The sequence below is a fragment of the Epinephelus fuscoguttatus genome, linkage group LG18 (genome assembly GCF_011397635.1).
Source record: "Epinephelus fuscoguttatus linkage group LG18, E.fuscoguttatus.final_Chr_v1".
In the NCBI taxonomy this organism is placed as follows: Eukaryota; Metazoa; Chordata; class Actinopteri; order Perciformes; family Serranidae; genus Epinephelus; species Epinephelus fuscoguttatus.
In genome coordinates, this window is record NC_064769.1 from 26882813 (window position 1) to 26993784 (window position 110972).

The 110972-nt window shown below is 40.7% G+C and overlaps 3 protein-coding genes across 4 annotated transcripts; 2 read left to right on the forward strand and 1 right to left on the reverse strand.

Moving 5' to 3' along the window:
• Window positions 1-2438: 2438 nt before the first annotated feature.
• LOC125906201 (ras-related protein Rab-27B-like) lies at window positions 2439-91323 on the reverse strand. Of its 2 annotated transcripts, none has more exons than XM_049604669.1 (6): window positions 91060-91323; window positions 27947-28118; window positions 20239-20327; window positions 14214-14317; window positions 13922-14045; window positions 2439-12071 (listed from the first exon to the last, which is right to left on the reverse strand). In XM_049604669.1, exons 2-6 carry the CDS (start codon window positions 28097-28099, stop codon window positions 11885-11887), a joined length of 657 nt encoding a protein of 218 aa, XP_049460626.1. In that variant the 5' UTR covers window positions 28100-28118; window positions 91060-91323; the 3' UTR covers window positions 2439-11884. The 2 variants fall into 2 exon arrangements, with proteins under 2 accessions (XP_049460626.1, XP_049460624.1); XM_049604667.1 differs by lacking the exon at window positions 91060-91323 and adding an exon at window positions 50490-50710.
• An 8460-nt stretch (window positions 91324-99783) lies between these two features.
• Window positions 99784-103309, forward strand: LOC125906197 (tripartite motif-containing protein 16-like). Its single transcript, XM_049604664.1, has one exon. It carries the CDS (start codon window positions 99909-99911, stop codon window positions 101577-101579), a length of 1671 nt encoding a protein of 556 aa, XP_049460621.1. The 5' UTR covers window positions 99784-99908; the 3' UTR covers window positions 101580-103309.
• A 600-nt stretch (window positions 103310-103909) lies between these two features.
• Window positions 103910-105343, forward strand: brcc3 (BRCA1/BRCA2-containing complex, subunit 3). The gene has a single exon (XM_049604666.1). It carries the CDS (start codon window positions 104018-104020, stop codon window positions 104798-104800), a length of 783 nt encoding a protein of 260 aa, XP_049460623.1. The 5' UTR covers window positions 103910-104017; the 3' UTR covers window positions 104801-105343.
• The last annotated feature ends 5629 nt before the right edge of the window (window positions 105344-110972 follow it).

Consider the following 110972-nt stretch of genomic DNA (forward strand, 5'->3'; position numbering starts at 1 on the left):
ATATAATTTTCGTAGCAGCTGGGCGGTGGAGCTTTCTTTCTTTTTGCATTGAGTAATATAACAATCAATACAGCCATGACACTAATGGATAGTTGAACAAGGCATCCTCTTTAATAAAAAAAAATCTGTAAATATCTAGTCTCGTCTAGCCAGAACTTTCTCCACACTTTGGTTTAACACTGTGCAGTGGAAATCTTAATCCGATCAGCAAAGAAGCCATAGCTGTCAGGTAAATGTAATGCCTTACAAAGTACATTTACCTGTAACAATGAAGTACTGTATAAGAGAACTACATGTAGCAGAAAAAGGGAGACGGTCAAAGAATACCTTTGATGATTTTTTAATTTTTTTTATTTAAGATTTTATATGTAGGTAGAATACAATCTTGGCCATCTGAGCAGTCATAGCGCAGCCTCCATGAAGGTGAAATGCCTTATTTCACAATGTGTTCGCCCAACGATCAGATCAACTTGCCTAAGCAACATCCTTCCACCAGGATTAATAAAATTCTGGCCCCTAGTTTTTCTGTATCCTGCTGAGAGACAAACAAACACAACAAAATTAAAATATCATAAATGCTGTGACAGCATTCACACTAATAATAAAGATTACAATAATAATAGTGTGGATGCTCCACTAATAAAAATTATTTTTTGTTTGAAATTTACTGCTTTTTTTTTTTTTTTTTTTTTTTTTTTTACTCAAATCTAGGATAATCATAACAGTGTCATGGTGCTTTCATTACGACCAGTGTAAACACACAAGGCTGGGGATTTCCAGCTTCTGACTCTAAAAGGAACACAGTGATATTTCTGAACATGGTGTTCACAGTAAAACCCGAACAAAGGGCTATTGATTTGAATCAATGAGAGTACTGTGACCAAGCTGTGTCCGCAACAACATACAACAACAAACACAACAGAATACAAACTTATTTTAGTACTGAGTGGCCTTTAATCAGCTGTCAGATCTCACAAAGCCTGGATAAATTAACTGCAAAATCGATCAGTCATCATCTATAACAAATGTGTTGGCTAGAAAAAAGCAAACAAAGATACTCATCAAAACACAGCTTCCACGTTGCAGCAGTTTATAACACTTTCAAAACCAAAAGGCAGTCTTTTATTTTCCTTTTGTTTTGTTTTGGTTTTTTTTACATTTTACAACTGTCATAAATGAATGTGACTTTATTTTTTTTTTACTTGAACTGGACACAGCATCTATTTCAAAATAGCAACAGTCGCCATACAGAAACTGTTTTTACAGCTACCCTTCAAAACTGCTGCAGCACCTAGCATCTTTACTTTTGTTACATTATTGGCATTTATTTAATATCTTTAACTATATTGTTACTGCTGTGTCACTAAAGTAAGACTTTAAGAAGTAATGTCTCTATCAAGTCACTTATTTTAATTAAATATATTCCGATTTTTTTTTGTTGTGCCTCGACACCCCCGTTTTCCAAAGAGATGCCTGAAAACATTAAATATACATGTTATACATTCATATTCAAGGGCGTAAGTTTTGTTTTTACACAGGGGGGTGGGGGCACAAATAAAAAAGGGGGTTGGGGTCCTCCTCCAGACAATTTAGAGCATTAATTTCCTGCATTGTGGTGAATTTTATGCGCTAATTTGTGCCTTTTCATTAGTTTAAGGTAGAAATGTCTACTTTCATCAAAATAAAAGTTCTCTGCTACTTTCATGATTCTATTGCACTTATTCTAAATATTGCAGGGGGACGTGTCCCTTGCATTCTTCCCCACAAATCTACTCCTATGTTTATATATTACTCCTCCTACTCCTATGTATATATTATCTTGTGCATACAAGATCCTCATCTAGTGTGTGAAAGATGCAGTCAAGATCATAACAAACAAGTTATTATCCTGAACAAGGTAAAAATGCGTGAGCACAAGATCCATATTTTGTACTTGCGCAATTTAAAGTATGTAATCCTTAAAGCTTTGAATGCTTAAAACAGAATATAATAGCTACTGTGTTTTGGGGTTAAGTTGCAGTGGGCCTGTGTGAATACATCACAAACAGACACGACGTGTCGGATTTCGACAGTCAAAGAATGTGAAATGTCTTAGCCTTTCTGATCTGCATCAAACCCAAACCAAGGCAGTCTTCTGAAAAAAAAAACACAGGATAAAACAAACACAGAGATTTATTTGCAGCTCTGACATCATAAACATTAAACGCATCACAGGTCAGTTCATTCTCATTGTGTCAAACATGCTGACGGTGCAACAAACCCAACAAACACACACAGGCATCAATACACGCAGTGAAAACTGAAGAAACGTGTACAAACCGCAGGCATCAGGGAGAATTCACACAGAGGATTTCCAAAAATAAAAGCTCTTAGAGGTACTTGGATTGATTAGTTGTTTTGATATAATTGGGCACAAAAACATCATGACTTCAGGTCTCTTTTGCCTCTGTTTTGTAATCAATAATGCATGAAAATATTCAGTAGCTCACAAACTGTAGGATCAGACAGAAAAGTTAATAACAGGCACAACATGACTTTTCAAACAGTGTAAACTTTCAAAGTGAATTCAAAAACTACCAAAAACCATTTAAGATTTATGGAAGAGATGTTAGAAGAAAAACATGATTCGAGACAAGAGAGAATAAATGTATTATCAGTACATGTCAGATACACCTGATGTGTGGCATAACTGAATTTAAGCAGAAAGGCATCAGAGGACAAAAAAAATATTTAAAATGAAATTAAAACATGATGAGCAACATAACAGGAAAGGTTCAGATAAAAGCTGACGAATTGGTTGGGAAGATTGTCACAATAAAAGGCATTGGTTCAGTATGTTAAGGAAAATGGTTGGCTATGTAGAAGTGAGGTGCACTGGTATCTGGACTGCAGTCAATAGTCTTCTTTGCTTAGGAAGGCTCCGAACTGATTGAAAGGACAGTCGAGTATCTACGACCAAATTGCAGAAACACACTGACATTTCTGAAAACCACAGATACATTACATGTGTAAATTGTTTTGTAGCCGATATGTTGAAACTTTACCTTTATCAACAACAGTGTGGTGAAGGTGTTGCTAGGTTTAGGCACAAAAACTACTTGGTTAAGATCATCTTTTGGCTTAGAGTATCCATGTTTGGTGGCACAAAAGCCACTGGAAAAGCAGGGACAGGTGACTGAAATACACCCAGGTTTGGCGGCAAAAATGCCACTTGGAAACGCCACAATGTGTTGGCTAAAAAACACCCAGGTTTGGTGGCCCAAATGCTGCTGGGAAATGCATCCATATGCCAGAGAGAAACACCCAGGTTCAGTAGCTAAACAGTGCTGGGAAACACTGTGATGTTTCAGTGAGAACACCCATGTTCAGTCTCTTCAACGCCACAATGTGTCAGTGGAAAATACCCAGGTTTGTTACCACAAATGCTGCCGGGAAATGCCGCAATGTGTCGGTGAAAAACACCCAGGTTCAGTGCCACGAATGCAGCTGGGAAACACTGTGATGTGTCAGTTAAAACACCCAGGTTTAGTGGCTAAAACGGTGCTGGGAAACACTGTGATGTTTCAGTGAGAACACCCATGTTCAGTAGCTCAAATGCCACAATGTCTCAGTGAAAAACACCTAGGTTCATTGCCACAAATACTGCCGAGAAATGCCGCAGTGTGTTGGTGAGCGACACCCAGGTTTGGTGGCTCAAAAGCAGCATGGTGTTGGTAAAAAATACCAAGCTCCAATACCACAAACACCACTGGGAAACACTAGAATGTGTCGGTGAAGAACCTCCAGATTCAATGGCTCTGACGCAACTGGGAAATGCTACAATGTGCCATCAAAACACCCAGGTTCAGTGCCACAAACACTGGTGGAAACACTATGAAGCATTGCCATAAGATAACCTGTGTGGTTGTTTGTTGGTTTCAAACAGTGGTCTACAGAAGCATCTTGCTTAGTTGACGTCATTCACCATCTCTTACAATGCCAACATTTTCTTCTAGCGACTGGGCTGGTCAAGTGCTTGTCAAGTTCTCTAAATATGTAAGAAAGGTGCTTCAATGCTTTCTTTCTTCTCCTTTAGCACTATGCTAAAGGAGACCATCCTACAGACTGGACCATCCTACAGAAAAGGAAAGGACATAATGCTGTCCAAGACCTTGAGGCAGCAACATTTAAAGTGACCTGCGTCAATAACATCTGCCGTCACATAGTTACGTAGCCTACTGTAAGGGCAGATGGATTCTCCTTCACATCTTACCTTGACCTCATGGCGTTTTCTATTGAGGTCAAGGAAGAGTGCTTAGAAAAAAGACATATAACGTAATTGTTTTACTACCTGAACCGCAGCCTCAAAGTCTCACACAGTATAAAAACCACTGTTAACTTGATGCTGTTGATGCTTTTTTTGGGATTAATTTTGCGTTCTTGCTTTATTTGATCGGAGGGGTCATCCAGATCTCAAAGAATTCATACTTTTTTTATGATTAATTAGAATGAATGAATTAGTTGCCAGTCATCTTGGTCAATAAGGCTGCATTATGTTTACAGACTAGTACTTTAATGGGGTCAACAAACTTTTACCAAAAACATGGAAACTTTTCAGAAACTGAGAAAAAGTTACACACCTGATTAGTGGCTTTAATGAAATCAACATTTTTTAAGCTTTAAAACTTTAACAACATGTATGAGAAATAAATCTGCACATAGTAATAATGGATTGTGTAATGTGAAGGTGAACATGATAATAAAAATTATGCTGCAGGGTACAGAGCGTTTTAGCTTCTTTTAGCTTACTGTTTTGGTTTTACTGCACATTTAGTGTATGGTTCAGTCTCATCAAACCCCTCTCTAGCAGCAAATAAGCTTTTATAAACCCGCTGTTCACTATCTGTCCAGCACCAACAGACAGACAAAGTTAGCAACTAGCTGGCGACATGAGTGGAATATCCAGTAGCTAAAATGCCAGACATTTTTCTCAGGAGTTGGTGGAGACCAAAACAGAGCTAAAAGGAGGGAGTGAACATTGGACTTAGATTTATCAGAAGCACTCAAACCTCTAATGGGATGAAAATGCATAACAACTTTGTAAGGTGATACTATGTCAATGCTGCATTTTCAGCTTGTTCTGCTGCCCCCAAGTGGTAAAAAAACAAACAGTTTCAGTACCGCTGCTTTAACTTCTGTATCTTTAAAATCTAAAGGCCTAGACACCCTGAACTATGGCCAAGAACTAGTGGCAACAAAGGCAGACTGTCGCACACCTCACGATGCCTGTGTCTTGATCAAAAAGTTGTACTTGAACACACCACCAAGACCACAGCCAATGGCCAACTAGAATGTATGCTCTGTGCCTGTGTGAGAAGAAATAACTCTCCATACCAGCAGGTGGCAGTCTGTATTAGTGACCCAAAAAGGGAAAGCAGAAGATGAAAAGGACAGATTCAAGACGTTAGTTAGCCAATTAGCATATTAACAACACAACCCGATGTCCAAAGAACAACTGATATTTACTCTGCACTAGTGATCAGTAACACAATAACAAACCTTTTCTGCTAAAGAGCCCTCTTGATTTTACTTTTTTGTTTACTTTCCTCACTTCTGTTTCTCTTCTCGTGCACTAAGCTGAACTGCCAATCAGAGTTATTTCACTCCTTGGTGGGCTAAGCCAGGCCCGCCACTGATTCAACATGCTTAATCAGCAGAGAAACAGCCGACAAGGAGCTACTAGTGGCAACGACACGGGACATACCACAAAAACAAGGGCGACAGACGTTCCTTGATGACCCAACATTAACCAACAGCCGACCATTGGTTTGGTGTTTCAGGGCCCTAAGTCTTAAAGATACAATTCTACTGAAATACCACTTGCTTAACTGTTAACATGACTTTCTTAATGAATTAAGTTGGAGCAAAGGAAGCAAACAAAATAAAAATAAAACATGTGGTAAGAGGATTAAACTAAGCTGCTTCTGTACAGCAAGTGTTTAGAAATATGTAACCTGTACATTGTGATTAAATACATTTTTCAAGACCAACATGAAAAACAAAAATGGCAGATAACAAGTTGAAATAAGCAAACAAAACAAAACCTATGATACTTGCATTTCTGGGGATCTCGTAACAATTATGCTGCTTAGTATCTGGGAGAGAAGGTTATAATGTGAGCCAGCTCTTTATGTCTTTACCGTCAGCAAATTCATATTTTAATAAAACTAAAATCAAACAGCAGTGATTGTTAAATATGGCACTGAGATCAAATGTTGGCCGGTGACAAAAAGCCCCACACAAAATAAAAACATTTTTCTACTTGTGAAGGCAGTTTCTCTGTGTGAATGAGGTTCAGGTTTGTCGAAAACAAACGCTTGTTTGTAATGTTTCCTTTTTTTATTTGGCACACTGGTAGATTAAATACAGGTGACAATGAGCTAAAGCCAAAGCTCTACAACACTTTAACCTCAGATTTTTTTTTTTTTTTTGTTGATAAATCCAGCGAGCACAATACTGAAAATATTACTGATAAAAAAGTAATTTAGTCGAATGCTAACATTCTAAATGTTATAATGTGTTTTGCCATTAATAAGCCACACTTACAGTATACTAAACATGACTGCAGACCCATTTGGCAGCCCCTGGTTTCAGTACACTTTGAAAACCAACCTGCAGTAATCCTTCTATTATGCAGCTGTGAGTTGGGACTGCTATGTAACACCTCCCTTTGGCTCACTAAAGGACAGAATAAGGATTTAGCTGCCAGCAGGTGGCAAGCAAAAAGATCATTTCCCTTGTTTCTGGTGCACCTCAACTGGGCTCAAGATTTTTTTTATGAAGTAAGGCAGATCAAGGTATTACACTATGAAAGGAAAACTGTTGAGTTGCACTACAAACAAAGAGATCACATCGGACTTTAAGCTTTAAGATTTTTGACATTTTAATGAGTAGGATTTTTTTTGCAAATTTAAATCAACTGGCTTCTAAAGACTGCTCAAGCGTAGCGTCATGGTACAAAACACACAGCCAACTGAACTCAATAGAATTTTGTTTCAATATGCTGTGATTTCATAAGGTTTTCTGTTCGTCCATCTATCCATCCATTATCTGTCACCACTTATCCTTCACAGGGTCGCGGGGGGCACTGAAGCCGATCCCAGTGGACACTGACCAAGAGGAGGTCATTCCTGTGGGCTCCGGCAACACTAAACCCCCAAGCTTGCTTGAGAAGGACTAACTGCACAAATATCCCATGGAGAGAGACTCTCACTGCAGCCTGTTTTATTTCGTTCAGGAAATGTCAGCGTGCAGCCTCATTCTGTGGACGATAAACAAGGTGTAGACTTCCATCTGTGTCACTGATAATGAGGAAATACAGTGAGTGCTGGATGGAGCAGTGAGTGACAACAACCCCGCCCACATTTAAGAGTACTGTTTGCAGTGGAAACACTAGGGTGTAGGTACCATGTCTGAAGGGTTACTTTTGGATCCAAAGGTACCAAACCAAAAGAGTTTGGTGGAAATGGGGCTTTAGAGACAGACAACGATTCACACTCACATTCACACAAGGGCAATTTAAAGTCCCAAATCGACCTAACCTGCATGTCTTTGGACTGTGTGAGGAAGCCCAACCACCCGTAGAAAACCCACACCAACATGGGGAGAACATGCAAACTCCAGACATAAGGGCCCAGGACGAACAGTAGGTTTAAACCCAGAAACCTCTTGCAGTGAGGCAACAATACTAACCACTCTCTGGTTTTCTGCACAGCAACTGTTAAATGGTCCGGTACGCAATGAAAAAACAATAAAGTCTTAAGCAACAAAACACAACAACTTGGTCCACAGTTACTTCAAGTGTTGAAACAAAAAAAGTCTTCATAGCAACTTTTACTATACTTCTTCAAGAGTTTATAATAGTGTATTTTCTTCATTTTGTTAATAAATTGGTAATTTTTGGGTTAATTTGACAACCAAGCTTAAGAGCACTACAGCAATGAAAAAACAAACAAACCAACCAACAAATCTTGACAATCATGAAAAGAAAAAAAAAACTGTGTGAAATGTGAAGGATATGACAAAAAATTGACAATAATAATCTATGTTTTACATTTCTTTTAATATAAATAATTGGTCACTTTATATTCTAACAACATGGGTCATGTATGGGGCCTTGAAGCGATATTTCACTTTGTCCGATTATCTGTTATAAAGAGATGAGAGAGCCACAGCTGCTCTGAAAAGCTAACGTCACCCCACAATAAGCGTAATGATGCTGATTAGATATAATCATCCTCCCCCCTCATACATTCATTTATGTTGACTTATACTATTATTTCCTGTTCTGTAAATGTTAGCTAATCAGGGTAACACTGCTTCCCCAGAGCAGCTGATATATTTAGCTGACTTATCTCAAACTCCCACAGAGATCAAAGTCTGTTCTGCCACAGTGGAATAACGCTTTAAAAGCCAAGGCAGTAGATCAGTTTGGAACAATATATCTATCCTGGTCAAGGACACTCTATTCATGACATACAGTTTTTTTTGTTTCTCTGCTTCACATTTGCCATGCTGTACCCATATTTGTCACCTACAATATGAATGGTATATTACCTGCAAGTCTGATGCCATCATGGAGGTCTAATGGAAGAGTTAGCTGTGCAAACGCAAAGTATAAATAACAGTGCTGCAAACAGACAGCAGTTGTGTGTCCAAGTATCCAAACAATGCTATTTCTGATCAATCATATGGCAGTCCTGTAGCACAGCAGGGTGTGACATTAGCTAAATGAACCACATGCTATTGTTCTGGCATCAAAAGTCAGATAGAAACACAGAATTCAAAGAAAACTTGAATCATCGGCATAGAAAGCAACAACTTAACGGCCACACCCACCTAGTTCGTAGCTAGCCTGGATAAGATGCTGGTAGTGAGGTGAGAAGACTGATAACTTTTTCTCTTTTTAATGTCTTTCCATATCTGATACTGCAAAATAATTTTACTCTGAAACACTCATCAGGTGCTTTTGTTAACCCTTCGAAACATGGAGCAACATCACTTTTCTTTTGCTGCTCTAGACGCCTTACAGAAGTATTTAAACATTTGAGCTCCAAGCAAATTGGTGCAATTTCTTTCAAAAACATGGGAAAAAAGCAGTAAGCAACTTGGTAAGAAATGTTCCACAAGTTGCAAAAAATTAATAGATTTAGAAAATTATTTTTTAAAAAAGGGAAAAATTACATTTATAATTATCATTGTTGTATATTTTATTATTTAATTAAAATTATGTTACAGAATTATTATAATTTTTAAGTTTTTTTCCAGGTAATTTCCTTGTGTCTTTCTTGTTTCCTTTATTTTATTTCATTTTTTACTAATTTTCTCTTTTTTACTAAATTCTTGCTAATTTTTTTGGTCATTTCTTCTGTCATCGCTCATTGCCTTCTTCTCAGGTTTTTAAAAAGGAACCAAGCCTATTTGCTCAAGGTTTTAAAGGGTTAATTAAGCATGATGCTTGTAGCCACTGCGAAAACTGTCAGGCACCATGGATGTATAAAGAAAAGTGGATATAGAGTCACAGGTGGGGTCCAGTTAATTTGTGCATGAAGCCAAAAAAGTTTGACTTTAGTGTGTAAAATTACCCAGATCTTACACTGTGCTTCTGCATTGCTGGGCCCATACAGAAGCCGCGCTATAGACTTCCATTTTAGCGCTCTGCTAACTTGATTCGGGATAAAATTATTTATTCGTACGGCCCCTCTAGACTTTCGAAATGCTTTCAGACTGAAAGGACCAAATCCCGATAATGAAAGGAGTCATTTTGCACCGGTTGTGATGCTTCAAAAAAAGAAATGTATCCACTGATTTACAGGCATCACTCTCCCAATGTGAGTCTATTGGAAGAAGTCTTTTTGGGCCCACATGATGAACTCGGAAGTTGTAATTCTATGGTTTGGCCACAATGTAAAACTGGCTTCAGAGCCCGGCGCTGCTCCTAGGAGCTTGCAGAGCAATGATACCCTATGTTAGCTTCTGGCTAGCTTCATCAGCTGTTAATCAGATGTGCAAACAGGAAGTCAATAAAGCCATAGATGTATAATAAAAACTAGACACCGCACGCCAAGATTGTGCCTATTCATTCCAATGGTACTTGCCTGGCACATACGCCAAAAAAAGCTTCTACCTCCCTGGTTTAACTCCAAGGTATGCGGCCCACTGAAAATGCACAGTAGTGCCAGTTCTCCCACTGGCTCTGCGAGTTCCCTCTTGGCTCAAAGACTTTACATTGTGATGACGTCACAGATTTTTAAATTGCTTTTCTCAGTTCAAGAAAAGTTTTACAAATATAAAACCTCCATGGATCAAAAATTCAAAATAGAAGGAGTCATATTTGACCTTGTTTGCAGTCAGATGTCTCTTTTATAATGGTGGTCTATGTGTTAAGTGCTTTTTTGGCCACAGGGTTTTTTTTTTTCTTAGCAATACCACGAGTGAGACCACTGGGAGACAGAAGCAGAGTTCCTGCCGTTAACTGAGCTTGTCGTATTAACATTTATTTCAAGGTTGCTTTACAAATGAGCCAATACAAATATATTCAGAGTACTGATCCAAAATATGAATTCATAATACTGCCATACATAATAATCACCAGCAAGTGGCCAGAGGCAGAACAATCTACTCTGATTGTTTGCTTATGAGAAATAACACACTCCACAGAGGCTGTTTAACCTCTTTAGCTTTGTGTTGGAGGTATCTCTATGTAGTGTATATTTATTTACTGTTACTGATATTAAGTGTTCCACAAGCCCAATATTTATCTGCACAACTCATTGTGGATTAAGCTGTTATTACATACCCTAAAGCTATAGAGGCTAACAAGCTGACATGAGCTTAACAAATGCCAATGTCAAGCCAAAAAGCACACCAAACAGCGGCAAAGTGCGGCTGAATGCAATAATTACAAGACAAGACTTACTAGCTGCAATTTGTCGCTTAAAGTTAAACTATCCCCAACTTTTAGTTTGGCTGCGCTCGGCTTTCCATGTCGACTGCTTGGCAGCTCGCCTCAGGCCTCACTTCGTCAGTGCTTGGTGTGTTTTTGGCATCACTTAGGTGTCAAAGACTTCTGACACGACACCACAGCCAACTATATTAAACACAATTTGGTGCATTTTAAGCAAACGCCCAGAAAAAAACTGCTTGTGGCTAATATGGGTACAGCATCAAAGTGTGAAGCAGGAATAAAAATAAAACAAAACCACACAGCTGCTCACCCTGGTCCAGGAGGAAAAGTTTCAGGAGAGGACCATGATTTCATTTACACATATATACAGCCTAATGCTAAATTCTCTGTGGCCCAGTCATCAAGTGACACCTTAAACAGGAGGCAAAACCTTTGCCCTGTTACCAAGTGATGAACTGATTAGACACCTAAGAGTTCAGATTAAAGTTTCCAACATCTTTCTGCCTGTTTAGAGCCATTAAACTCATTTAAACCACTTGTGAGCAGACAGACTGGGAGCGTGCAGAGCTTAATTCCCAGACTGCAAGTTCTAGACGAGGCACATTATGTGTCTGACAGTGATGAAACTGTCCCCTCCTGTTTTAATTTCCACCCAAACAGAGCTCAAAGGCAGACAGGCTGAGGACTGTATTACCTTGGATATCCACTAGAGGGAGACAGGGTTGTTTCATTGCCAGGGTGGCAGACAGTTTGGGAGGAAGAATAAAGGACAGGAGACAAAGAAAAGAGGAGCAGAGGATGGTGTGTTTTAGAGAGGAAAGAATATGGAAAAAACATGCAATTAAAGATGGCAGAAGGAGAAGGTAAAAGAAGGAGGGTATGTGGCAAGTAGAAAGGACAGACAACAGAGGAGCGCTGACTGGTCATTTCCTTCTTGATCTAGCATGCACATTTCTTCTCGTTTGGCTGAGCATCGCCAAGCTTCGTGGCGCCGTTCCCATTGGCTGGTTCAGCAGGTGGTTTTTCGACGCACTGCTCCATCCTCTTCATGACCAGGTCCAACAGCGTTATCACCGCCTTGTCCACCTCTGCTCCTGTCGCTGCACTCGTCTCGAAGTACGGGATCCTGAGGGCGATAAGACGTAATATTTCTTTAAAAGATGGTTTAAAGGCACAATTCATTCTCCTAAACAGTCATAAAAAGAAACCGACATGGCGGCATGGTGGTACAGGGGTTAGCATTGTCGCCTCACAGCAAGAGGGTTCCTGGTTTGAACCTGGTGGGGTGTTTCAACCTCGGGGTAGGGGAGTTTGCATGTCCTCCCCATGTCAGCGTGGGTTTTCTCCAGGTACTCCAGCTTCCTCCCAGAGTCCAACGACATGCAGGTTAATTGGTGACTCTAAATTGGCCGTAGGTGTGAATGTGAGTGTGAATGGTTGTCTGTCTGTATCTGTCAGGCCTGTGATAGTCTCGTGACCTGTCCAGGGTGTACCACGCCTCTCGCCCAGTGACAGCTAAGCTAAAATAAGCTAAGCTGAGGTAGCCAACTGAGCTACGACCGATATCTCAAACACTTGGCAACTCACACCAAAATAATCTAGATGGACAAATAGCACCACAGGTAAGAGGACAAATACGTTTTTTTTTTTAAATTTGGGGGTGTACTGTCCCTTTAAGGAAGCTACTGCAAACTTTAACTTGTATTTTGATCTGTAAACTAAAGAAAAATCATTTCCTGGTGTCAATCCAGCCACTTAAGACCTCAGTCTGATGTTGCCTGGCAACAGAATCCTGTTCCAGGAAGTAATAAACTCTGTCTTAAACTCAGGGGAACTTAAAAATAATCAGGGGCTGAGGGACACTCTGAACGTCAGATACTGGAAGAGAAAAGCTCAATTTTCTATGTATCTACAGATTACATACGTTTAGTGTTATTTCCACATCCATCATACTGAACACATCAAACACAGGAGGTGAAATATTGAACTGTATGCATAATTATTTTAACTATGTTTTATCTAAAACAACTGCGAGTTGTTTGTGTGTGTTCATGGCGAAACATGAGACTCTGATCTTCAGAATAAAAGGTGTCGGGGATAGACAGGAAAGGCCATGTAATTTATTCACTGTTGTTTCTGTGGTTTAATTTAATGAGCAGCAATGCAATACTGCTTTCTTTTTTTCAAATTATGAGCCAGATGCACAGTCACTAAAACTTCAAACTATCCCCCTAACCTTTTGATGGATTCATCAATCTATGCTCCCGGTTTTCCACATCTGTGTGTGTTTGTTTCCCAGACAGGCTCCATAAGCAATTGGTGCACTTTGCAATAATTACGTAGCTTTGACAAAATAATAAATGTCTATTATTGCTGACTGTTATGCACAGATTTATCTACATAAATTACAATAATACTTTCAGTGAAATGAACTGAAATCAATCAAAAACGGATGGGATTAATTTTAAAAACGTAGAAGGCCAAAGGCCCGAATGCACTGAATGCGTCTGATGCACGCTTGTTGTTTTTTTTGTTTTTGTTTCTTGTTGTCATTTAAGTTTTTATTGAAGCAACAGCACAAACTAAACAGCGCAAGGTGTAAACATTATGGGTGCCCTCTTCATCTGAGCTGTAACGTTAACTAGCCCAGTGGTGCTAGGTGAGCCAGCAGTAGATACATGCTTCCTTCTGCGAGGTGATATCATTGGCGGGGGGGTAGTTCGGTAGAAAGAAACTAAGTCCTACATGAAACTGCTCACAAAAAGGGTTTGGAATATCTTCGTTAACTGGATTGTGAGTGCTGGAAAGAGACATTGCTGTTGAGTTTTCAAATGTATTTTTTGGCACTTTGATTGGTGAGAAGGCAGACAGCTCTACGACCGATATCTCCAACACTCAGCAACTCACACCAAACAGTCTAGACTGATAAATAGCACAACAGCTGCATCAAATACTCTAGATGAAAAACAAACTTACCCGTATTTATCAGCCAGCTCCTTGGCCTGTTTCTCCTGGACCTCCCTCTGGTCGGCCAGGTCCGCCTTGTTTCCTACCAACACAATATCTGGATTCTCGCAGTAGGCATTGGCCTGTAGCTGGCCTGGAAGTAAGTACAAATAAACAACGAATGAAATAAAAACGTCAATGTCCCCTTTTGACCACTGGTGGCACTGCAGAGTAATGTTTTCATGGAGAAATCAGAAGCAGACCTCAAGCTGAAACAGTTCAGATTTCTAAACATAAAGAAAAAGTAATGTGAGCAACATACTCATCCAGTTTCTGACATTGAGGAAGCTCTGCTGGCTGGTGAGATCAAACATCAGCAGGAACCCCATGGCGTCCCTGAAGAACGCCGTTGTCAGGCTGCGGAACCTGGAACATACACACACACCAGAAGAAATATAAATATCACATCTGAGATTTGAAGTCAGAGCTGAAATGTCTGAAACTGCAGTTCCTGTGCTGTAAGGAAACTCAGACAATACAGAAGTGAGTTGAAAAAACAAAACAGTTTCTCTGATGAGATATTAAATAAATGTATTATTTCATGTGTATTTAATTTGACTTCTTCTAATGTTTGTCTTGGTGGTGATTTTTAAAATTCAGCATGAAGATATTAAGGTAGCAAACAATGGTATGTTTGTTTGCATGTATGCTTGATTGACAGGTCTCTCAGCCGCTGTTACTTAACCCCCCCCAAAATGAACATTGATATATAAATAATTCACCCTGTTACACTGAATTTGTGAAGAAAATTTTGTTTTCCTCACATTCAACTGAAATGAACTAAAAGTGAAACTTATCTCTGCTCTTTTGAAAGCCAGACTCCACTGACGAAAACAGTAATTTTACCTCACAGAACATGGGAGCTGCTCTACTGCTGCCTCAATCAGTCAGTTTTTTTGTGTTATTACGTGACTTTAGTGAATCTGAACTAACCATCTAAAACACCAAAGTCACAAAATAACTGCTGATCACGGCAATGGTGTTCCAGCAACTTCCATGATCAGTGAGGTAAAATTACTGTTTTTGTCATTGGAGTCTGGCTTTGAAGAGAGCATTTAGTTCAGTTACCCATCAGAAAGGGCTGTCTGTTCGGGAAGTACTGAGCATATAACTGGATAAATGAGACTTGGATTATACTGCACGAGTTGTGTGAGATTGTAAGCAGATGTTTTGAGATAATTTTGTTATGTTTTTTTCTTTTTTTTTTTATTTAAAGATTTTTTTGGGGGGGGGTGGGGGGGGGGGGCATTTTAGCCTTTCATTGACAGGACAGACAAGTGTGAGGGGGGGAGAGAGAGGGGGAGTGGCATGCAGGAAATGGCCACAGGCTGGAGTCGAACCCAGGCCCCTGCGGCAACAGCCTTGTACATGGGGCACCTGCTCTAGCCACTAAGCCACCAGCGCCCCTAGTTTTATTATGTTTGAACACGTACCCTATTGACTTAAATTCACAGAGAATTTTCTCAAATTTAACGTAACACGAGGTGAGTAACTGATGTAAAAATGGTTATGAGTTACACTCTTAAGCCCCTTTTACACTGCCAGATTTTCGGCGAATGTTGGGCCGTTTTGCCGGCAACTTGCCGGAATGGCGAGTTGATCTGAGGTGCCCAATTTTCCACCTCATAGGATAGTCATATTGGTGGAACCCTTTTTGTTTAGAAAGACCGAGGCGGCCTTCTGTGACGGGAGGGGCTGTTGATGACTTGTGGGAGGAGCTGTTGATGACGCCGTACGTGCGAGCCACTGGCGGTGGACAAACAGGAAACAGCTGATAGCAGGAATTAGTGAGCAGCTAGTAGCAAGAGGGAAACGACAGACACTGTAAAGATGAGCAACTGGGGAGACAAGGAATTGTGTGCCCTCCTTGTCCTCGCAATCTAAGAGGCCATTAACCGTCAGATGATGGGACGGTGAAGAACGGGCCAACTTATGAGAGAATTGCTGAAGGACTGACCAGCCGCGGCTTCCCTCCCACATCACTGTTTACGTCACACGCTGAGCCACACGTTTTGTTTCTTGCCCCCCATTGCCCCGAAAAAGGCGCATTCTGTATAAACAAAAGTAGGTAGGCGGCATTTTGCTGCACTCCCCAATTTTGTTTTTATACGGCCAATGCTGAAAAAAGACTGATTGGGCTTTCCTGCAAATTTGCACAATTCCTATCTAAAAAGGGCTTTGGTGACACACCCACAAAGAATCATCACCCGACTCTGCAGTTCCTCTCGTCTCTTAACTCATTGTTTTTTTAGAGAATATGCTAGGGATGTCCCGATCCGAATTGGCCGCCAATATTAGCAAAAAACAGGCATCGGCATCGGATCGGACTGCATGGAAAAATGCCGATCATAAACTCCGATCCAGTTTTTTATGGAGTCCGTGCCAGCCCAGTGCTCTGCGATTCAAGCAGTCCATTCCAGTGATCCGCTCCAGCTCTTACTATCAATCCACCAGGCCTGCATGCAGACAGCAGATACACAGAGGGTAGGAAGAGTAGCGGTCAATTTAGTTAACTGACTATTTGTTTTCTGCTCAGGTTTTTGGAGAGTGATATTTTTATTTGGTTTACACTCTTACTGTTTAAGTAAAGAGCACTGATGGCATTGTTTTGGGCATAATTAGTGAAATTGGAGCCATGGATGGACTACAAAAACACTACTAAAATAACTGAAAAGGAAAGGCTGCATTGTTTGTTAAATGCCAACAATGTCTTTTTATTTATTAGGGGGCCAAAGCACAAGTGTGTGGAGTCTTGCTGCTATTTTAATTTCATTGCTAGACATTTTAAAGATTTCTTGTGTTGATTCATTTTCTATTTATTAAGGGGCCAAAGCAGCCAAAGCAAACCAGCTATATTTTTTATTTAATGTTAATGTTCAAGTTTAAAGTTTGTTTATTTAACCCTGTTAACAACAAACAGGTCAGTTTCTCATACCAACTGTTGTGGATCATTCTAACTAACCTGATTAAGTAGTTGTTCTTTGCTGGATCAAACCTTTTCTAACATGACTGACAACAAAATAAGTGAATATGTATAATACGTGCTTGGATCGGATCGGTATCAACCAAAAGGCTGTAATATCGGTATCGGATCGGAAGTGAAAAAGCTGGATCGGAACATCCCTATAATATGCATTACAGGAACCCACTGTACTCTTCCTGCCCAGCACCAGACAGCAGACAGATAAAGTTAGAGACTAAATGGTGAATATAGAGAAACATTTAGCAGCTCAAGAAACAGATATGTCTATCAGGTGTTGGTGGAGACCAAAACAGAGCTAAAAGGACAGTGAATATTGAACTTACATGCATCAGGCAATGCAATGTTGTTCTGTATCTACAGAAAGTATAAATATGCAACTGTTTGCTAACAAGTTCAGCATATCAAGTGTCAGTGTTGGGATTAAAGCTGTTTTCCACCCCCCCACAAGTGGCCAAAAAATCTCAGTGCACATTTAAATGTATAAAACCTGGGCAGCCTGATGGCTTAGTGGAAAAAGGGAGGCAATGTCCTTTCCGTGGCAACCACAGGCTTGATTCCATCTTGTGGCCCTTTGCTGCATGTTATCCCCTGTTTCTCTCCCTCTTTCACACCTTGACTACTTTATCCAATAAAGAAAAAAAGCCAAAATAGAACTGCATAAAAAACTGGGAACCAGACGAATCTGCCAGGTCATGTTTAATTTGCTTTGGCAGATACATCTGGTCCCGTCCAAACCGATTTCCACCTGATCACTGTGGGGGAATAACAGCCATTTATGTAATATGAGGCAGCTTTGATAGACTGACACCTTGTATTAATGTGAAACTGCTTTATTCAGCGCATTCACTGGTTTAAATCACCAAGTCTGTTTGTTTTGGAAAGACAGAAACCTCTGCAGATAATCCAGCTCCTGGCAAACACCTCTCCAACGTCTGGATCTTAAGTTATCAGAGAAAAAAGGTGAGCACACATAGCAGGTGCTGGGCGAGACACCCGTCTGTGATGTGCCAAACAGCCCAGGAGAAACACTGAATTGTAAAGTGAAACTGCCTAATTCAGTGGTTTTTTTTACTGGTTTTAATTACCTGGTCCATTTGTTCTGGAGAGGAGGAGGACTCTGCGGGTAATTTAAAGGCCACTAAAAATCTCTTGAACATTGGAGGTACTCTAATCGGAAGAAGCTTCGCTGGTTGCAATCTGTAATCCTCACCACTTCATGTCTCTAATTCTTACACGCTGTTTCTTTAATTAATGAAAATCTACAATGGATAAAACAGATGCTGCTGTTTGTATCCACAACAGTTAGTAATGGGACTTCCCCAGTTTGTATGTGCTGTGGCACGCTGGGCTTCTGGGTGTGACACCAGCGAGGAACATAACTCTGTGTAAACATTACTTATAAAGCTTTATCTGCAAATATGTATTACTCAAACAATCAGGACAAAGCAGCCGATATCAGCAGTGTTTCCATAGCAAACAGTCTGACGAGCTGATCACACAGGTGGAATAATGACTGGGTGCTCCATTAGAGGATCACAGGGATCAGTTTATGAAAATAGGGATTGTTCCGTTACACTGGGCTGAAGAAATGAAGTTAAAATTATGTAACTAACACTGACTCATCCTGCCATGAGTCATCGTCAGGCTTTTATAAACAGATTCAACAGATCAAGGCCAGTTCCAATTAGAGACCACACACACGCACACATGATTGACACATGCTGTAAATACAGACAAGGAGGCACGGAGACACGCAAACAAACAATGATATGAATCCGTTGTTTCTCTGATGAACCATTCAGTGTGATTTTCATGCTCGATTTCAACAACAACCTCGATCGTTTTACAATCTTTGTCAAAACGGGATTTGACATTACTGAAATTTAGCGTTCAAGTGAAAGGTATCTTTTCCCTAGAGTCAACCAGAATAGCCACAGAGTAACGATTGACATTTTAAAGCCTGACTGCAGATATGAGATGCAATATTGCCTGTCAATCAATCATTTAGCAGACCTCAAAACATTCTCCCTTTTAAGTTTTCATATCTTCTTCACATCACGACACACTTTGAAGGAGTTCAGCTTCTCACTCTCAAACTTGCTGGGGAAAAACTTAGTGACTTTGTATTTCTGGGGACACTCAGGGTTTCCCTTTAAAGGAGCACCTCACCCTGCTAATGACCATTGGTTTATCAGTTACTTACCCGCTGTTACGTTGAATTTGTGAAGGACACTTTGCTTATCTCAAGTCTAACTTATCCAGTCGTACACTCACTAATTTTTTTTCCGATGGGGAACTGACATGAAAGTGAATCTTTTCGTAGTTCTCTTAGACTTAAACTGTAATTTTACCTCACTGAAACTGAGAGCTGCTGGGACTGGATATCTGATATGCTAGAAAACTGGAGAAGTCTGAAAACGACTGAGAGCATCAGCCAATGAGAGGCGGGATACGTCCCACGTCAGCACGCAGGAGGACAGAAGGAATGTGAGGAGGACAAGCTGCAGGGTTGCCACTTGCCAGGTCCGCTTATTAGCCACGACTTTGGGCTTGTTTCTAAAGTGGAGTTGCTTATTTGGGCTTGCTCTCTAAATGTCACCTTTCTCTCTATATATATCCGTCTAATAAGTTATTTAAACGCATGAAAGTCGCTTCCTTTGGGCTTGTTTCCATAGCCCTGGTTGCTTGTTTCTCTCCCAAGATCTGGCAACACTGACAAGCTGGCCGGCAAGCAACAACAACAATGGCGGCGTCCACAGGATCACGGGGAGCAGGTTGTGTTTGGACCCAGGATACTAAAGAATATTCATGCCTTTACGATGTGTCGTCTCCAAGTTTAGTGACTTCACCGCGTTGACTGTTTCCAGTGAAGGAGGAATCCAAAAAGTGAGAACATATTTTGAGAGTTTTCTTCACAAATTCAATGTAATACAGGGTGATTAACTGAAATACAAATGGCCTTTTAGAGGCTGAAGTGTTCCTTTAATGTCAATACAGACAGTCACTTTACCGTTGAACTACTACAACTGCAGTGACCACCACTTAAAAAACATTTATTTGAAATTAAAATAACGTTAAATTTACATTAAACACCAAACTTAACACAAAATTACTGTGAATTCGAAGGCAACGGCTACATTTTGCTACAAAAAAATCCAAACCCATTCAGGAATTATTTCCCTCATTAAAGTAAAAGCTTCTGACATGTTGGTAGAGAGAACTGTGAGCAGATTTTGAAACAGCGGACTCAGGATAGAGAAGTGTGTAAACTGTAGTTGTCCTGTTTAAGAAAAAAAAAGCCCACCTCTCCTGTCCAGCTGTGTCCCAGAGCTGAAGGTGAACCTTGAAGGTTTTCCCTGTGGTCGCCCCATTGGGGTTGGACGTTGTGTACACCTGAGGAGACAGAGTCAAAACACAAATTTCAGTCCATCAGATACATGAAACGTGGCGATCTATTGATTTCACCAAAAACATGTTAAAATAAAAAAGACACAACTACCTATTCATTTGAATGACTCCTTTGTTGACAAGCTTAAAGCTCACTTAACTTTGACAACAGTGTAGAGCTCAAGGCTCCTTTATTCCCAAGGTGACTGCAGCCATTTACCATCAGCTATAATCCACCTCTTACTGTTGCACTTTGCACCCTCCACTACTTGCACTTTTTTACCTGTTGCACTCCACAAACTTGATGTTTTTACAGGTTATTGAGATAGATGGGAAAAGTTTATTGAAGCTGAGAGGTGGTGAGAAAAGATATGTGGCCTAACTGAAAACAGTGACTGTCTCTGTGTCTTGTACTTGTTGCGGTTGAGCTAGTTTGGAATATTGTTATGCCTATATGAAAATTGTATGGCTATTTGGACCTGTTGTGTGAGGTACATTTTTTAGTGTTTCATTGCATTTTGTTTTTTGTGATGATGGAGTGGTGCCGTTTGTTTGTGTATTGGTTGTGTTGTATGCAATCACCACCTGTGTACACTGAGCTCCACTTCTAAATGCAAAAAAATGAAAAATAAGAAAAGAAAGACAATGATGATGATGATGGGTTAAAATAAAATAAAATAAAACAAAACAAAATAAAATAAAAACAATTAAAATAAAATAAAATAAAATAAAACTTGATATTTTTACTTCTAAATGCAAAAAAGTGACATAAAAATAAAATAAAATAAAATAAAATAAAGAAAATGATCAAATAATTAGTATTAATTATGAGAAAAAAAGAGAAAGAGGAAAAAAAGAAAAGATAAAATGACAAAAAAATATGTCCCCACTAGGGGTGGTGGTGGTTGGGTTACAATAAAATAAAACAAAATAAAATAAAAATAATTTAAAAAAAACTTGATATTTTGACAATTAGTTGTTTTCAGAGTCTTTGTCACCATGTTGTTATTGATAGTGTTTTTATTGTAGTTTTATGTGCTGTATGTTTCTTCTGTGTTTGTCACGTTTGTGTTACGCTGCACCAAAACTGCCCTCCAGGGACAATGAAGATTTACTGAATTTAATTGAATTGACTTGAATCTGGCGACACACTCTACTGATCTCCGTTAGTTGACAAGGCTTTAACTGGTTATGAAATGAGAAGTCAACGGAGTCGCCTGAACTGTGCAGATCCTGCTTTGTTCCTACCTGCTGGGCAGCTAATGCTAACTAACCAGCTGTCTGCAGATATCGGGCAACACAAACAGCAGGAGCAGATGAATCAGTGTGCAGACCTTTTTGCTCTTTCTCTGCTTAAATTGATTGTTGAACTGGCTTAGACAGACCGTAGCTGGATGTGATAACCTGTATTTGTTGTCTACCTACATGCTGCAGGGAAAAAAATCATTAAAATTGTGAATTATCCCCGAGCTTGAAAAAAGGCACAACCGCCAACACAGTGTCTTTAACACAGCATGGTATGTTTTCGCCTCTCAGCTGCTTCATTGTTGTGAATATCTCAGCAGGTGTGATTAACAGTGATGTGGACAGTGATCGTGACTCTGTGATGATGAACTCTTGTGTGCGCTGCTGCTGGTTGTCATCGTCGTGTCTCTGCAGGAAGCCTCGGGCGTCATTCACACCTCTCACTCTCCCAGATGAGACACTTTCTCAGACACTCTTTTGAGGCTGCGTTCACACAGAGGAGCTCGAAAGTGCTTTTAGTTCTCGTTTTTTCCAATGATAACCGGCTTTTCCATTTCAAGTGGAAAATTATGATGCTTGTACATCTGACGGTGTCAATCAGGAATTTTGTCACTTTAGGGGCGAAGCTTCTCAGAATGCAGCAGGGCAATTCTTTTGAGGGCACAAAGGCCACATGCCAGAGCCTTGACTTAAGAGAGGCGATGATTTCACTTTGATAGACAAATCCATTTCTAAAAACATCAGTTCCTTTTTAATAAACTATGTGACACTTCTAGAAAAATAAAAACAACAAACATTTAAAAAAAGAAAAAGAAAAATCTATTTCAGAATATTATTGATTAAACTAAAGTTTTAAAGCACTCTGATGAGGTATACGATCTTAACACATATGGGGACTTTACATCACATCTGTGTGATGTAAATATAATACATCGCATGTGTGTACACTCTATGGATTACAATATATGTAGTTCACATAATCCTTTTGAAATTAATATATGTTTTTTAAATAAAAACTAAAAATAAAATATAAAGTTTATTACGAAAAATGTGTGTCATCCAAGAGAGACAACAAAAACAAATGGAATGGTCAAAGGCTTTATATTTAAATTTAAGGCATGCTCATGCACTGAGTAACATCACAAGTAGGGCTGCACGATATCGTTTGAACATCGCCATTGCAATGTGCGCATGTGCGACAGTCACATCGCAGGACATGCGATGTTTTCTCTTCTTTTTTAGAACATGTAAGCTTTTGTTTTGCTTCAGAAAAGTAGCTCTGAAAAAAGCTCCTTGCTTCGCTCTGCTCGCCTCTCTGAGCACTCAGCAGCCCCCCTGAAACACTGAACACTGAAAATAAGCGACATGCAAGAGGGAGGAGAAACGGTAGAGGATTTATGCCTGGTACACACTACTCGACTTTTCTGCCCGTTCTGAAAGTCACTATGTCACATTACACAACTGTGGCGTCATAAAATCGTGCCGTGACTTGACCGACAGACATAACACACTACACGATGGTACTCACCAATTATCCCCGGTCGTCTTTCACGACGTGTGTGATGTCATTGGGTTATTCTTGTCCTGTTTTTATTACTTTTCCTATTACTTCAGTCACTGTGTCTGTTCATGTGCCAGCTGAAATGTTGTTGTAGTCACCTAAAAGCATCAGCAGATGGCAGGAGCTACATTTGAAGTACCGTACACAAACATATAAGACACTGAATCCTCCACAACAAGTTCCTGCAAATGTTTCACAATAAAAGCCTATTTAGAAAATGGAGGGATTCTTTCAGCCGAGGTTATAAAGGGCTTTTAATTTGAAACAAATTCTGGAAGTGTTGAGTTTGAAATGACGGCACGATGCATTAACTTTATCAAAGCAAACGGGAGCGGATAAAAAGTAAAAATATAAAAAACACAGAGAGATTAATAAATAACGGCCCTTTTATAATGTAGTCTGTTTCAAATGAAGCTGGTAGCCCCTGCAGTTATGGTGACTAAAAGACCTGCCACTATTTTTTAATTTTCTTACTTTAAGTCATCTGGTGAAAATTCTTGTATTTTTTAATATCACAATTTATATTGCAAAAAATAAAATAAATCGCAGTGTCAGTTTTTTCCAATATTGTGCAGCCCTAATTACACGTAAATGTTCCACCTTAAAAGTTGCCTGAACAGGAGTCAATGCACAAACCTGCTATTTTTAAAAATCCCATCAAGGGAGACTCTCACTTTAGCCTGTTTTTTGTTTTCTGAAAATGTCGGTGTGCAACCCTGCTCTGTGGAGAATAAACGAGGTGCAGACATCCCTCTGCATCACCGGAGAAGAGGAAATACAGTAAGTGCTGGACAGAGCAGTGAGTGACAACAACCCCGCCCACATTCAAGAGCCCTGTCTGCTGTGGAAATGCTTAACGGATCCAGGGTCTCGGTACATGTCCGTAAGGGTTGCTTTTGGTTCTAAAGCTACTATACCAAAAGATATTGGTGGAAATTAGGCTTAAATAAGAGACATGAAGTCAGTAACACAAAAGTATCAAAGTTTGCTAACATCAGTAACAATAACTGGTCATGTAAAGCTCAGCAGAACAAATTGAGTGTGAAATGATCCTCCTCAGAAAACAGAAGAGACAGACGACATGTTCACTAAAATCGGCTCAGTTTACAACACTGGGAGATTTAGCATCATCACAGCTTTCCTAAACTGTCCATTCTGGTTCAGTGGCTCAAATGATAAACAAACTGGTCTGCATTCAGCGTTTAGCTTCAGGCACCATGAAGACCCTGAGGAGGGGCTAGTGATAGCACTGAGCTACAGCTGTGATCACACGTGTCTGCTTCTGTTTGACTCTTGAATATGGGGTGTGAGCTTAACACACACACACACACACACACACACACACACACACACACACACTCAAACACACAACACAGGAGGTGAGGAACAATAATCAATCCTATGAGTCATCCAGAGTGGTGGGATTAAAGCTGCATTGTCAGTATTTCCGACGTGCGAAGGCAGAATAGCACTCAGGTGACCCAACGTCTGACCAAACTGAGCCTCGCCCACTCTCTGATTCACTTGGACATCTCTGTGCATTTACCCTGATGAGAATACAGCGACAGGACTACATGTTTCCAACAGGTCTCGGTGACAGCTTTAAGTGGTTTTCTGGCCAAAATCAATGTTTTGACTGTCAAATCCTCTGTAGACTTGAAAGGTGGCTGTAAAACACTGATTTGTTTCTTGACAGAGAACAGAAGCTGTGCTAAGCTTGGATTTCTCTCATTTACAGTGGATTCCAATATTGACAAGTTGTTACACCTGAAAAATAACACCAATTAAAGCCTGTTAAAGCTGGGGTAGGCAGCTTTATTTTGGCAGAAATCCCATAATAGCCTTTCAGCATATTGTAATTCTAGTGGACAAAGAGAACACCAGACCTCTGCCCCTCCTCTTGGCTCTGTTTTCAGGCTTTAGACAATCTAGCCTGTGACAGGAGACTTTGGCTGATTACAGGTCATTTCAGAAAGAGTGTTCCTAATGGCTATTCTACAAAAGCTGACATGCATGCACGTCCCTTCAGTGAAAGCCTGATGTAATGGCAGAGAATCCTGCGGAGACAGTTACTTTTCCAGCATTGGCAACAACTGCCTATTCTGCAAAGCATCCAAAAAAGGAAGACTGACTTATCAAAACAAGTCTAAAAGAGAGTCTGACAATGAACAAAATAAAACAGTTGTCAATATCGGGGAAGTTTTTCAGATATGGAGAGAAAATGTTGCTATAGTTTAGTCTTTTGCTAACCGCAGCTAAAGGCTCACTACTGTGGCTCTAAGTTCACATTTATGTAGCTAACATTAGCGGACAGCAGCTCTGAAGACTGACCACCAATCAGTGACCACAGAAACCCTGAGCCAGTCAGCGCAATCCCCAGCTCCAGTGGACCATACAGCTCCAACTCCCTGTCAAATCAGCAAACTTTCTGTTGCTGCCATTACACAGGTTAGACCCGGTGCTGTCGCTGGCCACAAGTCCACTATGACAAACAGCCCTGGGATTTATGCTTGCCAAATTTGAGCCGATACAGCAGGAGGTGAGGTGAAGGAACCATGGTATGGCTAGCTAGCTAATTCTTGTCTCATTTGTGGTCTTTTAAACAGACAGAGAGAGCGGAGCAAAGTAGGGTTGAGTGAGTGCACTGCAGGCAACTTTACAATTACATAAGAATAAATCAATGTATGGGAAACGCTGGGTTACTGTTTGAAGCGTAGACATATGCTTGTGGTCGTCTGATGGAAGGGGCTTAAGACAGAGGGAAGCAAGCTGCAGGAGGAGGATGTATTTTCAAGCTCTGCCCTTTTTATTTTGCTTTTTCCAGAAAGTGCCAAAATTTAGGTATAATCATTGAAATATGAAGCTACAGCCAGCAGATTATTAGCTTAGCTCAGCTTAGCTTAGCACAAAGACTGCAAACAGCAGGAAACAGCTAGCCTGGATCTGTCCAAAGTTAAAAACCTGCAATCAGCACCTCTAAAGCTCATTTATTAACATCCTGTATCTCTTTGTTTAATTCCATACTTAACTCATTCTGTTTGTATGATGCTCCTAGTGTAACTTCAACCAAATAGTTTTTGTGCCCAAACCAAGCAGCAACCTCCAGGGCTACAATATGAAGTCAATGTGCAAGTGCCAAAAAATGTGGTTCCTTGAATGGCCACTTGAGGCTGGCTCCAAAAGCAAGTCAATCCCCATAGACCCTCATGTTGAAATGCACAACTTTACAGCGCATCACTGGAGATGCCACACTAATCCACCGATCCATCTCACGCTCCATTCTACCCTCACTCATAAACAAGGCTCCGAGATACTTGAACTCCCTCACTTGGGGCAGTAACTCTCTCCAAACTCCAAAAAGAGGGGGCAATCCACCGTTTTCCAGCAGATAACCACGGCCTCAGATTTGGAGGTGCTGACTATCTATCATCCCGACCACTTCAAAATCGGCTGCAAATGGACCCCTTCCTCCCCTCGGCTGTGCCTGTGTAGCTACATCTATCATTTTATTTAGTCTGTGGCCTTCACTTAATGAAACCACAACCATGACAGTAGCAGCTCAAAAAACAGTCATGTAAATCCTTTGAGCAAGGTTGCTGACATGGATCATTCTGAAAGACAATAACCAACAAAAGAGGTAAAAGAGGACTCCACTGATTTAGCACTGCACTCCTAAAACATTTTTGGACTCACAATGGACATTTAAAAGAAAAAAAGATCAAAATCGATGCAGCCGAAACATAGTTATCATATCTTTTATTCCACACGTTCTTCCTTATCAAAACCTGCCGCCTGTATTACCCAATACTAGTGGCTGCCAATTTAGAAACAAGCCACTATCCTGCGGCAGAGATGAAGAGCGGGTTGCAGAGGTCTGGTAAGATCGCTTCTAACTTTCTAACTTCACACCAACATATTTATTTCATTTTCACTTTTGTAGTCTTCAGCTCCAACTAAAGCTTACTCAATTCGTCAGACTTCACACAGCTCCCTTTAAGCATCATTTTAACCTCTAACCTTGTGGTTCCTGACCAAGCAGTCAGACCTCTGGAGAGTTGCAAAATAAACCTGAAGGATCACAGAATTGTTGAGGAAGAAATATGAAAGACAATATAAATATTTTTCTTTGTGGTAATGTTCTCTAACTTTTGCTTTTTATACTGTAAAACAATAGATGCTTTCACTTCTACAATACTGAGGCAAAAAGATTGGGAACCATTGCTATAACCTGGGATCATCACCTGCGGAGGCAAAGAACTGCAGTTTTTTTTTTAGGTTGGCAAACTGAAATAGCAAAGAAAGAACTCTGGTCAATACAAGTATTTGCAGATTTTCCTTATTTTACAATCCATTAATACCGCAGCAATCATGGCGCCAGAAACTCACTAGTTATCCTGAGCCATCTCTCCACCGATAACTGATCCCAGGCTATTGACGAATCTGACCCAGGTTTGATCTCCCTGTACAACTTAATATAATGATTGTGACTCAGCCCAGCAGCCACTGTGGGAGAAAAGCAGCAGAAAATCCAGACATGACCTGACCCACTGTTTGTTCTTTGATAAGTACAGCCCAAAGAAAATGCCTGGGCAAATGCCACGGTAGCCATGGTAACCAAGCCTGCATTCCTAGTGCGTAAGGTGAGTGTGTGGAGGTAGGTGTATCAGAAAACTGATGTCTAGTTAAGATGTTTTTTGAGATAAATTAGCCTTGATTCAAAACTAGAAACAGAAATATCTCACACCTACATGTGCTGCATGTGTTTCCCTGCTTTTGTTCCTAAAAAAACAAAAACAAAAAATCAGACATCACAACTCACCACTCTCTTTTCCCTGAAGTCGATGCCGACTGTGGTGATGAACTTGGGGTTGAACTTGTTGTCTGTGTATCGGTACAGGAAGGTAGTCTTCCCCACACCGGAGTCCCCCAGGGCAAGGAGTTTTATAAGGTAGTCATAATCCCCATCAGTCATAGTGATGACCGCAATAAACCTGTCGGAAAACAGAGAAAGATGCTTGTTAACGTACAGACAAGAAACAAAAGGACAAGAAAAGACGACAGAAGAAAGAAACACTGACATTAGATTTTGAGAAGCTGACGAATAGAAAGCAGTAATAAGGAGTTGGTGTGTGTTGTTGCACTACGCACTGTTGAATTATGGAAGTGTGGTCAGAGGGTCGTCCTGACCATAACATGACCTTATGGGAAAATGGTAACTTGGTGGTGGGGCATTAAGTGTGGGTGGGAAAAAGAGGGTGCCTGTATATCTGGGTATAAGAAAGCAGTAGAAAAAGTGATGTCCTGTAAGAAAACGTGCCGCATGTAAACAAGCTCACACACTTTTATTTTTATTTTATATACTTTATTAATCCCCCTGAGGGGAAATTCAATTTTTTCACTCTTGCTTGCCAATTACACACAGGTCCGAAAGACACACACATGCACAAACAGGACCTATACATGCACAAAGTGGAGAGATGAGTGAGCGGTTGGGGGGTTCAGTGCCTTGCTCAAGGGCACCTTGGAGGTGAACTGGCACCTCTCCAGCCACCTGTCCACACTCCATATTTGGTCCGGACGGGGACTCGAACAGGCGACTCTCCGGTTCCCAACCCAAGTCCCTATGGACTGAGCTATTGTCGCCCCAATATAATTTATCCCTTTATATTATTCCTAAAAAAAAATCCAGAAACTTGTATTTTTATTTAATAATAAAATAAGTGAAAATCACATGCAGTTAAAGGAATAGTTCTGATTTTTTGAGTTACAGTAGATGTTGGTACTCCTGTCTGCTTCTCCAAACATGGGGCATGCCAACCATCACAGAAGCTAAGCAATGTACTGCTCTGGATGGGGGTGAGCAGCAAAATGCATTTCAGACACCCACAAAAAGGTGATAATAACCAATATCAGTGTATGTGGATGCTATATTGACTATAGTTTCACCACTTTGCTTTTTCTTTGACACTACATTTTCTCAGCTATAGAACATTCCTATTCCTATGCATTAGCACAACTGTCCAGTGCATTGTATTACACCACAGATTAGCAATTTGGGTCAGGCTTTCAGTGTTTTATGAAGGCAACAACAAATACACAACAATTAAAAAGTGAGTTATTATGACAGTGGTGAGGAAAGTGTCACACAGTCTCACAGTGCGACTGCTGTTACGACCAACGCCTACTAACCAACCAATAGAAATGCAGCATGAAATGACGCACTGGTGCTAAACCCAAACAAACAGACAGGCAAACAGGCAAAAGCCGCAAAAAGGCATGTGTGGGATTCCAGCTAAGAGGAAAACCTTGCCAAGTTTTGGCAGCAGAACTCTTGTCTGTATGATGTCTTTGAGCTCTTATGATCGCGTAAAGAAGGATGAAGCATGGAGGGAAATAGCGACTGAGTTGCAGCTACCAGGTTAGCAACCTAGCACCTAGCAAACACACAGAAAACACCCACAAAACTTTAGGTTATTTAATACAGTGACCCACTATGCTGTGCTCCACTGTTGGAGAAGTCATAACCCATGCATCCCGGCATCCTTGTGCACTCATATGGGAAGCTATCGCACATCGTAGTCTGCAATTCAGTAGGTGCTGTCATCGTACAATCGGCATACATCAAACTTGATGTCGTACCCACGTTTATTAGATCCATGTCACACAGTGTAGCTGCACTAAACTTAAAGGACTACTAAAATGGTACAGTCTGTAGGAGACCAACCGAAATGGAACAAAAGATCAACTTTCAGCAACACCAGAGAGAGTACATGATGAACATAGTCCTCCTAAACATCAGTAAGTAGAGATGTTACTGATGGCACAAAGGAATGCACTTCTCATGTGAGATTCTTAAACCAAGTGTTGTGAGTTGTACTCTGGGGTATGTTTGCCTCACGGCTAAATGTGGTATATTTAGAGAGAGGATCACAAGACTCTAATTCACTCAGCTGAGAGGAAGCACATATAACACTGCGCTTTATTACAGTGAGGACAGTGATTAACCAGGAGTTCTGATCTCCTCACAATAACCTCACTATACCACAGACAGTACCGGGAAAATCAGAGAGACGCTATTCACCAACTGGACTGGAGCAAAAATAGCGCCACAGATTATTTGACACTCGGTCCTAGACCTGTGCTAGCAAATATACTTCTACCTGCCTTGGAGCTTTTAAACTAAATTGGCATCAGCCAGAATGGTTCTCAGGAGTTGACGGGCCATTTTATTGTCCACTTTTACACATACAGTCTGAGCTCTCAGGTCGTAGCTTGGCGATCTGACCACAAAGTATGAGCACATAAATTGTGTGAGCTTGGGTTTTACATTTCAGACAACATTTCTAGGACAGGCTTAAAATGCACGGTGTAAGGTTGTCTTCATTTATGGGGAAACTTCGGCACCACAAGCCAGTAATGCACGTTTTTTTTGGGTTTTTTTTTCTGTTTTCCCTTGCTCTCACACATTTAGCATCCATCAGTCCTGACATTGATGAAGCCCTTTGAGGGTGCGAGGTTGAGGGTGAGACAAGGGGGAGGGGTCGAGCTTATTGATCTGTCGTCATTGGTGGGAAACGAGGAATGTCTGCAGTGTGACCGGCCGGTCAGTCATGATTCCCTGAGGGTGAAACTGTTAACAGCACTTCGGTCAGCTGACGGCAGACAACAGCACGACTCACAGTCACCCGCAGAATGAAGAGTGAAAAAAAACAGAACAAGATAGAATAGAAGACGGCAGGGATTTATTTAAAAAATGTGAGTTCATTTTCTAAGTAGTGGTGGAGGGGAAAAAAGATTTAACAGGTCTATTTGATTCTGAATTGACTCACAATTCATCTGCTCTATGAAAGACATAATGTATATACGTACTATTTGAAAATGCCTCTTCTATAAAGAGCCTAATAGGGATGTCTTTTGTCTAAAGAAGGATAATTAAATTGGCAGATGCACCAACATACAAAGACTTGTCTTCACCGCTCAGGGCATATTTGCATCCACCTGGATGATTTGCATTGACCTTACATACATGTAGTGGCACAACTATGTAACCGAGAGGCCAAGAGAACACTGAATATGATACATTTATAATGACTTACTGTACACTCAGTTGACATTAGGTACACTGAGCTAAAACTAACACAATCTAATACAACAGTCCAGTAAGGAATCCTACTTTCATGAGAGTTATTGTGTTCAGTTTTGTTACATCTGTTAAAAGTTGTTGAATCAACTTTGTGGACATTTTTGGAGACTGTAATTGTGCTGCTGAACCGTGTTGCCTTAGACTGCAGTAGTTCCCCTATATTCTTACAGGCCTCGTGGGCTGCCAGCCTCCCAACCCAGGTCAAAAATATCTTAAAATCTGCCAAAAATAATAACAAATATCCATTCCAGCGTTTTCCTTGTGTTTATTCTACAGCGTCATGAGTCCATGATCAAGGCCAGTGTCTGTAGCAGATTAGATTCTCTGCCCGAGCCTGAGCCCGAGCCAGACCCGACCGACCTGGCAGTAATTTCCCACCACTATCCTCAGGCTCGGACAGGTCGGGCAAGGTTATGGAACCAACTACTTACCACACCTAGGCATGGAGACCTCGACACTTAAGAGGCACATGACGAAGGCTTGCCATGGAAAGAAAGACGAGAGTAAGCATTCAATGTCCACGTTCATATCCTTAAAAAAAATGTCGGGCTGTGGCTTTAAACCGGACTCGGGCTCATAATTACAGTTACAGGGACGGGCCGGGCTTGGACAGAACATGCATGGGCTCGGGTCGGGTCAGGCTGGATTTTTTGGGCCCGATAAGATGTAGTCTGTAGTAGTTCACATCTGTAATAATAGCAGGACAGTTAAGTGTCTGTTATCTAAGCTACTGAAGTCTACTGAAGAGTTGAGTATAATTTTAGTAGGCTACAGATTGGTGATGTATCCTAATGTTGGTCCAGCATATGCCGTTTTGGGCAATCACCAGCCTCACAGACATCCTGGGTACACCTGTGGATCCTGATCAGCTGATCACACTATTTGGTATTAAAGGTTTTGATCTTGTGTTAACTAGATCCCTATTAAATTGGATGCAGACATGGGCTCCTGCCCATTCTGCCCTCATGAAGGATGTGATGCACCACCTGCGTTTGGAAAAGATCAAATTCTCATTACAAGGGTGTGAAAACAAATTTTACCAGATCTGGCAACCCTTTATAGACCACTTTAAGACCACTTTTCCTCCCAGCCCCTCCTCCCTTACACTAGACTGAGAAGTGTTTCTAATATTTAGCCTATCTTTAATGATATAAACGGTCAGGGTTTATTGCAGGGCTGTTCAATCAGACTGTATTAAAAACACGTTTAAGGAAATCTGGAAGCCTTTTATTGCATTCCTCATAAATGTAATCGTTAAAGATTACCTGACATAATGAAATATCACCTTTGAGACAAGAACAGCATTTAGAGACTACTTAAATAATCTTTATGCGTTTTTTATTGATTCTTTTTTTGTTTTTCTTGTATATTTATTTTGGCACTGCTGTGTTATTGCTGGTTTTTTTATGTCACACATTTGTCTCCAGTTAGTATAATGTTTTTGTTTTTGTGTTATTGGAAAGGTTCTAGGGAAGTGCGGTAGGAGGAGGAAGAACATCTGTCATTTGTACTGATAAAGGAAGACTAATAAACATTATTTACAACAAAAACAATTAGACTGCATTACTTTTGTCTAGGTGTGCGTAATAAAACAGCAACTGAGAGCGTATACTAGAAATTATAGCAACTAATAGAAAAATTGGTTCACAGCTTTGCTACTATCAGGTTGTGGAGGAAATGTTTCCCCTGGTGTCTGCTAAATCTTCTATCTCAATAACAAGCGAGAACAGAAACATAAAACACAGAGAGACATTAAAAATGCATGAGCCATCACACACAATAGGAGGAGAAGCAAACGGGAAAGAGAATAAAAACAAATAGAAAGAGAAGAGTCTTCAATAGTCCGTCCTGCTGCACAGAGAGGAGATGAGTTTAAGTTTTTATGAGGACACATCTTCAGGATATCAGACCATCTATCAGGAGGATGTGTTTGCTCTTTCCCCACTGTTATCCGTCACATCTGTGAGATAAAAACATTCGTCACTGCTTTCAGTCAGACTCTGATACACAAGCAGTCTGCAGCTTCATAAACTAATAGAGTTTTACAGTTATGGATTCTCCATTAAAGACTGTTGTTGTAAAATGTGTCAGCATGTGTCCACATATTTCTGTACATTTCTGTTTTTTACTGAATATTGGCAACGTTATTTAGTATTATAAGTGCATAAATCATGAAACATTGCTTTTGTATATCAAGTCCAGACCACACCCGGTGATCTTCCAGACCCTAACCAGAACCACATCCGCCCCACCACCTCTACACATGACCAATTAGTTCTCGACATGACCAGCGAACCAACACAAAACCACATATCCTTTAAAGGCGCTGTATGTAAGAATGTGGCCAAAATGGTTACTGCACTCAAATTCAAAATACTGCCGCGAGTCGTGTCCGCCCCCGGACGACACGACCGGACAGGTCGCTAGACTATCACAGGGCTGACACATAGAGACAGACAACCATTCACACTCACATTCACACCTACGGCCAATTTAAAGTCACCAGTTAATCTGCATGTCTGGACTGTGGGAGGAAGCCGGAGTACCTGGAGGAAACCCATGCTGACATGGGGAGAACATGCAAACTCCGCACAGAAGGGCTTCCCCCCGGTTTCAAACCAGGAACCCTCTTGCTGTGAGGCGTCAACTGTACCACCCTGCCGTACCTTTTACTAACGCACCCTAGTAAAGTGGCTCTCAAACTCAAGGTGGTGCAGAAGACAGAACAGACACAAAAAGTCAGCAGTCAGAGAACTAAAACATAAATTAAATTATTATTTTCATTTTCATTTCACTCGCATGTTCTTTTTATTCACCCAGAATTCAACCCGCAAAACTACAATTCCACCTCCAGAGGCCCAGTGGGTCAGTGGGTGGAGCAGGTGTCCCATGTATAAGGGCAGTGTCCTTGCTACAGTGGCTGCGGGTTCAATTCCAGCAGAAATAAAAACGTAACCGCACTGAAAAGTAAACCATTCATCCTGCTGGGTCTAAAAGTTTGCATTCACTTACAGCAGCTGCTCCTCTCTGATCGGATCAGATCTAAACAGCTTGACAGATCAATTATCCATCCTGCAAGTCACAAACTGCTGTGCCCAGTGGGTTAGTGGGTGGAGCAGGCGCCCCATGTATAAGGGCAGTGTCCTTGCTACAGTAGCTGCGGGTTAAATTCCAGCAGAAATATTGAAAACGTAACCTTTCAAGCAATATTTTAAGATGTAGATATGCACGTATATATTCAACAACCTTTTAGAACACCTACTACTTATGTCCATGTTACATGACTGACAGTTGGAGCACTTTGGCTTGGATGGAGATGAAACTCTACCCACTGAATTGTCAGTAAGAAAGATGAACAACTTGTGTACCAACAACTGTGACTCTTTGGCTGCATGTAATCCCCCCTCTCTCTCCCCCTTTCATGTCTCAAACTGTCCTGTCATTAAAGGCAAAAAGGCCCACAAAATACCGCCACCAAATTTTAAAGGTCACCCGCATTGGTTCGGGTACTCAACGGGTACCTGACCTGATGCAGGACTCCACTGTAAACTACCACACTATTGCTTAAGTAAAATCTTAATGCAGGACATCCATTTGTAACTGAGTATTTGCACTGGCTGATCAGCAGATTTCTTTTATCACAAACAAATTAAATTCCACTTTAAGATCCAAAGCATCAAAAATGAAACAGCATCTTCCCCGATATCTGTATGTCTGCCTCAATGACTTCCTGTTCTGGAAAAACTAGTCCCCTCAGACGCCTGTCTTGCATCTGATGAATACATGACACAAAGACAAACGGACTACAGAAAGTACAAGCAAACAAGACTAAAAAGCCTACAGCCATGCTAGCAGCTCTGTGAGTGTGTGCTGAGCTGAATGCTAACATCAGCGTGCTAACATGCTCACAATAACAATGGTAACATTTGCTTTGTAGCACTAAAGACAAAGCACAGGCTAATGGGAGTTGGTAGGTTTCTTTACATAGATCAAAAAGGAAGAAAGAACAGTTCTAAAAAAAAATAAGGAAAGTAACAAAAAAAACACTGTGAAAACAGAACAGATGTATCAGCAAGAGAAGGTTTAAGAGGCCACATGGAGACCATTAACACTGTTAGATGCCAGCAGAACCACCAAAGCTGACAAAACAGTCCCAAAAAAGCAACAGCGAAGCAACATGGAGACTGCAGAAACTGAAATTGGTCTGTTTGTTCAAACGTTTGAAGGTGTCTGACTTTGACACCGCAGGCCGCCGTTCTCATCTCGTCAACAGTCCATATCGGTTTACACGCTGGTGTCAGTGAAAGCTGCATTAGCTCGCCATGTTAAATTAGCAAAGAGGTCCCAACCATGGTTCAGAGCTGCAGTTCTGGCAGTATAAGTGCAAAAACCACTTGAAAGAAACTGAAAAACTACAGGCTGTAACTCACAGATTAACTACCCTGCTTAAAATCTGATCCATCTCACTGTGACGACTGATAATAAATCATCAAATAAATAATAATCTGCTTTACTGTGAATGTATTTTTTCTTTCCTCTGATGCCACGTCTTAGGACAATTGTTCTTTTACAGACAAAGCTTCTGCTTGTTTCATACTCAATCTAATTTTTTGCAGTAAACACATCAACCATGACATGTGATTAACTGTTGACAAAGTGACTGTTTCATTTCATGCAAAAAAAGTAATAAACAGAAGTTAAAAGCGTTTCTTTTTTTTGGTAGTTTCTCATAAACCATAGTGTTGGCAGATCAGAGAAAAGTCCTGATTCCTGTTTTTTTTTTTTTAAACAGTCTTTTGTAATTTCAGAGATATAATGGATGCACAACATGGCCTGATGATGAACAATACATCCATCTTGTGTTGTGGTGTTGCTTTTACGATCAACAGGTTAAATCCCACACTGAAGTGCTGCATAAATCAGTTCCAACACTAGAGGAGTCCACACCCCCGTGGAGAAGCATGAATCAGAGCCGAGTGTAATTTCCAGTGCTGTGCTGCTCTAAACACACTTAGATTTATTACGCACCACGCATTCAATCTGAAAAAAGGAGCATGAGGAAGAAGATCTTGTTGAGTACTACAGCAGCAATGGTGTACAAAAATGACTCCATTATTCAGACCTAGTGACCTTAGCGAGCTAAATTTGCTGCATAACTGTGTAGATAATATAAAAGACTAGATAAACCCTTACTTTTGTAGTTGGGCTTGACAAGACAGAAGTCGTGATCATTGGTTCTGAACACCTTTCAAAACGAAGACAGACGCTTTTTAGCCACCTCACTCCTAACTTACAGTCAGCTACTAAAATCTGGCTGATGTTTTTGATTGAGGTTTGAGTCTGTAGTAGGAACATGTAAAGAAATTATCACCAGAATCATCCAACATTATCTCCAGAATTAGATGATCAATTATTGTTATACATTGTTTACTTGTTCTAAGCGGCCTGCCACAGTTAAAACATCTGCCGCTACAAATTGAGCATAGCATTAGTTCAGGCAGGCTGTCAAACTCAACTCACATCCCAGCTACACCAGCTGATCTAAGACAGCCCAAACAACTGATGGAGCAGCTGAATGATGGAAGGGAGTCAGTTGATAGATCACACGATTCCTTTCTATGCAGCCAAATGGGGAATTTCATTCAGGGTGCCCTATCTAAACTTCTCTGGCCTGCCTACTGTTGCTGCTTTCTCTGCAAGCTGCTCTGCAACCCGCCTCCACCCCAGCTCCTCCTTTTCATGTTGTGTCTGACTTATCAATGTCATTTCTGTTTGTCATTGATGCTGCTCTGTTCTGTTCCCGGGGGGGGGGGTCTTTGCTGCTGCTCTCCCTGCTTTAGGCTTTCCATGTAGGCGCATGGAAGGGCAGAGAGGTGTGCTCTGGGAGAAGCAGAGAGGCCCCAGAACAGAGCCATACCGCCAATTATAATACTGCAAATGGAAATAAAGTTTTCTTTGACTAAAGTGTTCCTGACTGAAATATATTTTCTATTTTTGTGGCTGAACCATTCATTAGGAGTGCGATTAGAAGCACAATTAGGACAGAAACGGAACAGCAGAACATCAGCTGTATTGAAAGTAAACCATTCATTCTGCTGGGTCTAAAAGTTTGCATTCACTTGCAGCAGCTGCTCCTCTCTGATCAGATCAGCTCTAAACAGCTTGACAAATAAATTATCCATCCAGCGAGTCACAGACTGCTGCTGAGTAAAAAAAGAACTGATGGAGAGCTGCGTTCAAAGACCTGAACCAGAGAGGAGACACAGAATGATACAAAGAGACACACGCATTTAAAAAAGGAGAAAAATTAAAGTTTAAAAGAGATCTGTCTCTACATAATTTCGGCTGAAAAAAAAGAGAGTGGAAGAAAGATGATTTTTCATTAAATTGCTTTTTTAATTCTAATGCTGGATATCATATGCAAGGCAGAGAAAGACAGAAACAACAGTCTGTACTTAGCCTGTTACTCTTTATTCCTCATTATCTAATTACTGCTGATGAAAATATGGGTGTTGTATCTTTGGGGTTCATTAGAACTTTATACATAATGCAACAATAATCCTTTAATTAAATCAATAAATAATTCATATCAGTTTAATATGTTTTTATCCAAATCCAAGTTAGATTTCCAAATGAAATTTATTCTCATGAGACCAGATGGCTTTGGGCAAAAGATGGTTGTGCTGTCGAATTTATAGCTGCACAACATGTTCACAGCTTAAATGACAGGAGCCAAACAGATGCTGGAGGATTTTAGGGTGAGACCTCCAACAAGACATAAATTAAAAATAATAACATAATCAGTAAAATGTCTTTTTTAAATCCAACAACTAGTTTGTACAGAGAAATGTCGCAGTAAAAAAGTATGTACGGTTCTTTTTTTTTTTTTTAATAAGATTTCCATTTCACCACAGCAGGGAGGTGATGGGAGCTTGGCCTTTGCTGTATCAATTATTGATAAACACCGACAGGATTAATGTGTCTCTTCTCACTGAAAATGCTCACTGTGGTTGTGTGGCACTTCCCAAAAGAGGAGTCACGAATCACAAAAGCTGCTCAAACGTCACGACATCCTTTAAATCTTTGAGATGAGCATCATGTCATGTTGAAAAGAAAAAGAAAGAAATCTGATTTAATTAAAGGATTATGAGAAAAAGACATGATCACAAATGGAGGTTTGGTTTTAGATGGCTGCCGGGGACATTTCAATGTAACCGGTAACCTTGCTTCAATGTAGAGAAGTTTTCATCTGAGGAAGTTTCTTTTAGCAACCACATCCTAAACCTAAAACTGTGACCCAGCAGTATCAGAACCTGAGCATTAAACCAACATTTGAACTTTTCAAGTGCTGAAAAAGTTCAAGTGTGATGTCTAATCACTGATGAATGACCCTTTCCTGATTGAGGAATGTAATCGTGACACTGTTAATGTTAAACCCAAGTATGGCTGGGTATTATTTCTTTTAATCAGTCCTGTTTGGCAGTACCTGTATTTGCTAATGGTGCTACCATTAGTACATTTGTTTTCATACTACAGGTTGCTAGAAATGACATGCAAAGGCCCAAACACGTCAAACCAACATCAAAGAACTCTGAAGGCTGACTGGCTCATCTCACGTCACCTGTGTCTCCGCCAAAAAGTTTCACTTGAACACACCGCAAAGACTACAAACAACGGACAACTAGCATGTATGTTCTGCACCTGCATGAGAGGAAATAACTTTCCATACCAGCAGGCAGCAGTGGTCTGTACTCAACATTCAAAAAAGGGCTAGCACATTAACAACATAACCTGATGTTGAAAGAACAATGGATATTTATTGTGTGCAAGCGAACAATAGCACAAATAATTATGAACCGTTTCTGCTAAAGACCTCAATGGCTTTAAAAAAATCTTACCTAATATAACATGTTTGTTTGGATATCAAGCCCATCTTGACTTTGGCCTTTTGTTTGCTTTCCTTGTTTACGTTTCTCTTCTTGTGCTCTGAGCTGAACTGCCAGTCATAATGATTTCATTCACTGACGGACGCCGCTGGTGGCTAGCTGGGTCCAATGCTGATTCAACATGCCGCCTAGTGCCAACGGTGCAAAAACTAGGGCGACAGATGCTCACCAATGCCTCAACATTAACCAACACCCGACTTGGTGCGTCTACAATCTTATAAATTCCTGTCCTGATTGGCAGTACCTGCAGTTAAGCCACCAAGTACCTTTTTATACTATAGGTCCTAGAATTCTGCTCAAAGACAACACATGTAAAGGCCACTGGGGGAATCTTAAAGCAACAAGAAAAGCTCACTGACAAATACATTGCTGCTTTACTATAAAAGCCGCCCCTTGGTTTGCCAATCAAATACTTTTAAGATGCTTTCACACCTGCCCTGTTTGGTTCAGTTCAATCAAACTCAAGTTCGTTTGGCCCCTAACTGAGGTTCATTTGGGCAGGTGTTAACACTTAATATGCACATTCAGCACATCCAATGCATCAAAATACTGTTTTCTAGTTGGAGCCGCGCCTCGTTTTCAAACTGTATGGTTTGACTAAAATGAACAATGACAGCAATATAGTCCACGATGACCAGTGCTAAAATCAACCTGCGTAGTTGTCCCTCCATTGAGACATTAGAAAGTGTCACATTTATCTTGCAAGTGTACTCTGGATTCTTTTTTTCAAAGAGCAGCTTTCTCGCACAAAGCATTTTATCTGGTCCGCTTGTAAATGCTGCCGTGAGAACACAAACCAACAATTATGCAACTTTGTAACAAAATAAGTCCCTGATTCAGACCAAAGCAACCGAACTGGACACTAAAAAATACTACATACTATGGTATTTGCAACATGTAAATATATTGAATGTTTACTGCAGAAAAATGGGGGTTTTGAAATAATGAAGCCTACAGTATTCAAACTTCTCAAATGGTAAATGTCTAATAAGAAGCAGCTGAAGAAGAACTTTGCCTGAATAAAATGGTTGATACTGATCTGAAACTATCCGAACAAAGAATGAGGTAAGATCATTTCAAACTATTGTTTAAAAACTTTTGTTTCCCAATAATCTATTTTATATTAAAGGTCAGCAAACATTTGTCAGAGACCTTTATGTCTGACTGTTGTGGCCTCTGAATCATCTTAAACAGTTCAGACAACTGATTTGTTTTCCATCTGTCCTGCAGTCTCTGCTGAGGGCCTTTGCTGTCATTAACCAATCTATTCTCCAGAGTGAACGATCAATAACAGCTAACATGGATGAGGATTGACCCTTGATTATCAAATTTGCCCAGACGTTCTCCACGTTTACCGCTCAGATTGTCCAAAACCTTTTAGCATTTCAGACCCACTTAGCAAAGCAGTGAGGCACATTTGAGACGACACAGCAGCAAGATCAATGAAGTGAAGCTAAACAGCAGCTGCATGGCCTGCTGTGTATAAAAACTACAATTACTACTATCACTTTAGCTAGTCTTGAAGTGACATGAGTAAGCTGTCCTCTGCATGTGCATACAGATTAGGTTTTATCCACGCAGTTCTTTCCAGTATGTTACACTGGTTTTAAAGTAGGACCACAGAGTCTGACGGCATTCAGATGTACTCTGTCTATTTATCTATCCATCTGTGAGTCCCACCAGGGCTTCCTCGATCCCTTCCTAATCCCACAGTGGGAGGTGGGCTAACATCTGTACAGACAGCACACACAGCTGGATTTGAAAGGTCAGCATGGATGTAGGGGGAGCAAAAGAGGAGAGATGAGCAGGTTAAGGAGCAAGGCACTAACACTGGCAGAAAGGAGGTTCAAATTTGGAGTTCTGGAGTTCAATCAATGCACACAACAATTAGACGTCAAGTGAGAAGATGGTAGCCTTGGATGATTGGTCCGTCTTTACAACCAAGGTCCAAAGAAAACCATTCAAAACAACTCTCCAGGTTGATATTAAATACCCCAAACATTTCTAACAATACTCAAACCCAAAAGAAATTGGTAAATTTGATCAAGGTCATGGTCTGTATCATTTGGTTGCTGTCACGTCAGTGGCGTCATAGCTCCTTTGCCCACATGTCAGGGCTGTGGTAGTCTGCCAGAGGCTGAAATAAATTGACTTTTTATGTTGTTCTGTTGGGACAGAGTTACCTCCTCAAGCGGGGGAGAATAAGTATCTCTGGGTCTCACAAGTGAGGGTAGAATGGAGCATAAGATGGATTGGAGGTTTGGTGCTGCATCTACAGTGATGCAGGCGTGCACTGAACCACTGTGGTGAAATGGGAGCTGAGCCAGAAGGCGAACCTTTCGATTTACTGGTCAATCTACATCCCAACCCTCACCTATGGTCATGAGCTCTGGGTAGTGATCGAAAGAATGAGATCACAGATAAATGCGGCTGAAATGAGTTTCCTCCGTGGGGTGGCTGGGCTCAGCCTTAGAGATTGGGTAAGGAGCTCGGACATCCGGAGGGAGCTCGGAGTAGAGGCGATGCTCCTTCACGTTGTAAGGGGTCAGTTGAGGTGGTTCAGGCATCTGATCAGGATGCCTCCTTGGTGCCTCCCGTTAGAGGTGTTCCAGGCACATCCAACTAGCAGGAGGCCCCGGGGCAGACCCATACCATGCCGGAGGGATTACATATCTCATCTGGCCTGGGAACACCTTGGGGTCCCCCAGGAGTTGGAAAGCATTGCTGGGGAAAGGGACGTTTGAGGTGCTTTGCTTGGCCTGCTGCCCTTGCGACCCGGCCCCGGATACGTGGATGAAAATGGATGAATGGATCTAGTTTTAAGTCTTAGTTTTAAGTTTAAGTTTAAGTTTATTCACTTTATTAATCCCCCTGAGGGGAAATTCAATGTTTTCACTCTTGCTTGTCAATTACACACAGGTCTGAAAGACACACACGTGCACAAACAGGACCTATGCATGCACAAAGTGGAAAGATCTCAGAGTGAGGGGGCTGCCCTTTGGTCAGGCGCCCCGAGCGGTTGGGGGGTTCGGTGCCTTGCTCAAGGGCACCTTGGCAGTGCCCAGGAGGTGAACTGGCACCTCTCCAGCCACCAGTCCACGCATATTTTGGTCCGTTACAATATACTTTTTAGACCTTTAACGTGTTTTTAACTGTATATTTTAACTAGATGAAAGATTTTAAGCCATCGGATGTCTAAATCTTAAGTTATAAGAGAAAGAAGCTGACTAAACAAAGATCAAGACCAAGGGTAAAGGGAGAGGTTGCTTAAAACTCTAATAAAATACATGTCTGGAGTAGGAGCCATAAAATGGCCTACTGTTATTCCTTTATCTCTACTTTGAACAACTGCACATAAGGACCCTTGACTGAACAGATTGTGTTTACAGTACTGCAGTAAAACCTGTGACATTTCCATCTAAACCAATATGTTCTGCTCTTCTCTGTCGGTGGTTGCTTTAACACAGCAGTGATCCAGCTCACAGCATATCCAGGTCATGAAAGCATTTCCATTTGTTCACAGTCTGGTACTTCTCTGTCGCCACACAGGAAGTGATGGTTTTTACCATTTAGTGGTTTCTTTGCAATGCAGAATTATTCTGAAGCTCATACAGAAAATGCAAACAGGTAGATGGCACAGGTCTGTTTGACTGACAAGCGATTTCTTGGAGGTGCAGTGCAAAAGAGCCCCGCAGCTAAGATGCCAAAAACGGAGACTGAAAACACAAAGGAGGCACTAACAAGTCACACTTTAGCAAGAGTGTCTTTCAGGGCACCAGGGATCTTCAAATTACAAATGCAAAGCTCCTCCTTTTCAAACAAAAGAAAAAACTTTGAAGTGCAGGACTTAAATTTGACTAAATCCAACCACATGAATCTTGATCAAATACAATCAGACCAGAACACTGTTACTGGGGAATTTAAACTAATGTTAAGCATTGGGCTTCAACCGGTGGGTCTCATGACTCCAACAGTCCTGATGTGTTTAGTTTAACCCATTTACATTTTACAGCTGTTGACTTGTACACAACAAACTGATGAAAACACAACATCTATGTTCAGCAAGTGTGGAATACTTGTAATATGGAGGTTTAGGTGATTCTATTATTACAGCAACACTCAGAGTTCATTATGGCTATTAAACAAAAAAAGATTTAAAGATTTCCCTGCTCTCTTGGTCTTGTTGAACTAGGCCTGTCACAATAACTCCTTTTGTTGGACGATATATTATCCCGGAAAGAAATTGCGATACACAATATTATTGTCAACTTGAAACCATTTTATGTCACTGATATAAAGATAATATAACAGCAAAATAATGCAAGTACACCCTTTCAAAGAGCAATGAACTTTATCTCTTATGCCTGGTTCACACTGCACATCATTTTTGTCTGTTTTGACAGTCACTATGTCAGAATATTTAAGAATATATTTAAGAATATTTAGACATTGGAATTGGTAAACAAAAGAGATATTTAACATATTTTAAGACACTGCTTTTTATGTTTGTTGAGAATGAAATGACAAAACAATAGTCAATGGAAACCAAAATCACCAACCCACTGCGGGCTGGATTCAAAAATCACAGGCTGATCCAACTTGCGTGAATTTTATCAAGGCAACTCATAATGTGAGTAAGTAGTGTGTACGGCACTTATGCAGGTGGATGAGATCCTTAATGATTTCTCCTGGCCTTACTTTTGCTATCTTCTCTCCTGTGTTCTCAACCCGTCTCTCCTTTTCCTTCAGTCTACTCTGTTTCATTCCTTATTGAGTTGGAGGTCACGTGATCAGTCAGCTGACTGAGTTTTTGGTCCTGTTGCTCGCCCCAGGACAGTAAAATAAATAGTATCATTATCAACTGTAGCGCCCACCCTGCTCTCTGTTTTCTACTGGGTCCTAAAGCAGGATGATTTGGCTTCACAGCTTCACTGCTACAGTATATCCATGTTCAACGTTTTAATCACTCAAAGTCGATATACTGTTACACTGTCAGGTAGCTCATCTCGTGTTCTATTTGTGTGTCTGTAATCCTGTCGTTATATTTAGCACCAACAATAACAGCCTGTTGTCATGAGTTTCAGTCACTAACAGATGGAAATAAGCAGAGAAAAACATATTTCTGCTTTTATTACAGTCAACAACAACTGAAGTCTGTTTACCAAGTAGAAGCATTCAGCATGTTGTGTCTAATTTAATCTAATAATCACAACAATTCTGCTTTGCTACTCCTCAATCTAGTTAAGCGTTTCCTTGTGTGACCCTTTTCTGATTCTTTTTTTAGGTTCCAAAATTTTCCAGAGTTTTCATGTCAACTTTGATTGATCTATTCAATTTCCAAGAGCATGTGGAGTGACATATCACCAATTCTACGTAACAGATGGGCTTATTGTAAAGTCTTTATTCTTTTGTTTCATTACAGATTTGTCAGGCTATTGAATAGAGAATGTACCACAGTGGCATATGGACTTTCCCCACAGGAACGATGCTTAATTTGATCGTCAATTTAAATTTTAAATCTCCAAAGTCACAAATCACATTTGACTCCTGCAGTTCTTTACATTACTCCCCAAACTAACTTTTCCAAGTGTCTCTGTGCCATTATTGGTGCCACCTGAGCTCAGGATTTGAAATAAATGGACTGTCTCACCAGAGGCAGTGAGAGAAATTAATCCTCGGTTTACTCTGAGTGTTTACCAAAAATATACCATATAAATTTGTCATTTTAGCGAAAATGGCACAGAAAATACACTCTAATGCAAGTTCAGAGGTTCACACTACTATAAGGGAAGCAAATAATCCTTAACGATTCCTTATTGAATCCTTAAGTCTTCCTCCACTCAAAACTGTGCTTTGTTTTTTTGTTACTTCATATGAATGAATACTCATTTTATAGTGGCTAAAATTCAGGTAGGTAAAATCTGATCTAAAACCTCAAGTAAAAATCATGTTGCTCAAAATGAATTTGTGAAATTCAAACACCACTGCTGTGTTTCAACTCTCTTTCTTCGTAACTAATACTTGCTATTTTGAGGGCGTACTGTAAATGCGTTCATACTCAGAAGTGCGGCAAAATTAAGTGTATCATTAACCCTTTTAAACCTGCATCAAAATCCATTTTCTTGTGCCGCATTCAAATGCCTTTCACATTTAAGCATCCAAACCTGAATTAGTTTGGTTTCTATATAAAACATAGGAAAAGGCAATAACAATTAAAAAAAGAAGTGTACTTAAAAATCTTTTAAAAATTAGGAAAATGTTAAGTTCTAATCATTTTTTAAATAAATAAAGATATCATTTAGTTTAATTTTTAGCAATTGTTTTAGGTAATTTTCTTGTTTGTTTGTTTGTTTGTTTTTAAACTTTTCTTTGTTTAACTTCCTTGTTTGGCTTGTTTTTTTAAATTCCCTTTGCTTGTTTTCAGGTAATTTCCTTGTTTGTTTTTGTTTTGTTTGTTTTTTTTAATTTTTCTGTTTTGGCTTATTTTTGGATAATATCTTAGTCATTAAGTTACTTCATAAAACATTTTAACACCTTGCCAACTTTCTAGTCATTTCTTAAGTTTCATTTTGTTTTAAAAATAAAGCCAATCTGCTAAGGTTTCAGAGGGTTATTGCCCAGATGGTGTACTTACATCGATCAAAAATTTCAGTGTGGAACACTGAACACCTCTCGGCCTCAGTGGTCACCATCCTGGCTACACAGCAGAGGGGAAGGGTAAAAGCTGAAGCTGAAGCGTTGCTCTGGTGAACAAGCAAACAAGCTGGCAGATATTCTGACAGGCACAATCTCGGTCAAATGTTGACGGTGATGTACTGTGGGTTGCAATTTGCCATTAAAGAGAAGAAGCGGTCAAATGTTGCAATCGTATTTTCAGGTAAGTGCACAACAGCCCTGTTTGATTTGAGACAACACTACCCTGACAAAATTCACGCATATGGATTAAGATTCTAAACATCTGCACCACTTTGAATGACCTTTTGCTAAATGAGGAGATAACGACCTACATAAAACCACATACATTTTGATTTTCAGAGCAAAATATTCCAGTCAGAATTCAACATTTCGTATTCAGTATTACATTTCACAATAAAGTGTCCAGTTGCTACTATAAGATTCAAATTATTACAGCCTTGAATTGCCTCTCTAAAACAGGATCATCGAGACTTCTACTGTTGATGCTGATGGACAGCTCTGTGGCCGCCGGCCTCCTTTTACTATACTTACTACCCACAGGAAATGGTTTACACACCACACTGTCCACTACATCTGTGAAAACCCAACTTCAGGCAAACAGAACCACAAACACTCACGTTCACAATCTAAATACTAAAAACCTACAGAAGATTATAACTTATTCATTTAGGCTATTACTTTAAAAAGAGAACATGACCCAGATTTGACTTGTTTAATATGTTAGATTACAGTGCAGACTAAAGTCTGCTCGCTCTGTCCTCCGCTATGAATAGACAGAGGGGAGTTTTACACTTCCAATATGTCACATGCCTGACTTGTTAAACACAGATAGAGAGAGGACAGAGGGGGGTGATGAGTGCAATAAATGACTTCTCATGTATCATAGGAATTATTTCAGCTATATAAATCATGTTGTTTGACACAAACATTAAGGCTGACAGTTTAGTTGCTGCTGTGGTTCATCATGCTTATCCGTCACTGACAGGTAACAGTTTTATTTCAAGACTAAAGATGTGGTTTTTTAGAGCATCTCATTATTGAGGAAGTAAGCCTAGCTGGACAAAATAAACCAAGGCTGGCCTTTTTTAAGGGGTATTTTTCAGACTATTCGTACAGTTGTGGACGTTGTAAGTAGGTAGGTCCTTTAACAGGGGTTCACATACTAGAAACAAACAAGTTCATATCATTTTATTTTCAAAATGGCTTCTGTGTTTTCACAATTATGCATGCATGCCTGAGTCAAATATTTACCTCAGAATCTCCGATGGTATAAATCATAAAAGAGGAAATGCTTCTGATACAACAGCAGGAGGAACATACATTTATCATCACACAGACATTTCACACAAACACTTTCACATCCAGTAAACCCTGCAGCTAATTACTGTTTTCTAACATCTCACAGGCTTTAAATTACACTGCTTTCCCCGTGCAGTCAAACTAGTTTTAAGATAATGCTGTTTAAACAAAGCTAATGGGCTTTGTTTTTCTCCTACACAGCACAAGAGGCTGCTATGACAGGCTGCTTTCAGTCCAGTTCACAAGTGATGACAATTAGTACACCAGACATCAAAGAAACCTGACCTGACAGGAGTACAAATCCAGCTGGAAATTTATTGGTTACACTCATCGGGTGAATTCAACAACAGATTAGTGTAGTATATGTTGTGTCTCGAGAAATGAGCTTTTAGAAAGGGAAAGGGAAAATAATCACCTTAGTTTCCTAAAGAATATGGCTGATGTTATTCTATATATTTCTTATTGTCAACAACTCCAACATAAACACTAAAACCAACAATGTGTTAGTCCGTCTCTCAATACACTCTGACAACGTTGCTTCTCGCTCTCAGCCCTAAATCCCTCAGTTCCTACAGCTAATCCATGAAACACCTTTGCATTGTAGTTTTCAGCAAACATTACTCAAACTGGGGTAAATAGTTAATTTGATGGGGACTATTTTCAGTGGTGGATTAATACACGTTTTGGTGCTCTAGTGAGTATTAATGGCAGCAAGATGGTGTCACTGCTCGTTTTGGTCTTTTTGTGAGAATTTTCAAAAGCAAGAAAAATGCATATCACCAGCCTCACCTTTTAAGGGTACTTTCAGACCTAGAGTTGTCTTGCTTTGGTCTGAATCAGGGCCTAATTTTGTTACAAAGTTGCATAATTGCCTAGAGTTGGTTCGTGTTCTCACGGCAGCATTTATAAGCGGACCAGATCAAATGTCTTGTGTGAGAAAGCTGCTTTTGATTGGTCAGAATTTTCATGCGGGAAAAATCCAGGAAGTAAACCAAACGTTGAAGAAGAGTACACTTGCAAGATAAATGTGACACTTTCTAATGTCACAATGGAGGGGCAACTACGCAGGTTGATTTTAGTGCTGCTCATCGTGGACTATATTGCTGTCATTGTTCATTTTAGTCAAACCATACAGTTTGAAAACGAGGCGCGGCTCCAACTAGAAAACAATGTTTTGATGCATTGGATGTGCTGAATGTGCATATTAAGGCAGTACAGGAGGAGGTGCACATTAATAATCCTCCAGGACTGTAACATGCTCATGTTTAACACAAACAATGTGTCATGTGACTGCAGTTGGTTCAGATCGAGTCTGGGAACACGTTCTCACCACAAACGAACCGCACCAGAGTTCGTTTGGAACTGGACTGAGACCACCTCTGCAAGAAGGTCTTGGTTTGGTTGTTTTGGTGCGCACCTGAGTGCGACTGCAGTGAACTGCCCTTAGCGGCAAACAAACTTGAGTTTGATTGAACCGAACCAAACAGGGCAGGTGCGAAAGCACCCTAAGACTGCTGCCAAATCAAAATCACTGCAATTTGATACCTTTTTGATGTGACACTGGGAAGCAAATTGCTCAGCTATCCAGACTTAAGCTCTGGTCACACCAGTCTGTTTGTCATTACGAAATATTTGGTTTTAAAACCTTGGTAACATAAGTAGTAACTACTTGTCAGGGCTTCTTGGTGAACTACTGGAGCTGGTGTGCTAACTGCTTACGTGCTAGGCAGCAAAAAATGTGTTAGTGCTACTCAGACACATTAGCTCTTTGAGCTAGCTAGCTTATGGACTGTCACCTTACAGGGTAGCTAGCTCAGTTACTGAAGAAATAACACATCAGGTTTGACTCCTGTCTTACAACCTTCCCTGCAAGCCGTTATAAATGCTGCTGTGACTGAAATTTAAAGATATGACATTGGAATTTAAATCCTGTTTTTGGCTGCACACACAGCTTTATGCTTATTAAATATTTGCCTTCAAAGCCTCCTTTTAAGTCTCAAAAAAGCCAAATCAGTGCAAATTAGTCTTGTCTTACTAGAGGAGGCTTCCTGAAATTTTCAGTTTATAAGTGTGTATGAAGCCCTCAGGAACAGCGCTGGGCTTTGAAGCACATTTTGCACAGCAGGCAAACATGGGATTACAACCTCCGGGTCTGTCACGTGATGCCACATGGCCCAAAAAACATTTTTTTCCATTGTCAGATTGTAAAAGAGGCATCTGTAAAGCAGTGGATACATTTTTTTGAGTGTAAGAACCCCTGTGAAATTACTCATTTCACAATCAGGATTTGATCCATTCAGTCTGAGAACATTTCCAGAGTCAAGAAGAGCCACACAATTAAATGATTTGTATCCCTATTCAAGTTAGCAGAGGGGTAGACTAGAAAGTTAGCTGCTCGGGTGACGGAATTAAGCTGCTTGGACACATTTGGCACCGTTTGGCCATGCTCTGCCAACGTAAGTCTCTAGTGTGTTTGCTCTATGGGGTCCACAATGCCATGGCAATCAAGGTTCTTTGGCTTCATGCGCCACAGAGCAACATTAATAGGAATGAATGGGATCCCACCTTCCACACTGTGTCCAATTCTCTTTATACATCTATGGTTTGTCTTTCTTGATCTTTTCTTCAATCGTCTTGTCCGACCTTTTTTTCTTTTTCTATATCTGCATCTTTTTGACTGTCAAGCCTCTGTTTCAAAAAGTGCTGGATCTTAAAATCAACAATTTATATTAGTGACATGAGCTTGTTTCAGGTGATGCAATACAAGGTTTTTCCAGAAAATTATAAACAAACAACTACAAGTCAATCTGGTTTTCTCATCACAACACCAAGTTGACACTGAAATCATCCCTTACCAAAACAAGTTTAAGTAGAAAACAACTGCCGTGAGCCTCCTGCTTTCCTTCAGAACATCACGACTATCATGAGACTGAGCATGAGTGAAAATTGATGACCAGCTTATACATCCCCGCCGGTCGGCCACAACTCAGAGCCCAGATAACAAGCGGCCTGGATGATGCAGCTGAGCGCAACAACACGGCAACAGTTATCAACTTGTAGAAAAAGGGTGTGATCACATTCCACAGTGACAGATGCACCGGCTGCATTTCCTTGTTAAAACCCCTTCTTTTTTTTGTTTTGCAGTTTTGTCTGTACATCTGCACACAGATCCTCCCCTGTATCAGCCACATCACCCTGCAGCCTGTCACATGCCTACTCCGAAAAGTACTCGACAAACTGGCCAAACAAATTTCCTGCTGAGTGTCTGAGCTCCTTACCTCTCGGTGGCTCCTCAGCTGATTCAACAGTGTGAGATCCTGAGGGAGATACGAGCCGTCCAGAGCAGCTGACCAGCAGCCCTGCATCTACACCAACTGATTGACTGACTGACGGAGCGACAGAGCGGGAGGCTGTATAACTGACTTGCATTCAGCTGGAGGCAGCAGAGGAAAGAGCCACTCCCCTCACCGACCACCTGACTCACTGCCTGGCTGGAGGGATAGATGGATGACTAGTTTCACAGCTCTGTCTTGACAGTTAACCTGCTGACCAAATACCTGCCTGAATAAAAGACTTACCAATTAAATTACCAAACACTACTAAATGACAAACTAAACATCTGACTGACTAACTTATAAACTGCTTAAGTAACTAGTTGACCAACTAACCAAAGACTAAAAGACTATGTAAATGACCAACCTACTAAGTATCTCACTAACTAACTGAGCAACTGGCTAGTTCACTGTCTGCTCTGTTACTGACTTATTCTAACAGATAAACCAGTCCAGCTCTCCCTGACAAACTTCTGTGCTCACTACAAATTTTAACCAGTAGCTGACTGGTTGCCTCACGGACTGACTGGTTACCTGGCTGACTAACTGGTTAGTTACCTACTGAGGTCCAGATGCAGTATTGAGCTTTCTTGCTTTCTGCTTTATCCTCCTCTTCCTTCTGTTAAATTCTGCTTCTCTCTGTCTCTCTCCCTCCGCTCCTCTGTGTAATGAGAGGGTGGGGCCAAGCTACTGTAAGCGAGCTCTGGACACACACACACACTCACACACACGTACACACAGCCTTATCAGTTAGTAAGTGCAGAGCAGCCTCAGGTCATGCTGGTGGAGGAAACTGTATGTGTGTGAGTGTGTGTGCAGTACACACTAGTAAAACAGGAAGAAGGTAAGAAATGATCCTGACAGCCCAGGTAAATTCTGGAATGGAGGAAATGAGAATCTGTATTTCATCCGTCAAGCCTACTACATGTTGCAAAACTGACTGCACCTTCAGGATGGACTGTGAATACACTACAACAAATATTCAAAAGGGGGTTCATCCTATAGGCACTTCAGTGCAGCTGCAGATGGTCAACAGCTCCACAGCCTGTCGTAAACTGGACCAGATGTTGCAACATTTGGCAAAGGTGATCCACCTTAGATAGGGTGACATAAGGGGGAAAATGATCTGTAGACCTAATGCTAACGGTCTGTCACCTTAAGGTGGAATTTATACTTTTGTGTTGAATCTACGCCGTAACCTACTCCGTAGCCTACACCATAGCCTGACATGCACCTCTCCAGAAATGTTACTATACATAGCGAGGACGCAGACCTCCTATTTCTGTAAGCTGAAACCATTTCCCTCAGTGGAAACAAAGCTTTTATTTACTTTAATTTCATAGATAAGAGACAATAAATTGTGAAGATAAACAATAAGTTGTCTCCACAAAATAGCATTTTAAGTCTTGTGTGTGAGATTTATCCTGACTTTACTCGAGTAGAGGAAAACTTTGTTTGACAATAGGCTAATTTATACAATGTAAAATGCCATAGGCTGGCGCTAATAACGTTAGCATGTTGTATTTTTTTGGAAAACGTGTTTAGTATAAGACAGTTGTTTTGTAGGTGAACCTTGTGAGTTGTAATGGAGCCAAATTATGTACCGTTACCTTTGTTAAATGTTGCTGTTGTCCCTGGCTTCATATGAGAGGAGGAAATGTTTGCTAGCTGCTGAGCTAATTTATACAAAGTAAAATGCCTCAAGGCCCTGACGCACCAAGCCGAAGTGCCGACGGTGCTGGACACCAGTGTTGCCAGATCTTGCGCAACAAATAAGCAACCAGGCCTGTGAAAACAAGCCCAAAACAAGCGACTTTTTCTACGGAGCTCCCCTAGGTTCCGGGGAGAGAAAAATAAATAAACTGTGTGCACGGTTTTACAGGCCATGGGGACAGATTTTAAACTGTGGGTACAGATTGTCAATTTACATCTATGTGGACAGATATAGTCAACTGTGCGCAGTTTTGCAAAAGTGTACCCAGGGTACACAGTTTATTTTTCTCCCCCCTGAGCTTCAGGACAATGACCTCAAGAGGGAGTTAAACCACCTTTTAACATTATTTAACATTAGAAAACAGATGGGATATCAAATATAGACTGATGTACCAAGTACATTATATACACAGTAAACCTCTGGTAATTAAAATTTGCACACACAAATAAATATCATCCTGAATTCACAAATTCTTTATTTATTATTGCTTTTTATGCACTCATCTTCCTTTTTTCTTTTAGTTACAGGACTGACGTTTTCCTAACCAGAAAAAAACACATTACCTGCTCTGCCTCTGATTGGCTAATACTCGTTGCCATCAGAGTCAGAGCCAATTAGAAGCAGGATGCGGGTGGGGAAAAAACTCTGCTCTCCTGTGTGTATGGGGAAAGGGGAGGGACAGAGAGAACAAGCTAGACAAACTATCTTACGTTTAAATAACATATCGAAAATATCTGCTTGACAACTTATTATGGAGCTGGGAACAAGCCCAAATAAGCAACTACGCTTTAGAAACAAGCCCAAAAAAAACGCGACCCGTGACTACCAATATTTGTAAGCGACTTTACAGAACAACAAGCCCAAAGTCGCTTATAATAAGCGGACTTGGCAACACTGCTGGACACACCGCAAAAACTAGGGCGACAGACGTCGGCACTTCGGCATCTGCAGCTTTTTGGCCGATTAAGCGTGTTGAATCGGTGGCGGAGCTTGTTGGTGAGAGAGATCAATCTGATTGGCTGTTCAGGTTTTATTTCCTCGCCTCTGTAGCCAATGAATCTGCCTGTAGTGAAACCAGGGCTAATAGGTGCTTCCTCCTCGGGCTCCAATTCACTCAGCTGTCCGACAGACCCGCTGCTTCTTCCCACTTTAACCTGGGTTTATTGCGCAGCTGAGTGAAGTGGAGCCTGCGGAGGAAACACCGGGACCGTCTAGATGTAATAGACCGTGGAGGTGCTGTGGTGCTCAGCTGCGCAGATTGACTGGATGTACCACTCTCTCACTGCGCTCTCTGTCACGCAGGCGCAGAACGTATGTGCTACTTGGTCGTCGGATGTAGTCCGTGTAGTGTGTTCAAATGCAACTGACACAGGGCGACGTGAGGCAACGTAGACGACACAACAGTTGGCTTTCGTCGCCGCTAGTTCTTTGATGTCGGTTTGGTGTGTCCGCACCTATAGGCTTGTATGTAGGCTAAGTATAAATCCTGCTAAAAGGGGTAGTTAAGTTTTTCTGAAGTGGGGTTATATGGGGTACTTATCCACAGACTATACATTACATACAGTAGATGTCAGCCAGCATGCCACCAGTTTGGAGGAGCAGGTTGGAGTCTGATGTGGAAGCTAAGTAATGTACTGCTGTGCAGGGGTCAGCAACAAAACATATTTTAGCCACCTATTAGACTCACAAGTCAGTCTTTAGACGCTTTGCTTAACTAAAGACTGATGACTTTTTCCCTGATTTTGTGTTTAGATGGGCGGATACAATTTCAGAGTTGAAAAAAACTCCCTACGTTGCAGAACCAATAGTAAATCCGCAGGGTGGTCCTTCGGTGGCTCGCTGAACTCTTGTGCTCGTAAACACAGTCCGACTGTGTTAAAAGTTTTAAACAAAGTCGCTCTAAGTCCTTCATTTCCACAATCTTGTGGACTGAGCACACGTTTGATAAAACGGAGTTAAATCTCTCGGCATTCATTTTCAAGCTCTCTGTGTGTTTGATTCCTTGCGGATGAGAAAAGGGGGAGCGCACATTTCTGGGAGGGCGTGTCCTTTTAAAAAATGCCAGAGGCGTTGCTTTGTTGCCGGCCGTTTTCTCCCGTGTGTTAAACACACTTTAGAAAGGAGTGTCCCCAGACTATCAGAAGGTGGAGATCTCTGATTGTCTGGTGGCGAGACTAGCCATCTATAGTAAAAATAGTCCCACCTAAGACGAAAATCTATGTCAGTTTAAGTGTACGATATATGAAGAGTATTGTCACAGCTTCACCTTAAAGTCAGACAGTGATGCATTTTGATGAAATGTAGCTCGCCGTCTTGGTTGAAAAGAAACGTTTGTGTTTTGTGACCATACCAGCCTTCTCTCGCTCCTGGTTGTAAGTTAATGCGGCAATTCACAGTCAGAAACATGGTGCAGTACACATGGCCAGACATGCTCACAGTCTGCTGTCCAAAGAGCCCTAAAGCTCCACCCCCACCGCTGCTGCAGAGCCACAGAGCGCTTTTTGCTTGTTTATTCAAAGTTTATTAATGTTGAATGTGTCAAATGTCCAAATCACACTAAATTCGTCAAAGCGCATTCCTGGGTCCCCAGAAATACACCTGCCAAATGTGAAGTAATAAAGATGAACAGTTTTCAAAATATGCTATGCTATACACACACACACACACACACACACACACACACACACACACACACACACACACACACATAGATTCCTTGCTTTATAGTTAGATTATGTAACTTTATGTTAAGGGTTAAATTAAATATTAGTTTTTAGTGTTGATGCTTACTCAGTGGAGCAGTGGGCAGAGTTGCAGGTTTTCTTACTCTCGTGTTCTATTTCAAATTAAGTTTACTTTTAATGCAAGACTCAATATTGCTGGGTGCTTTCTAAGTTACATCACAGCTTCAGTACATAATATTATTTATGGTTGTTTTTTAGGGTTATGTTAGATTTCGTTTTATTACTTATCTACTGTTCATGTGTCCAGTGCTGTTTATATGAAAGTACTGTATTTGCCTCTTCTCTGGCTCCACCCACTGATATTTACCACAGCTAATGAGAATATTACCACTTCCACAGCAGTTCCGCCCAGCTACAATTGTTTTTTTGTGTTGCAGTCTGCTACGAGCGACATCGTAGCAGCTGTGTGTCTATAGCTGGCTTGCAGCCATGACCGCTTCATTAGAAGTGTCAATCATTTTTAGTAACGATAACACAAGGAGACAAAAGCAAAGCAGAGGGAGGAAGGGTGAAATGACAGAGGCAGAGGATACAACTCTTTCTCACTCTTTCTTCCTCCTCCTCTCCTTTCTATCACACAATCAGCCACTTCAGCTTACCTGAAACTTATTGGCTTTAAATTGATAATTAAATTGTTTGCTTTGACAAGTGAAGTTTGGTTCATTTTGTTGCATAGTTTTTGTGATTTCACTGTGCTATGTGGTCTGGTCCCAGTCACCACAATAAAATGTTGGCAATGTATGTTTCTGCAAATGATGGATACCTTACATGTGCACATTTCACACATATCATATCAACATTTCCAAAGTGACGTTCAGATTACAAGTATATGACCGGAGTTTCTCATCAGGAGGTGGAGGGGATGGTGGATGGTGCGACACCTTGGCGAGAAACCACTGTTTAAGAGCAATAAACTAAAGGGTTATTTTTCCCTGATGAGACATTTCCAGTGCTTTGTGTACGTTTTTGTCTGTTTTTATGTCTGTTTACTGCAACTAAGCGGTTACTATTACTTACATTATTTATGTGTCATTTTTATCTTTTATGGCCAAAACCAAGAAAGAAAGGCATGGCTGCGTCTTCTGTAACCGACTGCGTTAAATGGGCGTATAGTATTGTCTCATATCAATTGTAAGGCCTTAAATCGCATTGAATTGTATTGTTGCAAACCTTGTAATATCGGCAAATATTGTATCATTGTCCAAAAAATTGATATAACATTGTATCGTGATGAAACTGGTGAGTTACACCACTATTCTCTGGTAACACAAAACTATTGAAGAAATAAACGCAGGAACTGCCAGAGTCCAATGAGTAGGACACAGGCATACCTCTGTGTCACTCTGTATCAGGGGAAGCCCCATCATTCATGTGCTAATGCATATACATCACACTGTGGTTACCAAAATCTACTTCCTCCTTCCTCCTAGTTGTACTACAGGGAAAGTGTCTAGACAACCATTGTCTAGCCTTTAGCTCAAGAAATATATGAAAAATGAGTTTTCAGACATGTAACATATACATGTTGTGTTTACAGACAAAGAGTAAATGTCACTGGTGTCTTCCCAGGTGTTCAGAGTCTGACTTGGTGTACGAGAAACTGTAAGCATGTGTGGACAGATAATGTTAAAAAAGCTTAAATAATTGAAGAGAAAATATCCCCCGTCCTCTCTCAGCTGGTTTGGAGTCTACATGTGTCCAGGCAGTGAAGCATCATGCAGCTCATGTTGATGACCTTTAGGCCTTTAAAGGCCACCGTACCACAACAGTGACAGTTACCATGACAAAACAAGATCTATCGCTGGCTCTGCAAGGAAACACTGACAGCAGGAGACAATATTCTGTTACATCAGAATCTATTCATTTCTCTCAGTTCCTTCTTTTCTCAGTGATGATACCAGGTTTGATCTGGGTAGTAGGGGCAGATAATTTCTCCCATTATCTTCCATTAGGGGTGTAAGCATAAGCACATGTTTCTTTACATTTATTTTTGAAAAGACTTTAGTGCAAGTGTCAAAGACATGATGCGGACTGAGGTAACATTTTGCCCACTGGCAACTTTGGTAATTGTTTTCATTATAATAATTAGGAACATTTCAAAGACTTTTGTATTACACTGTGCAAACAGTGGATTAACACCACACCAAAAGCAACAAGTCACACCAGGCTATAAAACTGAAAAGCTTCAAACTGAAAATACCAAAATGCATAGAAAAAAATAAATCTTGTGCATTCATTTAACAATAGTTCCACTGTGGCTATATCCGAACATTCAAACCACCAAAACATTTATCATCTTGATGATCTGCACATCTGGGTGATGCCCTCGAATGTGGGCTAGCATGTCTGATGTGGTTCCATTTACAGACCCTACAATGGTCGTCTTGAACAAAGCTTGTTCTCTGCTGCTGTTGTACCTGCTCAGGAGCCTGAGGCCAGGTGTTTCAGCTCCAGCACTTCATTCATGCTCACCTTGGTGACTCACCTGCCAATCTACTTGTTGTGCTAACCTTAGTCTCGCTCACCAGACCTTTCTCAAGAAAAGAAAGGTCTGGCTGGGCCGACTCTCACTTTAAGATTGGAGAAAACAACGCCCCGGCTGCTTGTATTTCTTTCAACCAATCACAATCGTTCTGGGCGGTGCCACAGCAACAGTGCGCTTACAAAAATATTACCGGGGGGAAACAGGTTTTGGTGTAACACGCCCACAAAAATATCGTCTACAGGATGCGAACCATGACAGAAAAATGGCTACATCCCCGCAAGATCAAACACAGCAAACGTTAGTAAAGGACGTGTTGAAAATGGTTGAAAACTGCTACACAACCGGGGGTGGTAGAGCGGGACTTCAGTGGGTGGCTCGTTCCACCCAATGAGAGGCTGATCTATGCAGCGAACTTCTGCCCACTCAGACTATGCTAACCTTGGCATTTGTTGCGAGTGACATACAGCTGGGTGGAACTTGTGCTTGTGAAAAGGCCGTGACTCCCGTACCTTGACGGCTCAGTACATTTACAGGAACCATTATGTCCCTATCTTCCATCCATTTTGCACTTGTTATATATTGTATTATATTTGGTGTAATGGCCTTCATACTGACCAGTGGTGGCTGGCGATTATTAACCCTGGACAGGGGGAGGCTACAAGCACTGAGAGCTTCTGCCTACACACCATGTTGTTGTCTAGGTAGGTGCACTAAGCTTTGACTAACTGTCGAGGACTGTTTTACCCTTTTTACAGCAAAATTAGTGCTTGCATGAAGGGTTTTTAAATGCAGGAAAGCTCACTAAAAATTAGCATGCCTTTCCAGGGTTTTTTTGGGTTTGTTTGTTTGTTTGTTTGTTTCTGGTTGGTGATGTTTGATGTAACGACTGCACTGAAAAACAGGTTAGTAAGTAGTAGAAAGGAGGTCAATGAAAATATTACAGTGGTTACTTCTTTTTTCCATCTGTTACTTATTAGGTCTCTCTTTCAAACTCTGTACCGTCTAATTTTGTCCACATGCTGCTTGGACAGAGACAAATGGTATTTTGTGGCACTGTGTCATGGCATCACACTGGAAAAGGGGCTAAAAGTAACATGTCCATCTGGGTGTCACATTTTTATTGCTGCCGATCAAATCCAATCAGAGTAATTTGTCTCGAAAGTGAATTCCTATTGTAAACTTTGCCACTAAAGACAAAAGTGAGATGTTAGTGGGTGTAAATGGGGTTTTTTAGCCAGTGGAAAAGAGGCTTTACATTCCCTCTACTACTTGCTTCAACAGCTCAGCTCAGCAACTTAATCTAACATTTGTTTTTCTTTAAAAATAAACCTTTACTACTACCATTAACGTTTAATTTGCAAAAGAATATTTTGACTGTTTTCACTGAAAGCCGAAGGTTTGTTAAGTAAAAAGCACCATTCACTCAAACAGCAGCAGTCTAGTCTGTATGTCACCGGGTGAATAATGCTGGGGCCAAAATGGTGGCGTCAGGAGGGCAGTGACATCATGCCATGTCATGGATAGTTCAGTCTTTCATTGTGTTCCACATGATTTGTTTAATAGGAAAATGCACTGAGGGCAGGCAGAGACATGCAGGGCCACTGGAGCAAACAATGGATTTACTGAGACAACACAACGACTCACATCACTGAGGTGGAATATTTTTTTCTTTCGTCTATGCTAAAGAATGAAAAAAAATATTCCACCACATCAGCATCAACACTGGCACCACACTCTGCCCTCAATTTCAGCAGAGATGCTTGGAAACATTTACAATCCCTCAGCATTCATTGGCTGAATGTCAAAAGGGTAGCAGGGTTCAAACCAATCCGCTAAGACTTTGACATTGAGCATAAACATGCTCTGAGACAGAGACAGCAATTCCCACAATTCCCAGTGAACCAGAAAGAAGTGCTGAAAAATTAATAGTGTTAATATACTGGATGGGTCTCACTGGTTCAAAACAAGACACAGCACTGACATGAAGATGGAAATGAGCTCACAGTGAGTAGTAACACTCACAACAAAGGCACACACACAGCTGGCGACAGTTTAACAGGGTCACAGTAATGGCTGCTATCAATTTTGACAACAGAATGTGAATGGTGGGTGTGCTGTGTGTCTTTCTGTGCATCTTTATGTGTGTGTCTGTAACCATATTCCATAACTGCCAATAGTAAAAAGCTAACAGTCTGACACAGGACAGACATAAATCACTGGTGTCCATCATAAAATACTGCAACCTGCCGTAGAGACATTTCCTCTGGTCCTTATCTGCCTGTCAGAATTTACCTCACACTCTCAGACGTGTAGCCAAACAAAAGTGAAGAGAGTGAATCTGACATGTCAGAATTCCTCTTCAGGAACAAACAGAGATTTGATGTTTGTGTCTTCGTGTGTGTGAGGAAAAACTATGACTGCAGATATTGTGCACATTTTTCAAGATAAGACTGCTTTTCAATATATTTGCGAGACAAGTGTCTGCGCTTCAAGCCTCTGGCTGAGCTTTTCCCTTCACAGAGGTTGACTGAAAGCTGAGGGAAACATTGTGTCTGAAACCAAACCTCTGACTTGTAGCTGCATCACAACATGATGCAACAACTTTGAAATAAAAAGAAACTAAAATGTTGGCAGTGATGGATCACCTATCTGCAGCAAGATGACTGCAGATTTATTTTCATGAAGATAAAGTAAAACCAAGTGGGACACAATCTTGCTGAGAAATTATGTGATGTACAGTGGAAACTTCTTCATCTGTCAGGGTCAGAATGAGCACTATAAGCAAATTATTAACATCATAACTGATTTTTCTTTTTTTCTCTTGTTAAGTTAAGTCTATTGAATGTTTCAAAACACTGTTTCATTACGTGGCCATTAAGGAGGCATTTTAAGGCCCCCAGGAAATGTGCCACTCTTTGAAGCCAATTTGAAATAGTGGCCAAACCATGTAACTACAACTTATATAGGACAAAAATTAATCTGAAATCTCTATTAAAGTAATGTAGACATCTAAAATACTAAACTACAAAATAAACTACAGTTACAATAAATTTAAATGAAGGTAGCTGCTTTTATATAATGAATTCAAATATCATATTGTTAAATTTAAATAAAGTATTGTTATAATAAAGTTAAATAAGAAAGTGTTTTAATAAAATAAATGAAGGAGGAATCACTGGCGCTTTTATTCTGAAGCACCTGGCTCGTCTCAGGAAAGAAATGTTTTTTTTAATTCTTTTTTTTTTTCCTTTTTTGAACTTGAAGTTTTGGGTCAAAAGCTAGATGTTAGTAGTTAGCAAGAAGTTACACAATTACAGCTGCACTGTTAAACCTGGGGATTTATTCACTGTGAGATGGAAACAAACTAAAAGCTCTTCAGTTCATATATTGATGATATCTGCAAGTCGCACTGGTGCTCCATGGTCACAAAATGTGACAAAAACAGTTGCATTCTGGAGCCTTTCACACTATCGTTAATTTTAAAGTTAAACTGTTACAGCAATACCATTAAAGTGAGGATTTATTCACTGTGAGATGGAAACAAACTACAAGCTCTCCCTTTCATATATTAATGATATTTGTAAGTCCCACTGGTGCTCCATGGTCACAAAATGTGACTAAATAGTGACAGCCTGGAGCCCTACGAATACAAAAACGCATGCTCCATCTGCTCATACTATCATTAAACTAATTAAAAATTAAACTGTTACTGCAGTGCTGTTAAACACGATGATTTATTCACTGTAAGCCGAAAACAACCTCACAGATTCATATCTCAATGATATTTGCAAGTTGCAATTAAGCTCCATGGTCGCAAAATTCGGCTTAAGAATCATGGTCTGAAGCTATCGCCCAAGAGCGAGTGGTCTGGATGGACAGGGGGGTGTGTGCTACCCATTATGTGAGTCTTTTGTGTGTGTGTGTGTGTGTGTGTGTGAGAGAGAGAGGGAGAGAGCCAGAGAGAGTGAGAGAACCAAAATGGGAAGTGAGTGTCATACTGGTGGCTTAAAAATGTTTTTAAATATGTGACAATTTAAACTCAATGTTTGCAATATAGTCATTTTAAACAACACACATGAAACAAACCACGTTACATCAAGTATAACCAATATATCCTCCACCCCTAATTTGGTCCGATACATAATAAAAAATGCTGGGTTGAATTTAACCCAACTTGGGTTGTTTCTGCAGCCCAGCCCTGGGTCAAATACGGACTAACCCAGCACTAGGTTACTTTGACCCAGAGCGTTGGGTTTATTTTAGAATGCAGCATTTTGGGTCAAAGTAACCTAGCGCTGGGTTAGTCCGTATCTGGCCGTTTGTCATAACCTTTGAGAAGACTATGTTTTTCATTAAGAGAAAATTAAAATCTTTTTCCATCACGATTTCAATGTGCATGCAGCAACTGCCTCAGGCAGCCAGCTGAAAGTAGACGGGGAACTTACTTTGTCAGATATATCGATTTTAATGATACATATAGATTCGGAATATTTGAAACTGTTCCTAAACTAATTTCTAGCAGTATCAATATTATCAATACTACCTTCACACACACCAGCAGCAGCGCCCCCTAAAACCGCACCTAATCTCATTCACTCTCTTCTCACTCTAATCCAGTTCAATTCAAAAGGGCTTTTTTGCCATTACATACATTGCCAAAGCAGGTGTGAAACAAACAAAAAAAAATGTACGTACAATAAAGTAAAGATCTGTTGGAATAAGGAAATGTTTTATTTTTTTACTTGCAGTTCATATCATTTTGAATGTGTGATAATCTCAAAAGCTTTTGAATAAAGAGCAATATTGTTTTCACTGATGTAAAAAAGTTTAATTGTAATGTTTAATGCAGTTTTTCTGCTGTTCTTTACTAACCAAGAGAAGAAAGGTTGTTGCTGTCATGTTATAGCCTTGTTATATTTATCTTTTATTAAAAAAAAGGGAAAAAAAAGAGCACATGATTTTGCCCTAAATGTCAGTTTGGTCCCTGTGGTATCACAAATGATATTGAATATCAATATCTTTTAAAGTATTGTATCAAAGTTCCAGTATTGTGACAACACTGTGGGGTACTGCGAGGTAAAGTATCATGAGAGTAAAGTTAAAAAAAAAAAGAATTATATAAGTTAAGAATATCCTCTTGATTCAACTAAACTCATCTGCAGCCCCACCAGTAAGGTCTCAGCTGAGCTGCAAGTGGAAAACAATGCGTCAGTCATGCGGTTTCCATTACAGACCTGTTAAAAGCACTGAAAGAATGTCCTCTCCTATATAAAACTGTTTACCCAGGGACAGACACTCAGCAGAACATGACAACCGAGTCTTTCTCCCAACAGTTTGACAGCCTGTAAGAGAAAGGTCACCAGTTCAAATCCCACTGCTGCTCCTTACAAACAAAAGAAAAAGTAAGGGTAACTCTTTTCTTGTATTTAGAAAATATACACTTTTATCATCAGAAACTCTCCAACATTACAGAAATTAATCATTTTCTATGTATGCATGACTGCAGTAAAGTGCAACACACAACATTTGGATCAAGTAGTATCATGTAGCGTCACATCAAGTCACGCCCGTAGCACCCACAAGTTGGGTGGGGTATCATCTGGGTTTTTTCCAATACTGGTGTGAAAACTATACTTGTAAAACGGTATCTGCGCCTAAACAGCAAATTTAGAGTCACCAATTAACCTGCATGTCTTCGGACTGTGGGAGGAAGCTGGAGTACCCAGAGAAAACCCACACTGACATGAGAACATGAAAGCTCCGCACAGAAGGGCTCCCACACCCCGGGTTCAAAAATAAATTAAATCTAACCCAACAACAATACTTTAACAGGAACAGCAATAATTAAAGCAAAATACATTTTGAGTTGGGATCAATCTATTGTGCAGGCAGGTGCTCACACACTCTTTGGGAATGGGTGGGAATACACACCTAGCTGTGTGGGAGCAGACAGTAATGGTTAGAAATCCAGCGGTAGGCAGCAAATGTGCCATACAGACAAAATCAGTCAGGGTACAGAAGCCAGGATGTACTGATCTCATAGTGAATGTGATAAAATTACTAATTTCCTAAAAAAGCTGACCATAGTTTCCGTTGGTAAACAAATGGTGCCGGTCCACTTGTACTGGAAGATTTCAATGCCCCAGACAAATGGGAGAATTTCCAATTAATTATTATCTGTGTTTATTAAACTTCGAAACAGTTAACAGGCAGGCTATATAGAGAATAACATCGTCAAAGCATGTAGATATAATAATATTTTTTGATTGGAAAGTAGGCTACTTTTGCTCATACATTATATTCCAAATAAAATACGATAATTCCTTTTAACAGACCTGTGTGCATAATTACGCTATTGCGTATTGCTATTTTAAAAATAAATAAATAAATAAATATTACACTAGCTTATTTTCAGTGGGGCAGCGTGTTAACACAAAGAATTCCCTTCAGTTTTACACCAAGTCCTAAAATCAGTTAGTCCTAAAATCAGTTTGACTGCATTGATTTCTATTGAATTTTCTAAACTGTCCTAAGATGAACTTCTCTCAGACGCCCTGTTTTGATTTATTCCTGTCGCTAGCTATGAGTGCGCTGCAATGGAAAAGGTGCGGGTAATACATGAAGTTGAAATGAGGGGCGATCTGTATGATAACTCCTCATTTCACTACATAAACCTATATAAGGTGGCAACGTTTCTGGTAAATGATCATCGCTGACAACGGCCTTCCAATCCAACCTAATCAATTTGGTTCAGACAGAAACATTTCAGCAACTACTGGATAGATTACCCCCCAAAGGATGACTTTTAAAGACTCTGGTGACTACCTGAGATTCTTGGTTCAATGTAAAATGTGTCCACCACACAAGTGAACTGTAGTGTCAAGTATGAGAGACAGAAGCTCATGTTTATATTACAAAAGCTTGGTTACGTCATGAGACATCCTGCATGAGACCAACATGCCGAGTCTGAACACAACAGCTTCTCACAAACCGAGGAGAACAGGTATTAACTGTTTAGGCACACCGTGGCAAAATGTGACTCAGCGAGCGCTCACATTGTTGTTTCCTGCCAGCACAAAGAAGACCATTATAGCTCGACTGCTGATCGTCATGTCAGAATGTCACGCTCTTCACAGGCTGTGACTATGTTGGCATGTCAGCAGAAATGGAAGTCGCTGATGTAACAACCAAGTCCTGTTTGAGATTAGCACCACAGCTCCATTCAACAGCAAATCGATTCAGAGATGAATGACATAATAGTTATTGATTAAGACAGTCTGTGACGACAATTTCAGCAACAGATGCTGGATTTTTAGGTCTCAAATTCTTCACATTAACTTCGTTCACAGAGTTTCATTTTAAAGCGAGACAACAGGAATTCAAAGGAAATAAGCTACTATTGAACAAAGGAACTTGAAATATCCTACTGCATGCTGTTATCCTCAGTATTTCTAGGGAGTTTAGCATTTTGAGGGGTGAAAGTGAAAACTGAATCCCAGCATCGCTTATAATAAAAAAGCTGCATATGTTTGCTTGGTCCAGAGTAAAATACCTGTACAGCTATCAGACAGATTGCCATGAAATTTGGTACGGATATTCATGATGACTAGAGGATGAATCATAATGGTTTGGATGATCTCCTGACTTTTCCTCTTACAACACCATGAGGCTGGCATTTTGTGTTTAAGTGAAATGCCTCGATGACTATTGTGAGCGTGTTAGCTCAATGTCAGCCCATTCTCATTCCGAAGTCATCAAATACCGCTGCTTTGTCAGTGATTTCGGTGTCAGACACCCGGGGCCAGAAGCCATCTTTGGCAGCGGTATGATGAGCATGGTCTAACTCCGATGTCATTGAAATCTGGCGCTTGGGCATTAACTTGCGGCATCAGAAACCAATGAAAAAAGCCATCCTTTGACGTCTGCATGATACACGGCCGTTTGCCGTTATAGTTTAACGACGCCCAGCGGCATCAGGGAGGGCCAAAGTCCGAGTTGGGTGGGGCGGGGTGGATGGGTCCAACAATCACCAACTTTCACCCAAGAGAGCAGTGTTCACGTCCTGCAAGATTCTGAAGCCAAACCCTGTTCTTTTTTCCCAAACTTTACCACTTCTTTTGTTGCCTAAACTCAACCATATGGGTTTGCCATGGGGGGTGGCGTTAGTTGGTAACACAGCTGGACTGAGCCTTTCGCACTGTTACAAAACACCACTGGTCAGCTGAATGGCACCTGCTGTGGTATGATACAAGGATGGGCGGCGTCAGTTCATTATGCTGCCAAACAGCACCTGTCACAGCAGTATGATATGGCGTCAGGTTGGAACACTGCCGGTAACAACATAATATGAATTTTTTTTCAAAATATTTCTCTCCATCCCCTGAAGCACGACAGAACAGTTGGGTAGAAGACAATCTCGGGACACATCACCTTTTGGTGTGATGACGATAAGACTCTGGGGGCAACGGACGATATTTCTGGAGATCTGGTGTAGCAAGCAAATATCCTGGCCAAAGCTTTTCTTCTTCTTTCAAGCATTGCTCATTTCAGCTAATCTCTCTAAACAGATGTCTGCATATGAATACAGAAAGTCTTTAAAGTCTTTACAAAGCTTATATAAAGCTAACACTGTCAGACAATAGCTGATGGTTTGGGAGATTGCATTTCAGCCAACGCATTATGCCTCTCCAGCCATTCAAACATGATTGATCAATACTACTTGCACTACAAATGAAAACCAGATGCAGATATTTCTTTATAGAACATATGGAAGTTGACCCACTGCAGAAGGGTGCGGTATCTGTTCTAGACAATCCTTGAAGCTGCACACTCCTTCTCAGACCACATTAAGGACCTTGTCACACCTGAAAGTCCGAACAAGTTCTGAACCAAGGTTTGCATTTTGCATTTTACATTGCACTCAAGAACTATACATGACCTACGTCCTGTCGTCATCACCTGTGTGAGCTGCTCTCCCGTCCTCACGTATATCCTCTCTCTCTCATTCTCATGGAAAATAACTGAAAAGTTTTTGTGGGTTTTTTCCAACAGACTCTTCATAAAGTCGATCCTCCTCTCCCCATGTGCTGTCACGGCTTATTTCGTTATGGTGTGCTGTTCATGAACAAACTGCAACCTACACTGTACATTTACTACCACTTGACAACTTAACTGCTGATTTCTTTTCCGATTGCCAACACCTGTCTGCTCCATAACTCTCTAAACCACACACACACACTTCACACTGAGGCACTACACTACTCTTATCACATGACGATAGCCTGCCAAAACTTCCTGTAACTGGTCCAAAAGCCTGAACCATCCAAAAATGGTTTCTACATCAGAAATGAAACAGATGGTTCAATTTGATTCGTACTGAGACCACCTTTTTTGTCTGACCGAGGTTCTGCTGTTCCGTCCAAACTGATCTGAGAGAGGTGTCAACCCTGCAATTTCAGTTTGAATCAAAGTGAAAAGTCCGGACCAAACAAGGTAAGTGTGAAAGGTCCCTAAGTTGTAAGAGGAGTTGGGCTCACATCAGAAATGTCCTGGCAATTAGCAATTGGTCGGGTTCATCCTCTTCAATATGACACAGCTATTACAATTAAACGTTCTTCACAGGCTCTATCTGACCAGCAGCAAAATGGCAAAACTCTCTTCAGAAATAGATAAAAATGGTTTAAGATGAGGGTGTGACACCACCACTACAGCCAAGTGTTTTGGTCCTGTCCACCACTGGAGGATTTTTTTGGACAGAGGGGTTTTGATTCAAGTTTATAAGTCCTGTATGTGGCACAATTATTGATCCTTACCCTCCAGCAGCCATACTTTGGGTGATCTCCGAGGACTTAAATCTTAACGCTAACCAAGCTGCACCTGTGGCCTTCTCTGCACTCCTTGCTTGATGGCTGATTCTCCTCAAATGGAGAGAGCCTACACCACCGTTTAATAAACCCTGGCTGGAGGATGTGATTGCACAACTCAGAAAGCTAAGACATACTTTTCTTGGCTCAACTAGAAAGTTTCATTAGATATGAATCTTTTTTTCTTTGCTCTATTTTGAATATTGGATGTGGGTGTGTTTGATTTAAAAGTACTTTTTTCTGTCTTTCATTTTTTCCCCCCTTGATATTATGCTCTGATGTATGGGACAGATGAAGGGTGAGGTTCATGTTTATATGTGTGATGAGTGAATCTTTGGATATGTTACAAAACACACCTTCTAAAACAACCCACGTTGGAGTTTTCCGATCTGACGCCCTATCAGCGGGACATTCGTCAGTGCTCTCAAAATCAACGCTTCAGTTGAAGTTTGTAAGGTTACTGTACAAAATAACTTAGTTGAGGCCACTAGAGGTCCATATCAGATGAATGCAGGTCATCTTTTGACATTTTTTACAAACGACTGATGCGTTTTTCTTGGATGCCTTCCTTTATTAGCATCAAATCATCAGTTCATAAGACAATATGTGACCTTTTACTTCGGAAGGAAACACAGGACGAAAAAGAAAGATGGCAAGGAAAAGAAAGAAACTGAGGACGGGAGAGAGAAGAACTAGCTGACGACAACACTGCAGTTTAAAAATGTATGAGTCTCCAGTCTCCAGCAGGTTGCCTGTATGTGTGTGTGTGTGTGTTGGTGTGTGCAGCACTGTGGTGTTAGCATTTAACAGTCAAAATGAAGAACATATGAAAAGAGACACCTCAGGATGAGGCAAATATATGTATTTTGAATATTTTCTCTTGTATGCGCTGTGTGCTTGGTGCTTGGTATTCAACCAAGTTACTAGAGGAAAAAGTTGGAATTGTACATTACTGCAGACCACAAATACATTGCATTTGTATGTTTCATACATACCATATCAACGTTTGTGACGTAGCATATGAGCTCATTTTGTCATATGGAGGAGGAGGGGAAGGTTGATAGAGTGACACCTAGGCCAGATGCCTACAACAACAAAACTGGTTGTTTTTAAGTGAGTCATCGCTGCGTTTCCAGCTGGGTTGCAACCACCAAACATGGGTGTATTTTAGCAAGCTGTCACTGTTTTTCCACCAGGGGTGGTGCTACAAAAAGCAGTTGCTTTTATCTAAGACATCACTGCATTTCCTGCCAGGATAGTAGTGTTGCACAGTATACTAGTACCAACAGTAGACCGCGGTACTTAAACACCACGGTATATATGATACCATAATGTTGGAGTACCGTAGTACTATGGTACCTCATGGTACCACCACTGTGGGATAAGTTCAAAGTCAAATCGCAAGAGGGTGAGTGTCCATGCGCCATCCAATAATGGTGCGCTGGCCAAAAACGGTGCGCGCTGGCCACCTGGCACTCACTATGCTGCTGCAGTGGTTTGTTTTCCAGTGACATTTCAGGTATTAGCTGAGCTACTGAGTATCTTTAAGCAGTGAAAATTATTATTTATTTCTTTTTACCTGTAGGTTAGATTTGTTTATATATGCTACAGTGATTTGTTTTCCACAGAGCTCTACGGTGCGAGCATTTTACTCGCATTTGCAACTAAAAATTGTTTTGTGCGAGCAAAAGAAATCATTCAGGGGCACGCTGTGCAAGTACAGATTTCATCCAGCAGCAAAAACGAAAGGCGAATCCTGCTGGTTGTGGGTTGAACGGGGGTCACAGACAGGAATACGGCGGAGCACTATGGCCACCGCAAGATAGCGGGTTACTGGTGACCGAGAAGCCCAGCTCCAGGTCCAATAATTTCCTCTTCATTGGTGTCATGACTGCCCAGAAATATCTGAACAGCTGAGCTGTGGCAGCACACAGGTATGTGATGTGTCAGAGGAGAAACGAGCCGTTCACATTTCTCTATTTGTGGCAGGTAACGGCCCACAAACCTCACCGCACTTTAGGGACTGTTCTTAACTTGCCAGAGGAGGAGGGTGGCTGGTTGATTTTTATTTTATTTATTTATTTTATTTCAATCCCCCCGATGTTCATCACTCATTGATGCTGTGTTTGAAGTATGAATAAGTCAATAAGTAATTTATTCCATTGAAATATCATTGATGTATTATAGAAAAGTGATTTATCTTTTTATAAATGACAAAAGGCACATCTGCCTCATTTTTGCTGTGGTATCGTGATTCTACTCAGAACCGTGATACTTTGACTGGTATCGTACCGTGGGTCTCAATTTTGGTACTGTGACAACACTACAGGATAGTGCCTCAAAAAGCAGTTGTTATTTACTGAGACATCAGTGCATTTCCTGCATGGATTGTGCCCCCAGAACTGTGTATTTTAGACCAAACCATGAACTTTTCCTAAACCACACCAACCAGTCTTGTTATTTGTATGTTCTGTGATGTTCTATTCTAATAGTTTGCTTATTTTTACTAATTTTTTACTTTTGCTTCATGAATCTGCTTCAATTGTCTAATGAAGCACTTTGTTGTGAAAAGTGCGAAATACGACTATGATCATTAATATTGTTAAGTGATGTAGTGACGACTTCATTTTAATTTGGCTGCTTGAGGACTGTGAGTTTTCTTCAGCATCATGTGCTGTGAATGTGTGTGTGTGTGTGTGATTTTCCGGAGAATTTTATTGTTTCTCACATTTTACACACTCCCTGCTGATGATATTTATGTACGTGACAGAAAAAGAGACGCCTCTGTTTGACCTTTAATAAAGTCACGTCAGCTGGAGCTCAGCGTACGAGTCACGAGTCCCCAAATGAGGAGGAGGAGGAGGAGGAGAAAACAACACAGCCAAGGAGGGAAGGAGATAAGTTAGAGAATGAGACTGGGAGGAGGATCGAACGGAGAAGGAGGGAAGAGGAGTTTGAAGGAGAGGAGAGGAAGGACCAGAGGATGGAAGAGGAGGGCAAGAGGGGGTGTGAGGAAGAGGCGAGGGAGGAGCTAAATAAAAAAGAAAGAGGAAGTGGATCACAATAAAATCTAATCTAATTCAAGGCTTTCACTAAAGCATACCAAGCGGTAAACTATGAAAAAACAAAAATCAATCCAGAACTCCAGGACAACAACAGACAGCAGGGGAATTTTGGTCATGTGCTAAGATAGATGAAAAGGTTGAAACCATTCTCATGCCTGCTAGCTCTATGTGGGGGACTATTTCTTGGCCTGGCGCCACTGACCCCTGACATTTATCTCGTGGCCCCTTAGGTTGGGAACCACTGACTTACATAACAAACAAGTGTCTTAAGAAGCTGTGGGAGGTGAACATTCTAGTCATCCAATGTTGATTTCACCCGCTTTACTGTAATGATTCTGTCGCTGACAAATGTACTCAGCTGTAATTAACACTAATTCTGTGAGTGGGCCCAACTACAACAGTCTTGGCTGTTGTCACAGAGTTTGTTCTCCATTATGTGGTTAGTATAGTCTCCGTTATGTGGTTAGTATGTTCTCTGCATGCCAGTGTCTGGACGGTTTATGGGAGGAGTGGTGGGTCTTTCTCCAACAAATAAAAGATTTAGGTGCTTGAAAAGATGAGTGATGGCTGAATTTCAATGACGCCATGGTTAATGTTACTAGCACCACCTGGACTTTTCATACAATGACAAGTCAAAATGTCTGCCGTGCAAAGGTCTGTTGGAAGACTGTGTGGGGGGAAAAAAGGGAACAGTAGAAATATAGTGTAAAGGAAAAAAAGGCAAGGGGGCAATGCATTTCCTGTGTCTAGTCTGCCTGAAATGAAGTAGAAGAGGAAGAAATAGTAGAAGAAGAAGAAGAAGAAGAAGAAGAAGAAGAAGAAGAAGAAGAAGAAGAAGAAGAAGAAGAAGAAGAAGAAATAGAAGAAGAAGAAGAAGAAGAAGAAGAAGAAGAAGAAGAAATAGAAGAAGAAGAAGAAGAAGAAGAAGAAGAAGAAGAAGAAGAAGAAATAGAAGAAGTAGAAGAAGAAGAAGAAGAAATAGAAGAAGTAGAAGAAGAAATAGAAGAAGTAGAAGAAGAAGTCGACAAATGGCGGCATAATAGCGCACGGACATGTTTTGGACACAAATGCGACCATCACTGACTTTCACACCGTATAGGTGGACAGAGACCTTAGCTACTTTCGTACTGCTTGTTCAGGGTGGGAATATCATGCCATTATGCCACCTCGCTGTTTTGTATACAAGATACAATCGTAGTAAGGGAGGACAGAGTGGTTCCACCTCTGAGCCAGGAACAGAGGTCATAACAGCCCCAAAACAAGTTCTGTGTAAAACGTAAAGCCAGAAAGATGTGACCATGGGTGGAACGGGTGCGATGTTCTGATTACATATTATGTTGGCGACCCACTGCAGAAGATTTAGAAAGCAGCTGTCAGCAGCTAGCGGCTAACTCAAAGAAGAAGAACAGCAGTAGTAAATGTCTGCAAATTGGGAAAATTGGGTAATTCAGGAGCTCCTTACTCTCCGAGCAGAGGATGAGAGCACCATATGACCGACAACGTAAACTGACATGTCATGCAATTGCTGCAGTCAGATATGTTGTATGTCATATTATGTTACATGTCTTGCCCGTCTTGCCTGTTTCTACTGCGGGATCCTGGGATGTGGTGTATAATCACACACTGGAGTGTCATGATGCCGCCGTCGTTTGGTTCTGTGTAAAAATGCAAAGGAGGGATAAAGGAGGTAGGTAGTATCAGCCTGCAGTGTGATCTCTTTGTAAAAAAGGGCTCTTGGGAGGAGCGCTAAGAAGAAAGAAGGGGGGGCGTTGCAGTGTGCCATTAGTGCGTGAATGAGTACATGCGTCAGCGGAATAAGTGGTCCTTTAATGTGCCCCAGGACATGTTTGCTTACAAACTGCTGAACGAAGTGGCCATACGAGGCCCCATCATCCTCTGGATGTGGTCAAAGATCGGATCTGAAGACGCACTGGGGACGCATTGGGTGCATTCACACCTGTCCACTTGTAATCCAATCACCCAAGATGCACATTAACACCAGGTGTAAACAAGGCCAGATATTTCACTCAGGAGTTGTAAAGACCAAAAACAGAGCTACAACAAAAGAGTGAATATTGGATCTTCATGACGTACTCATAAATACTAGAAGAAATATCAAATCCTGAGCTGGCGCTTTGTAAAAACTATGTGACTGCAGTCTGAAAACACACCCTCATTACAATTAAAACCATAAATCATTCAATATGTAAAAACAGGGAGCCAACACCTCTTCTCTGAGAGAGCTAGAGAGAGCGCAGTGGGAAGGATGGCAGCAGCAGATGTGGCATCGTGACCAGTAACTCTTTGCACTTGGAAAACAACTCCACACCTCTCCTCCTCCTCCACCTCCTCCTCCTCGTTTTCTCTCCTTTCTTCACCTTCTCTCTCCTCCTGCCTCCGTCACCAGGCAACTAGCCTTTCCTCCCTCTCTCTGCTTTTTTTCTCGTTCTCTCTCATCTTTGTCACTCCCCCTTTTCTCATGCATTAAACCTCCCTCCTTTCCTTGCTTTGTCTTGGGTTTATACTTATAACTCATATCACAGAAAGCAAGACACATCTCAGTTACACCTTGTTTTGTGAACCATCAGCAGCTTCAGTCTCCGGTGTTTGCATCTCATGTCCAGGGAGATATAGAGAAAACCAAATATCATGATATTCAAAGTCAAAACGTCTGCTGTAAGAAAGCAATATTTCATTGTGACATCAAATGACGTAAAAGATGGTAATGATATTCCTCCAGTCACCCTAATCGTGACTAACTAGTATGTAAGATGTGACTGGACGTGACTGGATGTCTTAAGTGGCAGTGTTTGTTCTTTGGTTCGCAGTGTGTTTCAACCACAAATAACTTCTAGCGTTACTTACCAGGGCTGTATCAAATGTCATTTGTTTTAACATTTGAAGCTTCTATTGAGGTTTTCCAATTAAATCTCAAATGTCTGTCTTGATATTTCATGTCATCACTCTAGAAAAAAAAAATCCATGAACAAATTCTTAAATTTGAATAAAGTGATTCATCAGATTAAGAGTCAGTCTCTTTTCTTATTAAATTAACATTCTTCAATAAATAAACGTTACTTATGGAGCTGTTAGATTTCTGCTAGACCCCTAATTAATACAGGTGCGTGCCTCCACTTGTGTGTGAACAAGCAGTTTTTTTGACTGTGGGGAAACTGTTGTTTTTGAAACGTTAAATGCCAACATACATGGATTTTGTTTGGTTAAATACATGTTGTAGATTTCAGAAATGGTTACATTGATCTTTCCTCAACACATTTTGACTTTTGGACCTCGAAACACGCTGGAGTTACTGGAAATGTTCAAATCGCACAAGTATGAAACAATCCTATGCAGCCACCACTGGAATCTTATTCTACAAATAACTTAATCCTAATAATATCATTCATTATCTGTAACTGCTAATTCTATTCAGGGTCGTGGGGGGCTGGAGCATATATATTGAGAGGCGGAGTACACCCTGGACAGGTTGGGAGACTATCACAGGGCTGGCACATAAGCCCCATTTCCTTTCAGTATGGTACCTTTGGAACCAAGAGGAATCCTTCAGACATGGCACCTAGACCCTAGGTCCAAACGACCAAACGTTAGTCAACCAGAGAGGTCATTAGATTAGATTTCACTGGTCGCTTAGTAGCAGAAAAAAAAACAAACAATCGAATGTGAAACTCTATTAGGAGCTGCACCTTGTCAAAATAAATTAAAACCTATATGACTGGACCTATGTGAATTGAATTTGAAAGGACAGACACAGGAAGTGACACGCTCAGCAGTCACACGGAGTCAGGTTAATTTCCAGGGCTGGTACCTGCGGTTATTCCTCAGGCTAGTTAATAACATGTCGGGCAGGAAATCCAAAGTGTGGGATCATTTTGAGAAGGTGAAGGACGAACCCAAGGTGATATGTAAACTCATCTTCATTGGTCGACTACAAACGTGACGTATCATCTGTAATGTAGCACAGTGTTAACAATGTTACTGATACTATTCTTTCTCACACTTTCAACTCAAACCATTGTGTTGCCCCACCCAAAAGGCATAATTTATTAATAATTAATATCATAAACATGCAGGCGACTTGTTAACTAATGGCCCTAAATGACGACTATTGGTGGACTTGGAAAATTCTTAGTTAGGGGCAGCCCTAGAATATGCAGTTCATTTAATCTGGTTGCAATAAATATATATATATATATATTTTTTTTTTTTAAACACTTGAAGATCCACTCATTACTAAAAGTGGAGGGACAATAAAAACTAATAGAATGGTCACAGTTATCATATTAAAATTTAAGGTGTCAACTCATGCAGTGAATAACATTACAAGTAAACATGACACCCTAAAAGTTGCCGGCAGTCGGCCCAGTGAATTAAGTTTTTTTTTTCTCAGTCTACATCATTTTATTTCATAGTTACAATTCGTTTCTGTATGTATTAATAGTGGTTACATAAGCTTCAACACCAGGCACAACTCAGCCCTGAGCAGAGTGACCATTCTCTACTGGCCAATCAACAGACTGCAGTGTTTCCAGTTCCACCTTTAAGTTCTGGATCAGTGTGCTATGTACCCCAACAGAGGGGGGACCAAAAATGGGGATGGTACGGAATGGTTTCATTGGTACCATCCACAACTTTTCACAGTGGAAACAGAAAAAATGCATACGGAACTGAACTGCACCGTACCAAACTGCATGGTGGAAACGTAGATATAGAGACAGAGCAATTCACACTCACATTAACACCTACAGGCAATATAGAAGCAGCAATTAACTTGATGTGCATGTCTTTGATGACATGCAGGTGTTTGCACCGTGAAAACCCAGAGAAAACCCAGCTGACACAGAGTGAACATGCAAACTCCACACAGAACGGGTTCGAACCCAGAACCCTCTTGCTGTGAAGCATCACTGCTAACTACTACAACACAGTGCAACCCACTAATAACATTACTGTCGCCTGATCTCTATCGGCATCTGTGCAGAAATACTGAGTTTAAACAGAAAGAACAGACATGCCAAAAAGAAAAAAGCTGCACATCATCTGAACGTCAATATTATGAATGAAGCCTCAAACCTTTGAACTACTCAGTGCAACCCTAACTCTCATCCTTCCTTTCTCCTTATCTCTTTCTCTCTCTGCCCCCATTCCCTTGTTCTCCCCTCATTCATCCCTGCCTCTTCCCTCTCCTCTCGCTCACTCAGCTCTCTTTGGATTCGCTTGTTTTCAAACTAGCACAGTTTTCCCTTGAAGCCGTCCCTGCGATGCGCCGCGCGGAGTACTTCTGACGTACATCAAGCACGCTCCTCACAGCAAGAGAGGGGAGACGAGGGATCAACACGAGTAACATGAAAACCTCACGGCCCTTAGAACTTTAAAAGGAGAAAACGTCTGACACGGTTGATCTCCAATAAAAATTTAAAAGGCTTTTTCAGTGAGTTGAATACAAATAAAAGTTCAGATTAAACTACTGAGGCAAATAACTACTAACAGGTTGTTGAGGCAGGTGCAGCATTTTATGAGGAACCCACCTTAACAGTCAAGATTTTCAATCTATCATGATGGTCAGATTTAACAGCAGCGTGTGGGCTTGGCAGTGTAGTTAAAATCAATTTATTAAGACATTTTATGGTATGAATATAGAGCACAATATGGCAAATAGAGGCAAAATCAAAATTATGTTCAACTATGATTATATTTAAAAAATACTGGTCAATATACAGCATCACTATCTCACATTTACTATACTGAAATATTCATATCCATATTCCAAAAACACCAAGACATACACCCAAATGAGGAAGAGCTAACATTTGAGAGAACTACAAAAACATACACAAACACATGTCTGTGAATACATCCACTGCTGCTGGTGGTTAAATTAATTATTAGTAAGCTGCAATTCGTTTCTGCAGCTTCCTTTTGTCTGGTTACCAGACAAATAAACTCTCCCTAAAAAAAATTTAATCATCAATAAGACATGCTCAGTTCATGCTGTACACAGCGATCTATCAGAGGACTAATAAGATGCCTGTCATGAGTTCCCAAAGCCCATCTAAGAGGCATAAATAAAACTGTTTTGTTTTGCCTGATTAAGTGATGCAAGACCTAAATTAAGGCAGAAGTGGAAAACAAATCCTCAAAATAAGTGTTCGGTGCTTGACACATAAATTATTAATCATTTATTAAAACAGTTTCTGTTAATTTAAGTCAATCCACTAGTTTATCAACCGAGTAATCTTTTTAGCGCTCGTGATCACATCAAATGAGGAGGGTTGGTAGCTGAGGGTGGTTAGGGAAACGAATTTCCAGCCCCGGTAGTGTGAGTGCCTTGCTCTAAAGGCCCTGACACACCAAGCCGACAGTTGGCCGTCAGTGAGCGTCTGTCGCCCTAGTTTTTGCGGTGTGTCCTGCACTGTCAGCACTTCGGCGTCTGCGGCTTTTTGGCCAATTGAGCATGTTGAATCGTCGGTGAGAGAGATGGCTGTTGAGGTTTTAATTCCTCGCCTCTGTAGCCAGTGAATCTGCCTGTAGTGAAACCGGGGCTAACCGGTGCGTCCTCCTCAGGCTCCACTTCACTCAGCTGCCTGACAGACCCGCTGCTTCCTCCCACTTTTACCTGAATAGCCGCAGCATGACCGGAGGGAAGCACAGCCAGTTAGCCTCCGCTAGCCTCCCAGCTCGCCCCGGCTCTCCGTTTGGATCCAACCGGAGCACTGAGCCCTGATTTGTTATTCAGATTAAAGTGGGAAGAAACAGCAGGTTTGTCGGGCAGCTGAGTGAAGTGTAGCCTGCGGAGGAAACACCGGGACCGTCTGGATATAATAGTCCGTGGAGGTGCTGTGGTGCTCGGCTGCACAGACAGGAAACCCCTCGGCTGACAGGACGCCGCTACTTTGTTTATCTCATGCATTCCTTGGACTTCCAGCTTCCCTTTTTGCATTATTTCCTCTCATGCAGGCGCAGAACGTATGTGCTACTTGGCCTTCGGATGTAGTCTTTGTAGTGTGTTCAAATGCCACTGACACAGGGCGATGTGAGGTAACGTAGACGACGCAACAGTTGGCTTATGTCGCCGCTAGTTCTTTGATGTCGGTTTGGTGTGTCAGCACCTTAAGTTGTCTAGAGTAGTCGTCTTTACTTTAGAGGACTATGTTTCTAAACCCTGGCAACATAGTACCACTGTGGTTTCGGGAATTAAACCTCCAGCCCTGGCAGTCCTAATATATTCATGTGCTGTACTGAATCTCCTGTGTTCTAATACACACATATAACTGTAAATTTGAAACTTCCTCTATGTTTGAGTCCAGGGAGAAAGTCCAGTTAAAACTCAGAGTCAGCTCTTGGATGAAGTGACATTTTATATTTTGTGCCCATTTTCTTCCACCAGGCTCATTTAGCTCTGCGGTAAAAGAAAATATGAATCCAATTCTGCAGAAGTGTCCTTCTGAAGGGCTAAAACAGAAACCTTTTCCTCCCACAGTGTGGCAAGAAAGAGAAAAAAAAAACAGGGATGGTACCAAATCACAAAATGTCAAGGCAGCAGTGTAATAGAGGATCAATCTGCCCTCGCCCGACTCCTGTCTGTCAAAGTGGGGAGAGCGATAAGAAAATATAAAAAAACATATATCGTGCAGAAAAATCTAAATGTCAAGGTTTCCCACAGAAGCAGACGATATTACAAATGGTGTACAGAGGTTTGGCAGGTGCCCACACCTCTGCCTCAAAGCTTGTTTGATGCAAAGGTATTTTTTTTAAAAAGAGATCACAACCTGTGAAAACAGGTCACACAAAGAAAGAGACTGAATCATTTTCACCTTGCAAATTTCTAGGAGCAAATAAAAGAAGTCTAACACATGAAAGAAAGAAAGAAGCAAAGAGATAAAATGAATGAAAGATGAGAGAAAGAGACAAACAAGTACAGATTGTGTTGAGTCCCGTGGTGCATTCTTGGCAGTGGCATATAGATCTCATTACTTTTCAGCTTATTAATTCATGGTCAGTTCATCTAAAAATGATCTCAGCTCTCTGGTTCCCTTGTTGATCAGATGCTTTCATCCTCTCTGCCAAGAATTTAATAACATTCGCTGTTACAAGAATTATTAATCAACGTCAGCAACGTACAACCTGTTACATACAAACAGAGGCGCTGCTTTAAAAACCATCCCAGTGTGACCACCCATTCCTAAATATGACAAGATTATTACTGATTAATCTAACAAATATTTTCTCAATTAATCATTTGGTCTCGAGGAGAACTTTGAAAATGTCCATCACAATTCCCTTAAGCCCAATGTAATGTCATCAAATGTCTTGATTTCCCAGTGTGCCCCAAAGTATCCTTGTTGGGCCTGAAGTTGGACAACCATGTTGCTGGAGCAACTGTCCAGCGCCTATGGACACTGTGTTGCTTATCTATTAAGAGAATAATTCTTCTAAACTGGAAGGAACGTAAAGCAGTCTGCTTCATGAGGGACTCTTGGTTGAAGGAATACCTGGACTTACTAAACATGGATAAGCAGCCTGCCTGTAAAAAAGACCTCGATAAGGGGCTGGAAGACCACTGGGACACTGTCTGTACACTTTTAAAACAGCAGCCCCCAGTTTAAAAGGGTTTTACACAATGGATGTATGAAATCCGATGTATGTGAAAATCCGCAATACAATAGGGCTGCAACTAACGATTATTTTCATTGTCGACTAATCTGTCGATTATTTCTTCATTAGTCGACTAATCATTTTATCAAAAAATGTGTTCAAATGTTGAAAAATGTCGGTCTGTCTCTCCCAAACCCCAAAATTATGTCATCTAATGCGTACACACGCCAAAGGGTTTTAGTTCACCGTCATGGAAGAGTGTGTAAAGCTGCCAATATTTGAACGTAAGAAGCTGCAATAAGAGTATTTAGGGGTACTTTTATAGTACTTTTTTTGTTTTTATCATTTACCACTGCTTGAAAAATGACTCAAACTGATTAGTCGACTACTACAGCAGTCACCGATTATTTTAATAGTCATCAATTAGTCGATTGATTGTTGCAGCCCCACGATACAAGGAAAAATGTGGGCACATTTGCTCCCTGCTTCCCTCTTCTAGAGTCATCTCCCCAGGCTGTTGCACTCTACTATAAGCATCATCACTGCTATTGTGCATTTCTGGATAGACTAACGTTACCTTCTATTAGCTGTGGAAGATTTCAAGGACATTGCTTCCATATACTTCCACTTCTTTGTCTTGCTGGCCTTCTGTCCACCTCTGCCCTTTTCCTCTCTCTTGTTGCGAATGTATGTGTCCTGCAGGTTACACTACATTTTCTTCTCTGCTTCTTGGTCAAACAAGTCTCTAAAGGCTTTTGATTGATACAAAAAAACATAGAAAATCAAACCTGCTCTGAAAACTGTAATGACAGATCAAAGGTTTGGAGTCAGTGTGTAAATGTGATTGACACAACATCAGGTTGTATTTATTTTTAAATGTGCAACAACTGCGGACATGGTGTGTAGGGGGCCTTTGGAGTTGAAGATTGTTGGGTAATTGGGGGGAATGACATTAGCAGACACTGAAAAAGGTAGAGCAGTTAGGTCGGAAGATGGGCGGTTCAATCCCCGGCTCCTCCGGTCCACATGTGGAAATATCAAGATACTGAACCCCAACTTGCTCCTGATGGCTGTTAAATCGGTGTGAATGGTTACTGAGTAGCAGGTGGGACCTTGTATGCTAGCCTTGGCCACCAGTGTGTGAATGTGTGTGTGAATGGGTGGATGTAACATAGTGTAAAAGTGCTTTGAGTGGTTGGAAGATTATAAAGTCGCTATACAAGTTCAGTCCATTGACCATTCAGTCACTATTTTCAGGAAGAAAGCAGATATTTAGCCTAATTCAAATTGGGTGAAATCTAGCTTACATGAAACTGGAATAATTGAGAGCAAAAAGCATAGAGAAGTAACTTTTAAAACATTACTTCATTTGGCTCATGCATGAAAGAGCAGTCAAACGTAATAAATGAAGAGGAAGTGTTATTTTTTCATTAAAAACAAACACTCTGTTCTAAATGACAGTTTCATGTAATCGAGTTGCAAATGTTTCCTGATTTGATATCAAGGATGTACAAACAGCATCTATCATCTTACAGATGCCTCAGAGAACAGTGTGCCTGTGCTGTATATAAATCAACAGTATCCTCCATCATTAAACCAGCACTACGCTGTGAGGAGTTCCCCATCATGACAAGCCGTAATCCATGGTATTTATGAGTGAGGATAAAAGTGGCAGCTGAGGGGAGAGAATGTACTGCCGAGCTGATTTACTGTCCAGAAGAACAGCCTTCATTATTGATCCTACACTCATACCCACATTTCTATTCTCACTCTTTCAGTCAGTCCATTCCTCAGACCCACTGTCTGTCTCTTTTTGTGATGTGGCAAACCTTCTCGTGAACAGAAATAGAGCTAGACAAATGGGCTGATATTAGCTAATCCAGCTTCTTTCCGTACATCAGCATCAGCAACTTATGTTCGCCAATAAATTACCGTAGTACAGAAATGTCAAAAATACATCTAAACTAGTCTGAGAAAAGGGTACCCATTACATTTAAGTCTAATTGCGTCATCGCCTTTGTATGGTTTCGTGCCACCTCTTGGTACACGTGTAGTAATTTAACAACAATTACCACCCCCCAGTTGTATGCCTCCGTATATCAGTCAAGTTTCCTCTTATAGGTGACATCTATGTCTGTGAAAACATGGATCCTTCATACACATTGTCCCCCCAATCGCACAGAAGATCTATACAATCAGCACAGTTTCAAGGTGGGCACCCAAGATTTGTGTAACCTGTAAATCTATCTGACCAAATATTTCCCCTTATGTTCCTGCGATATGACACTGAGTAATGACCAATGAAGTGTTTCATGCAAAACATTATGATGTCACAGTGAAGCAGACCTTTGACCTTTTGGGCATAAAGTGCCATTACATCATTATTTCATCCTATCAGACATTTCAGTGAAGTTTTGTAATAATAATTAGCATATAAATTTTTGAGTTCTGGCCAAAAACATATTTTGTGAGGTCACACTGACCTTGACCTTTGACCTTCAACCAAAAAATATTAATAAGTTTATCCTTCAGTCCAAGTGGACGTTTGTGTCAAATTTAAAGAAATTCCCTTATGTGTTCTTGAGTTATTGCATTCCCGAGAATAACAAAGATGCAAGGTCAGAGTGACATTGACCTTTGACCTATAACCATCAAAAACCAAGTTCATGGTTGAGTCCAAGCTGACATTTGTGCTAAATTTGAAGAAATTCCCTCGTGGTGTCCTTGAGGGATCACGTTCACAAGAATGAGACGGACATGATCACAGGGACCTTGACCTTTGACATATCACCACCAAAATCAAATTCGTTTTAATGGTAAATGGCACTTGTACAGTGCTTTTCTAGTCTTCTGAACACTCAAGGTGCCTTTACAATACATCACATTAACCCATTCACACACACATTCACACACTGGTGGCAGAGGCTACCATACAAGGTGCCACCTGTTACTCACCAAGCATTCACACAACATTGGAAAGGCCATTGGAAGCAAGTTGGGGTTCAGTATCTTGCCCAGGGATGCTTCAACATGCGGACTGGAGGAGCTAGGGCTCGAACTGCAGATCTTCTGATTGGTGAATGACCTAACTGCTCTACCTCTGAGCCACGGCCGGCCCCTTGAGTCCAAGTGACCGTTTGCCAAACTTGAAGAAATTCCCTTGAGGCATTCTTGAGATATCATTTTCACAAGGATGGGACAGATGGACAACCTTAAAAGTCATGCTGACTGTTGTGCAACTCTTTTCTGGTTCTTCTTCTGCTACAATAAGTTTGTACTGCAGCAGAAGACATTTCCAAAAGCTTGCAGCTTTTGTACTTTTGCATGAAAGTTGCTCAACAGTTGAATACCATGTGTTGAATTTTCTTAGTGTGTCAGTTCAGTTGTCATCCTAAGTCTTCTAAATCCTTTCTCTCCCTCGCCCCCTCTCCTGCTTATCCGGCTGTGAATTATCCGAACTGACTGGCTGAACTGAGCGAGACACTGGAGATCAAATTGTTAACCTGAATGTGTCACAGCACCACCATCCTAACACCAAAGGACAACTACAACCACTACAGGGAGCTTAAAACAACACACATGGTTGGGCTGGTTCCAAAAACGGCTGCAACTCATTTTCATATCAGTTTCATTTTCAATTTGTGTATTTATCATGTATCATGACAATGTGGCAGTGTCCAAACTGCACCGTGTATCAAACCTTAACCAATTAAAATCTGTCTGTTCTGTTCTGTCAGTTGCTATAGTTATGAGAGACACTCATGGTGACTAACCAAAATATTGTTAATTTCACAGAGGTTCAATCCCAAAGATCACCTGCCTGTTGATTAGCTTGCCATCTGGCCATAATGTGTGATCATCTGTCACCAGCACAAGATGGCAGTAGCTGTATCCAGGATATTTTGGCATTTGGGATTTATGTACAGTGGGAGGAAGCGGAGATGCATGGTCAATCTTTATACACATTCTATGGTGCTACCCAAGCTAGCAGGCAGCAGTTGGGTTAGCTCCACCCTTTTGTCCAAATATAGTCACTTCACATCACTTCAGGCTCCTAAAATCAAATATGGTAACGGTTAAAATTCCAAAGTCAAGACTTCAAAATGGGAAAAATGGGAGTCCACAAATTAATGGGTAACATCATGATGGTTAGGTCCTCCTGAGACATTATCAGGCTTTTAAGGTCTTAAAGGCTATATGTTTACCAGCTGGTCTCTAAAGCCCTGTTTCCACCAAACACTTTCGGTATGGTACCTTTGGAACCAAAAGTAACCCTTCAGACATGGTACCTAGACCCTCGAGTTTCCAACGCAAACAGTACTCTTAAATGAATGGCACTGCTCTGTCCAGCACTTTCTCCTTTATCAGTCTGCACCTTGTTTATCGTCCACAGAACAAGGCTGCACACCCACATTTTCAGAACAAAATAGAACAGGCTGCAGTGAGAGTCTCTCTCCATGGGATATTTAAAATTAGAAGGTTTGTGCACATAGTTCTTCAAAGGCAAACTTGGGGGTTTAGTGTTGCTGTAGCCCACAGGAACAACACTCCACAATGCTTTTTTTTTCCTCCGAGTGAGGATTAGAATATATGCAATTCACATAATGCGGTTGAAATTAATATATATAAACGCTTGAAGATCCACTCATTACTAAAAGTGTATGTCACATAAAAACTAGAGTGAAGGTCAGAGTTGTCGCAGTGAAATTCAGCCCTGATCAGAGTGACCATGCGCTACTGACCATTCAACAGACTGCAGTGTTCACAGCTCCACCTTTTAGTACCAGATCTGTGTTCTAGGTACTCCAACAGAGGGGGGACCAAACATGGGGACGATAAAGAACGGTTCTATTGGTACCATCCATAACTTTTCACAGTGGAAATGGGAAAAAAAGGTGTACTGAACTAAACTATACTGTAGTGGTCAGTGGAAATGGGGCTCAACTATGTGCGAAGCAGGTAATGTAGTCGGTTCATCAGAGCTTTATCACTGAAATTACCTGCCTGCTGCTGCTGCTGGAAATGCTGATGACAGCAGTGAGGATGTGTGAAAACAGAAATGTTGCAGTCAGAAAAACCAAACCAATAGACATCATAAAGCTGGGGAGAAGTCTCTGTGGATTCATCACTACAGGCGACCCCTTTCACATACATGTAGTCATGTGATCCATTATTAATAGGCTATAACGAATATTGATTATAGCTGCTTTGGTGTGGGTTGAAAATGCCAGCTATAATTTGGTGCTTCTGAGAAGTACTGTCTCCAGTGAACTTCTCACAGTCTGGTTCTTTGGCTCCAACCGGCAATCAAGCTTTAACTCAACCAGATTGTTGCTGCCAAGAAACATTTCTATCACTAAAACTCAATTCTGCTGACAGCCAATCAGGACAGCACACACTCCACGCTTGACTGGAGTGTTACTGCAGTCAGGCCCTCGCTATCAGGTGGCAATCTTATCTATGCATTAATCATCTTAGGAAGGCTGAATCCTGCTGTTTCTGGTCAATACACTGCAGGTGGGTGGCAGGAGGCGGAGGAGAGGGAGGCAGTGACAGAGACAGAGAAAGACAGAGAGCGAGAAGAAAAGGGCATACTGGTTAGGGAGAGCCGTCCCAGAGTTAAAAGGTCAGAGAATCATCACAGCAACACATCCAACCTGTATTCTCACAGGCTGTAATTCTCTCTGGATAAACCCCTAAAGTACAACTGGATCTTCAGGCATTACCATGGAAACTGCTGATCCACCTCGTGAAAACTAAATGACAGTGGCAGGAAAGGCCTACAGGCCTGAACATGAGCAAACAGTCTGAATGTAATTCCAGATTATTGTTATCTCAGTCAGATTGCTATCAATCAAGAGCCCTCTGCAGGAAGAGGAGGTGGCAGACTGAGTAGGTAGGAGAGAGGAGAGAGGAAGAGGAAGACCTGAGAGGTTGTTCATCTTTTAAGACTTAAAACTATCCTAATCAAATACTCATTTTATTTCTACATAAAACTTGCAAAGAACACTTTAGGCCAGTATTAAAATCAATTACGCAATTTAGGTATCTTTTACAGCTAATTGGCTCTGCATTAGGAAAATATAAAGTGCTGATTTTCTTTGATATTTTAAATAGTGTCCTATTATAATGTTAGCGTGGATCTTTTGCTGAGTGGTTTGGATTTCAATTTGTTGTAGCAAGTTTTAAACAAAGCAACAGTTTAGAGGTGAAATAGATGCAAAACGACATCTAACTGCATTCACACGCAATCATATACTGCTGCTCACTGTCTTATCAATGAAAGTGACTTTTTAAAATATTTTGTGGTGTTGTAAATCACAAGTTTCATCGCAATACGACAGTGTTTCTCAAAAGGCAGTAAGGTAAAATATTGCTGGGGTGCATGAGATTTCTTTTTAAATGTTAATTTAAACATATCAGTCATGCGTAATTCCCAAAATAATTATACAAGCTCAATAAAAAGTGTAGAAGCACAACAAACATTTTATATTCCTAATTTCCTCAGTTGCTCTTCCTGAGGTTTCTACCGTTTTTTTTTCCCTGTTAAAGGGTTTTTTTTGGGGAGTTTTTCCTTATCCGCTGCGAGGGTCATAAGGACAGAGGGATGTCGTATGCTGTAAAGCCCTGTGAGGCAAATTGTGATTTGTGATACTGGGCTTTATAAATAAAATTGAATTGAATTGAATTGAATATAATTGTTAGTTGCTGCAACAAATGCAATTACATTTACTTCTGTTCACTGTAACCAATTGCCAGATTGTCATGGTGAAGAGGGAGCTGAACCAGAAGGCAAAGCTTTCGATTTACTAGTCCATCTACGTCCCAGCCCTCACCCATAGTCATGAGCTGTGGTTCATGACCGAGAGAATGAGATCGCAGATACAAGCGGCCGAAATGTGTTTCCTCTGAAGGGTGGCTGGGCTCAGCCTTAGAGATAGGGTAAGGAGCTCTGACATCCAGAGGGAGCTCGGAGTAGAGCCGCTGCCCCTCCACATCAAAAGGGGTCAGTTGAAGTGGTTCGGGCATCTGATCAGGATGCCTCCTGGGCGCCTCCTGTTAGAGATGTTCCGAGCACATCCAACTGGTAGAAGGCCCCAGGGTGGACCCAGAACATGCTAGAGGGATGACATAACTAGCCTAGGAATGCCTTGGGATCCCCAAGGAGGAGCTGGAAAGCGTCGCTGGGGAGAGGGACGTCTGGAATAATTTGCTCAGCCTGTTGGCCCCGATGCGATTCGGCTTTGGATAGGCAGTTGAAAATGGATGGAAATCGTGCGATACAATATTATATTGATTTTTTGGATAATATTTTCTGATAGAAAGTCCGCCATTGTACGATTTTGATTCAATTAAATTCAGGGACTTCTGATTGATACGAGATGATATCAGTTAATATCCTCTTTTCTTGGCTGCTAAACATCATCTGTCTGGCGTGGGGCCACTAACACTGTTTGAATGTCTAGGAAGGAGGTGCGCTTGGACGAAAATGGTGACATAGACGTGCCATGGGAATTTTACAATAAAGGTATATCTTAAAGATGACAATACGTATTGATGTTTTCACTTTGCATCAATGATATTGGATTGCTGACCACTGAATTTCAATCCAGACTGATGTATCGTCACATCCCTAATATTTTGTGGCTCCAGGGGTCATCCCAATTTATAGCTAAAATGTAGGCTTGGTAATTTAATAAAAGCAGGATTGGTCCTGATCTCCTGACATTAATTATTTTCATTCTAATTTCAGAGTGCAATTCATAGTTTACATCTTTTGTTAGACTTACTGACTACATGACTGGAGTTGAGGAGACACCTGTGCACAGAGTAGGCGGCCATATCTCAGTAATGTCTTATCCAGGTGTGACGCTTGTATGGAACATAAGTAACCTGGTTATTTATACATGATTTTTACGCATGAGCTACAGGGTCACAAATTAAGCAGCAGCCAGAAGTTTCAATTACTGACATGATGGCAAGTGTCGTCCCCCAGAGCGTCTCCCTGCTGAGTCTGCCTGTGGGCTGCTCTCAGCATCAGGTGTTGGGAGCTGTGGGGTTCTTTAGCAGTGTAACGTGCATACATCTGTGTGACAGATTTTCACTTAAAACTACAGCTTTCTGAAAACTATTGCAGTGAAACAGTCTGAGGAGTACTCTTCAGTTCAACTGCTCAGGACTTCACAGACATAGAGTCACGAGTACACGATGCATGGCTTTAAATAAGACAGAAAGGTTGGGGATGGAGACCAGTGAAGTGAACAGTTCCCCCATGTTGTTCACATTTCATCTCACAGCACATGAATGCAGCATCATGGAGGACTGCTGGTGGTAATGTAGACACAGGAGTAAAAACTGAAAACCCCTTGACAGTGAGCATCTGCTGCAGCCACATCTCTCTTGCTTTTGCTCTGTTTTTGTTGATTAATTCATCTTTTTATGAAATTTCAACAAATGAATAGCAATTTTAAGGAAGTTGAGGCCTTCAGTGTATAATAACACAGGCAGACATGACAACCCCACGAGCCAAATGTAATCTGTAATTTCCATTATGAGTCCATCAGCGAGGAATCAACTTGGATTGATGCTGGAGACGTGAAACAATAAAGCTGCCAACGGCTCAGGGGACGCCGAGTGCATTACCAAACCAATAAAGGCTGCTTCCACTAATTACCTCTGCTCCTTCCATCTTTGTTTACAAACTGATTTATGAGTCAACAGATACCCCAAGTCTGCCTATGGGACGCAGACAGATGCTCATTACTGTCACAGTAGCAAGGGAGCTTCCCACGAGTGTGTATCTGAAATATTAGATCTCATTCAGGGAAACACCTTGCTGAACAGTTTACAGTAAAACGAGCGGCGAGTGCAGACAAGTCGTGGTATGTAATTTGTGACAGACGCTGAAAAATCTTACACAGAGACAGGTCTATAGCATTTAGAGACTGAGGACATGTGTACACTAAAGGGGTTTAACCAAATACATGACTCGGACATGTACAGATGAGGAGATCTAAAAACAATAGTCACCCCCAACACCACTCTCTGCAGCCAATGCAGCACGAATTTTCTCTGGGTACTCCGGCTTCCTCCCACAGTCCAAAGACATGCAGGTTAATTGGTGACTCTAAATTGGCTGTAGGTGTGAATGTGAGTGTGAATGGTTGTCTGTCTCTATGTGTCAGCCCTGTGATAGTCTGGTGACCTGTCCAGGGTATTGGCCAAGGTCAGCGACCCCCAACAGGATAAGATGTTACAGTAAATGAATGAATGTATGATGTTCCAAGGGTATTATTTTGACCTCATGAACAGATATTGATAATGGAAGTGCACGCTAATGGGCCTAAAGAGCTATTCAAATTTTTGTCACTATCTTTCTCATTTTTTTGATGGACAATAAAAACAAAATTGGACCTTTCACAGCATGTGCAATCTCTTAAAGAAAAAAAAATAAATGGGGCCCCATGAGCTACTCTGATGAAATGATAGCACAGACATTGCAGACCAGCTTTGCATTCGTCGGGGCCTCCTACCATTATATACACAACTTTCAATAGCTTATTTGCAATCATGTGACTATAATGACGCTCACAATTCAGATGTAAGGCAGGACATGATAATCCATATACTGCTGGAACTGCAAACAGAGCAGCTTGACCATACACAAGTGGTTGGATGAACCTGCAGGCATCACGTATCATCAGAAAATTAAAATTTATACTAGACATGATCCAATATGGGGCCAATTTTCCCTGTGGTGTGGACACAATCGTTGTTACAAATCACCTCGTCTTCCAGACCTCCTAACGTTACAGCAAGCTCATGAAAGCGCACAAGAGTCTCGTGGACTATAACTATTTTGAATGGACTGAAACAACTGCCATCTTGTTTTGGCTGTTGGAGTAAATGTGCTTACGTATAACAGTCTCTTATTTTTCAACTCTGCACATGGAGGCACCGGTGTCACCGCAGAGTGAGTAATAGGTTCGCTTTCAGCCATGCTTGTTGTTGGCGTGGGTAACAGCATGACGTCAATACGTCAACAAGATGAAATATCATGAGTGTCAGGATATACATTTTTCATGACATTTAAAATAATATTAAAAATCATACCGATTTTGTTGTGAATGAGACGGTATGGCATATGTGATATTCTAATTTATTTTTGGGTCAAAATGCTCTGAATGGTTCAGAATTAGTTGCGGAAAAGGAAACAACGACACAAAACCACCAAAAGATGCGTAATGACTACAAGGAGATACAAAACCACCACAAAGTCTGTCAGTGTGTCTCAAATCACATACTTCCGTTAGTACACTTCCATGTAGTATACTATGTGCACTATGTACTTATTGACGTAGTGCACGAATTTCGACAGGGTAGTGCTGTCTCAAACCAAACACGGCAGTTGTGCATTCAACAGAAATGACAACTGCAAATTAGCTAGTTAGCAAACTAGCATTAACATAGCATTCGTAGTGTGCGAATTTCGACAGGGTTGTGTTGTCTCAAACCAAACACGGCCATTGTGCTCTTACTGGAAATGACGACCGCAAATTAGCTAGTTAGCAAACTAGCATTAGCATTTGCGTTATCGTTCACAGTGCCAAATCATTACAGACTGCTAAATGAACCCAATAAACACACTGCTGGCTTATAGCCGAACACAGTGTAGTGGTGCTTAGTGCAAAAAACATGTATTTGTACAATGCAGCGACGTTAACTGTCACACAGTCCTCGGCCGCCATTTCCAGTTTGAAAAAAGGTCCCTCCCCTTCCACTACGTAGCCAAGATGGCGACCATTGAGGGCGAGAAGTGTCCATAGTTCCACACTCAACTTCTTGACCGTTTTGAGTGCACCATCCGGGTGTGAATGCATTTATGCACTCAAAATATTAAGTGTAAGTACAGAAGTACACAATTTGAGACACAGCATGTGTGTATAGTTCCTGTGTAGGAGAGGTGGTGGGGCCCTATGCATATCTGCGCCCAGTGGCTAACTGTCTTAATCCGCCCATGCTCCTGTAGCAGATTGTAGGACCTGGTTGCAGGGATTTCAGAAGAGTGTGTCGCATGTGATTGAGCTCAGGGCTCTGTGGAGGCCGGGCAAGTTCTCCAACATCAGACTGGGGGAACCATTTTGTCATGTTGGAACAAGAAAGGGTCTAAGAAACTGTTGCCGCAGAGTTGGCGACACGCTATCATCTAAAACCGTGGTTTCCAACTGGTGGCTCCTGGTCCAAAAGTGGGTCCTGAGACTAGTCTGAATGAACCACAAGTGACTCGAGAACTAGTCAAGTTTGTATAACACACTTTTTTTGAAGTACAGTGAACTTCTGGCACAGAGCTTTTACTTTGAAGTGACCAACAGACAGCTACATGACTATATGACCAAACCAAAGTATGACACATAATACTTTTAACTGTGTCGACCTTGAACAAATGACAAAGGAAAAATCTGGACCCCCTGGCTGGACCAGTTGGGAGCCACTTATCTTGACTGGAACTAATGGGCCCAAACCAAACCATCAAAAACAGCCATATACCAAATTTAACCAGGGGTGTCCACAAACTTTGACCTCAAAAATGACATCTGTGATATGCATAACACCTCAATTCGTATCATCCCAAACCAATTTCACTCTCATACACTCCAGCCCAAAGTCTCGCCAGGTGAATTATCACGTACACACGTGCATGCACACCCACAAACGCATGTCAGATCACGTCCACGCACACACACACAGACAGCACGCAGTCATTTGCCTGAACAGCACCGAGGTGCAGCGCTTTGCATGTGCAGCGGCTCATAACGCACTGTGGCTTTGGAGGCTGCAGACACTTTGCTCCTGAGCAGCTCCTCCAGCAGCCCTGCGCCGGGCTATGACTCATACCGCCTGCCTTCTACTGATGCTGGAGACGGCAAGTAACACGGAAACGCACCGATAAACAACCACCAAATGTGCATCAGGCACGACCGAGCTCGAGGGAAGATCCGGGGACACGTCTTTCTCCTCTCTTTGGCACTTACCTTTCTTTGACGTTACAGAAACAAACTCAGATCCTCCTCGCAGGTGTCTGCTGCTGCTGCTGCCTGGCCAGTTCGTCTCCTCCTCCTCCGAGACGTCGCATCTCTCCCACGGTCCTGATGGAGAGGAGAATCCGTGCAGAGATCACCGAGGCTGCCCGGAGCTCGACGTGACGGCCCGGCGGAGTGTTTGCTGGGGTGCAGCCTGAAGAGTGCTCGAGCGTACCTCTCTGAGTGCAACCAGTCTGATGGATGTCGCTCGGCTTCCTCGAGGGGTGGAGGTTTGACGCTCCTGACGCGTTCAGGAACTCCGCGGAAAGTCGGATTTCTCACCGTTAGCAAACAGGCGCTTGTGTTTGTTTGTTTGTTTTTTTCACAATTATGTTATATGTAATAATAATAATTATAACAATAATAATAATAATAATAATAATTATTATTATTATTATTATTATTGAATAATATTATGATGGCTTTTGATATTAATAATAAATATTAACATTATCTATGTTATTATTTATTTATTCATTTAATTTTCTATTTCTGATTATTTTTTGAAAAAAATTCTGACAATTTATAATAATAACATTGATTATTATTATTATTATTATTATTACATAAAATAATATTTATATTATATATAATATTATTAAAAATATTAACGTTATTTATGTTATTATTCATTTATTTATTTGATTAATTTTCATTTATTTTTTATCTGACAATTTATAATAATAATAATAATGATAATAATAATACTAATTATTATTACGACCATTATAATTATTATATATAATACAATAATATTGATATTAATATATATATATATATATATATATATATATATATATAATATTATTAATAATATACATGTATTATCATTATTTATATTATTATTTATTAATTCATTATTCATTTTATTTATTTATTTATTTTCTCTGACTATTTTGTTTTAATCTTTTTGTTTTGTTTGTTTGTTTGTTTTTCTTATTGTTTTGTTGTTTTCCTGTTTTTTGGTTTTTTTTTGGTAGTATTTTTTTCTTTTTGCCTTGGATTTTTAATTATATATTTGTTTTACTCTATGATGTAATGTTTGCTTGTGTGGACCCCAGGAAGAGTAGTTGCTACTTTGGTAGTGAGTAATGGGGATCCAAATAAATAAACAAATATCCTGTGTTTTATATTACAAGCGCAAATTTTCCTGCCATAAATGTTGCATTTGGAGCAATCCTTATGCCATGTAAGAAGAGTCCTTTTTTCAACAGCTTTTTATTAAAGAGACTGTTCACCCCAAAATCAGTAATACATATTTTTCTTCTTACCTGTAGTGCTATTTATCAGTTTAGATTATTTTGGTGTGAGTTACAGAGTGTTGGAGATATCTTCTGTAGAGATGTCTGCCTTCTCTCCAGTATAACAAACTTAGATGGCACTCGGCTCGGCAGACATCTCTACAGCTGATATCTCAACAGTTGGCAGCCAACACCAAAACAAAATGGACCAATAAAAAGCACTACAAGTAAAAGGAAAAATATGTGTTTTTGTTTGCGGCGTAAACTGTCCCTTTAACATGCATTAGTATATTTAGCCCCTTATTAGCCTACATCCCAGGAACTTTGTAGTTTTCTGGGCTAGGCCTGATCTACACGCAGTCTAATTTGCATCTTGAATAGTTTAACATTTGCTTGAAACATGCTTATTCGCTTTCTTGCTGAGAGTTAGATGAGAAAACCATATTCACTTTCAGTACACCACTTTAATAACTTCATTTTAAATACTTGGTAAACTAAGGTACCCAGCAAATATTTTTTCTTGTAACTAATTAAGTAAATTATTAATTTATTTCAAAGAGCTTACAAAATTAGTTGGGTTTATAGATTTTTATAGATTGTTCTATGAAAATGTCACAAATTGTGAAATTGTTAACACTGTATTTTTACAGTTTTTGGAATGATCTATCCATTTTTTTTTACCGTTTTAACATAAAATCACAAAAACTAAAGAATATTTTAAAAAATGATATAACCACAGCAAATTTAAATGAACAGCTTAACTGAGTCTGAGTTTTCAGCATGAATGCTATCACTGCATTTTTAAATTTATCCAAAACATTTTGAATGTGATCAAATCGAGAGTTGTAGACTTTTCACTTCTTGTGAAAATCATGGACCTCTTTTATTATTCTACTGACCGGTAACTGAAAATTCACACTTCACCAAAATAAGAAGCCACCATACACACACATGTAAGGTAAAGCTGAACATTCCTGCAGCATGTGAAGGCAGCGTCGTGTGTGAAACATGTAAATATGTGAGCTCACAGGGTCCTAGCGCCGACATTTAACGTCCTCATTCACTGTGGCCTAAATGTTCAACAGGTGGAAACACAAACAGTTCTTGTACTTTTGTTTTACATGATTAAATATGAAAGAAACATTAGAAATTAAATGAAAAGAAGGAGGTGGTGTTATTGGAGGCTGCGGCAGATGACAGGATGCTCTCATTTTAAACTCCACGGTGAAGCTTTGCTGCTGTCAGTGTTTTTTCTTCAACAGCAAATCTGATCTCACACAGGTGATACATTTTAAACCCAAAGCTCTGAGTCATTGAGTCATTTCGAGACTGGGAATAAGATGGTCAAATATGCTGATGTGTAACGTATGGATCCAGTATGCATTATAAAAATATCAAGAGTCCGCATCAAATATTAATGCAGTGATGAAATATAAAAACTTAGGTGTCATGCAAGTTTACACTGAGACAAAGTAGGACAACAACAACAAGAAAACACTTTAGGAAATAACCTAAAATGTGCATCATGATCCAAAGATAAATCTCTAAAGACCCCTGCACTGGGAAAAGATTGCTAGGAAACAGCTTCATTTCCTGTTACTGCTTGACATTGTAACAGGAAATAAACTTGGACTCTTTTTTGACAGGTTATATTTTGTAAAGCACTCTGATGAGCAGACCAGGCATGTTATGAATGAGTGAATTAATGATCTCATTTCTTTTTTACACAAGACAAACCACTGTGATTGCAATCACACACACACTAGTCCATACCCGCTGAGTGCACAGTTGTCCATGTACAGTTTCACATGGTGTGTGTTTGGGATACAGGTCATAGGAAATTGCAGATTAAATAGTCACCTGAACCCATTAAGAAGAGCAATGTATTCAGACAGAGTTTTTGTGAATTTGATAGTACGATTGCTTTATTGAAAGTACAGTAGTACCATTGCCAATAATGGGATAGATAGTGGGCTAAAACTGTACATTAGTAGTTGAGGTAGCATGTTGAAAGGCAGATAGTTAAAGTGTTTATATGTTGTATTGACTTAAAAGTGGGGCGCACTGGTAGTTCACATGAGAAAGGTGCGGCTAGTCCTTGTTGCAGCAGCATACCATACCATGACTTAGTCATATCAAAAATGAGAAAAAAACAAACATTGGTCCACAGGGGTAGCCACAGCAATCGGTCGCATTTTAGCCATTTTTAAGCATTTTTCTGTTGTTATAGCGCCACCCAGTTGCCAATTAGAGTTAAATTTCTCCAGTCACCTTGAGGTGTCCTGTTCTACATATCGACCAAGTTTAATAAAAATCAATATGGCGGTTAGGCCTGGATAAGAAATTAGCTCTCTAGCGTCCCCATTTTGTTTGATGGGGTCAATAATGGAGGGGTCCCCTCAGATTATGTGTGGTCATATGCCTACAAAGTTGCGTGGTGATCAGTGAAACCCTTGAGATGTTATACACCTTTATGTGATGAACCACACCCTCCGCAATATTCATTGCCTTATAGAAGCTCAGTTTTAGTAAGTTTTCCAACTTTTGCCAAGAGGGAACTTTAGATATTGGTCCCTAGATTATGTTCACCCAGTTTCATGCAGATCGCTCAAACTTCCTAGGAAGAGATCGATTTGAAGTGTTTTTCAAAAAATTCAAAATGGCAGAAAATCTATATAACCGGAAGTTATGGGTTCTTGTGGCAGATTTGTTCCTCATGAGGAGAGGCATCTCTGTGCACAGTTTCATGTCTCTACGACATATGGAGCATGAGATATGCTCATTCAAAGTTTGCAATTTCAATCAGTTGCTATAGCGCCCCCCTTTGGCCAATTGATGTAATATTGCTTCATTCGCATCCTCCCATGACCCTCTACCACTGTGCCAAATTTCACATGGATTGACCATGTCAGTGAGGAGAGAAACGTGGAACAGACACACACCCACACCCACAGACAGAGTTTTCGTCATTATATAGTAAGATATCTCATTTAATTAAGGACATTAGTTCAAAGTTTGAAGTGCAAAAATAGGGAATATTCGCTATAGGTGGCTTAGTTACAACACCACAATACAACTAACCCTGCTGGATAGAAATTTTCTCAAGCCTATAGCTAACACTTAATGGGAGATGGTCACATAGTTCAAAATGGTGCTGTGTTTTAGGCAACAAGACAGTTGTTAAGATGATTTATGGTTGGATTTGATGGCTCAGTAATCAAAAAAGAAGTATGACAAAGACATTTAATTATGTTGGCTGAAAACACTCTTTGTCACTGAACTCTGCTGACACACGTCCAAAGTCTGTGGAATTTCACGGGTCACTGTTTGGTGGTATCGCAGTCAACTGGCATGAAGCACTAAAGGATCGACCGTGTCTAACCACAGAAAAAGTCCAAATTACATTTTACCCCACATCAAATTGGACCCTGCGTTCCCCTACATAATAACATGAGAATGTAATATATCTGTGGTTTGCAGAAATGTACAATGCCAACATTTATTCTAGTCCTTGGGTTGTCTGAAAATACTCACTAAATTAAATGTGAATTATTCCGCTGCTGAAAATAGTTCCCAACAAATGCACTATTTAGTCCTGTCTAAGTTGCGTTTGCTAAAATCTACATTGCCCAGCTGTTTTAGGAAAGTACTGAGTCTTTTTATTTTTTAAATAAAAATGTATTTGTGACACCATTTTTTTTTTTATCTTCAGCTGGAATCAATGGGCGTTGAGCTGAGAGTCACAGACGGGGAAGTCAGAAAGTATCGAGAGACGGACTTACACATTGTTTATTTTGTCTTTTCACGAGATTTGCAGAAAATAAGAAAAAAAAGAATAGAGTAACGCCAGCCTCCTCCTCCTAATGTCGGCTTCTGAGTGTGTTATTGTACTGTTGTGTCTCTCTGGGTGTGTTTCTATAATCAAGAGTCTAACAGGCAGTTTTCTTTCCCAAATGTATAGTATTTTACATATTGAACCATACCTTCTTCCTGGGTTCCACTTAATCTTTCAATCAAAAATTACTGGCAGCATTTTAGTTGTCATGGATACCAAGCGCCTCTGCAAACATGTAAGGTGCCAAAGCAAACGCTCTATCCACTACGAATACGAGTACACACATCTTTTCAGCAATCTTATAGTGACTGCTGGTCGACATTGAGTGTGTATGTGTAGCTCTGCGTGCACATGTGCATGACCACGTGAGCGTGTGTGTGATGCAGGCATGCTTGAGTGAATCCACGTTTGATATGATCATGCATGTGCTGAAGTCAAGCTGCGTTCAGGATCAAAGTTTTACCAGCACAACCTGTTGCCATGGAGACATGAGAGTGGATTCAGCGTGTCATGTTTCTCTGGTCTAATTATGTAGGAAATATAGAGACTGTCATATCGGGGCCCCATGTTAAATCAGAAAAAAAAAAAATATACTGAACAAATAAAGAACTGGAAAAGCTGACAAGAGTACAGACAAGTCAAGCGTGTATTTTGTAAACAAAAAGGTTACAGACTCTGTCATGCACATGAATGTAGCATCAGCTTTGCCCTGCAATGTATTTTCTTGCAATTACTTTTAGTTGTCACACATTCCGCAAAAACTGCCTTTTGGTATTATATCCTGCATATTCTTGGGTTTGTTTAAACTGACCCTGATTGCTAACATCAACATGCTAACATGCTAACAATTACAATGCTAACTTGCTGATGTTTAGTAGGTATACTGTTTAGCATGTTCACAATCTTAGCTTAATGTGTTTGCATGCTAACATTTCCTAATTGGCACTTAAGCTGATGCAAATTGATAAATAAATGTCCAGCGTGAAGGATTTAGGGGGACATATTTGCAAAACTGGAATATAACAAGAATGTTTTCTTAAAAATAAGAATGTTTTTGTCACCGTAGAATGAGCTGTTTATATCTACATAAGGAGTGGGTTGTTTTGGAGAGAAAGAGACTTCTGCAGATAACTCAACTCACGGTATAAACCTCCTGAACATCTGGATCTTAAGTTATCAGAAAAAAAGTGAGCACAGATTAGCAGGTGTTAGATTAGCAGCCTGTCTCCAACATGCCAAACAGCATCAGAGAAACACTAAATTGTAGTGTGAGACTGTTTTATACGGTGTTTTTACAGGATTAAATCACCTCGTCTGTTTATTTAGGAGAGAAGGAGACCTCGGCGGATAATTCAGCTCCCAGTAAAAACCTCCTGAACAATGAACACTGAAGGATTTTTAACTGGGAGAAGTTTCGGCTGGTTACAATCTGCAGTCCTCACCACTAGATTCCACTTAATCCCCCTAAACCTTGAACCTTTAAAGTCTTGTCCAGAGGATGGCATCATATGAAAAGTCAGAGTCATCACCAAAGTTATTACAGTTCCTCTTGAGGTGGAAGTGGATGTTTGTACCTCATTTCAGTCGATCCAGTGGTTGTTGAGATGTGGCTGCGTGCATCTACTTGCTTGTGCAAGATGTAAACATTACTGGTGTCCTCCTCAGCTGAGCTTCAGCGTTAGCTAGCTCAGTGGTGCTAGGTGAGCTTAGCACTAGATACACACCTCCTTCTGCATAGTTTGGCGGGTGTAGTTTGGTAGAAACTAAATAGTTCCTACTAGGGCATTAACGATTTTGATTTTTTTTTTTTCAGGTCGACTTATCTGTCCATAAAGTCTAAGTCCAGTCGACAAGTCATTTGATGATGTCATCACATTGACACGGTGGAGGAAAATGAAGTATCTCCACACGTGATGTGTGTCTGTCAAGGCCCGAACATACTCGGGCGGAATGTACGAGGAACAGACTCTGCAGAGGTCCACGCGGACTCAAAGCGGACGTCTGCAAGCCCTGTGTGCGCAAAGCTAAGATTTCACACTGCGCGGACTCCACTCCGCACACCAGTGACTGCTCAGCATGTATTTTTCACATCGCAGGGATTTTTCACAGACATTTTTACAGGAAACTACAACGCGGAAGTGCGCTCGACTATGAAAGCCCGAATGACTGCGGACATTCCTCGCAGAGTCCGCTCCGCTTATAGTACGCCCGAGTATGTTCACTTAGTCAAGGATAAAGTATCAGCGTAAGCCAATCAGAGGCAGCAATTGCATTCCGTACACAAGCACACAGAGAGAGAGAGAGGGAAAAAACACACAACTTGTCGACTCCTCCCGGGGGTTGTCGACTTGTGCCACTCACGTCGACACGTTGACAAATCGACTTAAACTGCTCACAACAAGGTCTGTGGATTATCTTGAGTAACCAGATCATGATTTCTGTAAAAGACATTGCTGTTGAATTTATTACATGTATATTTAGGCACTTTGAGCACCACTGTGTACAGTGCCATCTAGTTCTATTATATTAAAGAGAAGACAGAAATCTCTATGGGCCGATATCTCCAACATTCAGCAACTCATACCATAACAATCTAGACTCATAAACAGCACTACAATTACGAGGAAAAATATGTATTTTTTATTCTGAGGTGAACTGTCCCTTTAAACACACAGGTCACAACAAGCCACAAAGGCTGAAACTACACTGCAAAGACAAACTAAACAAACTGAGGGAATTAAACAGATGTCAATAACTGGCATTGAGTGAATATTAAGCCAAGGGGGGCATCTAGTGGTCAAACACAGACATGACAAAGAAGCCCAATCAAACTGAGGGTCCAGGGGTTGCTGACAGACTGCAAGGAAGACACCTTTCATAGCACTGGGGGGAATAAACAGTGGTATGTGCTGCTCTCTGACTGGTCAGCCAGCATCCTGTGTAACAGTCTAATAAGTAAATAATTCACTACAGCAAATATGTACAGGTAGTCTGAATGGGTTAATTATTTTCAGTCAACTAGGCTACTTGTATTGCTTCTGTTACAGACCTACACAAAGCACAGTATCTCCTTTACTGACTCAAAACACATGTTGCTGAAGTGTACTGTCAAGGAATCCTATTACAAATGCTTTAACTTCTATACAAATATGTCATGTCAATAAAATATACTAGAGTGTATGGATAACATTTTATGACTTTGGGTCAGCATTTAAAGGCTGACATGACAAGGTTCTGACAGAGATGACGAAGCAATCATAGGGAACTTGTGGTAAATACAAGAGGATTTGGTCATCATATCGACCTATAATTAAACTCATCATTGGCTGGGTTAGTTTTAATGTTGCACTATAAGCAGACAATGTTATTAGGTTGAACTACTTTTATGTCCTATACCCTTCACTTCTTGTAAACAGGGGCTGTAAACCAGCTGCCTCACTGAAACCGCTCCTCTTCCTGATCTGAATCTCAGTGTAAATAACCCCTCCCTCCTCCTGCTGCTGTCCAAAACAGCCACTTCCATTCAGTCTAGACATTTCCTGTGTCCCGCCTCTTTTGCAGATCTGCCAGTGCACAGATGGGCGTAACCAACATGTTGTTAAGTGAAGCCCCATTCACTGCAGATGAGCATGCAAACATGAGAAGAGGGAACTGCGCTTTTGTTTGGATCACTTCTCAGTTTTTATCTTGTGTGAGAAAGTGAAACTATTTCTCTGAGAGGTGAAATGGCGCAGCAACAAAACCTGATGGATCGGAAAAAGCTTTGCTGTTCAATCTGTCTGGATCTACTGAAGGATCCTGTGACTATTCCCTGTGGACACAACTACTGTATGAGCTGTATTAAAAGCCACTGGGATGAAGAGGATCAGAAGCAAACCCACAGCTGTCCTCAGTGCAGACACACCTTCATGCCGAGGCCTGCTCTGGTGAAAAACACCATGTTAGCAGATTTAGTGGAGGAACTGAAGACGACAGGACTCCAAGCTGCTCCAGCTGATCACTGCTATGCTGGACCTGAAGATGTGGCCTGTGATGTCTGTACTGGGAGAAAGCTGAAAGCTGTCAAGTCCTGTCTGCAGTGTCTGGTGTCTTACTGTGAGCAGCACCTCCAGCCTCACTATGAATCCCCTGCCTTTGAAAAACACAAGCTGGTCGACCCCTCCAAGAAGCTTCAGGAGAACATCTGTACTCGTCACAATGAGGTGATGAAGATTTTCTGCCGCACTGATCAGAAGTGTATCTGTATTCTCTGCTCCTTGGATGAACATAAAGATCACATGACAGTCTTAGCTTCAACAGAAAGGGCTGAGAGGCAGAAAGAGCTCGGGGTGAGTCAACAAAAGATCCAGCGGAGAATCCAGAACAGAGAGAAAGTTGTGAAGGCGCTTCAGCAGGAGGTGGAGGCTATCAATCACTCTGCTGATAAAGCGGCGAAGAACAGTGAGAAGATCTTCACTCAGCTGGTCCATCTTATCAAAAATAGAAGTTTTGATGTGAAGCAGCAGATCCGATCCCGACAGAAAACTGAAGTTCGTCGGTCTATAGAGTGTCAGGAGAAGCTGCAGCAGGAGATCAACGAGCTGAAGAGGAAAGACATCGAACTGGAGCAGCTCTCACACACAGAGGACCACACCCAGTTTCTACGCAATTACCCCTCCCTGTCATGTCTTAGTAAACCTACAGATTCACCCAGCATCAGTAAGAGCATTCTGCAATACTTTGAGGATGTGACCGCGGCTGTGTCACAGGCCAGAGACAAGCTACAGGACATTCTTAGTGACGTGTGGACCAACATCTCAGAGCCTGAAGTGGAGGTTATATTGCCACAACCTCAGCCCAAGACCAGACCTGAATTCTTACAGTATTCACGTCTAATCACACTGGATCCAAACACAGTAAACACACAGCTGTTATTGTCTGATGGGAACAGAAAAGCAACAGTGATGGCTGACAAGCAGCTTTATTCTAGTCATAAGGACAGATTTACTGACATGTTTCAGGTTCTGAGCAAAGAGAGTCTGAGCGGACGACACTACTGGGAGGTGGAGAGGAGCAGATATGAGGTCTCAGTAGCAGTCACGTACAAGGATATCAGCAGAGCGGGATATGAAAGTGGGTTTGGAAATGATGACAAGTCTTGGGCTCTGGAGTGTTACAACAACAGTTATCAGATCAGACATAAAGGTATCGGCACTCCCATCTCAGGCCCTCAGTCCTCCAGAGTGGGAGTGTACCTGGATCACAGTGCAGGTACTTTGTTCTTCTACAGCGTCTCTGACACCATGACTCTTCTCCACAGAGTCCAGACCACATTCACTAAGCCGCTCTATCAGGGACTTGGTGTTTTTGGTTCACATGGTGACGGATCAGCTGCGGAGTTCTTGAAGCTTGAGTAGATAGAAGTTAGGAGGCAGTAAGTGCAGGGGTGTGATGTCACCTGGTTTGTGGACTACTGTTTTGAAGCCTTGAGTTTGGCATTTTGGTTTCCATCTTGGTTTTTTGAAGCCAGAAGTGACCATATGTGGAGGAGCGAGAGGTGGATCTGAGTAAAAACCTGAGGACACTATGCACAACTTATCAATCACAGGGTGGACATGTCCTAAAGCATACCCTGCTTTCTTGTTTATTTTACTCTAGATGGGAGTATCATTTACAAAAGAAGACTGGAAACCAGCAACTGAGACCATAAACTCTTTAGGAAAATGTTTACTGAGGGTATTTTCTGATAGACTTAAATACAATGTGGCAAATTTTTACCATCACTAGAGTCGCCACCTGCTGGCCTTTAGTAAGAATGCATCATTGGCTTTCCTTGACAGACCCAGAGGCTATATAACAGGTGCACTTCTCTTATAGTCTATGAGAATGTCTCATTAGCTTCACAGAGATTCAAACGTACTTCATGATTTCATAACAGGTTTTGCTTTGTCTTTTTCATTTTGATCTCATTCTGCAAGAATTATAAGACTGAAATGTATAACCATTATCAAACAATAACCCTATCATAGAGCTATGCAAATACATCTGTCGTTATTATCACATTATTATGGTTTGGGCTCATGGAGTAGTTCAGGCGATGTTTACTGCAGCTGCTCCTCTTCCTTTGAGAAGCCAAGATATGGCACATTTTGGATTTATGGGTGTGGTTGCATTCTTTCTCTGCCATGTTTACTCATGAAATTTGGAATTTTTTTTTTTCAGGACATTTTGATAATGAAGAAATAAATCAGCAGTTGATTTATAGGTAGATTTACAGTCAGTCCAGACAGACATGATTTATTCCAGTATTTACAGAAACTCACATTACTCCAATCACCGAAGGTTCAGAGTTGCTGTCTTCCTAATACATTTTTAAAAATGCATTCCCAAAGATTTAGCCTCAGGCACACAATATGCAACCAGTGCATTTGCACCATTTTTATATATAAATACTTAGACAGTTGCACAGTGATTAAATTTGCACCTTTACTTATAGTGTTCATTTATTTTATGTAACCAGTGCACTTTTGCTTTGAACTTGTGATTTTGTTTTCTACAAACCTGTTGTATGATCTTTGTATACAATAATGATGAAAATCTCTTTGCAAATAAACTTAATATTATCAATTTGGCTTCCTTGAAACTTGATGTTCATTCAGTATTACGCTAACTGATAATAATAATAATAATAATAATAATAATAATAATAATAATGAGAACTGAAAACAACCAGCTGTCTGAAAATTGTGAGTTTAAACTTACTTGAGTAGGCCTACAGTTTTGAGGTGGCTGAGCTTTACTTGAGTACTTACATTTTATTTAGTTTATACTCATACTTCACCAGATTTAAAAGGCAAATATACTTTTAAAAAGATTTTTCTGACAGTGGTAGATCTTACGTACAAAACACTAAGGATGTTATACTACTCTCAACATAGTTTAAACATTATAAATTAAAATCCTGTTCATCTTTCTTTGTTATTATTATTATTAAATGAATGAATGAATGATATTTATTGTCATTATAGTCAGATAAAATGAAGTTTTGCAAGGCCTCCCTCTGTAGTTAAAAAATCAGAAAATAAAATGAAAAATAAAAGCAATGTAAGGCAGTAAAAGTGGTGTATAAAAACGTGCAGGTAAAACAAAAAAAACTTGTGCAAGTAGCCCACACCTTTAAAAAATAAAATAAAATAAAAACCAAAACAAACAAAAAAAAAACAACTGAAAATAATGAAAAATAAGAAAATAAAACGAAAAAAAAAAGCAGTGAAGAGCAGTACTGGTGGCATATAAAGGCCTGTGCAAGTAGCCTACACCTTTTAAAAATAAAATAAAACCAAACAAAATAAAATAAAATAAAATGAAAAAATATAATAAATAAAATTTTGGGTTCAGCCCGCTTGCAGTTAAAAAAAATTAATGAATGAAGGATGAATGAAAATAAAATAAAAATAATTAACAAAATAATAATAATAATAATAATAATAATAATAGAAACTAAGAGGGGCCATTGGGATGCCTAATAAATAATATTGATATTTAATGTTTCTAAAGTATTATATTAGAGTCAGACAGGATTCAGAGGGAACTTATTTTACCAAGAGAATCTCATGATAAATGTATTTAAATATTACACATACACATAACGTGAGGAAATAGACAAAATATCGTCCAGTCATATCTATTTAAAAATATGTTAATAAGCGGAACCATTTGTCAACGGAAGAGCCCGACTGCGCCAACACGGACTATTTTTGTGTAGCACACCAGAACACGGAAGTGAAGCGCCGCTCCTGTGTCTGTTGATGTTTTCGTCTTCGCACCGGGCAGAGAAGTTAATATTTGGGACATAATGGCGGTGAGCGCCGTCCACCTGGAGTCAGATGCCTTCCTGGTGTGTATGAATCACGCGCTCAGCACAGAGAAAGAGGAGGTGATGGGTTTGTGCATCGGAGAGGTGGAGACTACCCGGATCGTCCACATCCACTCCGTCATCATCCTACGCCGCTCGGACAAGAGGAAGGACCGGGTGGAGATCTCCCCGGAGCAGCTGTCAGCAGCCTCCACGGAGGCGGAGAGGCTGGCCGACATGACTGGCAGGCCGATGCGGGTGGTTGGCTGGTACCACTCCCACCCGCATATCACCGTGTGGCCCTCCCACGTCGACGTGAGGACCCAGGCGATGTACCAGATGCTGGACCAGTGCTTCGTGGGCCTCATCTTCTCCTGCTTCATCGAGGACAAAAACACCAAAACGGGCCGGGTGCTGTACACCTGCTTCCAGTCCGCGCAGGCGCAGAAGGGCTCCGAGTACGAGCGGGTGGAGATCCCCATCCACGTCGTGCCCCGGGAGGCCATCGGTAAGGTGTGCTTAGAGTCGGCCGTGGAGCTGCCGCGCATCCTGTGTCAGGAGGAGCAAGACACATACCGGAAGATCCACAGCCTGGCGCACCTGGACCCGGTCACCAAGATCCACAACGGCTCGGTGTTCACCAAGAACCTGTGCAGCCAGATGTCGGCGGTGAGCGGGCCGCTGCTGCAGTGGCTGGAGGACCGGCTGGAGCAGAACAAGCAGAGCATCGTGGAGCTGCAGCAGGAGAAGGAGAGGCTGCTGCAGGAGCTGGCTGCTCTGTGAGCCGGGGGGACAGCGAGGGTGGAGGAGGACGGTGTGGAGGACACCATCAGTTCTTCTTCTGTTGTTGGACTAAAGAAATTATCTGCTGTTTTTCCTGTTGGCTTCTTCACCATTTTCTTGCCTTCCATGGAGGTACAACAGTGTCACTAAGTTTTGACATTGAAAACAAAATTTGGCATTGAAAACAAAATTTGGCATTGAAAACGAAAATATTGCGCCCCAGGGAAATATTACACATAAAGAGAATATCATGAAGAAAAAAATGAAAGATTGTCATTGAAAACGCATTGGAATACAAACAATATTAGAATAAAATAAAAAATAATTTCAATGCCTGTGTTTTATTTTTCAGTGAAATTTTTTCAGTGCCAATGTTTTCTTTCTCACTGCCAAAATTTATTTTTGATGCCAAAATCACTGTTCTATATCCATATTTTTGAACCTCAATACTTTTGCTGTACCAGCCAAGAAGTGTCCATAATGTAAAGTATTGAAAAATGTCTAATAGCAAATGTTTGCATTAAATGTCAGGTAAAAATCAGAGTCTTGATTACTTCTTCTTGATTACAGATGTCTTATTTTAAATCATTATTTTGCCTAATGTATTATACATATAGAAAATAAAGTATAAATATTTAGAATTAAAAAATATTGTGTTAAGATGGGGGCTTAAACTAATGATTCAGTAATAAATAATCTGCTTTTTTTCAATTCATTAATCATTTGGTCTAAAAAAATTAGAAAATCGTGAAAACTGGCCATCACAATTTCCTAAAACACTGAATTGATGTCTTCAAATGTTTTGTGTGACCAACTATCCAAAACCAAAGTACTTTCAAGATACTCAGATTTATAATTTATTGTCACATAAGCTAAACTGAAGCAGCAAATCACCACAACTGCAAACTGTTACTATGTAATGCTGGAAAACATAATAATAATGTGAGCACACGGATTATTGAGCTGTGTGCTCACATTATTATCTTGTGCACATAAGACCATGCTGGCACCAGCTGGTTTCCATTAATGTCAACACAGTGTTAAAATCAACTTGCAGAGATTTTTTTAGACTGCTGCTCGTCATTCCAGTCAATGTTATAATTTTGTGGTACTTGGTTTGAAGGATGAAGATGAGTATGAGCTGATCGACAGAAGAAAAAACTATTTTGAGAATCGATCTTTAAATAATGAATCAAGCAAAAGTTTTGGTTCCAGCTTTGGTTGTGGACTGTTGGTGAGACAAAGGTGTCACTTTCAGCTTTGGGAAACTCTCATGGACATTTTGTCATCATTAGGCAGGGCTTCATTACATGTGGTAATGATGGATTAACAGGATTTTTGAATCAGTGTGATGAAAAACATCAACTGATCTAGAATTGGCCCAATCGAGTGGCTTAGTTAATGCCATCACAATTTTCTAACGCCCAATGATTCAGTCATCATTTTGTCTTCAGCTTTCTCATACTGTCCAACCAACAGTCCAAAACTGATCAGCAGTGACTTATTTCCCCCAATGATCATAAGAGAATCTAGAGTTTTTATCATTTAACCCATTGCTATTATTTGTTAAAAAAGAAGACCATATCATTGCCATATAAATTAAACATATTTGTACTGAACGAAAAATTAAATACAACTTTTGTTCTTGATCCCATTTTTCACAGGTTTAAGTTAAAGATCTAAGACTTTTTTTATGCGCTCAAAACTGTGGTGGGGAAAAGGCCTAGAAATACTTGACCCTTAAGGTCAAGTTAGAAGCACAACATATTTATTAAAACTGAGCAACCCTGAATGGTCTCACTCTGGGGAAAAGTCTTCGAGCAGAGTGACCTGGCAAACATTGTGATGGAGAAACATTGCAATGGGGAAATAGATGTCGTTGGCAGAACAAAGTGTGGTAGAATGCCAAGTACGATGAAGATATGCGCAAGTTCTGGATTCGGCAGGAAATCACACCCACGCCCACACACACACAAATGGAAAGTTAGGTATGGTGTTTATCTGAGGAGGAGTATAAAAATGATCGGTGAACTGCTCGACGAGGCTGTCTCATTGCTGCGATATGTGAAATCTGTATGTGTGTCTGGAATAAAATCCCATAAAGGCTGCAAGATTGATCCTTTGTCATAAGACGACTCCTACAATACGTATATTTCCGTCAAAATTTGGCCCATCTCCTTTTTAAAGATAATTCCCTCACCTGACAGGTGCGGCACAAGATGCTACTTAAACAGCATCATTACCACACAGGTGTGCCTCGAGATGGTCACAATCAGGCTGGTTGAATGTGCTACCAACTCACAGAAATGACAATGGAAACAGCTTATGGTAGTGAAATGATCATTGAGTTCAGGGGCAACAGCTCTGGTGGACACTACTGCAGTCAGCCTTAGGGACATCTGTAGCACCAAAATCTGAAATATCTATCAAGTGCATAAAAACCAGTCTGAGATCTTTGGCTCAAACCTGTAAAAAATAGGAGCACAAACAAAAGTGTTGCTTTTAAAAAAAATTTTGTTGTAGTTTAGCTTCATCAAGTGAGTGAAACAATGCAAGACACAGAAGTGTTTGTCATGTCTGTGTTGTACCACAAGGTGTCCCCACTGGCTTACTTTTCCCTTGGTGACGCTCATCATCTCCATTTATCATTACAGATTTAACATGTGTTCGGACGTTGCAAGATTACCTACTTTATCTCTTTTTGAGTTTTTGCACCTCAGTTTCTCTTAGTTTTTAGTTTTGTTTCTTGTTTCAACCATTGTCTGAAGAAAATTGATTGTTTAATTGAATTTTATTTTAAACATAAAACAAAAAAACAACAATAAAATTAAATGAACAATAAACCCATATACAGACTTACTTAATGAATAAATTCTCTTGGACAACACAAATTAAAGCTTACATGTTTGAACAGCAGTAGGAGGAAGTATACACTTATTTAATCCTTCTCCAGTACTCAGTAATTCTTTTGATGAGTCACTCAAACCAGTTTTACGGTTTCGGTCAAAAAAAACCCAAAATTAACTGAAGCAATATTGTGTATTTACAAAACCAACTGAAATAAAGTAAAAATAGACAGGAAATGTCTTAGGGTTTAGTTTTTGTCAATTTGTTTAAATTGTCTGGGGCAAGATTTCTACTAATACAGAAACTAATAAAAACTAGACTTAAACGTTACATTTTTAAGCAATAAAAACTAAACTGAAACCAAAAAGCCACTCTGAAAACTAACTGGTACATAACTGAATAAAATCAAAAATTTAAAATGAAATGAAATACAAAACTCCTGGAACAAACACACTTCTTTACTTCAAGGAAAATAAATCAACTTTGTTCATATATCAAATCAATAAATTCTTCTACCGGACTCAATCATGTGTAGCTTTTCATCTACGTATTTACTGTACACACAGCAACAGTATGGTATTCATGCTTGCTGTCCTATCGATTAAAAAACTTAACTCTACTCTTCTGAATACTCTGACAATGTGAGAATGAACACGTAATCAACTAGTCAGCTGTGATTAACAGAAGAACACTTGCAGTGCTGCTCAGTGAAGCCCTAACAAACAAACAGGGCAGAAAATATGACAGCAACAATGCAAATATGGAAATTTAGCACAACTATATACACCAAACAAAAGGTCACATTTTCCTGTGGATGAATGTTCATTTTGAGCTGAGTCAACCTTTATCTAATTTGCAAAAGCCCCCTCTGTTTGCTGATCTAAAAAACTGTTGTTTGGAGGGAAACCCCCCGCATCAACTCATGCCTGCGTGACTACGCAAAATTCAGCTGTAGATCCAAAATAGCAAACACCGAGTCCAGCGTAGAGAGGCTCAGTGAATGTGGTCTGGACTTTGTGGATTGGTGTGATAGTTTCAGAGACGCTGTAGAAGGACAGAATACCTGCCTTGTAATCTAGAAACACTCCTACTCTGGAGGACAGAGGTTTTGAGATGGTAGTTTTGCTACCGTTATGTTTGAAATCGTAAGTCATATGCATACTTTTCTTCACACAGTCTAATGTCCAAGACTTGTCATTTTCTCCAAACCTACTTTCATCTCCTGTTCTGGCAATGGTCTTGTATGCGACTGCTACTGAAACTCCTAAACCACTCCACTCCACTTCCCAGTACTGACGTCCACCCGTCAGACTTTTTTTACACAGAACCTGAGACCTGCTCATAAATCTGTCTTGATGAATGGGATATGACTGTTCATCTCTCACCAGTGTTGCTTTTCGGTTCTCTTTAGATAAAACCAGTTGCATGCTTGCGGTGTTTGGATCAAGTTCGAACCGATTCTTGTGACCTGCATATTGTGATAATTCAGCTCTCGTCTGGGGATTTTGAGGAAGTAAAACATCCACTTCAGTTACTGTCTTTGAGATCTTGTTCCATTCCTTGTTACAAGTGTCCTTTAGTTTTTTTCCGGCTTCTGACACAGCTGTAGTCACATCTTCAAAGTGTCGCACAGGATGGATTTTGATGCTGGGTGACTCCTTAAAGTTGGTAAGGTTTGGCAGTGAGGGGTAGCTCCGCAGAAACTGGGTGTAATTCTCTGTTTGTACGAGCTTCTGCAGCTGATCGCATCCTTGCCTCAGATCAGTGATCTCCTGCTGCAGCTTCTCCTGAAGCTCTTTGACCCGACTGACTTCACTTTTCTGCCGGGATCTGATCCGTTGCTTCATATCTGTCCTTTTTTTCTCAATAAGTTGAACTAGCTCTGTGGACATCTTCTCACTGTCCCTCACTGCTTTATCAGCAGAGCGGTTGATAGCCTCCAGCTCCTGCTGAAGCACCGTCACATCTTTCTCTCTGTTCTGGATTCTCGGAGGGATGTGTTGCCATCTCACGCTGAGCTGTTGCTGCTTTTTCCTCATTTCTGCTGCAGCTGAGACTGTGTCGTGGCCTTTATGTTCATCCAAGGAGCACAGATAACAGATACACTGCTGATCAGTGCGGCAGAAAATCTTAATCACCTCATTGTGACGAGTACAGATGTTCTCCTGAAGCTCCTTCGAGGGGTCGAGCAGCTTGTGTTTCTTTAATGGAACAACTTCATAGTGAGGCTGGAGGTGCTGCTCACAGTAAGACACCAGACACTGCAGACAGGACTTCACAGCTTTCCGCTTTCTCCCAGTGCAGAAATCACAGGCCACATCTTCAGGTCTGGCAGAGTGATCAGCTGGAGCAGCTTGGAGTCCTGTCGTCTTCTGTTCCTCCACTAAATCTGCTAACATGGTGTTTTTCACCAGAGCAGGCCTCGGTACAAAGGTCCGTCTGCACTGAGGACAGCTGTGGGTTTGCCTTTGATCCTCTTTATCCCAGTGGCTTTTAATACAGCTCATACAGTAGTTGTGTCCACAGGGAATAGTCACCGGATCCTTCAGTAGATCCAGACAGATCGAACAGCAGAGAGCAGAGAGTTTTCTCGGGCTAATCTGATCTCCTTGCTGTGCCATTTTACTTCTCACTGATAATGAATATTGTGGAGCTTTTGAACAAAGAGGGAGTGGTTTATTGCTTCATTCCTGAAAGAGGAGTGCTTAGAAACAACCTGTTTGTGTTCATCCCCTAAAGGATGAACACAAACAGGTTGTTGAGCGTTTAATTAATTGCTGAGAAGCAGTTTGAACTTTAGTTGTAATCCAGTTTCCTACATGAAGATCAGAGATACAAACTGAACAAGACAACCAAAATATTAAGTGCTCTAAACTGACCCTACCTGCAAAGATAATAATAAACATGCCTTGCTTGTTTTGGAAGTCCACAGCTGTCTTCTGTGTCCTGCTGACCAGATCAGTTGGTTTTACAAACCTTTATTTTATTTTTTGTAATTAGTATTCACTACCCACAGCTCCTTTCTCAGTTTTTGCTTTCTTTTGAAATAAGATCTTTCCATGAAGTGACTCTTCCAAGTTTTTTTTGCACATCATCATTCTTATGAACAATCACAAACATGTTTGGGCAATCAAAATAATTAAGACCTGACTTGACTTCATGAAACAAAGTTGTTATGGTATTTCACAACACACACTTGGCCTCAGGGCATGATGAAAAACCATTGTTGTAATGAACAGTGACTGAGCAATCCGAGGAGTGGTTTCTATTCAGTATTTTTAGGTCATCACAGAAGTCAACATTGCCCGGTTACCTGAACCAGTGG

What these genes read in the sequence shown, in the direction of transcription:
- brcc3 (XM_049604666.1), top strand. Translation starts at nt 104,018, where the DNA reads ATGGCGGTGAGCGCCGTCCACCTGGAGTCAGATGCCTTCCTGGTGTGT.
- LOC125906201 (XM_049604669.1), bottom strand. Translation starts at nt 28,099, where the DNA reads ATGACTGATGGGGATTATGACTACCTTATAAAACTCCTTGCCCTGGGG. An exon ending in GACACAGCTGGACAGGAGAG is followed by an intron (nt 14,318 to 20,238) that starts GTGGGCTTTTTT and finishes TGTATGTTCCAG; the next exon opens with GTTCCGCAGCCTGACAACGG. An exon ending in CAATGTCAGAAACTGGATGA is followed by an intron (nt 14,046 to 14,213) that starts GTATGTTGCTCA and finishes ACTTACTTCCAG; the next exon opens with GCCAGCTACAGGCCAATGCC.
- LOC125906197 (XM_049604664.1), top strand. Translation starts at nt 99,909, where the DNA reads ATGGCGCAGCAACAAAACCTGATGGATCGGAAAAAGCTTTGCTGTTCA.